Source organism: Metarhizium robertsii (assembly GCF_000187425.2).
Source record: "Metarhizium robertsii ARSEF 23 chromosome Unknown MAA_Scf_3, whole genome shotgun sequence".
NCBI classification, from domain to species: Eukaryota; Fungi; Ascomycota; class Sordariomycetes; order Hypocreales; family Clavicipitaceae; genus Metarhizium; species Metarhizium robertsii.
In genome coordinates this window covers 1,243,448-1,381,312 of record NW_011942171.1, presented here as the reverse complement: position 1 = coordinate 1,381,312, position 137,865 = coordinate 1,243,448, and the positions used below count along the sequence as shown (strand labels likewise).

The window sequence follows — 137,865 nt, the reverse complement described above, 5'->3', positions numbered from 1 at the left end:
ATGCCAATAGGAAAGGCGCGATGGTAGTTTCCCCGTTGCGGTGAAACGGGCAGAAGGGCGGCTACAGCCAGTAGATGGCGGGGCGTCTTTAAGATCCAGGGGTTTGTCGTTTGAGAAGGGGCGAAGCAGTGCGTCAATCGCCCAAAACCGATGCCGACAAGATATGCGTTTCGCAAGCCCTTGGCAACAGCGGGCCGTAAAGGGGGCGCGAGGATGGATGGAAACCGTTTGTTAGGAGTAGGGACCAGAGATACGCAAGGTGCCGCGTGACGCAGCTGATCAGGTTGGATATTGGTACGACCTCGGTCTGCACTGGGCCGAACGTCCCTTCCTGTCGGTCGGAAAGCACCAGTTGACCAGCACAAGACGGAACAAGGCAGAGTTCGTCATGCAGTCGATTGAATCGCCGTCAAGCGGATTCGAAGTGTGCAAGTGAAGCCTGAGGGCCGAATCTGAGGGGCCGTGCAACAATGGTGAGGAATGGGAGCCGCGCGGTTTGAAGACGAGAGCAGGCGAGGCTCAGGGTCTATCTAAATGGGCTTGCTGGGATATCGACGCGTCGTCGTGGCCAAGGCTCTGAGAGCAGAACTCAATGGGGGCGTAGTTCCGCTCTGCGCACAGAAATGGCGGCGTGAAAATTGGGGATCCGGATGGGCTCTGGGCCCGAGTCCTGAAGTTGAGATGCACGGTGGGGGGGCCTAGTGGTGCCAAAGACCAGGGATCGTGGCAAATGGTTGCTTTTTGGGCGATCGAGCAGCTGAGAGATTCGCAGGCACGATTTTGAACTGGCTTGAGGCTGGCTCGGGGCTGGCTGCAAGTGGTCGGCGCCACGGGGAGAGAGGGTGTTGTCGAGCTGTCAAGTCGACTTTTGGGATCCTGCCGTTGCCTCTGTATCGTATTCCTCGATTAAAGTTGGACAAGAAAGTAAAAAGTGGCTCACCGTCGTGGCCAATCTAGACTTCAACCTCGTCGCTTGCTCCGTCACTGTGCCAGCGGTAGCCGGCGGTACCAACGCAGAACGAGATTCGCTTGGCCGCTTTGTTTCTCTTGCCTCTGGCCTTGTTTAGCCAAGATCTGACACGGCTGGGCAAACACTGGTATGCAACAGGCCGGCTCGATCACAGGCAACAGCTCTTCCACCTGGTGATGATGATGGTGTCTCGGGCGCTTTAATGTTGTCAGGTACAGAAGACCCCCGAAATCGAGAGATCAATAGTTTCTGAATTCCTCGACGATTGCCGGGTCAGATCAGACACTGCCTGTCTTGTATTGCCAAATCGTAGTGGCGGGCGATGTATTCCAAGGTGGTGAGCATAACACTTTTTTCTCCTGGATAGATGCTGTGCAAATGCAAGAGGACGTCGAATTGAGACGAGGCTTTATTGAACGTCTACGTGCTGGTGTTTTCTACAATATTTGCAAGCACAACTATACACATATATGCACATTTTGCACAGTCACGGTCCAAATGTCCCAGTCTGTCTCTAGCACTGAGCATTCGGCACGTGAGTACGGAGTACCATGATCGTTTACGTATAGTTGGTGTCTGCCTAACAAAAACAGCAGGAGCTTTGAAGCCCAACTTGCAAAATGTGACTTTCAAATGTCGCTTCAGCCCACTCAACCACTTCACGAAGGCGCATGGAACAGCAAATTAAGTAGGTAGTCTCCATGGTTCGAGAAACGACCCCAGTGCTCGACTCCACAAGCTATCGATTACCAGGTACTGTCCTTCGAAAAGCACGATGGGGTAGATACTTGGCTGCTACTGACCTAGGCTGGCAGGTGCTTGGCTGACACAATACTGTGTATGTACGGAGTCCTTCCTGGTATTGCTATTTATTATTCCCACCTTTGCCCCGGGCAATCATTCTCTTTGGTCCACCAACAGATTTGATGGCAGAAGCTGATAGATGAACAGTATTGCTCCGTACATACATCAGTAGATGAGCTCGAGCGACGACATCAACGCTACCTGGTTAGCGCCGACATGGATACTGGTCACATCACACCCAGGTCCATGTACGGTGGCAGCTGTCCCAGGGCTCTTTACCCCAAATGGCTGGAAGAGGTTATCGCTTTCACCAAAGTGTCGTTGATTTTGGCTATTGGACGCCGAGCAGAATCCAATTTGTGCGCTGGTCAAAACCTCGTCATTATCTCCTCATGGGCAGAATACATATGGCCTCGCTGTTGCCAGCAAGAGTAGAACTACGCTCAAGGAGGGAGACTTATCCGTCTAAACCATTAAAGCATTCGGCGTTGTGCAGACATGCCCTGGATCCGTCCATACTCAGCATTGGAATGTTCAAACCTCCTTTTCGCAGCGATTTATGGGTCGTGCAAATAGGACAACCCCTTTTTTGGCCTTCCACAGCGCCGAAAGGCGCAAATAGCCATGCAATCTACGGGATTTATGCCCTGGTTGTTACACTGTGTGAGATCTGCGTTGGGCATGGCCATGCACCCCGCCGTACAATACCACCTTGCCCACCTTCTCGTGGGCCTCGTCAACTCATCAACTCGTTAAATCGTGGGCATAGTAGTAGTATTATTAAAAGTACAAATATTGGACGGGGGTAATTAATTCCCTTGCCCAGCGCTACCCAACATGACCCGCAGCCCCTGAGCCGAACGACAATGACGTTGGCCGCATTCCAACAAGCTCACGGCCGAATCACCACTCTTCCTTCTTTTTGCGGACTGCTGGCCGAGAGAGGAGCCCGAAACCACAAATGGCCGCGTCACGAAATGTGTTCTTGTTATACGGAATAGCCTCGAAAGCGTTATGCCTCTATGATAAATCATTTTTCTGCTCTCTCTGGTCGAAATGGCATCGCCAATTTAGTTGAAATTGGGAGCACAATCGCTCTGGCCCCCCCCGCCTGCATGCCTCCGGTCACTTCTCGTATCGAAGCCTGGGTGCAAGGCTCTGCCGCAAATGAAAGAGGGCCATAAATGACGACCGCAATATGAAACTGTGGACGTGCAGACATCCAACAGCGTCTCCCGTAAGGAGTCGTTTGCTCGTCTTGGGCCGACTTCAGATCTTAGACGCGCTTTGCACGAATGCTTGTTCCAAGAGACAATTCTTCTCAAAGCTCAAGTGTGCTCGCTCCAACCACGTTCCGGAGTCACAATAACGTACTACAAGGCAAGGTCCCTCGACACTAAGCTCTACAGATCCTCTTATATTAAGTGGAAGACGGACAAAACGAATCTGGCTGGCTGGGGTACACCGCTGTAATATCTTACACGCAATCGAAACTCAGATGCGATACCCCAATATATCTCGCCAGAGACTCTTCGCCCGACTTGCGCTGTACTACTCATGCACACCCACGGAGAGATGATTTGTCTTCAGGTACTCCATACAATTTGGCAACCCGATAGCGCCTTTGCATTTCACCTTGTGACAAGACACGACAAGTGCGTGGTTACCGTGGTAGATCTTAATTAAGTGGTAGTACTTGCTCCCTGGCTTGGATTATCACCTCGGTATTTTACTGAGTTGGTTTAGTAATTGCGCCACTGAAGAAAGCTGTCAACCTGACAGTGAAATACGCACTCCGTACAGTCTCCACCCTTGCGTCGATTACTATCCAGGGCATGGTCAGAAGCAGGGGCTCATGCTTGTGACATGTGGCTCTGAGTGAATTAATACCTGCACTACTAGTATCAAGTCGAAGTCTTCCGGTACACAAACAAATCTCAACGAAACAGTACATAATTAGTCGATGGCAACGGGGCTTGCAGCGTGGTGGCCGAGATGCCCAATCACCAATAGAGAGTCGAGCAAGAGAAGCGTCATATTCAGCTCAAGCCTCGTCACCACGGCAGATGTAGGGGAGTTTCCAGATTCTTCCCCATAGTTTCTTCAGCTGTACCAATATCGCCTGACAACGCACGCATATCAGCAGGAGAAAACATCCCCCGGAGGAGGGTTCAAAAAGCAGTTCACTGACCTGGCCCTCTGGGCGCCCAGTACTCCCCAGTTTTGGAAATATCTACATGATCAGTCCACTGGATAAGGGTCGAGGCGGCTTCGTCGGATGTGACAGCTGCAATGAAGTCGTCAGATCTGATTCATGGGCTGTGAGGATGGGAGCAGATGTCAACATGTATGAACTCACCGCCTCCAGCGTCCCAGTATTTGTCATAGCCGACTCCTTTCGTCATGTCGGTGCGCATAAATCCAGGATGGACAATACTGATTATCACGCCTTTCTCCTTCAAGTCCAAACTAAGTAGCTTGCCAACCATGTTGAGCGCCGACTTGCTAGCATGATGAGCATAGTTGCCACCGCCCTCCTTCTCGTGGCGGAGCCCTATGCTCCCAGCCTCGGAAGACACCAAGATAACTTTGGACCCTTGGTGCAGCAGCCCAGCGTGAACAAGCCGGTGGACAATAAAGACTGGTGCAACGGAACTAGTCGTGTACATTTGGAGCTCTTCATGCCAATTTGGGCCCTTTTCAGCGCTGATGTCCTCTGTGGAGAAGTGGCCAGCGGTGATTATCTGTGGTGGTTGGACGTTAATAGCTCAAGCGACATGTTTGTCTCGTATCGTCTCCAAGGATACTCACAAGTGTTGACAAGGGCTTGGCGTCGCCGAGAAGCTTGACAATGTCGTCTCCAACAGAACTCTTGGTCAAGTCGACGCCGTTGAGCCACTTGACGTGTTCCGGAAACCCAGAGGGGATCGCGTTAGACCGAGCAGTTCCATACACGACGTTGGCGGCAGTCGCCGCATACTGCTTAACCAGACTGGCACCCAGACCTCTGGTGGCCCCGACAACCAGAATCGTTGACATTTCGATCGGGCTGGGGAATGCGTGGTGTGAATAATAGTGATTCGTTTGGAGGTTTATTGGAATCAAATGCGTCACGGAAATCTGGAAAGAGTACCAGACGTTGAGCGTGTGTGGATATACTGGTCGACATCATGGTGACATAATAGCGCCAAGCCCAAGACGTTGACGAGTGCAAGATGGATGCCCCGCCGGACCACACTCGACCTCATCAATTGATTAATGCAAATTATGTCAAGTACAGCATTCTCTCTATACAGGTTAACACATCCCGCATTGATTATTCCTAGACTCGTACACAACTCTTTCAACTCGAACGCATTGGTGTGTGCGCTACGGCAACCGAGCTTCCGTATACCAATACCAATGGCTTAGCTAGCTTGTGTCACGCCATGGCTGACTGAGTTCCAATCCGGCATGTCCACCGGTTGGCCACGGGAACATGGAAAAGTTGCCTATTCGACATGTGCATATCATTCATGCAAAATCATGGGTCATGCTCCTTGTAAATAAAAGGGAATCGATCAATTGCGCTGCTTGAAACTAGGGTGAGGTGACACAGCAGACGGGAGGGGAGAGGGCCGGTTTTTAATCTTCTCCATTTGTCAACACAAACGCCAACGTTGCCAAGCCGGGATTCATCTCCTATTTGTGCCGGGCGGGTGATGGGGAGCTACGCAGCTGCGTCTTTTCAGAGTTGGTGCCGCTGTCACCAATGATGCCAATTGTTTTGACTTTGGCCAACGCAACAAGTGAAGTACGACGTGGGAATCAGGCGTTGAGAGCAGCCACGGTCCAAGCTGTTCTGCGGCATGAAACACTTTGGCCCAAAAGAATGGGTTCCCATTTTCAAATGAGCAAAACTGCACTGGTGTCGTGAGGATATACAAGAGAGTAAGCGAACGTTCCTCTTTCAACACTACGGATCATATATATATATATATATATACGGCCCGTGAAAAATCTCGGGTCGAGAGCCACTCACTCACGTCTATCAGACCCTTCCCTCTCAGTTTCTCTTCACACTCAATGAGACTCTTTGACCCGAGCCGTTATCCAAATAATTACATAGTCCACACATTACATTTCTACGGAAATCTGCCCATCGTGGCTGTTCTCTCCCTCCCAACAATAGTTGTCGTCAACCATGCCGCAGCAAAACAAGATACAAAAAAACTCATCACCACTTTATTTCTCACGCCTCTCAAGCCACAACCTTCAAAAAGCTAACCCAACACAGATTCAAACCATCTGAATTCCCCGCCCCCACACCTCATTCTCCCCCCACGACCGACCCTTTCAACCCCTTCTCCCCGTACATCCTCCTCTACATCCTCGCCGTCATGTCTCGGTGTGACCAAACATGCCTGGCGTCATGTACAGCGGCGGGGCGCAGCCTCATGTAAAGGAAAAAACAACTCATGTTGTGCTTCGTCGTGCCTGTACACGCCGAGGACTCTTTGCTCGCCACGTCTCATGACTATCCAGCCCGACTACATAGAGGCCCTCACGAAACCAAAGCACACCCAGCTTCAACATACAAATACCATCCATTGAACATTGCCCCCCACGCGGCATCAACCTCCTCCCAAACCACCAAAAACGTCCCCAAAACCCACAAGCAAATAAAAGCCATGGCAAAAGTCCCCAACGGCACCGGCGGCAGAAGCCACACGCAGCTCGAGCACGAGCTCGCCTCCCGCGGCGCCGCGCTGTCCAACAACACCATCCCCCCATCCGAGTTCCTGGTGCGGTGCGCGCCGTCGGCCGGCCTCATCGTCTCGTGCGGGTGCGTCATCGTCGACCCGGCCGCGCGCAAGGTCGCCATCGTCCACGACCCGGACACGGGCATCACGCAGCTGCCCAAGGGCCGCAAGAACATCGGCGAGGACATCCACGCCGCCGCCCTCCGCGAGGCCCACGAGGAGACGGGCATCCCCGTCGCGCCGCTGGCCCTCAGGGTCGCCACCAGGGCCACCCCGACAGAGGACATGCTGCCCCTCGTCGCCAGGACCCCGGACGGCTTCCCAGAGGACGTCACCACCGCCGTGCGCAGCTGCGAGCCCGTCGCCGTCTGCCACCACAGGTGCCCGGGCACCTTGGCCTACAAGCTTGTCTTTTGGTACGTCGCGCGCGGGGACTCGAGCCTGCGGCCCGTCGACGGCACCAAGGAGGCCTGGGAGGAGCACTACCAGGTCGAGTGGGTGGGTGCCAGGGCCGCCGCGGGGAGGATGAGCGTCGCCGCCGACGGCGAGGTGATACAAAAGGCCATCGAGGACATGGTGGCTTCCGGCTATGATATCTAAGTAACGGGCTTACCTGGGCGCGGACAGCATTTGTAGAGTGGGTTCAGGATAAAGCGATACATGGACGGCATCAGCGTATGTAGAAACTAGACATGATGCAACATGTTACACCAATGGTGGGGGCAAGGCACGTGGTGCTGGGTTGAAAACATGCTTCGTGCTAGACGGGATCAAGATGCGTGAAATAGGCTGCGATTCGATACATCATGGCCCTTGTCGCTATCCAACTCGATATGCCCAGCTGGTTTAGCAAGACAGTCACAATCGCCACCAGAAGTTCCCATAATCGACCATCAACTTCATGTCTGTTCGTTTCACACCCATAAGATCCCCCCCTGCGCCATGATGCTCCCCATCCTTATGATCCAGAATACAAAAAGTTCAATAATAGTCCCATTACAGCAACAACACATGCCGTCTCCTCTTCTCGTAAACGATGCTCATGAGAAAAGGGGAGAGAAAAAACATTCAAATGATTCCAACTACCCCTCAAATTCAACTACTCCGGTTCCTGGAGCCGCAACCGTCTCCACTCTCGGTCGTCCCTCTCCGGAGTTGACATCTATTAGGTCCTGGTCCTGCTCTTTCGATGATGCTCCTGCCCCTGCGTCTAATCCGTCTAGTAAATCGCGATCAGAGCTCTTGACGGACCGGTTGTCCCCGCTGGGACCGCCTGGTCCTTTCCGAGCCCCGACCGCGATGCCAATATCATCGTCGTCCTCCTCATCATCCTCAGGTCGCTGCCCCGGCAGCGCATTCTTCTCAAGTTCCTTCTGCGCCTCCTCCATGCGCCGGCGTACTTCGGTTGCCACCCGCATCCCGTCCGTTACAATGTTGTCCAGCACGCCTCGCAAGCCACGTCCTGCTCCGTGCGGTCCAGGCTGAACGGGAAGGGGAGGCTTAGAACCAAAGCCAAGGCTGGCAAAGGTTGTCAATGACGAGCTTTGTGGTGTCACTGCTGCGCTCTGGAGGCCCTCAATGATATGGAATGAGAAGGGGAATGAAGACTCAAAAAATTGCTCCAGGAGCTCGTCAGCGAGAACAACCATTCTAAATGTCGGTAGCGTCATATGCAGGGGCTGCGCTGGGTTCAGTGCGGCGTTGGCAGCTTCCGACTTGGCCTTGGAGACCTTGCGCCGCGACTCGTCGTTGGTGTCATCCGCTGGCACTTCCCCGTCGAGTAGCATTTCGTTCGTCTTCTTTGCTTCCTTTGGCGACCCTGATGGAGACTCCAGCTCCAGAAGATCCTCTTCGTCCTCATCATCCCCTATGGCAAACGAATTCTGGTCTGCCTCGGCGTCTTGTGGCGTGTTGCTTGTATTCTGGTTCTGGGGGTGATCCGGATCGGCGTACTCAAAGCAGCGGCGGATGAAGGCGCTCACACTTCCGAGGAACCGTTCGTTGACAGGTATACCCGCTGGTAAGCTTGCCTGAGACTCATTTGCGCTACCAGTTTCACCGTTAAGCGCAAGGCTTGAGGCATTGGGACTGAGTGTTCCCTCGAGCCCACGTCGTGATAGGAACAGCAATGCCTCGGAAATTCGTAATATCCCTTCACGGTCAACCTTGCCATCACCATCATCATCGTATAGCTCGAAGAAATAAGTGATAGTGCCCATAATATCTCTCTTGCCCTTGATACCAGCCAATCCTGTGACAACATTTTGCAGCGTCAGAGCTGCGTTTCCATCTACATCCCACTTCTTGTACAGGCGCCGCAGAAACTCATGCTCTGCAGGCTCCGGGCCAGCACCCCAAGGGGATGTGAGATCTGGAGATTTCCGAGCAGTATTGAACTTGGGAGATTTATCGCCTCCAGTCATGGTGTCCCTTCTTGAGTTTCCAGGGGAATCAGACAATGCCCATTTACACATGCTGGCAAGGAATTCTCTGAATGCGTCATAATCCATCAGATTTGTGCTTGGCCCTAGCCCTACGCGGCCCTTTTCCACCTGGTTAGGCGCAGAGGAAAAGATTTCAGAAGCTCGCATTCTACTTGTCTTGGCCCGGCGCTTTTGCTCCTCCTGAATCATAAGGTCTCGCTGTTGCCGCTCGTATAATACACTGTAAAACCTGTCGTACAAGGCACCGAGCTCCTCTGTGTTGAGCAGCTTGCTATCGGGTCCCAAGTTTCGAATTGCCGTTCTCTTGGCAAAATTTTCAATGTTATTCAGGACCGCATCCTTCTTCTTTAGTCGCAACTCGGTGATGCTGCTGTGAGTGATGCCAGAGAACTCCTTGAAAGCAACTACCATGAGCTCTTGAAAACGGGTGACGGCTCGAAGCTTGGGGTTCTCGGACTTGGGGTGAGCCGACTCATCCAGCCTGGAGAAATACGCCTTGAGGACGGATATGAAGGCGCCGTCGTCAGCGGCATCCAGCAACTCTTCACCATTTATTCGCAGGATTGCTAGGCCGACCTGGAACAGCACCTTTGGCCCTTCCACAAAGAAGACATCCAGTACGCGGAAAGCGAATATTAAGGGCATTGAGTTGATGTACAAGGACAAGAACCAGGGCAGCGAGACAACTGATAACTGAACATCGCTCTTGACTAAATGTTCCCAGAGAATCGGCATCGTCCTTTCCACCAACGACTCGAACACCTTTTGGTCCAGCAGGGTGCCGTACATGGTTGTGGAGTAATAGCCGGGAACAAGACGATCGCAAAGAGATGAGAGTAGGAAGAAAGCCTGAGCCTCTGACATGTAGATGAGCAGCGCCGCCACGACAATATTCATGGCCTGGCAGTACCCAACATCAGGATTTACCCAGCTGTATGCAGTAAGAACCCTGCGAAGCCTGCCAATACCTTCCTCGCTTTGGAAACCGGGATACTCGGGCAGACTTCGATTCAGATCCTTCTCGATCTCGTCAATAGCAAGCGACTCTTGCCCTTCAAATTTGGTCAAGGTATCGGCATACAGAGTTGGTTTCTCAAGTCGCAAGTACAGCGAACCCGAAGTTAGTTCCCATATCTCTCCTCGTAAACGATTTGGCAAGCCGACTCGAATGAGCTTGTGGAATGTGGGTTGGCGTATAAGGGTCGAATTTCTTCCATTGTCTCGCAAGTACTCGGCCCAGAGTCGCATCTTGGCCCTGTCTCGCAGCTTCTTGGGGTCGCCGGGATACCTAAACACCATGCCAAGACCGGCATCGGGCGGGTTTGAATTCTTTTTTTCTTCAGATCGAAGGAGGTGTTCGGAGTAGCATTCAGCAACGACCTTGCGGAGCTTGCCGACGTTGCCGACACCGGCTCTCAGGCCTCTCTTGAGTCCATCGCAAAACCGTTCGCAAGCAGGTCGGGAGCCGGCTAGATGGATCGTAATTCGTTGTTCCTTGGCATCTTTCATGTCCTTACTGCTGTCTTTATCTTTGGGGTTATCTGCTAAAAGCCCATTCCACGTCGTAATGGCAAGTGCAAACTGTCAAGAGGAGGCGGCGTGTTAGCACCTGCTGATAGCTCGGTCGACACCGCTTCACCATGATGCCCGGTGGCGCATGAGGGCAATCCTACCTGAAAATTCTGGCTATTTAGTCTCTCAACTCTTCTAATCGCGCACAGAGGAAACGTGAAACCATTCCCACTTGGCCCCGCGCCATGGGTCGGGCCTGTAAATGCCAGAGACGTCGAGGCGGTGGCAGTTTGTACGAAGCTTGTGGGCGTGGTAGAAAAGCACATGTACGACTCGGATAAATGCAGCTTTCCGGGGTAATGCCATCCTCGATCGTGGTCTCTATCGCCCTGGGTAGCATTGGAAGGTGGGATGGTAAGCTCGGCATTGATCTCGTATAGGGGATTTTGCGAGGAGGGCAAGCGGAACTGGTTCTGGAACAGGGAGGCCTTGGAAGGGTTCCGATCGGAGCTGGAGAGGTTGAGGCCTTGGGTCGGGTCAATGAGCTGCTGGGCCTTTTGCACAATGCTCGTGAAATTGGAGAACATGGTCGCGGATCAGCGGCGCCGCATGGCGGTGCGAGAGGGAGCGGGCAGCTTGACTACCAGGTCGAGAACTAGGGCGGCGGGCTTGTCTGTAGAATCGGGCAGAAGGAGCTGTAGATGCAGTTGTTTGTCGCGAGGGGGGTATGCAACGGCAGGACGGTTACGAATCCGCCGGGTCGTGGTGTTGAGAAGACTATGAGTTGCAAGAATGTTGGACAAGATGATGATGGAATGGGTGGGATGGCATGAAGCAGAGCAACTCCATGTCGGCTTCTACATGCTGATGGATGCAGCCAATGGAACACGGGCAGCACAGTTTAATGCTGCGAGGCAACACGGGCAACAGGGGCACTTGTTGGGCGACGGCAGGCGGTAGGCTGACATGGGCTGTGGGCCCAGCCGTCAACTCGCCCCGTGGTGGCTGGCAGTTCAATGTTGGCCCAGCGCCTGTTGATCTGTTCCAGCCAGCACATTGAGTCGACTGTTGTCGATCTGTTGACATCGATGGCCAGTCGACCAGTAATAATGTTGGCTGCTGTCAACTGAATCTTGATTGGGTCCAGCGGCATCAAGTCAATGCTAACACCAGGACATCTGCACCGTGCCCGTGCCTGGAGTTGATACAATACAGAGTCTTCGCACCATTGACCTGCACCTGCGTGTGCCTTGTACACTGGTGCATTGAACCGATTCATCCTTTTACTCCAAGCTGGCATCATGCATCCGCCTGTGCTGCGCCTCGAGATTGCAGACAGCCCTGAAGACCGCCAAGACCACTTGCAGGACCTGCAGCGCCAGAAACGCCAGATATGTGCAAAAGAAAGAAAATAAAAACAGAGCATGCTTATGAGGCTTAATCCCAAGGTAGAATATTAAGCCTGGGATGGTTTCTTTACTCCAGCATTCAAGTTGGATACCCAGGTAAGTAATGCTGTCGCGCACATTGAGCTCTGTGTATCTTGTCTGGTGGTCCCCATTTATTCTCTCTTCCATGCAAGTCCTCCAGTAAGATACAGGCATACAACACTTACATTGAACTTCAAGGTATCCGGTAGTATATGTTGTAAAGGGACACATTGCGCTATGTTTCAAATTGCCTGTTCGAAGTGCCAAAAGCTTAGATGTTGACAGAAAAGTAAGGCTCATCCGCTCAATATCATCCCAGCTTTATTTACTACGAGCCAACTAACACTGCAGCCCTGCGGCACTAAAATATATCACGTTTAGCCATAAATCCAACCATGTCGATTTTCACGCATGTTTAACCTGCCCGATTTAATAGGGTAGCGATTTGTCAAAAGCCCAGATGTGTATATATATATACTAGGTTACATATCCCCTTCTAGGCCACGCATACAGGTCGAAACGACCACGACGTCTTCTACAAAAAAAAACACGCAAGGCCCTTATCAGCAACCATCGTTGAACATTCCAACAAAGTTAGGACTATATATATATAACGTCCAGACAGAATATTAAAAAGCAAAAAAAAAGAACTCCGATGCGGGGAGTCGAACCCCGGTCCCTGCGGCACTTCCAAATCTGGTAATATGAAAGCGCAGTATGATAGCCGTTACACCACATCGGATGTCGGATGCTTAGGTGCCGAGATAAATTACTAGATAAATGATTCAACCATTCCGTCCACCTCGTCGTCCAGAATATCAAAGGCGGTCAACACTCTCCAAAACGAAAAGTTTACTCTCCCCTCCCCTTTATCCGGTGTATTCCTCGCATCGGAACGGCACACATACAATCCTCCCAGCCGGCTATGTAGAACATTGGACAATGAATACTGGACAAGTCCATGGCAGAGGCGGAAGCCAATGCCGAGCTACCCTTGGCGTACCTTCTCGAGCCTCCCAAGCAATAAGAGGCGAATGGCAGCCACGGCTACGCTATTCGAAGCCTTGGCTTTGGGAGACGCCATCTGGCCCGATAGGAATTCTACCCTTTCTAGCACAGCATTTTGCTGGTGTTTTTTGTTTCTAATTGGTCGGGGGGTCTACCGGTCAATCTTTTATATGGACTTGAGTCGGAGCCCAGACCGAGTCGACCGCTATTGGTCGAATAGCCAGCTTGAGTGTAGTAACTCATTTCGACGAGGAGAAGTGACGTGAAAAATATCCCGCCAGAGAAGGAGACCACGAATATCAATGGGACGAGGCTTTTCTTGAAAAACAAAGCCAAAACTGGATCTCATAACGCAAGATGTCCTCACATCTTGCAGACAGACCTCTACCCTATAGTGGCAGGATAATTGCTGCGCTCTCCCCCTCCACCTCATACAAATAACCCCGATGCGACGTGCTACACTGGTCTTGTTTCGATATTGAAGGGTCTTATTTTCTACACATGACCAATATACTTAATCGACTCGAGTATCAGGTCTTGGGACATGCTCAACAAATTCTCGTCGCTAACCAACTGATGGGAAAGACCTTGGTCACCGCTGAGTGCGTTTACCTTTGTTGCCCATATGACGGACCGCATTGACCCGAGCCGTGCATTGAAAAAGCTCGATCATCATGTCGATTTACATGAAGCTATTTGCAGGCGTTAAGGTTGATTGCTGAGAAGGCGCTCGGCGGGTGCAACTCTGGTCTCATGGTGCGTACTGACCGGGCGGCAACAGTACGAGGATCAGTCGCGCGCTAATCAATGTCTTTAGCTCGTGTAGAATAACACGGCCAACTTGCAACGACTATGAAGCAAAGTCATATTCCGACATTCCATCACCGTAGCCGACTGGGTTTGTGAGGGATCGCGGCAGAGCAAAGCGAGGCGACACGACAATCACACAAAGGCTGGTGAGTATGAAACAAGCACCAATACTGCAGGGCTAACGAAAGAGGTGTGATGAAATATGAGCGATGGGCTGCCCTTGATGCATGAAGAGCACTGCACGTGACATTGATCCCAGCAGGATTCGATTCATTCAAAAAGCTCCCTAGCAGTTTGAGGAACGAGAAGCTGTGGCTGGCAGGATATGTTGTCCCATGGCCAGGTGTGAACGAATATACAACGGTCAACTACTGTTGCATTATCAATGAACACAATAGGCAGGTACGGAGTACTTGGTACCTTGTCTGGGTGAAAGTGCTTGGGCACTTTATGCCGCCCGCTGCACTAGGTACTTGCGTCCCCTTCGAGGCAATGACAGCCGGGAAGGAGCTTTGAAGCGGGTATTCCCAGACGTGACTGTAATAGGCAGCTGCATTCAATGTTCGCAGTTGAAGCATAAAGGCTCTGAATATTTTGCACCGGCTGCTGATTCGAGCACACTCGGTCGAGCAGCTTGGAGTTGGAATGAGCATGCCGATGTACCTAGATGCGCCCACATGGCCTCAGGCCCACCTTTCCCCCACCACATAGTTACGTCATAATTTGGGATAGCAACGGGGGCGCCCCTCTACATGTTGACACCCAAAGCGTAATCCTACGTAATCTTGAGTCCCTAATGTTCCTCAAGGTTACGGTTGCAGGCTCGGCTGCTGTGGTCCCCGATGCTCCCCGCCATGTGCGTGTAAATGCTACGTACCCGAACGGCTGGGATCAGGGCGCCTCCGGGACTGATTTGATTGGGGTTTGCTCCAGCGCCGCCAGCAGCAGGTTGGGCGTTTTGGCTTGTGGCTTGTGACTTGTACTCCGTAGGCAGCTTTGTTTTGTCGGATTTTGTCGGTTTGTGATTGTTGCCAGGTTGCCCATTTTATGCTCTTAGGCTCTCGCAAGGGTTTGCCTGCGCTTGCCTGCGCCTGCATCCGCAAATGCACTAGACATGCGGATGCTGGGAGTACATACTGCTACATCTAAGTACTGTACCTAGGTATACGCGCATTGTACGTGCACATATGTACTCCGTACAGTATACACTAGTACACAAGCACACATATTATCCATAGACTAATACTAGTAATATGACATCCTCGAGCGCAGTCTTGGCGTTGGCCCCCGTCATTCCAGGCGCACAATGTGTCAATACAATGCTAGCTCACCCCGGCACCGTCACCGTCTCAAGTCGCAACATTAACCGACGCAGGCAATCCTGTCATCCTCCTCCCCCAAATTCCGGAGATCAGCATCCACGCCGGAAAGCCCGACGTCACAACTGGCTTGCTCGAGTGCCCGAATCCCCATCCTGTGGTTGACCCGTTTCTTCCACATTCCTACTTACGTGACTTGACCTGTTGCTCCCGTTGCTCTCGCGCCCGCCTCGCTCCGCATCTTGTGCTTGCTGATATTGGCCTCATCCCCAACGTCGCTCCAACGGCCGCTACCGTCGCCGTTGTGCCGTCATCGATTTGCTCTGCTCTTTTTCTGTCCGTTGCTGCCCAGAGTGAATCCCGCCGAGAACCGCCCCGTTGTCCAAGCCTGGTGCAAGCCACCGCTCAACTTGGGCACCTCGTTATGCCTCATCAGGTCTAAATCAGCACCAGAGCCAACCAACCGAGTCAGCTTAGTCGGACAGAACAAGAAAAAGGCACGTCACGGTTGAATTGCCGCCTCGACGAAAAAATACCGTCAAGTCGGAACCGGCCCAGATCCTCGTTATATTTTTTCAATTGTATTCTCGACCGTTTTTGGCCCGCCTTCCTCCCCTCGGCCTCTCCTCCGCCTCTCCTCCGCCTCTCTGACTTGTCGTGGCCATTTCCCGTTCGCCTCCGCGTCAAATTGCCGCGCAGCTCGACTGCCTTGCCTGTCGCTATCTCGCAGAACGCATCATTCGTGAGGACAGAGCAGAGGGCGCATGGTTGGAGAGAACCGCGCTGGCGCTGCGTATTGTCGTTGATCCTGCTCCCTTTCATTAGCCACATCGGGATCCTGGTGGCCATGGACCGCACCTGAAACCACCTGCTCAAACGGGGGCGATTGATCCAAGCCTCAATCTCTCTTTCAACACATTTTCGAAACAACAAAGGAACCATCAATCTGAACTGCGTCTTGTGTATATTACTAGTGTCCTCTCTCCACTTGGTGCTTCTTGGGCCGCAGCTCGCCGACAGCAGTCTCTCGACATCAACGCCGACAGAATGGCGGCTACTGTGGCACAGTCGCAGGCGCCAGCCAACTTGCCCTCGAATAGCCTTACTTCGCCAGCTGCGCCAGGCTCCCATGCAGCGCATGAGGATCATTCTTTTCACAATTGCCAGGCGCATTCGAAAATACAGGGCGGACAAGCCGAACCTTTGCCACAAATCCATAGGTTCGAGCCCAGCAACTTCAATGTTGTTCGCACCCTCGGAACAGGTTCGTCACCCAAACATATGCATCGTCACTTCCGCCTTGATACATCCCCCCTTGACCCCAGGTAGCGCCGCCAATTCAAACCTAACTTAGCCATCTAGGCACATTTGCGCGAGTATGCCTTGTCCGGCCGTCCAATGCCCCCAACATCCCATTAGAAAGGGACACCACGGGCGCCGCCCAAGTATACGCCCTCAAGATCCTGCGCAAAACACAGGTCATCAAGCTCAAGCAAGTCGACCATGTTAGACATGAGCGAGCCATCTTGGCCGATGTAGCCGGCCACCCCTTCATCACCAATCTCCTCGCCTCATTTTCAGACCACGACTCGCTATACATGCTCCTGGATTACGTCCCCGGCGGCGAACTATTCAGCTACCTCCGCAAATTCAGGCGCTTCGACGAAGCCACGGCGCAATTTTATGCCGCCGAGATTGTCCTCGTCCTGGAATACCTGCACGAGCAGCAAGGCGGCGTGGCCTACCGAGACCTCAAGCCGGAAAACCTCTTGCTGGACAAGGACGGCCACATCAAACTCGTAGACTTTGGCTTCGCCAAGCGACTGGGCTACAAGGGCGACCACCCCGTCGAAACATACACCCTCTGCGGCACGCCCGAATATCTAGCCCCCGAAGTCATCCATAACAAGGGCCACACCACAGCTGTCGACTGGTGGGCGCTAGGAATCCTGATTTACGAATTCCTAACAGGATATCCGCCATTCTGGCACCAGAACCCAATTGAAATATACAAACAGTAAGAAGAAAACTCCGGTCCCGAGACAGACCCAAACAAGAGGAGAAAGCTAACAGGCGGAATAAGAATCGTCGAAAAACCAGTCACATTTCCCCATGACCCGCCCATATCCGACGAAGCCAAAGACATCATCTGCTCCTTCTGCACCATCGACCGCTCCCGGCGCCTGGGCAATATCAGCGGCGGCGCCGCCCGCGTCAAGGCTCACCCCTTCTTCCGCAACGTCAACTGGGATGACCTGCTCGGCCGCCGGCAACTAGGGCCGATCATCCCGCCGATACGGTACGCCGGCGACTCGCAGTGCTTCGATGTATACCCCGAGGACGACGGCCGGCGAGACCGGTACACCGAGGAAATGGCGCAGCAGTATGACGGGTATTTTGCGGATTTTTAATAGTACAGCATGCCTTTTTACTTTTTACTTTTTTTTTGGGTTCTCGTTTGGACACGACTACATGGCTGGCCGGCTGTCCGGGGGAAATTGCAGCGGGTAGGCGTAAGAGACGGGCATTTTTCTTTTTTCTTTGGCTCCGTGTAAATGAAATGCTTCGTAAGAGGCAACCATAAAGATTGGGAGAGAGCAGTATTGTATTTTTGTAACATTCGTGAGAAAAGGGAAAGGGAGGGTCTGTCATTGTAGTGATGGTACCCGCAGGCGTTTAACTTACATGTCCACCGAGTGCCGACCAGCAAGAGAGAGGACTGGCGAGACGAGACATTGTTTCACATCAGCGTTGTACGACTTCAAAATTACTCTGTAGTAATGACTGCATCGAACAAATCTTGAGTCAAAATACATGCTCATTTCGTGGTCTGGATTGTTGAGAAAAAAAAAAGACAAAAAAAGGTGCCCCTATTAAGTTTACGTACGGGTTTGCTCGAAACGCCCACCCCCAAAAGTAACTTCGTTTATGCGTCTTTCATGCCCCGTCATGTCGTCTCAAAAAAACACGAGCAATAGTCTACCCATGATGATCTGGAAAGCAAAAAAAACAAAAAGAAAAGAGAGGAGCCTGACTGGCCCCTGGGAATCTATCATTCCTCTGGTAATACATGTCCGTTCCCGCTCTTTACCACGTCTTGTACAGCCACCATGCTGCCACGCCGCCGGCCAGCAGCGTGGCCCATATCCAGGCTCCCTCCTTGGTGCTGCCCAGGAAGGCACCCCATCCCACGGCGAGCTCCCACTGGCGGGCGACCCGGCGGCGCGACCAGGCCTCGGGGTCGACTTCTATGGGTAGGCGTACTCTCGGGTCCTTGAGGGTCTCGCCGTCGGCGGTGTGTTCTGTCGATGCCGGCGGGGACAAGTCGTGTGGCGGGATGAGGGGAACCTCGACTCTCAGGTAGACGGGGCGGTGGTCGCTGCTCCTCAGGAGCGGCAGGGCGTCGTAGGCGATGACATTCATGCTGGGATGGTCGCCGCGCGACTTGACCCACGGCGGGAGGTCGAGATACTGCACGCGGTCCGTCCAGCTTGGGTATCTGTGTTTTGCAAACTTCCACGGGACCTCGGTCTCGTCTTGGTCCGGCACGGCCGACAGCTTGGGCTGCACGTCGTACTTGTACGTTGGCGGGAAGCTGACCTGGTGCTCCGACAGGCCGTGCATGGTCCGACCGGCACGCCGCTCGCGGGTGAGCTGGTCCAGGGGGAGGAAGGCAGGATAGTAGTTTGGCGAGGAGGGATCCAGGCTCGGGAAGACGGCGTCGGGCGGCGGGGAGGAGGTTGATATTCTGTAGTTGAGGTCGCCGGCGACGAATAGGTGCGACGACGGCTTGAATACTGAAATGTCATGCATGGCCCGTTGGACTTGGACGTGTTGCTCGTCGTGCACGTCGTGCAGCAGGCGGTGTCCCTCGGTGTCTTGGTCGTTATTCTCGGCTGGCTGGGCGGGCACACGGGCTCCCTCGGATCCCCTGAGGTCGTTCAAGATGACCTCGGGATCGCCAAACGTCAACCCCCGCACAATAGCTGCCCAGTTCGCATTCCGCCGGGCCAAATTCCACTCCATTGCCGCCAGATGCGCCGCTACAAAGGTCACCTCTGTACACTTGGCCCCGGTGCCGTCGACGTCGTACAGCGCCCGTATACCCACGGCACCTTTGTTGCCCATCTCAGCGGTACCAAAGCCGACCTCGGCATGCTTCAGGTTGCGTATCCTGTCCGGGTCCCTGGCGAAGAGCAATATCGCCGTGTATCCGACATTGTGGGCCGCAACAAGTGTGTACGAGCGACGCTGGGGTGAGGGCGGCTCCGGGCCGGAGACTGTTTGCGCTACCGAGACTAGAGGTTCTTCTCGTGGCGTGCCGTTTGATTCGTATTGCCTGGCAGCGAGATTCACGGCGCCATCGAAGCGCGCAAAGTACTCCTCGAGGTACCGCGAGCTGATGAAGGCTGAGCTCAGCGGTGCGACTTCCTGGAGAGCGCTGCACAACCCGTTAGCTTCTGACAGAGGAGGGGGAAAAAATACTAGAAAGAGAGAGCCGAAAAAAAGGGGGGGGAGGTTGGTAGCTTACAAGACCACAACATCTGGCAACGTGGTGGCATTATTCGTAAATGCGGTGTGCACATGGTTCGCGAGGACGTCGACATTGACCAGCTTCTTTGCGCAATTAAAGGTGAGCATCAGCAGACCAAGAGTCGAAGGTGCCATGGCTGCTTCTTTCGTCGAGCCGTCGACGTTGCGCGGGTTGTCGTCACTCACGAAGCCGGCACGGGTGCTGGAGCTGGAGTTGGTGCTGGCGAGGGACAAAGGTTGCTCGACGTCGAGCAAAGTCCATGTCGACATGGACGACGCCATGTAAAGTGAGGTCAGGTCAACTTGTAGTTCCTAGGTACTTGGTACGTGGTAGTTTGCTGCGGGCTCCCGTCGTCAAGGTCCAGGGGTTCGGCTGGTCTGTCTAGGTCAAGTCTGCTGCTTCGTCGACGGGGGCTGCCGGTCCGATCAGCGTTCAGATCCCTCCGTACAACCGAGTACTCGAGTCTGGTACGACCGGCGACTTTAATTGATGCCTCGATGTCCGTCTTCCAAGCCCGCTCGGTACTTAGCCAGACTTGTTGGGTGTCGTGGGCCACGCCAGCCTTTTAAGCTCAGCGCCAGAGTACCGGGCAACCCACCAGATCGACTCCTTCCTCGTCAGACCATCTCTCAAGCTGCTCAGAGGCAGCCAGCCACCTGGTGACCCGGCGACCCGGTGCCCTGGTGCCCTGGTGAGCCTCAACTTCCATTCGAGTATTGTACAGCCAATGTTTCAAAGCTATTTTCTGCAGAAGGGAGCCTCAGTCGAGCACCCCCCGCAGCAACCTCGGGACCTGATTGGCTGTCCAAGACTTGTTCAGGCGGCCGGAGCTGCCACAGGTCGATAAACTTCAAGCCATGGACACCAAAACGCACCAGACACCACATGCAGCTTCCTTGTGAACTCCAAGTGCAGCGCAACCAGACGAGTTCAAATGAGCCCAAGTACGGAGTAGAAAAACTCCACAGCCGTAACCCCCCTGTCGGCCGCTTGTCGATATCATCCACCCAAGCCAGCGGCTAACGCGGAGCTTTGGGCCTTGGCTTCTACTTAGTTCCCCCTGTACGTTCTTAATCATGGGGTATACGTGTGCCGCATGCTTCAGACCCTGCATCATCCGCCGTCTCTGCCTCCATGTGACCTGATCTCTGCGCTCCTCGTGAGGACTTGCCATTACGACAAAGCTGTCTTGGTCGCTCCAGACCCGCCTTGGGCTCACGCGACTGCAAAACATTGAAGGGCTCAATGTGCCGAGTCGTGACCGTTTTTGCCTACCATTTCATCTCCCAAAGACACAGTCAATTACTATCATGATAAACACACGTCTCGAGCTTCACCCGGTAGATCCAATACGTCCAAGACATTTCATTGTAGCAAAGAAAAACAATAAGCACTCAATTGTTGAAGACTATCTGATGTAATACTGGTTTGTCCGTCTTGATATGGCCATGTCTACCTCATGTCGGCGGTTCTCTTTGCACGCCAGGGAACAGAGCTGAAGAGCAAGCTCTCGTAATAGACATGCATCCGGGGCCTGAAAGCCGAATTGCGGGCAAACCGGGCCAATTTCGCAAATCAAATTAAAACAGCCCATCCTCCAAACACTACCACCACGTATCCTGCGCTTGAGTTCCTGCTGAACATGACATGCCTGATCATGCCTAGAATGCCAGCACCGCCTCATGCAAAGTATAGCAGGTCCAGAGCTATATCATCTGAAGTTACACAGCCCACACGCCCTGGTAGTATGGCGTGCAAGGCCCCGAGACCGATACAACCTTGCTAAGCAGGTTTCGTCGACTCCTCAAAACCTCCCCAGAAGCCGCCTCGCGATGCGGGACAAAAACCAGAATTTCAAAGACAAAGAGTCGGGTGAGGTGCAGAACTGATGACCAAGGAAAGATAGGAAAATGCCTACTAAACGTGAAACGCAGCTGTACCGCAACGACTGGGGCTAGGGCTTGAAGTGGAAGTCTTGCCAGTAGACTTCAAGCTTTAGCGCCAAAGGGTTTTCGCTACTTCGCGTAGATCTGATCGGCTCCATGAAACATGTGCATCTAGAATGCTACTGCAGCCACATACACGTGCCCTGGAATTTTGGCAGTCTGCCATAGACAGATCACCGGGCATGCCGTTCAGATACTGCTGTCGAAGAACAGCGAGTAATTCCATTTCATCGCCCAGGGATGAGTCCTGATCGACGAGGTGAAAGAACCAACTGCCAACGAAGAACGATCCGAGCCATGCGTGAAGTCGTGAACCCTACAATGCGTCGAAGAACGAAATATAGCAATGCGCGATGATAAAAATAAAGCGAAATAAAAACAATGACGGGTTTCCGGATGAAATTTCCCACGACGTCGACTTTCTGCCGGCAAGTTTTTGAGATCTGTGGTAGCATAAACATGCTAGCTGCTTCGACTCATCACATCTCTTGGCGCATATAGTCTTGAAATTTCCGTCGATGATTTGGGAAAAAGAATAAGGCATCCATGGCAGTGACTCTTTCGTCTGCCGTTTCAAACGGGAGTCCCATATGGGGGCAAGTCAGTGATAAGCCCATGTATTACGGATCAAGTCGGCCGGTGGCTGCCAGAGGCATAAGCCGCTCCCCTTGAAGCAGAGCGAAGCCTGTTTATCGTCCACTGAGTCAGCCATAGATTGTCAGCACATTTTCCCTTTAGCCAGCGGTATCAAGTACAGTCAACGCGCGCAGGAAAATGACTCCTTACAAGAAAGAGAAGAATATCGTTGAAGGCTGGGCTTGTTCTTTATCACTCACATCCTGTCGCTTCCGCCAATGGCACGGTTGGTATCCGGAGTGTCGACACCAGCACCAGATCCGCGTTCAAGCATTTTACGCCGAGAGCTCGGGATAGCATTGGGCTTGGCGGCAGACTGTACACCAGTGGCAGCATTGGTGCGGGAAGCACGGGCCTTCTCGTCATCTTCAGGGTTGGCTTGGCCAGCAGCCTGAGCGATGGCCTGGGCGTTCTTTTGGTACTTGTAGACAGTCCAGTCGAATACATAGTCGTATTGGAAGCCCTCACGAACGAAGAGATCGCGGAAGATCTTGCGGAGATAGCTGTAGTCAGGCTTGTCGTCAAATCGAAGGGAACGAGTGTAGTTCAAGTAGATGGCAAACTCGTTGGGGAAGCCACGGCACAGGACTTCAGTAGGGGTCGTCATCTTCTTCTCCATAATGCGGTCATACTTCTGCTTCTTCGTGGCAGCCTTCAGACCCTGCCAAGGGAGAGATCCACGGCAAAAGTAGAGCATGACGTAGCCGAGAGACTCCATGTCGTCACGGCGAGACTGCTCAACGCCCAAGTGGGTGTTGATGGATGCATAACGTGCAGTGCCGGTCAAATTCTTGTTCTCACGGTACGGGATATGGAAATGAGTCTTGGGATCTCGGTATTTCTTAGCCAGACCAAAATCAATGACATTGACTTGATTGCCCCGCTTGCCAATGCCCATGAGGAAATTATCCGGTTTGATATCACGATGGATAAAAGATTTGGCGTGAATATACTCGATTCGGGAGATCAGTTGGTCGGCGAGCAGCAGGACGGTTTTCAGCGAGAATTTGCGGTTGCAGAAGTTGAAGAGGTCTTCCAAGCTAGGACCAAGGAGATCGAGCACCATCGCGTTGTAGTCGCACTCGGTACCAAACCAGCGAACGAACGGAATACCGACACCTCCAGCGAGTGACTTGTAGACCCGGGCTTCATATTCGAGTTGGGGATGCTTGGCCTTGACGGATTCAAGCTTGATGGCAATTTCCTCCCCGGAAATGATGTTGGTGCCGAGATAAATATCACCAAATGAACCCGAGCCAATCTTTCGGCCGATGCGGTACTTGTTACCGACACGCAGATCCTGTCAGGTAAACCACGTTAGCCAATGTATTAGAATACGTAAGCGATGTTGGTTGATCACGATAGTCGAAGGGCCACATTGCTGAGGTTTGCCGTCATCCGGAGACTCGTGCCCGTTCGATGATGGGTACATATCAAAAAACTCCTGGTGCTAATTATTCTGCGAGGGTCAAGTGGTGTTCCATACCATTGTAGTCATTTTGAATGTGAGTTCAAGGAGCTTCTTTCCACGAAGGAAGGAAGCAAATTGTAGGTGGTACTGTTGCCAAGAGTTGACAAAAGGTTGAACAGTGTCGGGCCGTGTGCTTGATTTGGCTATGTCCCCTCTGGGTTAGTAACTGATGAATAATAATTGCAGCCAACGTCAATGATCAATTGAGGCAAGAGGAAAATGAAGAGTAATGCTTCCAAGACAGATGCAGGGCGTTGATGAATGTTAGAGGAACATGAACGAGTGGGGGGAGGTAAAAGGTTGAAGGGTACAAAATTGTCTGGGCGAAGTTGGGTGCACATTGAAACTTCACTCAAGGCTAACGGACACACGGCCGGACCGACAAGTAAACCAACCGGTCAGCTATTAATGCGGCCACTAACCACCACTTGGTTTGCAGTGGACCCCCCCGGAAGCAAAAGTGAAGGCAGCAGCACAAGGAAAAAACCTCAGGTGCTGTTTGAGGCAACAAGGATAAATAAATGGTTGTGAAAAGGATTGGATTTTGTTTTTCGTCAAAACTCTAGATGGGACTTGAATTGTCCATGACTTACCAATGCACTGGGCTCCTATTCAGTTGTAGAGGCGGTCAGAGAGGTCGGGTGCAATCTGGTGTGCCACGACTTTATGCTGTTGGTGGCGGTGACCAAACGAAAGGTGGAAGCGAGTGGTCGATCAGGGCGAGGCGTGCACGAGGGAAAATTCGACGCCCACGAGGGAGTAAAAACTCGAGGGTCGGGATGTCGATGAGAGAAATTGGGGTTGAAGCTCGCAATCGAGCAGGTCGGATGGTTTAGTCGTTTACCAGACAGAGCTGGTAGTTGACGGTGAGGAGTGGTGTGTGGGGTGTTGGTGGCAGTAGTTGTGGTGTTGGAGGAGAGGAAGAGAGGAAGAGAAAAAGGTCGGGACGCACGAAGGGGAGAAGGAAGGAGACGTCTAAGAGAAGGGGAGCCGAAGGGATGGATGGGCGGGCTCCAGAGTCTGGCGAGGCGAGGCGAGGCGAGAAAGCTCGGGCCAGCGATTGACAGAGCGGGCAGCACGCAGCACTGCCAGTCCAGTGACGGCACCTGGGGCTACGGAGTACAAGTCGACCATTGACCAGTAAACTACCTGCCTACCTGGGTACCTAAGATGGGGTTCTGCTAGCACGCCAGCGGAGGGCACCGACATAGAGTACCTATCTAGGAGGTACCCAATGCATGCAGTAGGTCCAGGTCTGGTAGGAGGTCCGGAGCAGGCGCTGAGCGGGAATAATCAAAAGGAAATCCTAAAGGGCGCGCAACTCGTCAACTCCCAGACGGTCGGGAGCTGGCATAGACCATGCCATCAAATGGGCTTGGGCAGATGACCACGGCAAGCAGCTGGCAAAGCACTGGTGCCACAAAGAAGACGGCCAGTTTGCCACAGACTCGGCACAGGGGGTCAGTCAACTCGAGGGCTCGAGTGACAAAAGCTGACGTCTGGACAAGGACGGCTGACACAGCAGCAGATGATCAATGATCAATCATGGAACCAGCACATGCAGCGAGTGCCAGAGGGCCGCTTTGGGGGTGGCAGGAAGGCTTAAGCGCTGAAATTGGGTCCTGGAGCATGCGCGAGGAGGCCTGGGTGCTCCATGTCTTGAAATGTCAATCGGGTTATCAATTGATCAGACCGCCAGGCCCAGGACGGCTGGACTCCAGCACCAGCCTGGCCCGGTACCACCATGGTTCTAAGATTAGCTCTACCGGGCTGCTGGAGCGGCTACAACGTTGGCAACGTCCAATGCTGCCCAGACCGCCTGCTCAGATGCCTGTGGGTTGCGCATGGATGCAGCCCCCAAACAAGACGCCGTCAACCCATCACCTTGCCGCGCCGCTTCCCAAGTCCAAGTGTCAAGCTGCCCGCTCATCAGGGGTGTTGTTCAGATGCGCTGCTGGGTCGAGCGGCTCGTCGTAATCTCAGCGTTCGAGATGCTCCCTCTGCCTTGCCAATGCCAGACTGACTCGGTCGACGACTTTGGAGACGACGGGAGACGGCCAGCCGCTTGGGCTGACACGACCAAGCCAATGCCCAACAATTGTCAGCATCAGCATCAGCATCAGCTCCAAGCGAAATCATCAAATGGCAGGCTCAATTACTCGGGCGGAATGGTATTATTCTGTCTTGGGGTTCGTCAGGAGCTTCAAACACGTCAAGCCAATGACTCGTCTTCAGGTTCACGTCTGTGCCCGAGTCCTCAGTCCTCCTCATGTTGGGCAGTTCCCCAGCTCTAGTTCAACCACGACCGTCTTTGAAATCGCCAAGGAGGCAAGGCGTGTGTAGCAGCCCAAGTGTGGATCGCGGATCATCTGCTCCCTTGCCCGTTTTTCTGCGACATTGTGATAATGCTGTGTGCATACTCGGTGCTCCGCATGTATGCACATATGTACAATAAGGACGCCCTTCAGACTACCGAGTCACAACATGAGATGTCTGTTGAACGTCTAGTCAAGTTGTCGGGTCAGTCGGCGTTGGACTGCAGCCGGTTGTCAAGATACATTGCTCAACCACTTGGGGCATGACGATGTTCAATTCCTCTGCCGCGTCTCCCGCGCCCTGGACCACAACCAAGGATGGCTCGCCTTTTTAACAGGGCGTGTGGCGGCCGCTCCTTTCATAGTCGCTGTCACCCCAAGCCCCTCTCGCTAGTCCACGGTCGAGATGGTTGGTCAAGTGTCACCAGTCCATGATAATGATGACGATTTTTGGCGCCCGCGGACGGCGTGGCTGTCCAAGTTGGTCCATCCGCCGACCTGTCCGCCCGTTCCAGGCGGTTCAGCAAACATTTCCAAAACGGAAATGGGGCTCAAGTTGAACACGACTACGAGCGGCGACGGGGATGGGTTGGGCGGCGGCGCCCTCCCGGCCTGACTGCCTCCCGTAATATCTTCAGTACGATCCAGGCGTGCCCTCGTCTCCACCAGGCTGCGACATATAATATTATCAGCGAGTTGCAAGATTCAAAGATGCCGGGTTACGCGGCTATCCTTGACACAGGGATTTTCTAGATGCGACACACGTGAAATACAAGTCGGTTGATGCCCTAGGGGGACGCATGAAAAGCTGCAGAGATAAAGTTGGCGTCAATTTGAAGCTTGAAGCCAAATGGCCAAGGAGTAGCCATCAATGCAACTTTTGCCTTCTCAAGTCGACGGAACCTTTGAGGGCATGACGTTGGGCATGCGATATCAGGCGACTCCTGGATGGCCCGGCTTGAAGGCAGCCCTTCTCTCGCGCTTCATGCCGCTTGTGCAACGACAAATCTTACTCGCATTACCGAGTAACAACTGTCATCAACGGACTCCGACATTTGCTGTGGCCGCACATATAAATACATACATATATACGTGCTGTAATGTGGCAGTCAGGCAGCTGTGCTTGGCAGAACGGAGTGCTCAGCCGTTTAGTTTGATACCACGAGTTGAGCATTCGTCCCTGCCATCTATCTCCGCGAATGTTGACACCGGATTGCAAATCAACCCATCGTCGTTTATCGCCCCACGCCCTTCGGTGCATTCCGTGAATGCCCTCCCACCTCCCGACCGAGATGTACGTATTATGTATGTAATGCATGGAATAGTATTCGGAACTTGCGCACCAAACCGCCAAGACTTTATGTCTGATTCCGACGCAATAATACAAGTCAGTCCGAGGACACACTCGCCAAGTCCGTGGTAATAATCCTGATCTTCGAGTCCACCATCAACGGGGCCTCCATTTTTGCCACCAAATTAATTAATAATGGAGGCCAGCAGAGGTACGGAGTATTGCGAAGAATGCGTCGCCACTAGCATTGTAAATGGGAGCGTGGCAGCAATGTCGGGTTTGCCGTCGAGTCGTTGCCCACCAATACGGGCATAAAGGGAGAGCCCGACCTACGATTCTCCGAATCGCAAAATCGCGGCGAGAGCTCCGCATGCACGTCACCAGAGTCTGTCTACCAACCGCCAGCTGCTGCACAAGCTACATCTCTACACATGCATGCACTTGTCATAAATATCCCGGGCACGCGGTCGTCGTGCCTCCAATCTGGCCAAGTCCCCGGCTATTGCATTTCCCAACCGTGATGACAGCCCAAATAAACTTCACCCCTACTCTGGCTACCCGCGTCCTATGTCGGCAGATCGATCGGCCCAAGACCCAGTCCGCGCATTGCAAGGGGCGCCTTGGCAATCTCTGGCTCTTTCCAGACGTCAGAATAGAATCACTTGATGGAGCGCCCCGCGCCCGTCTAAATGCAGAACAAAGGAGATTTGCTACGTCCGCACGGGACTTCCCCCGTCCTGAGATGAGCACCTCCTGGTCATTTCTTTTGTTCATGCACCGATTGTGCTTCGGCGTAAGCCAGCCAAGTCGCTGTCAAGGTCGGTCCGTTGCGGCTTGGGTACGGGCGTCGGCCCCCGCGGCCCACCCCCCCCCCGCTAAAAATACGTTGGAAAAAACATTGAATCTAAAAGAACACCGCCAGAGCCTAACGCCTAGTATTTTGTCCACATCGTAACAAATCGTTCCTTCGGTCTATTGACCATATTAACGCTTGAATTGTTTCGCTCATTAGTTAAGTGAAATTACAAGCATGATACGAGTATCATGCAAGCGTAAAATCTGATAACACAGTATCGGGCAATAAACCTTGTTAATTCTCAACTTTTCATCTTTTGTAGATCGCCATGAGGTTTAACATATAGGTGTACGAAGAAAAAAAAAACTTAATATTCGTCGTATTATTGTCAGGCTTCATAGGAGCCTGTTGCCAAATGCTGGATGGTTGTCATCATCGGCGATGGTTCACTGCTACTGCTCTGCTCTGATATACAGTCTGCGGAAGAACAGATTTGCGAGCCAACAAGTATACACGCATACAATGTAGTATAGGGACTTGAAGAGGTCCAGAAACGTCTCAGCGAGACCAGGCGTGACATTGACAAGGAGGATGAGGAGACAATAAGGTTGACCAGTGCCATTGAAGACACCTCTAGGAACGATCTATTAACTTTCTTTTTGTTTCCCTCTCAAGTCAAATAAGATCATAAGCATGATACAAGGATCGTCAAGCGTAATATCTGATAACACAGTATTAGGCTATACCAAGCCAAGAACAGTAAGAGACCAGAGAGATAGACCGTCTATACGCGCATCGTGACGCGTCAGATATACCAGCGTAATTAGTGCTGCGTCGCGGCCCGCTAGCTAAAGCCATCTCGCAATAGCCTCAGCCAATGTTATTATAGAAGTAAATCTTATATATTGTAGCTTAAACCTACTGACTTTGTGCTGGTGAGAGTCACCCCGAAAACCTGAAATGCCCACACACGCAGTATACATCTGCAAGGTCTCGTCCGCATTCCAAATCGACCCTGTTAGGAACGGCCTATACTTGATGACTAGAACCGCTTCCAGCTCACAAAGGCGTAGAGCCAAGCCCGACGTTGAAGACATGAACGATGCGGTGGTGGCTTCAAGACAGGAGCTGTTTGAGAGCGAACGAAGGAAAGCCAGACTGTGGGGGAAAATGGCCGATTTAAAGGGGAAGGCGGAAGAAATCAAAGGGCGACTTAACTAGCAAACGGTGTACGTTGCTTATCAATGCAGTAAATGTTTAGTATTGGCAAGATACTCCTGAATTTGCTGACCCTGGACGTCCTCAACAAGAAGGCCTCTGTCTTCTAGATATTGCGTATAGCGCTTAGATTTCTCAATTTGAAGCTCAACCTGCTTCACGAGACTCACATTATCTGAATGGTCAAAAAACTTTGCAATCTCTGCATCCCTGTCCGCAAGCGGCCCGAAGAGTATGCGGAAGAGAGACGAGCAATATACGCCCATGAGACTGGAAGGGTGACGTAATATCTGGGCAATAGTTGGGAGTCTTTGAATGGAGGTCTCTTCTTGTCCAGCCTGTCCCTGTTGATATCCCCACTCGTGCCATAACTTTTCCGAAATGCTGCGTGTTTCTCGCTTATTTTGCAGGACGTCGCGGAATTCGGCAAAAATCTCATCACGAAAGGGGCCACGCACAAGTCCACGCATAACCCGCAGTGTATCGGGGTCGTGACCGGTAACCCACGGCGGCGGTGTGAATAATTGGAGTGGGATTGTGCTTGTGAATTCCCAGTCTATGATGCCGAGGATGTGGAAGTCATCGTCAACAAATATATTGCCGAATCGTAGGTCTGGATGTGCCAACACGAATGACGGACTGGTCGGCATCGAGCCAATGCATTTAGAAATTTCTTCGGATAAACTGTCAAGTGCGAAGAGTTCCGTCTTAGCATCCCTGTAAGACAAGTTCTCCACGGGAAATTGGTACGTTTCTGTCAAGATACTATGGTGGTAATCCACAAAACGCCCCAACGATGTGAAAACCTCCTGCCGCAAGGACCTCCCGCTACTCCTTTCAAACTCGTTTGCAGTGATGGAAAGGAATGGGCCAAGAATGGGACTGCATTTGTCGTCTTCTGGGTTCGGCATCAGCGAACCGCCAGCAGGAAACTCGAGTTTACGTAGCTGTGATAATATGTCTATAAGGTCGGTATATAGCCGCTGCCGCTGTGCTTTTGTTGCGCATAAGAACGTCTTTGTATGAAGTTTCTGCCCGGGGATAAGGTCCATGATTATGAAAGGCGTTTTAGCACCTTGAATGATTTCATCGTGGATGCCGTATGTGAGGACTTGAGGAATGGGAATCGTTGTATTGTCCTTGATATACCTATGCAGCACAGTCAGTTGTCGAAGAATTGATGGCGGAGAGATGGAAAGGGGTTCTGCTCACCGTAGCGTAGTCACTTCGGAGAGGACTTTTTGCCAGGCATGGCGAACCACTGGTTCAATTGGAATCCTTATGACCTGTGTTTTGCTGTCGGCATCAAAACGAACAAAGAAACAGACATTAAAGCTGCCATTGTCCTTGGTGATAACTTTGCATGTCTTTCCGCCGTTGTGTTTAGATGCCAAATCACAGACGGCATCTAGATTTATAGAATCAATAAACTGCTGGATAGCGCCCTCGATTTGCTGTTATATTGGTGGGCAGTATTCCAACGGAACCTGGTCAACTTGGTCATTGACAGCATGTACATCTGCTAAAGTGGCGTTTCCTTCTTTACTCTGATGTTTATTCGAAGTAGATGACAGGCTGCAAGCAGTCAAACTCGGTTCCATCTTGACCTAGCAATCCGCAATAGAGGCTAGACAAGTAGTCCGTAAGTAAGTGACGACCACTGCGCCTTGATCATGCGAAGTGCAATAAATGGCATCATCCCAGCTGGGTAGTCTTGCGCAACCTGGTGCAAGCATCGTGCGTGGTTGCAGATGAACGGGATCAAATGACAACTGGCAACTGGCAGTAGCCAGCAAACAGGACAAAAGCAAGGGGTCTGGTGATGTCGATCTGGTTGAGGTTCTGGGGCGGTAGCTTTTGCAAGTACCAGACATGTACCTCGAGTGCTTCTCAACAGCACGTGGGTGGCCGCTTCCCCTGCGCCACGGATTCGACTCCTGCAACAAAACGCCACTGTCAGCCCAAACCATGTCAGCCCGATTCAACTTTTGACTCCAGATGTCATCCGTCATCAATCGGTGCCAATCCACCGCGTTACCGGCCGTATAGTTTTGGCCGCAACAATGACGAATTTACGGCTGATAGCTAGCTAAACGGCGGCTCATGTTGAATCAGCTCCCAAAAAAAGGCACACCTTTCCCATTGACGCCAATTACAACATGTCAGCCCCGAAAGTCGATTCGCCGGGCGTGCCCATCCAAACCACCCACTCGCTCACTCACAGTATAAAGAAATGATCATGCATCAGCATCCCCCGCGCCAATTGTCATCCATCCAACGGGCCTAGCTAGATACGCGTATTTTCACAAAACCCTGCCAGCCCATCTCTGCACCAAGAAAAGACACCAGCAGCAGTGGCAGCACGCAAGCCATGTGGCTCCAGGTCGTGCCCAGATTTGATTTGCCCTCAGAAAACGCGACGCCCAGCCAACATTTCACCGTCAAATCAAGCGGCTCTTAATACGGAAAAAGCCAGCCCGCTCTATTTAGCAGCGCAATTTCCTTCCCTTCCACCTACCATTTCGCCATCGTAAGCGACGGGTCGATGTTTTGGCGGCAACAAGCGCCGAAGCACCATGTCGGCATATCAGTAAGCTCGCCGTTTACCGCGCAAGGCACAGGCAAGAAAAGCCCGCCGTCCGGTAGTACGGCGTGGCGTAGAGACGAAAAGAAATCTAAAAAATAATAATAATAAAATCTTCAGTCCAACGCTGAATGTAGTCACGTTGCAACACCATATATCAGAAGACACGACGACGTACGCCGACCCATCACAGTGGAATATATATACTAAGTCTTTAAAAATTCAATACAGGCAGCTCAACCTATTCAAGAACATCCTTGATTTACGCTGCACAAAACCCCCCAAGACTAGGCCAATATCCCCTATCCAAATGACACTAGAATCCCACAACCACCATAGATAAATACACGACCCCTCAAAGAACCAACGAATCCAAAACGCCACGCTAACACAGCAACTTCAGAATCTCTACGGCGGCCCCCTCCACCCCGGAGGGGGAGGACGCGGCGCCGGCCCCCCCGGTCCCCAGGGCCCGGGCCCGTAGCCATATCCCCCCGGCGGCACCCCTCTTGTCTGCGGTCCGTGAGAATAGGCCTGCGGAGGCGGGCCCGGCGCGTATGCCGGTCGGTAAGGGGGCCCCTGGGGACCCTGGAGGACAGACTCGAGCTTGCTCTCGAGAACCTGGCTCGTCTTATCGAACCACTTCCTCGCGGAGCTCGCGCTGAACAGGGACGTGCTCGACGTGCCGCTGCCCAGGGGACGAGGCGGGTACGGCGGCGGCACCGGGTTGTAGTGGGTTTTCGGCGGCGGCGGGAAGTTGGCCGCGTTGGAGGGCCCGCCGCCGAACCCGCCGTACGAGACGTTTGGTCGCCGCGGAGGCAGAGGCGGCGGAGGCTTCCCCCCTGGAAGCGGCGGGTTTTGCTGGCCTGTGTATGCTGCGTATATCGGTTGGGGGGGGTAGGGAGATGGCGGAGGCGGCGAGTACGGGGGATGCTGTTGGCTTTGGGGCGTCGGCTGGGCGTCTGGTCGGCCACCTTGTCCGGGGTACGAGTACGACGGTGGAGGCGGTGAGTATGCGGGATGTTGTTGTTGTTGTTGTTGCTGCTGACCTTGGGGTGTTGTTGGCCAGGAGTCTGGTCCTTCTGGCCCGGGACACGGATACGCGGGCGGAGGAGAGACGGGCGTGTACCCGGTGTGCCATGAATCTGTGCGTGCGTGGGCGACTTGCGGTCTTGGTTGGTGCGGCAGTGGCGATAATGACGGCGATGGCACATATGTAGATTGCTGGATGTCGTAAGATGACGCCGGGGAAGGCGGCATTCCCGGTGAAGCCGTGTGATGCGGCGAAACGGGTGTCACGCTGGGCGATGGCTGAGCCAGCGGTGCTTGAGCGTGTGCCATGGCCACAGGAGGTGGTGATTGCGGCTGAGAGGTCGCCGTTGCTGGTGTGGGCGCTGCATCTTGTGCTAGACTGTGTGTCGACGCGGCAGGAGAATCGTCCTTCGGTGGTGGAGGTGGTGGTGGTGAGCACGGCTTGATAGGGGGACTCTGTCCGGGAGCCTTGTCCTCTGTGTCCGGCACAGCATCTGGCCGCTGCTTCGGGGGACTCATCGGCTCGGCATCAGAGCTGAACGGCGTATAAAAGTGATGTGGCGCCGTGCCCATCACACTCGGGGACTGGGCTGTCGTAGCCCCCGAGGCAGATGATATGCTCGGTGGCCGGTACGGCCTGTACGGCACGCCAGGAGAATGAGGACCTTGGATCGGTGGTTTCGGCGGTGCACCGGATGACGGACCGCCTAGTCCGACCGCAGAAACATCGTCTCTTCCAGGCGGCGGACAGTACGGCTTGATGCCAGGCGGCGGGGAGGCTGTTGCCATGCTGCTCGGGCGGGAGACCCGTAGAGGAGCTGGATACGGAGACGCCGTCTGCCCAGGATGCTTCAGCGACTCCTGCAAAGCCGCTTCATCAGAGCCGTTGCCCGAGCCATGTAGAGACTCCGTCTTCCGGAGCCCCTGCTGCTGCCGAACCCGCGGGTATACCGTCGCGCTGGGTGCGTCGTCGCCCGACGCAGGGCCATGATACGGCCATGGATTCGCCTGTTCCACCTCGCCCTCCTTTGCGTCCTCCTCCCTGGGTGCACCACCGCCAGCCGTCCCGACCTCTTGATCCAGGTAAAACGGCCACGGGTTCGCCTGCGCATTCCCGTCCACCTCAGTCGCCCTCGCCGGCCTCCGCCCCGGCTCGTCCCTCACCACCCGTGCCGGCGCCGACTCTGCCGGCATTTCAAAGGCGAGCCCGCCCCCGGGCGAAGTGACTGAGCCCTGGACAGGCGCCGTGTCGAGCTCGGCGACGCACAACGGCGGCGGGTAGCTTTCTCTGGCGCGGCGGCGAGCCATCTCTGGTAGGTCAACCCCGTCCTTTGTTTTCGGCTGTTACACTCGCAGATTATTTCAATGGTTGACGTTCGTGTTTTCCCCCCCCTTTGACCAAGCCGAACATGGTTTTTCTGCCTGGCGGTGGCGGCGACGTCGGCTTCGACGCTTGGGGCTGCAAAACGAGTCAAATCCAGCTCCTCGGCGTGCCTGTCCGCGCCTTCGGCCCTTGGTGCATCCTCGGGCCTCGCGGGACGGTTGGAAAATGTCGTCGTGTATCCCAGGCGTAACCTGGCGTTGGGCAGACGCATGGGTATCCATCTACCCAGTACGGAGTAGGCGGTTGAGCAGGCGCAGCAGACGAGACTGGCGCCATCAGACGTATTTGTATTTGCCCTAGGTTGCATCTCAGCCGCGCTAGTGCCGCCAGCAAGTGTCAACGATGGACCAGGACCCTCGTTGCCTCGTCTCCTCAGCCCTGGATTCTTGCCGCACTCGTCCATCCCCAGATTTTTTTTAGAATTTTTTTTGGCTGCTGCAGTTGCACCGATCCGATATGATCCTGGCCCCTTGTCTTGGGTCTGGGATCGCAGCCTTGTGCGAACTGCGGGCAGGGTGTCATTCCCTGGTCGTCCAACCCATGCATCGCGATCCTCCCGTATGTACGTATGTATGTACTTGTACCAAGCTCGTCCCATGTATGGAGCATCGAGTATACGCACATGTCATCTGTCCTGGTCTTCATAAACGGAGTGCCCTGTTGATGTCCACCGGCCGGTTCATCCATCACCTGCTTGTTTGTGTACCGTCAGAATCACCCCCGAGTTACTACTACTACCTTTCAGCTGCCGCGGAATACCTCGCCCGACCAGACCTGGCCTTGCTGCATCTGCCGCAGCCCACGAGGTTCATCCATGCTTGCTTGCAGGCAGGGCAAGGGAGTGAGTGGCACCGCTGCCACCACGTTTTCAGCTGCAATTCTATGTGGGCTATTTCAGCTACGTACCGAATATGTTCCTGAATACATACATACAAACGCCTCGTATTCAATAACACAATGCAGCAGCCCAGCTCAGCTATTCAGGCCGCAAAGGCCCCATGTTATCTTCACGTTGCACCTGTGATCCGCATATCCGAACATCTCGCCATATGTATTCACCTTATTATAAAATACTGATATCAATGTTTCAGCACCGGCAAAGCGTCCTGGCTGTCCCAGACTCCCAGTACACAAATTCTGCCGGCATATATACATCTCCCTTTTTGTTTTTTTTTTTTGGTTTCAATGTGTCCACTCTCATATCCAGATAGCCAGAATCAGCCAGTCCATGTACACAATAAAATATCCCACTATGTATAGTATAAACTATAAAAGAATAGACAATTGTTTCGCTCAAGGCAGGCAAGAAGAAATCCAGCAGTAGCCGCCATGAAGAATTTTGCCCTAATGGTGAGGGGGGAAAGGGGGAACAATGCGACTTTTCGTTGCGCTTCTGATTTGAGAATCGCAGAACATTGCATCGTCTATATTGACATGGTTGGATTCCATGCCAAGGCGACGAATGCCAAGCAAAACATCAACAATGGGGGGGAAACCACAATAGCCAAACCAACGCGCACAGGCTGGCTACATGTGCGAAAAAACAATGGGTGTTTGTCTAAACCAAGAAAGAAATGAACTTGTGCGCGTGTCAAGCAGCAACCAAAAAAAAAAAAAAAAAGAAGAAGAAAAGAGTAGAATCCAACAGTAAAGGGCGCAATGACAGACGATTAATCAAGTGCGAAATCATTCATCGTTGCTGGAATCTCCACGTCGTCTTCTATCGTTCCATCGTCGCTTGCCGGCCCGCGTCTCATAATGAGGTGCTATGGTTGTAACGTCCTGCATTGTGCCTTCAATGGCGGTTTTTATTTTACCTCGGTATGTATCCACTATTGAGGCAAAAGTTGTTAGTGACATGCATTGCGTCGCAACCCCAGCATCCAGCCTTGTAGGTCAAGGAATACTCACGAGCTCGCTGCAAAAACACAGTCCGGCCTGCAAACACACGGCTCTGAAGCCATGCCATGCGATAACCTAAGTCGTTCAACTTTACCTCCTTCCCGCGATACGACTTCCTCATCCTTGGCACATCGACCTCGCCATCCTGGCCCTCGGCCATGCTCACCTTGACTGCTTGGCTGCTTGACTTGGTTGTTCCCCGCCGACCAAGCTCCCGGCCTTCGGTCTCCTGGATTCCATCATCGGACAAGTCTTCGGTGAAGAATTGAGAACCGGTCGCGCTTGGGGGAGGACTTTGCATTTCACGTGGAAAGTAACTTCGAGGGAACACGCTGGCGCCTTTTCGGAAGCTGTCAGGAATCTCATTGGTGTCCACGCCGTCAAGAGTAACTCGAACTCGGAGCCTGGAGCCCCGCATGTTATCATCCACAAGAATGAACTTTCGCTTCTTCGCCTCGGGAACGTCAGGGAAGAGGCCCTCCGGTTCATCGACATTACCCCGACTATGCGATCGCGCGGGCATGGCATTGCCACCTGCTCGAGGAGCCATGTGAGACATTGGCCCGCCTTGAGCACTGCCAGGGTAGCCTTGACCAACATAACCAGTGAAGACGTGGGCAGGTCTCACATCATCTCCGCCGTGATGGCCCTGGCCGGTGGCATCTGGGTGATGATGGTGTTGATCTTCGTAAGCAGCGCCGTGGCCTCATTAATCTCAGTTAGCCCAAAGCTCTCTATCGTGGTTGAGTGAGACGAAAAATGTCTTGGAAATGAGGCAGGGACAACATGCGAATCGATATCGACGACAAAACAATGATGGGTTTTTTTTTTCTTTTTGTTTTTTCGCCTCTGTTTGTTTCTCATTCTTCTTCTTTGTCTCATAAAACAATGTTTTTGGTGGCATAATGACTGCCTGCACAGGAATAACTTTTATAGCCAAAAACAGGCACAAATTGAGCTCGTCTAAGAGTCGCATAAAACAAGCAGCAGCCATGATGCAGGAGCTTGGACAGCAGCGCAACTTCATGCGACTATGATAATGTACAGGAAATTTTCGGTGTCTTGGTCTCAAAGAGAAAAAAAGCTCCTATAAATGAGGACAGCTTCTCTTTCCACACTCAGCGCATTCGGGTCGTGAGGCAACTCCGGCCGACATCAAAGACCGTCATGCTACATATATATGACAAATGAAAGAGCAAAAGACAAGAGAAGTAGCAGGAGACGACAGTAGAAAATGTTACAAATCCGTTCCCAGAAGAAAAATTGGCGAAGAAAAATGACAAGAGAGACATGTTTGTCGCGCAACACAGACGGTCGAGACACGATTAAGGAAATCTGCCCACGAGGGCTCACATTTTGTCGAAAGCGCAAAGAACTTTTTTTGCAGCAATAGATGACGGAGTAGAAGGAGTTGGTATCATGGACAAATCAACGCAACGATGAGTCGGGCAAGCCCGTACAGTGCAGTTGTGGTGCTAAGAGGCAAAACAAGCAAGCAGTGCAAAGGCAGCAGATGCGAGGGTTCTGACTGAAATTACATCTGGTGGAACATACCGACTTCATCTCCTCCACCTGGGGCACTCCCGTCATGAGCCCCAGCGTGATGATGCAAAGGCTGCCCCATGCTGCCCATCCCAGGCTTGCCCATGGGTGGCGCCCCATGTCCCATGGGAGCGGGTGCCGCTGGCATCCCTGATGGCCCGCCGGGTCCAGGAAGATGAGATGCACCTGGGTGAGGCGTGGGTGTTCCCTGAACCTGCTTGCGATTGTTCATCTTCGCCATACGGCGAACTCGTCGACTTCGAAGGCGCGGGTCCTGGTTGCTATTTCGCCAGCTATCAACTGCTCTTTGGATTAAGCCTCGCTTGCCACGCAACGGGGGGTTGAGCTGCGCCAAAGCCCACCCAACACGGTTGCAGTCAGTCTCGTACATTAACCGATTTCCACGGTACTGGTCCTTGGGACAACAAGCTCGAGGGTAGACGCAATTCTCCTGTTTAAATTCGGGAGACAGCTCGTCCGTGTTGACTGACTCAACGTCACATCGAATGGTGTATTCCATCTTGACCCGGTCTCGCGAGTATTCAAACGCAATCCACTGAACGCCATTGCCGTCCTGTCTCACAACCAGCGGAGTAGTCGCGGGAATGGGCCCCGGTGCAGCATTAGGATTGACGCCCGGCGCAGCATTTCCGGGGCTTTGTAACTGCGGTGCGTTTGACTGATGCTGGGCCTGTGGCATGGGTGAAGTCTGTGCCTGCTTCTGGAGCTGAACGGGAACCTGCGGTTCAATCTTTGGTCTGGGGCTTCCCGTCATGCCGGCCTGCGCGTGCTGGGCTGCGTGCTGCGTCATCTGGTTCTGGGGAGCTGAGTGCGACATCATCATGTTGGGCTGAGATGTCATGGATTGCTGCGGATGATGAGGATGTTGTGCGTGTTGTGCGTAAGGCGACGCACTGGGATGGTGAGGCATTGGCTGGTAATGCGACTGCGGTTGGTAGTACATGGACTGCTGAAGATGCTGCGACGGCGGCTGGCCGTACAGACTTCTGTGCTGATCATGTTGCGAGGGGGATGCCACAGATGCTGGGGAGTTGGATTGCGGCGTATGATATGACATTGGGGGGTAGGGAGGTCGAGGCATTTGGGCGGCGGCCATCATGTCGGGAGTGTCTATACATTTCAGGCGGGCTCATGTCAGTCTTGTGCGTGAATGCGATATAGTTTGTGGCTTTGTTGTTGGTTGTTTTCTGGCGATAGAGTCCAGTGAAGCAAAAATGTGCAGGAAATATGCAAGCAACGTACCGGCGGAAGTGTATCCGCTGTTAGCACCTGGGGTGCTGTAGGGACTCGGATGGCTGTAGTAACCCAGGTTGTCTTGAGTGCCGGCTGTCTGGCTGCCGGCTTGATAGGCTTGTGGTAGGGAGTGAGTCGACGAGTACGCACTCTGTTGGTGTTGCGGCGGCGGCGGCAGCGAGTGGTGGCCTTGGTGCTGGCCTTGGTGCTGCGCGTGGGCTTGAGGGTGAGGTTGCTGATGAACTATGCTCGACGGTCGTGAATGATGCAGTTGGGAAGAAGGCGGACCCTGTTGCTGGTGGTGGGGATGATGCTGCATAGAGGCAATACCAATCAGTAAGACATCGACAGGAAAGGATTACTTGAACTGAACAGGTGAAGAAAACAAGCTCAGGTCGGGCGCGGTGGTGTTTTATTGCCCCCTGGCTGGTGTCATGGTCTGGGGAGAGCTGTGGTGGAGTGGGCCGATGTCCCCTGGTAGGCAGACTGGGATAGAACGGGTGAGGCGTGCCAGGCCCAGAGGGACAATGCTGATAAAGCAACCCTGCCTGTCCTTGGCCGGCTTGGAACCAAGTCTTGGTGGCAACGGGAGCCGGTGAAGAGATACAGCCGTCTTGACGAACCGCTAACTTTAACGGCGCGCCGACGCAGGCAATTGGGCCGTTGTATCATGGACATGTACAGCATATACACCCAAGAACCCCCAAAAATATGGCGGCAAATATGAAGGAAACGAACGCGACACACAAGACCTCAACCTGGCCTTTGATGCGCAAAACGGTGTTGGGGCAAAACAGGAAATGTAGACAAAAAGAGCGCGCCGCGTAGCAGGACGGGCCGTGGGAATAGGGATATAGCAGGAGTATGGGCTGACCATGTATGTACTGCCGCCTTCTTTTCTTGTTTGGTTCTGTGCAAATCCGCCTGCTTCAGCGAGTACAATTCCAGCGTGCCAACGGAAAATGCGACGGCGGGAGGATGGTTATGCAGCGCGAGGCCGTCAAGCAGCGACAATGTGGTGTTGCAAAAAGCAAGAAAGGCGCCCTGATATGTCACGTCAAGGATCGAGTGATGCAGGCTTCAGAGCTACCCAAGCACTCCGTCCCGACCAGTCCAGGGAAAGAAGAGAAAAAGAAGGATCGCAGGGACCAGAACTGGAGAGAAAAAGCTCCAGTCAAGAACGAAGACAAGTAGGTCCCATATGCCTTTTTTGACTTGGGCAGCCGGGGCCAGAATGACTAGGGGGGGTGGCGTGCGCTGAGATTGCTCGGGGGCGCGACCAAGGGGTCGAAGGAGGGTGGCGGGATAACGAGAGCTTTGCGACTAGGAATGGCCAGCGCATGGAAGAAACGTGACAGGGGTTGCAGCTTTTGATTAAATGACCAATAAACGGGGCAGCCGGGGAGTCAGGGAGCGCTATCCAGAGGCCGTCCAGACGACATGCAAAGGGCCAGCTGCCCAATAGGGCATTGCAGAACTGGGGCTAAAGAGCGGGCCAAGATTCAGCCGGGATTGGCTTTGGCTGCTTTGACTGGCTGCTTGGACCAGCTCCTGACTGGTGCAAGCTTGGCTTCCTTCTTGACGACCTGCCTGTGGTGCTGCTGCGTGCTGCTGCGTGCTGCTGCGGCGTGTTGTTGTGTGTGCAGGGGGGGTGCTCCGTGTGCGTGGTCTTGCCTTGCCTTGCCTCGCCTCGCCTTGCCTTGATTCGCTTTGCTTTGCTTGGATTTGATTTGCGTTGCCTTGTTTTTTTTTTTTTTTGCCTCGCCCTTTGCCCTCTGGCTGTAGTAGTGGTAGTGGTGGTGGTAGTGGTGGTAGTAGAGGTGCTGTGGTGCTGGTGGCGTTGTCATCTATCGTCTCTCGTGCTCCTTCAATGTGAGCAGCGCAGCGCTCAATTTGGCTGCCACATTAACGCCGCCGCGTTGCGCTGCGCTGCTCTCTTCGCAAACGAGTGTGTGTGTTGGCCCACGAGCGGTGTGGGTGGCAGCACCACCCGAGAGCTATGCAGGCAAACAACATGCCGCCATGCTCTGCACACCACACCACCTATCCACACCTGTGCATTGCTTAGCTGGTTGAGAGGTTAAAAAGACGTTGGCGTCGTTGGCGTCGTTGGCGTAGATGGCGCTGTCGCTGGCTCTGGGACTTGGAAGGGGGAGGGGACAAGCCGTTCCCACAGATCCAGCCAAAGCCATGTCCCGTTGCCGCCCCTTGTTCATTACCACCACAAGAAGCGCTGACTACTCCTGGCAGAGCCCTTGATGTCGATAGAATCGACAAGGACTAGGACCATGGGAGGCCCTGCCCGCACGCGTGGGTTCCAGCAGACAGGTTGCAACGGTCAACATTCCCAGAGAGCCTGCGTGCGCTTGCAGAGGCAGTTCTCTTGCCTGGTCTTGCCTGGCCCTGGACGGGACGTTTCTTCTCATCGGCCGAAATCTGGGGGGGCTAGCCCTATTCACAATTCTCGTGTCCTCTGCAAACGCCTTGTCGCCAATAGATTGCAAATCTCCCGCTGCCGGCACCGCTCTCACCCGCCGCCCATCGTCTCTTTCGTGTCTTTGTGCAAAGGCGTCCTGTGCACTCCGATGGTGCTGATTACGCCGGGTGCGCGACGCAGCGCCATGACTGGCAAGACAATTGATCCAGAAACTGACTGATAATGATCCACTCGGCGCACCTCGCCCTTTTCGACAGCCACCGCCATTGTCCCACGACCCACTGGCTGTAAACGTTGATGCGCGACTGGACGTGGGTGGGAACGTAATAGGGCGTTGGACGACAGTGATCCAATCTCCACCAACTGTAGTCATATCCGCGTCGTTGCCCACCGTGGAAAAATAAGCGCGTTGTGCCAATCTAGTCGTGGCCGTTGCCTCATAAGCCAAGCTCGTTGACCGGCCCACACCATTTCGTCTGTGTCTGATGGAACTTTCTTCGCACTTTCCCATTGTCGGCAAATCCTCAAGGCCGTGCTGCTGGCGCCTCCTTCATGTCAAGCCGCCCATGCCTTGGCGCCAAACAGACGAAACTACCGCCACAGGGCCGAGTGGAAAGGTGCTAGGGCATTCGCAAAGAAAAACAAGGGGCATAAAAGAAACACGCGGTTCCAGGTGCAGCGGCTTTGGCAGGCAACTGAAGCAGCGTATCAACGGCGCCGAGGGAGCAGAGCAATTGGCAATGGATGAATATGCAAATGACGGAGCTTGTGGGAAGGCTGGCGTGCTATGCGTCAGCCCTCTCCCAGTTTTCGTCCTGTTCGCTGTTCTGTATGTATGTACAATACCATACATACAGTACCACAACCAGAGAACCCCGTACAGCAGAGTCGTGGCTGGGCACACCCCTCCCCGGTCCAAGGTGGTCACCCTAGTCAGTAGTGAAACAGGAGATGTCCTGCCGAACCCATCATTGAGTCCTGAGCCGGTCAACCTTGCGACTAGACTCATTGGGTGCATGGAACTCTCAATAAATCTCAAAAGCCTAAAGAAAGAAACTTTCGATTGTGGCTGTTCGTTCGTTGTTTCGCTCCAGCTGTTGCGAAATCACGAGTGTGCGTCACTTGAGTTGCTCGTGCAGGAATAGAATGAGAGAGGGTGTTTCGTAGCTGCAGTTATCGTTGGGGGCCGGAAACTTTCCACACCAGCTGTGGGAGTATGGTGTTCACCGAGCGAGACATGTAGCATTGAACAAGGTCGACCACTTGGCCGGCCAATATAACATGTGAGATGCAAATGAGGAAATTTACTTACAGCATCAGAAACCGGTTCGTCCTTAAAATGACCGCGAACTTGCGGATGTGAAGCCATTGTGACCGTCATAGAAGGGGGTGGATATGATGCTATGCACATGTCAGTTCGACGTTGATCTCAGTCATGTCATTTGACACTTCGGTGGTTGCAGGCAAGCCCGCGTAGTTAAGTTGTCCGTCATGTGAGCAACAATTGCGTGGCGGCGATTTGAGGCAAGAAACACGCCAGACACCAGCTTTCCGCTCCAGGATTTTTGAGCACGTCCAATAACCGGGACAATCATGCCGACGTTGGGCAATTTGTTGAAGACAAACTTACGAGTGGGTAAATATTAAGTCTTGACAGCACAGACGTTGGGCCGCGAGCTGCGCGAAAAGCTACAGCTCGTGTGCAAATCTGCCCTGAATCAGGACCCGAATTTGAAGCCGAGACCACCTTCGTAGCATGCTGTTAGCAATATCTCTAAGAGAGAAATAATTTCAATTGTCAATAACAAATGGTGAAGTTCTCTGAATATTGTACTGAAGCTCAAGATGTCGCAAATAAACACACGCAGTCTGATTCCATGCGGCAGCAAACAGCATAGGTAATATCAATGCCGCCTCCGAGGGCTATGGATTTGATCGTGCCGTAAAAGATGGAATATATCTTTGGGTCCGAAGCACAGTGTTGTTGGAAAGCGCTTGTAACATTGGCGCGCATACACGTACCTGTAGGCTGTCCTGAAGCTCTGATGCCAGGAATCAAGAGATGGGATGCGGTCAAAGAGTTGGTCTCGTGAGAGAAGACAGGGTTCTGCCTGTTTGTCAAACCCTTCGCCACGTGTGCGGGTGCAGATGGGATGTAAGAGCTGGATCCGCACGAAGACTAAACGTTGTCTGCCTTTACATCGTTTTAGCCCAGTGACTGGAGACAATTCCAAATGGGCTGGAGAAGCATTAAGGGTAGACGGAGAGTGAAGGGGGAAAAGACAAGAAGCAGCGGACACTTGACGAACGCGTCCTTGTGCCGATCAATCACAACACACCACCACAACGGTTGAATGTGCTGCAGAGCAACTGTGAGTTCATGCACGTCGCCCTCGAGTCCGCGGGTGCTACTCCGTAACTCGGCACAAAATGTGGGAAACAAACATGTACATACCTTTGGCGGGGCTGGCCGATACCGAGAGTCGGGCAATCGTGTCTGGCCAGAAATATATCCAGAGAAACGGAGGAAAACGATTCCTTTCAATGCCAGCAAACGGTCTAATCAGACAAAGAATGTTAGTCTGAAGTGCATGTGTGTGGAGGGATATCCATTGAGTGACGACAGGGGTGGCGCAATGCCAATATGTGAAGGGTAGTATCTCGTGCCTGGACCAGGGTAGAAGCAGCCCAAGGAGCAGAAGAGAGCAGTGGCCGCCATCGGAGTCTGCACCGACATGCCATACATGTTACTGAAAGCCTCTCCAAGCCTTCACGCCTTGGAAGCAACGGGTCGACGATTCCGACAAATCGGCACCAGCCCCAAGCTCGACGCCGAGGCGGATAGGACAAGGGTCTGGTCGGTTGTGGTGCAAGGGTGGGGGGCTAAGAATAATAACGGATAGTTTGTCTCTGAGCTCGACCTCGGACAACGTCCTAAATGAAGAGCTCGCAGCCATGGCCGCACAAAATTGCGGCGCGCAGAGCGAGGACTGCAGACTGCAGACTGCAGATTGCAGATTGCAGACCGCAGACCGCAGACCGCAGAGCAACGTGCAGCATGCACAACAGCGACTCGGGTCCACCGTACGCCTGCACTCGCATCGCCAGCGTCTGCGGCTGTTTGTAGCCAGAGATGCCATGCAACTGCAACGGCGCAACCGTGGGCGGCGTGGCATCGTCCTGCGCCGGACCGTTCTGTGGCATTCGGTACTTGGAGCTCTGCAGAGCCATTGCGCGCCAAAACAGCACCAGACCGGATACCAGCCATGACGTCCAAGCGACTGGAGAACACGAAAGGGGCGGGGGGTTGATAATTGAGCTTACCGCTTCTGGAGACTGTTAGGTTTGACCGTCGAGCCGGTTGAGCTTGGCAACTTCTGTGATGCAGGGGTGGAGACGTTGACTGTTAGTGGTGTCAGCGGCCAAAAACAGCACTAAACATTTGGACCGGTTGACCAGTCGACCCTAACAATGACGGGCGGCTGGGGCAGGCACACCAGACCTCAAGGAGACACCAATGTTTGGCCAAGCTTGGAGCAACTGGAACCCTGCCTTGCCTGCGGCCCAAGGGGAGGGCTCCCGTACCTGACAAGCCCACGACGCTTTTCCAGGCGTTTGGGTAACTGCCTAGGTAGTGGGGAGACCAGGAAGCGACCCGCTGGCGCAATGTATGCAGTATGTAGTATGTATGTGGCCGTGGCAAAAAGTAACTGCACGATCCCTAGGTTTTGGGTCGAAGAGCCTGGAATATCGTCGTCCAAACCGAGCGCGTTGTATAAGTCGAATGCGGTCAAAGTATCATCGAGTGCCAACGTGTTGATGGTCGCGTATGGTCAAAGATCCAACACTGGGGGAAGGACGGAGTGTTGGGTGATGGGCAACCACACAAATTGGTGGCGCTCCAGCTCGTTCTTGGTTCACGAGCTCGCAGGTGTCAATGCCGTTGGTGCGCCGAGTAACCAGACAAAGGACGAAAATGGTTGACAGCAACTAGCAGCCGTGGCCAGACGCTACTTCGTACAGGTCTTTGGGAATGCTGTTGAGGAAGAGTTGAGGCCGACGTGACGAGGGTGACCTTGCCAATGTCCCAAAAAATTAAGAAACAATGCCACAGTCTGCAACGAAAAAGCCGACCTGTGGGGAGGAACGCGAGCTGCTGGCGGGCTACCTGGGTGCTCTGCGGTGGCTTCGCCGTTCCAAGAGCGTTGATTGTTGTCGCGATGAATACACACCGACAGGGCTGCTTAATCGAGGTTCACGGCACGCGTTTGACAGCCTCGGTGTGTCGAGTCTGATCGCAAGTTTTGGAAGAAGACAAAAATGGCAGAGAAAAGATAGCGTGGCAGACAAAGGTGCAGGGATGAGTCGGGCTTAGGAAGGGGGTCAGTCTACAATGGATAATGACTTGCCTTGGCTCTGACTTAGCCGCACTTGACTTGAGCAATTTGGATTTGGCACTCCGTATCCGCATCTCGATTCTCCAACACCCATCTATCCATCACTTGCCAGTATGATGCAGAGGCATCAAGGCGCCCAAATTCGTCATTCGCATCTAGTACTAGGGGGCCTAGGGGCTCAAGGCTCAGGCACAAGGCTCCACGTTCAAGGCTCAACATTACAACTCGTCGTCTGCTATTACCCAGAGTCAGCCCCGGTCAGTCCCCCTCCCGAATCGTCTGTGTGCCTTTTCATCAAGACCCAGACGAGACATCTCTTTCGGGTAATTGGGTCCAAGTTATTTGAGGACGTGGGGATGAAGAGGCGTAGTCGCGTACGACAGAAGGGACGCAGTGCCGAAACGCCACGGTGTCGGAAAGGTCTGGTTTTTGATTCATCTTTGCCAACACTGACGTGTACATTTTACATCCGTACTTCGCGTCTTCGTCCTCATCCACGCACCTACCAGCACGTGCTAGCCCGTTCACGCGTCTCTGGCGACAAACACAATCGGCGAGGTGATAAGATATCGACATTCTTGCGGGCCAACAGTACATCACATGTACATGTACATCCATCCATGTCGGCCGGGGCCATGCAGGTGGAAACGGAATTACCCATCGACGATGGGCAGGGGTTGCCCATCACAATCTGTGCAAACCCACAGGCATCTATTGATCATGGCGCAACATCTGGCCGTGCAAGCCGTGGTCGTAGAGCCATCGACGCATGGCATGGAGAAGACATGACAAGGTACGGAGTATCATGGCAAGCTCACAACCACCAATGTCAGAGCGCAGTCTCGAATTAGCCTGCAACTTCAAGTACTCCGTATATTCTTAGCAATGTGCGGCCGAGATCAGCCAGCAGCAACAAACGTTTGATGGCGTGGGTGGCGCCGGTCGCTTGACTCAGCACAACGGGATCCAGGCACTTCAAGAGACTCTTTTGCACATTTGGGGACTAGGCGCTCGCCGAGATTCACCTAGTTGGGAGTCGGTATAGTTGGCATTTGGGAGTTGGGAGCCCAGCGCCATATTGCGCTGGGGGCATTTGAGAGCAGCAGATATTGGTACCCTACCGTGTAAATGGAGAACGGAGTGCCGTCGGTCGGAACCACATTTCCGCGGGAAGCGTAATTGTGCGTACTTTGCTGTATTGTGCGGAGGAGATACTAAGGATACGTGGTAAACTTTACGAGTCGGCATCTCTTCCTCTTTCGAGTGCAAGCGATTGAGTAACTATCCCGTCCTACGGCGCCTGCCAGGCGCTGATTAACGATTGATGATCAGCCAACGCCCCATTCCGGAGCAGGGACGATAGCGCTCGCATTATTACGGAGAGTTTTACGGAGTAGGATGGAGTTCAACTGGCAGACTTCATAAACCCACAGTCGCTGAGTCACGAGAATTGGGAACTGCTTAGCTCCATGAGGCAAGTGGCGCCATTTCTCCGGGGTTTAAGACTATCACGGAATTACGGGACATGCAGTCTATGCACGGGGTATGGCAGGATGTACTGCGAACTCCTCAAAGTTCCGCATCATACGGAGTACTCGTCTGTAGAAAAAATTTTCTCCTTCTTCAGCCGATAGCACATGAATTAATTCGACCCAAAGGGAGGGGCATGAAAGGAGAATGCTAATGCTGGACCCGCACTCATGAGCATGTCTCCATTCTTTATCGCAGCTGGCCAATGGGCCGGCGGCCGACACGCGGTGCTCATTTACGACTCGTATAGTAGGCGTGCCTGCCGTCCTTGTCTCCGCTCCGCACTAGTTGCCTGAGGCGTTTGAGCCAGCAAGACGTCAAAGGAGGAGCACTTGAGCGTTTCGAGCAAAAGTTAAAAGTTCTTGTTCCTGGTCCTGTCCTGTTCCTGTCCATGGTCCCCGCAAAGAACGCCGTTGCGCAGTCCGACAGACGCATCTTTAGAACCGCTGCCGTTGTCCACACTTGGGCTAGTTTCCATCGTCAATACAGCCAGGGTTGCATGCATCAACCACGTCGACTGTCGCGCATCTTCGTCTGTCAGATGGTCCCCCGTTCCCGCGACCAGGGCCGGGGACAACCGCCACTGTCGAGCACAGGGGGGCAGGGTCGTGCTTCATCCACAGTCTTATTCTAAGGCGGAGGGGCTGGTCGGGTGGCTGGTGGGCAAGCGAGTTGGCCAGGCATGGCCAAAAAGCCTTGACACCTATTCACCCACACCGCCTAACGCTAATCCAGGACAGCACGAGGCATAAGCCGCGTACACGTGGAGTCGCAGGTTGTCGAAATGTCGAAATGCTATGGGCCTTCGGGCGGAGTGGCATGGCATGGGTACAGGCACCGGAGCCACCGACGAACAAAGAACGACAAAGGTACTGCTCCTGAAAGAAACAGAGCAGAGCTACTCCGTACTCGATATAATTTCAGACGCGACCATTTCAGCGTCATGGCAGGGCCGATTCAGGTATATTCCTATTGAACGATATGCCTGTAGCCCCTTTCTTGGGCAGCCTGTCAAGTGGGCATCCTTCATATAGGGTAGGTTTTCCCTCTCTGCTGGTTGCTCGCTTCGAGTATTTTGATTGTCCATAAAACCAGCCCATCTCTAAATATTGGCTTTTCCTCTTTGTTCTTTACTCTAGGGGCCCCGTGGAAGTAATTGCCTTCCCTTATACGTTCTGGCGGGAACATCCATTATAAGGATGGGATTTCTCACTGACAAATTGATCAAACTAGATGGGAAGCCGGCTGCCCGTGTCCGAGTAACCTGTGGCTCGGCATCAATGTCATAATGCGAGCTGCACCGTCTGCCGGTGTTGATGCGGTCGCCATTACTGTTTATTTTCTGCCCCAATCACCCCGCAATTGTGTTCGAGAGGTCGTTGGGGTACCGATGTAGGCCATGGAAATGGTCACACAACGGGATGGTCCCTTGGGTTGCTCAACTGACATGCCTGCGATGCAAGGTCGACTCCCTTGACGCACGTTCGGGGGGCGGCCCGCGTGTAGGGCTGACGAACTAGAAGCACATGCCGAGTGAAGACATTCCAACACCATGTTCGACGCGGGTGCCCTGGTCCCTGGGCGCCTTGCGTTGCGCACCTGTTATCGACATGGCATCCCCACCGTTCCAGAAGAGTTTAAAGTCGCAATGGGATGTGAGCTACTGGCGCACATGCGTGCGGAGAGCAAAGCAGCCCGGCAGGCAAGGATATCGTGTAACATCATCCCCCGTCACCAGTGGACGGAGTTGCACCCTTGTCATGTTCGGAATCAGTCAAGGCCAGCGAGCCGGGGCCCAAGTTTTGCCTAGGGGCCCGGCAGTGTTCCACAGCAGTGGAAGCCCAAGATCCTGCCAGCCTGCCCACACAAAATGCCTGATGAGTGCGGGAGTATGGAGAGCAGAGCATCTACATATTATATCCCCTCATATATACAGACATCACAGATAACTCGGTAACGGAGGTAATCAAAGGATAAGAATCGCAAATACGGATATCGAGTATTCACCATATGACACTCCATACTTCTCTGTCTAGTGCCTTGCCATGGGCAGCTCTGGTCTGCAACGGTAGTCATTCCCTACCTCTTTTGAAAAGACAACATACAGATTGGGAGAAAAGAGCCAACTTGTTGCCTCTGTACAATGATAGCACGAACACCCGAAGCCTAGGTCAAAGCAATTGTGACGGTCAGACATAATGCTACATGCCCCATCGCACACTACATTAAGCTAGGCACTAAAGTCTATTTTGATTTAAGATGTGACGACCGGAGATAATTAGGTGGATCTGGGCTTGAAGCACAAACGTCCAGAAGCCGCCATGTTACCAAGCATGATCCTGAATCTCCTCAAGGTTTCATGAGACCACGAAAAAGCTTGTTAGGGCAATTGAGGATACGACTGAGCTAGTTGGCCAGAAAATCACAAAGAGACGCGACAAATTGCAGATCACAGAGATATTATCCCGAGAATCCGAGAACATCTGTGCGGAATATTCGATATTAAGAATGCGACCACAAAACGTCCCAATCGAATGCCTTGGGGTAGTTGAACGACCCCATGAGGCTAGAACCTGCCGTGTCTTTTTTAGCAGTACCTATTCAATTCGCGATCCCATTGTATGTACACCAACTACGCAAACAAACCCTGAGTTGGCTAGTTGACAAGCGTTGATTCTATAAATATCTTTCAGTAATAACATGGCACAAAGCTGCGTATTGCATACACAGCACATTGGATTCGGGAATCCCTCCTTCCGATCACCTCACTAATGTAAATTGCAGGATTACCAGACAGGTCGAACACGGGCATCCGAATGGCTTATCGATGCCGGAATCATATGAAAGCGGCTTGCAGGACATCCCCTGAGGTGCACAGAGGGCTGGGCATGCCTCAGAATGCCCCTTGTACTCCCTCAATGTACAATACGTTGTTTACGAAACAGACTCGCATCAATGAGTGCTCATCTTGGGGCTGTTTTATCCTGTCACCACTGACTGGACTGGGCTGATGTTATCAGATTCTGAAGGGACGTAAGCGACACTGATTAATACGAACAAGGTATGTATGCAATGTTCAGCCACAATCATCGCATGACCACGGGTCTTGGTAAGTCACTACCTGGTTAGCGTTGATATCCCGACGTTGTACCCGACAAGGCTGTCCATATTTTTGGCTAGGACGCATATTTCCGGCATAAAGGGTTATATTGCACACGTGTGGAAGCTGCAGACGACCATAACGTCAAAATCCGGTTGCCAATCATGAGAAAGCTTGTGGTTGTAAATGTCTAATTTTACTTCATGCAGTGATCCTTTGACTTTTGGATTCATCAAACCGAAGCGCAACCGTGGCCGGATGGGGGCCATGAATGGAGCCGGAGCATCCACACACGCCCGATGCCATCCGTTGTGGGACATCATCCTTCGGACTTGCAAAACTTAGCCGTCGCCTTTGCTTGGTGTAAATTCACCCAGGCATCAGATGTCTCCATCACCAAATCCAGAAACAGGATGACTGCGAGCCAGGATACATGGATCGTGTGTTTTGTTTTGGGAGAGAGGGGGAGAGGGGGGGTTGGTTCAGCAGATCCCTGCTGAAAGCACGCGAGGAAATCTCGCAATGGAGGCCTTACAGCCTTTCCTTTTCCCTGCCCCTACGAATTGGTCAGTGACATACATAGCTGGAGACGACGGTATAGGGGAGCGCTACTAACACCAACTATTTTTGTTCGTTCTTGGTGCCGTAGTTTTAGCTGTCGGAGCACTCTCTGACAATTCTATTCCATTCTTTGTTTTGGCTTTTCAGAATCCGTTACATATTGCAGTTGAAGAGGCCAGGCGGATGGTGCCTTGTCGTACGGATAGCGTGGGAATACTACAGAGAACTTCATGCGGGTATTTTCTCCCTGGACAACTAACTGGGCGATCATGGGCCCGTTTCATTGACAATTATGCGCCATAACCTCACACTTCAACACATTGCATGGCGTAATATATTGACGCATCCGGTTGAGGTCACGCTCTATAATAGCAGTCTGACACACTGGCAGGCAAATCGCGTTCAAACAGAACATTCCTGCTCACCTGCTATTACTACTACTTATTCTCGACCCGGGCGTATGTATGTATATACTACATGGAATTTTCTCTTCAGCCTCTGATCAGGCTCTGCTGGCAGAATAGACAGCAGCGTGGGGAATGAGAGAGGTGTTATGTATGCCATACAGCCAATCAATGGCGATCGGGGAAGCTCAAAATCAACCCGGGTGGTGCAAAAGACAGCAAAACGGAGGGCGTCCAAGTTGTAACTGCGGTATTGTATCCAAATGTCTCGATACATACTTATGTACTCGGTACTTGTGGATACCTTTCTACCTGGTAATTACACCCTGGCAGCAATAGGGCAACTGAGTCTCAACGAGTCGATGGCCCAGTCCTCCACTGGTCTTCGAAGACGCGGCAGATGCCATTGGTAGGCCGAATCGTCGCGCGATCGCGATAAGAAACGCGACCAAACGATGAAGAAGACAAGCAATGATGAAACCGCGCTGATGGCGCCCAAGGGTTGATGAGACCAGGGGCGGCATTGTATTTGTGTCGTGTTGTGGCACAGCCAGTCATCTTCTCTGTCTAGTGACAGCAACCCGACTGCCACGATTCCTTGCACAATACTCCGTACATATTATTGTATTGTACAATTCGGATGAGTTCTTCGGTATGGATGTGTCTGGTTTGGTAATGCCGAGTAACCACAACCACCCCATGCCTACCTCTCCCATGTCTACTGGTACTACTCGGACCCGTAACTGCAATATGTGCCACATTAACGGACAGACGACAGATGGGCGAGCGGCTTAGCCGCTTGATCGCAATACTTGACAGGATATCTCGTCGTTGGGCGAGCTGACGGCGGATAGTTGTGGTGTCAAAATGTCAAACACAAGTTGTTGAGTGCAGACAAAAAGCACAAAGTCATGGAAGGGAGGGAGATTGGCTCCGCGTTGCAGCCTGATACCTCCAACACACGTCGACAGTCGGCATGGCCCTCGAAACGTCAGTAAGTGATAAAATGCCTCACATGTGACATGAATACTATACCGAGAGTGCTATTTTTATATAACAAACAAGTGACGAAACTTGACAGGCAGTAGTACATGATAGTACTACATACTTGACCCAAGCACATACACCTACCTCGGTAGGCATGTAGTCTGCTAGTGTACATAGTATGTATGTACCGCGTTCTCAATTTGCGGCACATGTCCATGCAATGCAAGCAGTCCCGTCTGTGACAATTACTAATAGTGTACAGGGCCATTCTCGGGGGTCTGGTGAAGTTGGCAAATTGGCAAAGTACAGACGGAGTTGGACGACTGCCACATCAGGACGCCGACGACAGCGACGAGTGCTCGGATCCCCGCCCCTTTCCCCCGAGTCCGCAACAGGGATCTTGGATCTGCACCATCGAGGCAAGGCGAGGTGGTGATGAGAACAGAAGGTTGGTGGTAGTGGTAGTAGTACTCCGTACTTGGTCGTTGCAAGGTGCGAAAAAATGGGCTGAGGGCCACAGGGACGAGCAACGGGGCGACCCACATGTTGCCACTCCCATCCATTAAGCCCGACGCTCGTTTTGGGGGCGGGAAGGGCGTCCCGAGGGTTGCTTGCTTCAATGTTGGTCCAAGTTGTCGTTTGGCTCCTTATGCGCTCGCTGTACTCCGTACATATGTATGTACATACTCGGTACGGAGCCACGCATTGCAATTGTCGGTCAGGACGCCCTCGCGCCAAGCCCCGAAGGGCAACGGCTCTGCGGCGACAATGAGGTGACGGTTGGACCTGGTGGCACATGTGGGTGGCCATCAGGCTATCCGTGGATGAGCATGAGCCATGGCTTGGTCAAGATGGTGCCTCCTCAGCCACACTGAGAACTCGCTTCTGGGACCAGTTGGAAATGCCTGGTGCTTATTAAGGCCATTCTTGGGGGGAGGACGACTACGTACTGTCATTGGGCCGGTTGTGTCGAGAGGACTTTGTCCTTACCGCTTTTTATCACGTTTGTACTTGTTGGTGGTGGCGTCTGCATTTTTGCGCTCCTTAATGTCCGACTTCCGTGACCGAAACAAGTCAGTTGAAGCGGCGGGCGGTCGATACTGGTCGCGCCGACGAGTTGACGTTGGCTGATAGAGAGAGACCAGACGCAATCCTCCCAGGCAGGCCATGTGTGTGCTACGGTTGGCTAGCGATGGCTGTCTCCCAATGACCAAAGTGAGGCGGATTCGTTTCAGACAAAGTTAGCTTGCGCGGGATGTTCAACGTCGAGTGCGTCCCAATCTTATCCCAGGGCACCAGACTACTAGTCTGCCAGAGCCCGAGTCTAATGGAGATTACCGACGCCTTAGGAGCAGCTAGCAAGTAGACGAGACAGGCAGGCATCGGTTCTTTTGGCTTGTTCTCCATGGACTGATGATTAGGCAGGGCAGCATCAACGCAGATCAGACACCACCCACCACCTGCTATCGGGGGTGGCCAACCCCGGGTCTCTAGACGACTTTTGCTCTCGTCTTGTCTTTTTTTTTTCTATTTTTTTTATGTAAGCCGACTGTGAAGCAGAAGAACAATGGTACTCGGTAGAACAGAAAGAAAGAAAACCTGAGTAGCAATGCATGTCTCAAACGAGCTTGACCGAGGGGGGTTGTTTGTTCTACCACGCCGAATCCAAGTACAGAGAGTATCTCGTTTGCTATTCCATTTTCTTTTCCCTTGCCTCTTTTCTTCTACTCTCAACACATTCGCGCAATGCATTTGAGGGGCGTGTATATACTTACGTATATACCATGGCCCGAGGGGGTTTCCTCGCTGCGGGCTTTAGCTTGCGCTGGCCTCCCTTGCATCGGGATGATGCGAGATTCGGCCATGGAAGATTCGAGAGATGACGTGTGTATGTGTGTACGTACAATACAATGTTGAAACGGCCAGCCATGTGCATTGCTGTTTCTGTATTGAGCAAGTAGTTGTCGTAGTAGTAAACAAGTCGCACGTCACGCCCCCCCTTGTCCTGGGCACCGTCGACGAGGGCACGTAGTATTTGGTGTATGTATTTGGTGCAGTAGTGGTATTCCATTCTCCTTCTTCTCCTTGGTTCCCCCTTGTTGCGCATTTAGCCGCTCATGTTATTTTTTGCGCCGATGGGATGGAAATTGCGTCCCATCTCCACATGGCCAAGACAGATCATGTCGTAGGTATCCGGCATCCGTTTGATCGCTCGGGAGAACCCTGCTCGAGGGGACAGCACTCTCAAACATGATCTGTGACCTAGTTCAGATGAACTCGGCATTCGTGCATGGAGACGGGTGAAATGAGGGCGTCGTTGCGCCGTTGCATTCGGGGGGAGCGAAGGGGGGGGGGGATTTCGCTGTTTTGCATGGATGCTACCGCTTGGCGCGCGTTTGAGGTCTCTTCGACGGTTTGTTACTAGAAATTTAAGCATGGAATGGGCGTTGCTACAATAGACGTTGAAATTTTCAATGCTTGATGCTTGATGCTTGCATGGGCCCCCCCCTTCCCCCTTCTCCCCAGGCCACGTCGTGACCATGTCGTGACCACGTCGTGACCACGTCGTGATTTAAGGATGGGCGTCTTTTCTTTCTTTCTTTCTTTGTGAAACACGATTCCCGATGGTCCCTACGAGACGGAGCCGGGAAAATGGCTGGCGAGGAATCCATTTTGCTGACCGGGTGATTTTGCCGTGTGCCATTGGCAGGGAACCTGGCTACCGAGTTTCTTTCACGATGACGCGCAATGGGTGGGCGTGATTTGAAAGCACCTCGACATTTTTTTTTGTTTCCCTCTTGGCCGAGTAGTACTACCAGACTCTTTTCCTCCCGGAAACTAGACGGGGGCGAAAAAGGCTATTTCGAAATCCACCGTACCATGGTCTTGTGCGTTTCCAAAGAGGACCTCGTATCCATCCATCCGCCATGTCTCATTCCCACGGCCCTTGGTACGCTTGAGCTCGACACAATGTGCGACTTGACGATGGGCGCAAACCCCGTGGGCGGAGGGTACGCGCTTCGGCTGTCCCCACGCCTGTAGAAATTGTAAATCCCCTTTTTTGGTTCTACGGCCGTGGGATGGGGTGGCACCAAAGGCGAGGCAGCGTCAGGAATACGGGACTTTGTGCAATGTTGTACCGAGGCACACACTCTCTGTTTTTATTTGGGTGGTTTGCCGGGGAACCGATGGCCTGGGAGGGAAGGGAAGGGAAGCTGGAGATGAGACGAGCATGGGCTGTAAGCTTGTGTGTTTGGAGTCGAATCTATCCGGTGAAGATGGCGGGTGTGCGACGCCTCAACGTGAGTGGTATCGTGGATGCGGTTCCTTCTTGATGTTACGAGACTGGTGGTGAAGGTACAGCTAATGAGATGATATGGCTGACGATGTTTGTCCGTCATGTGTTTTGAGCAGGAAACGCCAGCACGCTTGATATCAAGCGTTGGCTCATTGCCGTTGAGGCGCATATATATACCGTCTGCGGTGGGATGTATTTGCCCATGGACGAGTACACGCCGATATACCATCATGTAGTAAGGAGCGCGATGGCCAAGTGTCTGGCCTGGCTGGATACTTACTTTTTATTTGCCTCCGCTGAACAAAGGGTAAATACATGTGCCGAATGTAATTTCCATTGCTTCCATGCTGTTGAACCACAACCTTCATCTGCCCGCTCGCACCTCCTCACTCAGCGTCCCCCATCGCTGAATCTCCCCGATAATCCAACTATTCAAGTACTTCTGGTCCTTCCAAGCATGCAGGCTAACCTCGACGTCTAGATGCTCCTCGCTCGCCGCCCTCGCCACCGGCACGTTCTGGGACGGGACGCCAATGTAATACACCCCGCCGTCCGACTCATCACTCACCACGTCCCGCGCCGTAAAGACTTGTCCAAAAATCTCCCGAGACCTGCCAAACTTGTATGATACTTGGAGGCAGGTCGCGGGGAAGATGGGGTCGCGTCCAGTATTCGCTGACGTGGTGAAGCCGACGCGGAGGTCGTGCCGGCGTGACGGGTCTAGAAAGCCCCGAGGCGTAATGTCAAATGACGGAGCCATGGTCTCAACTGCAGAGCTTTGATTCTCTTTTCCACGGCGAGAGGAGTCTCTCCTGACGCATGTCGACGTGGGAAGCTAAGAAAGCATGGTGCGCGGTGGCTGTCCAAGTCAGAAGCTTATCGTGTAAAATACTACGCGGCTTGAGCTGACTGGGCTTGTTACTCAAGAAAAGTCAACCGTGTGCTGACAGAGGGAATTCAAGGACACAGCTTTGCTTGTGTATGTATGTCTTCCTACGTTTGGCTCGTCTTTGCAAATCCCTCTGCTTGGGCACCGAAGCCCGTGTCGGGCATCATCACACTTGCCCACGACGCGAGAATCGCGTCAAGGTGTTCATTCCCATTGCTGTGAGCATCGCGACGACGGGACAAGGTTCGAATGGCGGCGCGGTGTGCGAAATATCACGGTCTGGACTCGACTCGTGAGTCAGATGGCCTTTTTTCTTTTTGTACGCCGCGGTTGCCTAATCTGGGGTCGAGGCACCTTCCCTTGTTGGGGTGGAAATAGGCAGCGCTAGAGTATTTCCTGCTTAGCCTTGTTGAATTATTGAATTTTTGCTTCTCTGAAACGCGCTAGCAAAATTTGTGAGAAACCGGCATCATTCTGTTATTTGTTCATGATTGTGAGCTTGTCGCGTGTGGGAGGAGAGGCGTGTGTTGAGTCTGTTGCTTGGGCAGACTAGTTTGGCGTTGGGGTCAAGACACGCTCACGAGCACACGAGCACACGAGGCTTTGCGTGTGATGCTTGGTGATGAGTGTATGTACAAACGCTGGCTGATTCGTCTTCTGATATTTGCTGCGTATCTACATGGTTCATGAACCATATAGGTATACATGTTGCTTGGTTTCCAATTACAGCCTTGTTAATACGTGTTGAATGATAGACTCATGGTAGAATCCTGCTAGTTATTCAAGGGGAAATTCACCTACATGAGCCTCTGCATATTCAAGCGGGCGTAACCTGTACCAAATCACTGTTGGGCGAAAGTGACGAATATCCGGCCATTTTGCTCGAGGAAGAGGATGGCGCTGTCCCCGGAAGGCTGTTCACTAATATACATGTAAGCCACAAGTTCATCACTGCTGTTTGGTGTTGATGGATATGAAAAGACCTGCAAAACGTGACGTGTCTTGCTTCATGAGCCTCAGGTTCTCCGATGAGCCAACAGATATCCAACAAGTGGATGGCGGTCTATCCAAAGCATCTCGAAGGAGCAAGCAGCCAGCGCAAGTCGTGACAAGAGCAGTGCCCAATGTACTCACCATGGTTATCCTGAAAAGCGTGCCTTTGTGAACCAAAACTGGGATATTATCCGCCGTATATATCAGGACACAGTATCTAGTCTCACGTAAAACAACCAGCCACACCTTGAAATCACGAAGCTGCTTGTAGAAAATGGCCCTCATCTGTTCATGCCCAGCAGCTGGTTGAACCTGTCAACTTTCCGCGAGTGTAGATCTATATAGAAATTGTACGCCAACATACTCTCTTTAGAATACATTCATCATCTCCATTCACGCCCGGCAGCCAGTCGAGCTTGTTCACCTTCTGTGAATGTATATCAATACAGAAACCGCAAGTCGACATGCTTCAGAATACATTCCTCTCCAATCCGCCAAGACAGCGCTGCCTCTTCCAGCACACGGCTAGCCAAACCTCACTTGTCTAGGGATACCAGCACACAAGCGCCTGCCCGCGCCTAATTCCACGCATCTCCTGTCCTCGAATAAGCTCGTGGACGACGGATTCGAACAGTCCTGGGCGGTCCTGCAGCAAACGTCTGCACACCAGACGCTTCAAACGTCAGCAGGCTGCTTGGGGCATATGGAGGGTTGGCTTCTTGACACGGCACAACTTGTTGATGGTTCATGCGGCATCAAGCGGGCGCGATGTATACGTTTTGCAGCACCATCAGGTGCGCTCGAAACTCAACTTTTCCGGGTGGTTCATGGAGAAACTTCGAAACCTGGAGCGGAGGTGGTCAAACAGCCTTCAATACTGAAATAAAGCCAGATTATTGGTGATATAGTACACGCACCCATTGATAGGTCTGTGCTCGGAAACAGCTGCAAGATACGTGCGTTCCGGGACTGTCTACAGAGAGCCCCGGAGACTCGCGGGACTAGAAAACTCGAATCTGGTCGCAACATGGCACCGTGTTTGACTGCACTTTACGCCGTAGAGCTGCAATGGCGAACATGAAATGTTTGGGAGCAGTTCTGAAAACTGCGTCAAGGGCAGGTAGTGAATTTGGCTCGATCGAGTATTTGCCAAGCTTCGTGAAATGGTATATATATCGACACCTCGACTTTAATGGCTGGGGTTTTTGTATATTGAGTCCTTGGGATTAACCCCGTGTCTGTCCCGCCCAACGCCTGCAGCTGAATAGAAATAATAATAACCCACCTCACTCCGACACCTAGGCTACTGGCAACTATTAATCGTGACAATGGTATGTGGCAAACCCTGTGAGTTGTGACCTGTACTCCGCGTCTTTACGATCATTTGCGGCCGGTGATAACTACTACAGTCGCCACCTAGGCACTTGCCTCCGCCTTGTCACTCGACGCATCGTTTGGCTTCTCAGATTCCTTTCCCTCCCCGGAACCTGGCGGAGAGTCTTCTTCTACAGGACCGTCACCGTCGCCTTTTGACGTGTTGGCTTCCGTGGTTTCGGCCGAGGCTTCATCTAGCATAACGTCCTGTGATTCATCGTCGTCCTCTTTGACCTTCTTGGCCGGCTCCCCCTCCAGTTCCTGCTCTGCCTCGCGTTTTGTACCCGTGCTTTCGGTGCTGGATGTGCTGCTTGCGTCGTCGTCCTTGGCTTTGGCTTCTTGCTGGGCGTGTTCGTAGTCGTTGTCGTGCTTACGACCAACGGCTGCTTCGACGTCGATTCCTTGCATCAAGACACCGTCTTCCCCCATGTAACTGGTCGTCACTCCCTGGGGCCCTGTGTCACCTACGCCAATCTCTTCGGGCCCGCGTGCGTGGGGTACTTCCTCTTCTTCTTCGTCCATGTCTTTGTCGTCTTCGTTTAGTGACTCTTGATTCCTATTCAATTGACTGACGGGGACAACGCCGGCACGCTGTTCCTGGCGGAGGAGTTCGCCTTGAGTGACGCCGCGTGCGTGCCCTGTGGACGGGATGCCGTTGACACTGACTGATACGGTTTCGATCCTGCCCATGCCGTTTGGTCCATCGATTGTCTCTGTGCTCTCGCTGTGGATCTGTGCTCCTGCTGAGACGGGTACATCTCCGTTGCCCTCGGGGCTTCGTCTCGTCAGCCACGGGATGGGAGTCAGCAGGGCTCCCCCCAGGGACTCATCTGTGCCCAGCGTCGGGAGCGTGGGGTTACTCCATGACACGGATGTAGCAGGACCTTTCTCGTCGCCGTTCAGTTCCATGCTCGACATGTCCGGAATGGCGGGCGGCAAAGGGTATATATTGGTACCGGATGTAACTCGAACCACTCGGTCGACAGCGTGTAAATACGATGCGAGAGCCCTGTAATGTGCCCTGGGCTCCAATATCAGCTCTCCCAGTCGCTGGATCGTGTGCGGCGCATAGGACTCGAACGTCTCGAGGTGCTTCTTGATATCCGTCAACATGTCCTCGATCTGCTTTGGCAGTTCGCCCGGGGCAGCAGGGCCGGGCTCGGTTGGTTTATCGTCAATTGAACCTTCTTTATTCGCCTCCCGAGATGTTGTGTGCTCTAATGGTGATGAGGGCAGCGGGGAGAGCAGACGGTTATCTAGCGTCGCAGGGCGAGGCGGTGGCGGCGGAAGGGTTGGTATGGGGAAGTCATTGCGCGCAATCTGCATCAGAATTAGCCCAAGTTTGCATATGTATACAGTTCGATGATAGTTGAGCAAATGATACCTTGTCCAACCGCGCGATGATGGCGGCGCAGAGGATCGGCCATGTGCCTCTGATCCAGGTCGTTAGCATCCAAACGGGTGGGGATAAACCGAAATGAGCAGGCGTGAGCATAGGACGTACTCCTCAACCGGATCGCCTGCTGCGATCTTGCTCAGAACTTCGCTGCCGCTGTCCACCTCCATTGTGAAGCGGTGCGTGAGGGTATCTCTCAATAGAGCTCGGACAATGGCAGTTTGCGAATGTCGTCAAGTGGTTTGGCTGCGGGACTGGTAACTGGCAATGTGGGGCGGTCTCTTTGACCAACGAACTGCAGCTGGTAACTAAATGTTGTACTACACGCTACTCTGTACTACTAGTACTACTAATCCTAGTACCAGATAGAAGCCAGACTCCCTAGGAATCCATAAAACCAACATTGCGGGAGAGCGCAAGCGGCGCCACGCTCACCGCCCTACCAGAAGATTTCGTTGTCTTTTCCCTTGAAAGATGTGGCTCATTCGCAGCCACCAACTTTATACACCAACTTTATACTAGTACCACCTCCCTTTGGAGGAAAAGGAATTATCAAGCAGAAGGCCATCTGCACAAACGATATTAGACGCTTAGCAGAAGTGGTCGATTGGAGTACCGCCATTTTACTTTTGGATACTCTTTGTCGGCAAATATTGGGAGTACTAGATGCGACGTGTTCCTGCCATCTCCTGGGCCGTCTGCAGAGGCGACTTGTAGTGCCAATCAAGGAGGAGGATTCATTGTCTGGATGTCATTAGGCATGGACACTTTCATGGCGGCGTCGCCTTGGCCCCTGATAACACATGTCTTATCCACAGCTTCAGTTTTTGATAGAAGGTACTCGTCAGAACTCCTCAGATCTCACGACTGAATGAGATTTGGACCTGCAGTTGTTGCGCCAAGTGCCCCCAGCCAGAGTCACGGGAAGCAAATATGCCACAAAAAGCAAAACCGAATGCTTCTGCCGCCACACGAGAGCAGCATGACGAGATGGATCCGAGCACAATCTCGGAGTCGGTCTTATTACCATGTCGTGACGTCTTAATTGGATCAATGGCCATGCCGAAACAGACACGCATTTTCTTTGTTTTTCACCTTTCGAGATGCGTTTGTCGATCTCCCAGTCTCAAACAAGCAAGGCGCGTCTTAAAATAAAGCAAGATACGCCATGCTCCGTACGGAGTACCATGCGGGCTTGGCTAGAAATATGTAGTACATACATACATATGTATGTATGTATGTATGTACATATGTATTGTATGCTTGCAGGGATGCCGGAACAACCAGCCTTGTAACTACAATTTGACAACTACCACAACCTAGGTAGAGGCAGGGATGATGAGAGTCGTTGAATCCCTTCGCTGGGTCTAATGAGAGAAAGGGCAGGCATCTTCGCCCCATCGCAAACAGGCACCATCACCATTTTACTTATTCCGATGCGAACTTTTCTTCTGGCTGGGACTGGTAAACTATGCACAACGGCCACTGCATAACAGACTGCAATTTCGCGAACCGCGTTTTTTCCCCCTCCGTCTCCATTATAGTCGCTGTATTATTATGGCAGTGGCACGGAGTAAGCTGAACAAGGGTGAAGACGCCAAAAAACGCTCGTCTTAATGCATACGGGCACGCTAATTGGCCTGGTTGGTTTTGGATCGTGTTTAGCGTGTTCGTCTTCAGCCATAGACCAAAGCACAGGAAAGAACAGGGAACCAAACAATGTGAAATAGTCTGTGCTTGTATGCGAATGACCACACCGTCCCTTCAAAACGAGGGCTGATCGTTGACCATATTCCTGCGGGAAGCAACAGTACTACTACTAGTTGATTCAGCGCAGAGATGCCGTGCTAAATGGGCTTGGTGTCGCCGTGCCCTTGCAACTCGACGGTAACACAAATCCTTCAAACAAGTCATTCGGTTGTGGTGGGTGGTAGATATATACATACTACAAATAACGTCACTCCTTACATACGAACCAGGCGCAGGAGAGGATTCCTCCCTTGGAGTGCCAAGAAATTAGTCTTCCGCATAAAAAGACCCCAACCGTGATTGCGTTTGGCGGTCAGTCTGGAGCTGGCTGGCTATCTCGGCTGACGAGATGTCTGAGCGTCCGTCCCCGGCACCACACGGTCAAGCTGACAATGGCCACAATGGCGAAGTATACACGGCAATAACAAGGCAGTCTTGAATTTGGGGATACAACAAACCAACCACAATTATAGTCGGCGGGGTTGAGGTACGTTATCAGCTTTGGATCATGTCGGCCGAATGGTCCTGGGTCGAGTCGTAGGGCTGGCTGGTAAGATACGGCGCAACAAGGGCAAACAAACTATGACCGACTATTTAGCCGCCATCGCATTGTCTCTTCCCTCTTCCACAAGCACAGATACTAATCACTGCAGTACATGCATGAGCATGTACTGGCCAAGTACTCACCGCCCGGCCACATCGGCGATGGGCATTTCCTTGGTTGATGACAGTAACTTTCCGCATGAAGCATGAAACGCCACGGCCGCGCAACTCGGCCACGCCGTCGGCGGAGGCTAGGTCTATTAATCATTAAAGGCATGAATATCGATGCTGCGAGAGATGAACCAGCTGACGGAAGCCAAGGATGCTAAAATTGCGGAGAAGAAGCTTCCGAAAAACTTGCGTCGACGGACAGGCGGGACAAGCGCGTCCAGTGTCGTGTTATCAGGGTCGAGGATCGAAATGCGCCGCTGCGCTGGTGCCCGGATTTTGTTGCTGTACAAATGTTGCATTCGCTCTCTGCCATGGCATAGCCCGTGGCGCAATCCGAGGATGCAGCGAAGGACCAGAAAGGAGGTCATTAATTTGACAAAAGTTGCCGTGACAGGTAATTTGGGGTCCTGGCCTCGAGGTCGACCCAGGCTCAGACGCCCAGGTTGTCAGGTACACATGTACATCCTCTCCCGCACTGCGATGCGTGTACCTGGCCGCCCTTGTCACGGCGTCGAGGGCATCAAAAAGTGGCTTCCCGTGACACAGGTAGGAGGCGACATGGGCCACATGGAGGTAGTAGTACCTGGACTGGCACACTGGCAGGCGCGACGAGCCCACCTGCCCGCCTCGTCATGTTCCTGGCTTGGGACCCGCTTCAGAACATGGAGGGATGGGGCACGACGCAGCCTCCCGTCCTCTCACCAATCTCACAATGCTCATGTTTGCGCTGGGTAATGTCCCGAAAAGCCATGCTCGTCCTGTAGGCCTCCACAGCTACCTGGAAGGCTGGCGGACAAGGCCATTGTACTCCGGACTCGATAGCCAAGGTCGATGGGGTATGGAGTAGTAGGTGCCATCTAATTTGCCTGGTGATTCAATCTCCCTCCCTTGAGGAAGTTGATGAAGCGGGCTCTCGTTCAAAATCAGACTCCTTCCTCGAGATCTGACGTCGCGAAGTTTTTGTTCCTTCTGCCTCTTCTGCTCCTTCTGCTCGGTGTTGTGCGCCCCCAACGCTCCTGCCCCACGAGAAAAGCCGACCGTAGGTTGCCAGCTCCAGCTCGCTCCCGTAGTTGCGCTCCGAGCTCCAAGACTTGACTTGCTCAAAAGTGAGGAATCATCGGCCTGCCCGCTGCCGACTCACTTGCCGGTATATACTCCGTACAAAAGTTGACCGACCTTCTGTCATCCGTGGTGCTGTGCTGTGCATTTGACAAGTGCTGCGCAGCTGGGAGAAACAAAGCAGCACCGGCGATCCGACCGCGTTGACAAGGCGACCACGACCGATCTGACCAGACAGCTCAACGGCTCTTCGTCGCGTTGGAGTGGATTGCAGGCCCCGTTGAAGCCGCCCGCCCGCGTTCTGGCTGCGCTCCACCAACCAGACACATGCACCTGCAGTGCAGAGGCCACTGAAATCAAAAAGCCCAGCATCGAATGCCGAGCGCGAGCCTAGGCTTTCAAGTCACGTATCCAGGCAGCAAGAGTAGTAGTGTCCGGTGTCTGAGGAGACCGCCAACACGGGCCAAAGAATTTGCGCGGATCAAACGAATCCTTACGAAGTCCAAGCAGCGCACCTTGGTTGAGGACATTGAGCCTTGCGAGCGCGTCTGCCGTCTCCCGTAACGCCGCCCCGTCAGTCGCCCACTTCTTCCATCGACCACTCGACCACCCGGCCATCGCCTTGCCCACCACCGGTCTGGTCACCCGCCAGTCCACCACTCAGGGGCTCGTAACTTCTGGGCCTCGACGTTCGACGAAACAACAAATCGATAGCCCGCGACTTGACCGCTGAAACCATGAGATAACGGGGCCTGCATTTTTGGCACAACCACAGACCCAGATTTGCTGCGAGTCTGCTCTTGTTTTTTTTTTTCGTGCCTGCCTCAGCAAGCTACGCTGCTGCCCTTCGTTCTGCTGGTACATTCATTTGTCCCGTTGAATCCCCCTTGTTGCCTCCCGCGCGTCAACGCAACGCTACGCAACGCACCTCTGCGCCGCGCAGCTGACGAACCGGCTGAACCTACCACGACACCCAAGTTGGCTGCTGCGCCACTTGGTTGCTCTGCATCAAGGCGCTGTCGTCTGCTATTGCATCTTACAAAATAATTGTTGCGCCTTCGTCGATTGATCGCCGCCAAAACGGATTCTAGATACAACCTTCATCGCCCTTGCATCGGCCTACGGCGCCGCTACCGAGGCCAGTTGCTCTTCCAGCCTGATACGCAGTGAAAGTTGGGAACATGTCGTCGGCAGCCCTACAGTCAGCTCCCCATCAGCCAATCGCTCTGCCTTCGCCCCCGGTGCCTTCTTCTAATCGTCAATACGGCTCACCACACTCTTCCCCCAGCCGGGAGCCATACGATGCTCATCAAGCTGTAGCCTCGTCGCCCTCCTCGAGACGGCCCCCTTCTCGCAAGACGAGCGGCGGCGGCGGCGGCGGCAGCGGCTCTCCTTCTGTTGATCAAACCGTACCAAGATCAAGCCGGCACAATACTTCTGCGCCGTTACCACAGGAGCATCGTCCCTCCCGGTCCGAACGCCCGGCCAACATGCCTCCAGTCGCTCCTCCTCGGACGTCTTCTTCCACTCAGCAACTTGCGAGTGGCCGAAGAATTCACCATTACAACGACGCGACCAGCAGCTCCCCACGTCACAACCAGGTGGAAGGGCCACGGAGTGGCTCGCGTGGTGACCCAAATGGCTACTCGGATCCCCCGAGGAGCAAAAGAAGCGCCAATTCCCACCAGCCTCAGGACCAGCCTCGCCCTTCCAGTAATGCAGATGAGAGAGCTGCGGAAATGACAATACCCATCCGCAACAACCCGACGTCGAGCTCGAACTTCGTACACGATCCTAATGACAACTTCATCCGGGTAGTCTCCACTACGGAGGACTCGAATGGCCCGGCAGACTACCACTCCTCGTCGCAAGATCATCAGGATGCTGCACAGCCACCTGTTGTACCTATGAATGCTCCAACCGAAGAACGTCGTGGCGGCCGCAGCCGGCATGACCATAGTCGCGGCCATAAAGGAACCACCAAATTCGGAGACTTCATTCTGGGGAACACAATTGGTGAGGGCGAATTCGGCAAGGTGAAGTTGGGCTGGAAGCAAGATAGCAGCGTACAGGTATGAACCAGACGGAATCACTGCTGCCCACTGTCAAAGCCTGAGATGCCAAACTGACTTCCAACCCACTAGGTTGCCATTAAATTAATAAAGAGAGACACTGTTGGTGGTAACCCTTCACGACTGGGCAAAATCCGACGCGAAGTCACAATTCTGCGAGGCGTGCAGCATCCTAATATCGTTCGATTAATAGACATGATAGAGACCGATAGATACATCGGAATCATCCTCGAGTATGCTTCCGGTGGCGAACTTTTTGATTATATTCTGAATCACCGATATCTCAAAGACCACTCAGCGCGCCGCTTATTTTCACAACTAGTTTCTGGAGTTGGCTACTTGCACAAGAAGGGCATCGTTCACAGAGATCTGAAGTTGGAGAACCTGCTGTTGGACCGTAACCGAAACATCATTATTACCGATTTTGGCTTTGCCAACACTTTTGATCCCAACGACGAGCTCACAGAGGATGAAGAGTCTAAGCTGGGAGACCGGGATAAAGTTAAGAGACTGGGTCTGGATAAAATCAAACCCAATGGTATGAGAAAAGGCGACCTCATGCAGACAAGCTGTGGAAGTCCATGCTACGCTGCGCCCGAGCTCGTAGTCAGCGACTCCCTCTATACCGGCCGAAAAGTTGACGTCTGGAGTTGCGGTGTCATTTTGGTATGTATCCCGCAACTGTTTGCTTGTCGACCCTTTCACGTTCCGTGTCAATAGTATTAATTCTTCCCACAGTACGCCATGTTAGCAGGCTATTTGCCATTCGATGACGACCCTGCGAATCCTGAAGGCGACAACATTAACCTGCTCTACAAATATATAACTAATACCCCTCTCACATTCCCCGAATATGTCACACCGCACGCACGAGATCTACTGCGTCGAATTCTAGTTCCAAACCCCCGAAGGCGAGCCGATTTATTCGAGGTCGCTCGCCATAGCTGGCTGAGCGAATATGCGCATGTTGTCGAGTTCATTACCAGCTCCACCACGCTGCCCTCGGACGTCCAGAATGCGACCACGGCAGCCCAGGAGTTTGCCGATGCTCCTATAGTGACGAGGAGCGCCTCTGTACGTGAGGCGCCGAAACACAAGTCTCCCTCGCAGGCTGGTGTTGGCGGTCTTGCCAAGGCACATGCAAAAATTGACCAGGAGGCTGAGCTGGCCTATCGCACACCCAAAGATGCTAAACGCCGAACCGTTCAGGTCGAATATGTGGCACCGACGACGCAAACACAACGTGGAGGTGACCCCGTTGTCTCCCGGCCGCCAGTGTCGCTTCACCGGGACTACGACGACGTCCGCCCAACTTCTTCACGAGACAAACCCCTGCCTCAGGATGCTCCAGATGTACATGGCAGATCATCTCAATCTAAGCGACCGCCAAGTGCTCATACCATGACTTCAGCACGTCCGCGTGAGGTTCGTGCCGCGACGGACAACGCCTACATGTCTGGAGCTTCGACTGCAGCCAGACCTCAGACTGGAGGCTCTATGCAATCAGCTGCCTCAATGAGCCTGCAAGCACGAGGCAGCTATGGACAGCCTGCCCCACCAGCTGTAGCAGACACTAATGTTCAAGGCCGTATACAGCAACCTTCGAATCCCGACGACGACGATGCCATGGGCCGAACAAGCATGAGTGTGCCGCCCAAGTTTGCTAGAATGTCTGGCTTCCACGAGGTGCGAAGTAGTGAGGGGAGAGGCCATAAGAGATCAAGCACGATAGGAGATATTGGTTCAAAGCTCCTCGGTCGTAGTGGATCCGTATTTGGCGGCCGAAATAAGAAGAAATCAGAACAGCAGCAACCTGAAAAGTCGAAGAAGTATCCTCCTGTGAGCATGACCAATGCCATAGCACAAGGAGAAGAGCAAACGGGCAGGCCGTCGGTAGATTCCAAGACGTCTCGTCGGTCATTCTCCTTGGGCATCGGCAAGAAGAGGAGCGGCAGCATCGCAGGGTCCCAAGGCTCTGGTGATAAGAAGGAAAGGCGGCGGTTCTCTCTGCTGCCGGCCTCTTTTTCATTGAAATCGATTGGCCTAGGCAAGGAGTATTCAGAGCCTGCCTCATCCGAGGTTGGATCTTATACGGACTTGCCTATTCAATCAGGCCGACTAGATCCTCCGAGAAGCGTTACCGCCCCAGGGGATGCAAGAGGAAGCACGCCCTTTTTTGACAATGTGCAAGAAACAGCTAGCTCGAGTCCTGTCTATCACCAGCGTTATGCCTCGGCGCAACTGGACAACCGTCGACCCAACGCAATTCCTCCATATATGCAATCCGGATCCCCCTTTAACAGCGGATCTGAAACGTCAGTAGAGATCCGTCGTCCGCCTACGGAGCCACAGACGAGACCCCACAGCCACGGCTTCTCTGACGTCGAGGGCTACGACAATAAGCGAGCCACCAGCAGCCGGGGACAGCGAGGTGTTTTGCAAAAGAATCACAAGCGATTTACAGATGCCTATGACCAGGATGAATATAGGGGACATGAGGGAAGCAGTGGGGCCGCGAAGCGAGTCATGGATTTCTTTAGAAGACGAGGCAAGGCTCGAGGTGGCGATGAGAGGTGATGAAGAGTTTGGCAGATTTGAAAGGTGTCGTTGCAGGAGAACGTCAGCAATTGACGGAAACGACGAGCAAGGACATTTCTGGCCATGTTCAGCGTCGGTTTATCCTTTCAAGACGGTCTCTTGACCAGCGAGCACTTGGCGGGTGTGCAGCACAAGTGCGCCACAGACAGTCGCCTCTTGGCTGCTTTTTCTGTGCTCAAACAGATTCTGCATGCAAAAATTGATTTGGAGAACATTTCTGGAGAAGTGCTCGCGGCTCCTCGTGGCGCAGGGTGAAGACATAGCGTTGTGAGGGTCTTTTTTTATCTTTCAACTCATAATGCCTCGAGGCTAGTTTGGTTTTGTGTTTTTCTCTGTTGCTTGGCTGTTGGTTTCTTTACACGTACTTTGTTTCCTGTCTTTCCTTGATTCTGTATTCCTCGCAGAATGATACCGCAATATTATGCCCGTTTCATATCTAGAGGGTCCAAGTAATGAAAGACCAGATGTGGATGTACATGAGGGGTGTAGACAGAATGCGACCCGAGCCTGCAGCACTGTAGGCGGCGAAGAAGTCAACGGACATATATGGGAGAAGGACCGATTATATCGATGGGGGGGGGGGGGGGGGGGGACGCCTTTTGCGTGGTATACTTGTTTTGAAGTGTTGTACTATTGTTTCCTTTGGGCATTGCTGGAGCGAGCAGTAACATTGGTGCTTTTATCGAAAGGGGTTCGATGATGCGAGGAGGGCTGGAGCGGACGGTTTTTACCCATAGTACAGAAAATCACGGCGAGATGAAATTGGTCAGATACGTTGAAAAGGCTGAACTGGTTTGTCCCCAAGAGCTGTGTAACCAATGCTACGGCTCTTGACGTATTGATCAAGGATATGCCCTGCCAATGACGCGCCACTACAATAAATGCATGCCGGACTCTTGGTCTCTGACTACTTGGTTTTTCCCGCACTCATTCTCTCTCGAATGATGGTCTATCCGCATCTAGGATCTGATGACTTGCATTTCCCTCGGCCAGCCCGGATAATCGGCAACGTCAAGTGGTTATTTGTCTTAAAGTGGGAGAGTGGCATGCATGGTCAGTGTGCACATTGGAGTGAGTTAGCATGCCCGATACCGAGTCCGGATTCTCAGGGATTGAATAAATACGCTTTACAATTCACACAGGGCGATAAAAGATATTCTGAATCGTATGCTTTGAAGTATCAAGTGATTGCCTGTCTGGTGTTCATGAATGGTTGTGGCGAAGACGGCGGCTCGGCGTACGTCAAAAATGCACCACGGGCGAGAATACTCGTGCCGAAGATATGAGTTAACTTGTACTTGACCAGTTAGATAGGCAACTTGGTATTTAACAGGATTTTGCACAGCCGATGCATTCTTGGTCTATCAATGCTACGTCATGGTAAAGACTGGTGTCGTGCTCACCGACGATCAATTGCTCTTTCTTGGACAAGTAGCATCCCCGGCCCAATGAATGCAAGATGGACTGTGGACGCAATGACGTGCTGCGTTTTCAATCACGCTGTACTCGACGCTCCATACGGAGTGTTAGTAGTGATGATTGATGGTTACTGGGTTTCACCTGTCCGCCGACCCTCACCTCGTTACTTTTCGACGGCCGAGACATGATGCCCCGTCGAGCTTGAAAAGGCCGAGAGGCGGGGGAGACCAGGTCTAGACCCTTGACCGGGAAATAGCAGGTATCGAGGCTCAAGTGTGGTCAATTTGCGGTTTGCTCAGCCACGAGGCCGCCAACGTCCCGCCCACCCGCGAGCAGCCAGACCATCGACGACCATGTTGGCTGGCGGAAGCTTGTTTGCTGCCCGCATACCCGGGAATAAGCTTGATTTTGACCGTGGACCTACGCCACACGCTAACATGGGTGAATGTTGTACGGAGCCCTTGTACTGACGGCGCAATTACGTCGGCGACTGCAAAGGAGTTTTGATTGCTGAGGCTGTGTGCTGCATTGCATGTTGTTTGCTGCAGATAGATGATGTTTGACAAAAAGAAATAAAAAACGAAGGCCCCGTCATTTCCTGTTTTCTCCGCTGCTACAGAGTAGAGTCTTCGGGGATCGAGACCATGGTAATGCCTGTAAACCACGAGGAGGCATGTCTCCTAAAGCTGTAGCTAGGCTAGAGCAGTTCCACGCCTAAGCAGGGAAAAGGAGATGGCGGTTTTCGCTTCAATGCTGTATCGCAACGCGTGTCTGACTTTGCTATCGGCCACGCTGTGACTTGACGATGTGTTAGACTGGGCGGACGAGACGTGGGTTGGAATTCACGGCGCACGGGCGCCAGATCACGGCACAGAGCTGCCGAGATGGTTCAGTACGGAGCAATGTCGTGATGGTTTTTTGTATGCTCGGCACGAGTAGAGATGTGAAGTGTTTTGAGATGGCGTTGTCTCAACTTGAGTCGATGCAGGCACGAGATGCAGCCAAGGGAAAACGAATACATATCCTTCGGCCGAGACCCGAGCAAGGAGCAAGGTGGCAGGAGTCACAGGACATATCAGGCAATGCAGGCAACGCGTACGGAACACTGACTGAGTCCTACCCCATACTGCGTGTGAAGTGGGCAGCGAGGAAAGACATTCTGGAGCGAATGAGACATGATATACAATCTTGTCTCTTGTCTCTGTGGACGGTGATTGAAGACATGTTATTTCGTCGTGTGCGTGGCAGTGTATCTGGAAGCGGAAGGAAGGGATGAAGATGAATCAAGAGTACGGAGTATGGAGTAGAGGTCCCAAAACTGAAAGGAACAACAGGGGACTCGGTAGTGATCAGCTCAAAGACGATGCGCATTAATCAGAGTCTAATTACTGGATGAGGGCGAAGATTTTGTCACGGCAGTTGATGCCTTGGAGGTGGTCGCGAGCATCAAAGCATCAGGGCACCCGGGCCAGCATTAAACAGCGAACCCTCGAGAGGCAACTACGACGCGAGCGCTGGCGTCACAGCGCAGTTGCCAGACGCGAAGTCACTCCGATTGACCAGATCACATGGCGCATTGCGTTGTGTGCTAGCGGGCCCCGCTAGCCCAGCAACATTAAGATCGTTGGCAGAGTGGCACGGGGAAGTCATAGCGGGGCAGACGCAGCCTTACAAGGGACGGGAGCCGCGGCAGTGCTGCCAGTGCCACTCCAACGCGCGGACATGGAGCACCAGACTTAGTATCAATTGTCAAGTCCGACACACGGTGACTCGACTCTCGCACCTCGGTGCCATCGTAATGATGCCCTGCCTCCGCTGTGTGTAACACCCGCTGCCGAACCTGTGCATGAGCAAGGAACGCATGTGTCGTCTCGTCATGGATGGTCAGTCAGGCAAGTTAACGTGCGTGCGTGCAACGCAGAAACACAAACCGAAACGGGCAACGGCAGGGGTCGTTTACTCGTCAGGCTCCGTTCGGACTAACCAGCTCTGACCTCACCTCACCTCGCTCACTCACATCCCGGGGTTCCCAGAGATTAACTAGCAACTACATCATCATCACTGGTCCACAAAACCAATCTTGATTTGTTGCGTCTGCGCGTCCGCGTTCCACTTGCCAGGTTCACTACTGGGTTAAACCCATCCGCCACGCCTTTCTTGCTGACCTTTCTTCGCTAGCCCAAGCTTTCCTGCCGGCAATTGTAGTAATCGCCTCCTGAGGGCGCAACTGGCACCTACAGTACCTACTTTACCTGGTAGGTAGTAGTCAGAGTCGTTCTGGCAAACAAGCTTTGACTCCTTCCCAGATGATGGCCAGATCCCAGGGTCTTATCTGTGGCGCACCTTCCCTGCTTCGGACGACTCCCTCCAGTCCCCCGACTCGGGATATCTCATCGCCCATAAAAGGCACTCCCTCCCCCACCGCCCTTTGCGTTGCTGGATCCGTTCTCTTCACAGCTTCTTGGCTTCTTGTCTCTCTAACTGGATTCTATTACTTCGATTCGCCTCGTCTCTCTTTTCTTGCAACACTGAGCGTATCTCTGCCACTTCTCCACGCCACTGCCTTTTGCCCTCTGAAAGCGCTACTCGTGCTTCCAACACCTGTTCGATGACACAATCCTCTTCTGATCCTCCTGATATAGACAGAAAAAGTCCTGGTGCATCAGCAAAAGCCTATGGAGGGTTTGACGCTTTGTCCAATCAACAGCATACGGCCACCAACGCCACTTCAATCCTCCTAACTGAGTCGTCCTCCAGCGCCAATGTCGGTGACGCGACTTCTGCTGCTTTCGGGCACAACAAGAACAATGGCAACTTCTCACGCAGTCTTGGTGGCTCCGTCGTCTTCCATGAAAAGGCCCAGCCTACTGAGTCTGATGCCAACTACCTCGGAGCTCTCCCTGAGAACACTGCGCCTGCCACATCTACGCAAGGTGATAGGCAAGGGTCCATCGTAGAGATCAAAGAAGGAGGTATTGACAAGGACACTACACACAAATCAGACGCCATCAATGATAATACGAGTGATGATGGTGCCTCACGGAAGAAGAAACGAACCTTCCTCGAAGAGCTCCGTAGATCCTTCTGGCTCGTTGCTACGTACAGCTGGCTCAACGTCCTGTTGATCTTTGTGCCCGTTGGAATCGTGGTTGCCAACATCCATGGCGTGCACGGCGGCATAGTCTTTGCTATGAACTGCATTGCCGTCATACCTCTCGCAGGATTGCTTAGCCATGCAACCGAATCTGTTGCCAGTAAAATGGGTGACTCCCTCGGCGCCTTGCTCAATGTGACTTTTGGCAATGCTGTCGAGCTCATCATTTTCATTATTGCATTGGTTAAGAACCAGATTCGCATTGTGCAGGCATCGCTTCTTGGCTCCATCTTGGCGAATCTGCTGCTCATCCTTGGCATGGGGTTCTTCCTTGGCGGCCTTCGCTTTCGGGAACAGGTTCGTTGTGCTAAATCGAATCCTCTCGTGCCACCGCGCGGTTGTTAGCTAACCGGTCTATTATAGATCTACAATAGCACCGTCACACAGATGAGCGCTTGTCTACTGAGTCTCAGCGTTATTAGCCTGGTGCTCCCTGTAAGTATCTGCTTGCGTACATTCTATATAATCCTCGCGCAACAATTACTTACTGGCCATATAGACGGCGTTCCACGCATCTTTCAGCGACGATAAGCTTGCAGATGCCCAATCTCTCAAAATAAGTCGCGGGACCAGTGTAGTACGTGGGCCCTATGCTCCCAGCAAGAGCCAATTTGATGAAAGCTAACATGAACTCACCACTAAGATCTTGCTTCTTGTTTATATCATCTATCTGTTGTTTCAGCTCAAGTCTCATGCCTACATGTATGAATCCACTCCTCAACATATCGTGGATGCCGAGTCGACACCTGGTCCTGCTGCAGCCTGGTTGGATACCTCAAGCAGCTCAGATGACGATAGTTCCTCTAGTTCGGACTCGGATTCGTCCGGACATTCCCGGGACACCATTGGCCGGAAAATGAAGAAGGTCTTACGGAATGGAATACGTCGCAAGTCGTCGCTTGCCTCGATGGACACGGCTGATGCCAGAGCTATGCGAAACGGCTCCGTTGGGACGGGAAACCCAAGCTCCAACGAAGAGTCCATTTCTGAAGCATCGTCGTCTCGCAAGCCATATTTGCCCCGAATGCTCTCGACTGATGACGGTGATTCTACAGATGATGAAAAGACTGGCCGGCATCGAAAGCACCGAATGCGTCGACACTCACGTCGCAAGCATAAGAAGAGAGACCGCAAGAAGCAGGATCATGATTCCAAGGAACAAGCTTCCAGTGTACAACCTGAGAATGGTGTGCTAGCTGGTGGTGAGTCTGAACCACGCCGGGTAGACTTTGCCATTCCCGCCCAACTGGATGCTTCGTCTGGTGCGGCAGCAGAAAGTGGTAATGAGTCCGCCAACACCAAACGCCCGTTTCAAGGTTTCCGTTCACTCTCTGTCAAGAACCTCGCCCCAAGCGTCTTTGTACAGAACCCAAACACGCTGGTTGCCGCCCCTCCCACACCAGCTGGACCTGTCCCTCGCGTTCGATACGGTATTCGCCGCACTAACTCGTTGCCTGACCGCCTTGGCCAACATCAGCAAATTCGCGCGCCTGGTGCTATGTGGCCGGCCCAGATTCCCCTCATGTCTCTCAATACCGCCGCTGCAGCCACTAAGAAACTCAACAACGAGGATGATGACGAGGAGCACTTGACCCGCTGGGCCTCTGTCATACTTCTTCTTGTCAGCACTGGGTTGGTTGCGGTCTGTGCCGAGTTTCTCGTTGACTCTATCAAGGAGGTCACCGAAACCTCGAGTCTTGGAGAAGTCTTTATTGGTCTAATTATCCTCCCCATAGTAGGTAACGCGGCAGAACATGTTACGGCTGTCACGGTGGCGATGAAGAACAAAATGGACCTCGCCATTGGCGTTGCGGTTGGCAGTTCGATTCAGATTGCTCTGTTTGTAACACCCCTGGTGGTCATTTTGGGATGGATCATGGACAAGGAAATGACGTTGTACTTCACCTTGTTTGAAACTGTTTGTCTGTTTGTCTCGGCCTTTATCGTCAATTTTCTGGTCCTGGACGGCCGCAGCAATTACTTGGAAGGCGCACTTTTGTGTGCTGTCTACATCATCATTGCTGTGGTTGCATTTTTCTATCCAGATCCAAAGGACGCAAGTTCATGGGGCAGCTAAGATATGTGGACTGAGACGAACCACCTAGTTTCTTGACCAAAGAGCTTCATGGTGTCACCAGTCAATTGAGGGAAGGGCGAAGACTGGCATGGATGTTGGAGGGGTAGCTGTACGGGAAACCTATTCAGACAAAGTGGATAGATATTAAATAGATTGAACAAAAACGGTCATTTGAAGAACACATAGTCCCTATTCGAAGCTATTCCGACGAAGAGTGTTGATCTGATCATTTAGACTGGTAATGTGGAGGCTCGCAGTTGCGTTAGCTCAAGACTATTGTATTCACAGTTTGTTAACTCAGTGGCCAGTATGGAGTGAGAGAGATGATGCACGCCTGAGGAAATCAATTTTATTTATTATCATTACCATAATCATTTTTCGTCTCGTTCATGTCCAGCCAAACTCGCACTGCCTTGTATCAATAATGCACCAGTCCCTTAATTTGCCGGTGTCTCATACTGCTTGACTTGCTCCTCAGTCCAATTCCAAAATGCCTCGGAGTTGCCATCCTCGGCGGCCTTCTTCAAGTCCCCCCGTATAGTCAGAAATCGACCCCAGGGCCCAACTAGTTCAACAGTGTTAGCATGCGGTCGCGACCATGGTAAATAGTAGCCAGTAGCGAAGCAAAAAAAAAAAGAGAAAAGAAAAAAACTTACTCCAATGACCGGACCGATCCAAGGTGACTATGGGCGACAACCCGGCAAACAGCTCAGTATAGGCGCCGAATTTGGGTGGATGCAGCACAAACGTCTTGAGCACCCTCGACATAAACGCCGTCTGCGTCCTCCACAGCTCCGAGTCCAAATTGCCCGGGTTCAAGGCGATGCTCACCACGCCCTTGTCCCGAAACCGCTTCGCCATCTCCACGGCGTGCAGATAGTTGCCGGCCTTGCTGAGCGCATAGCTGGTGAACTCGGCCTTGTCGAGGCGTCGGCCAATGTCCTTCATGTCGACGCCGCCGCGGGGCACCACGGGTGCTTCGGCGGCGGACGAAGCGACCCAGACGACGCGCACGGTGCCGGGCTCCTCGGCGGCGGCCGTCTCGACAAGGCGCTGCGAGAGGAGCTTGGTGAAGAGGAACGTGCCGAGGTTGTTGACGCCCAACTGCAGTTCGTAGCCTTGTTTCGTGGCGGACCCCTTGGGCGGGTTCATGACGCCGGCGTTGTTGAAGAGCACGTGGAGCTTGGGCTCGCGGTCGAGGAACTGGCGCGCCGAGGAGGCAATGGTGGTCAAGTCGGCGAGGTCGAGGGGCAGGAAGATGAGGTCGCCGGTGGAGGAGGGGAGGGAGGATTTAATTTCCGATATGGCGGAGAGGGTCTTTTCCTGGGAGCGCGCGGCCATGTATATGCGTGCATTTTTGGAGTAGAGGATTCGGGAGAGTTCTTTGCCCACACCCGTGTTGGCGCCCGTGACGATGTATACCTAGTTGTTTTTGTGAGGTTAGGAGAAGAACAGTTTTTGTTTTTTAGACTGTTGGAAAGGGGGATTGAGGGTTCCGGAAATACCTTTTCTTTGAGATCAGGAAGTTCGAATTCTGTAAAGAGTGGTTTGGGGGGGTAGAGTTGCGACAGTTGGTCGATGAGATGCTTGAACATGGTTGTGTTTGTGGAGCGTCTGATTGAATGGATATGAGGTGATGAAATTGTGTGCTGTAGGGAGGGTATCCGGTACAGAGGGGATGAATATGAAGTGGTTGAATTGTATGCTGTAGGGAGTATATTTGGTATGGTTGGTATGGTTGGTGTAACATGTAGGGAGTCAAGGGTGTCTATATTTAACCTGACGGTAGTTGGTGAAGAATGATGCACAGTCCAGACATGAGCAGTTGGGAAAGCACGATGACGCGCAGGAAGCCACCAGCCACAGGAGGCGGCTGCAACGCATTGGGGCAGTCGGTGGCGCTCCTCGACACCTACCCTTGCCCTGCATGTGTCCACTTGCCGAGGCCGCGGGAACTGGATTACGCCATCACCGACGAGTGGTGCCATGTCTGGACCTCTTGCTTGCGACATACGCAGCAAGAGCGAGTCCGAGTGCGATGGGCTTGACGACGCCTCCCACACGGCCATATGTCTTTTCCTTCTGGATTAAGACGCGTGCCGATGACCCTAGGCCTTCAATTTTCGATGCTTGTTCTCCTCCCCCCCTGGGTTGCGACAAGTGGAGCTAATGTTTCGGACAATGGTTGACAAGTGCCGTAGTCCGTGGTCCGTGGTCCGTGGATGCGGATGCGGATGCGGAGCGGTGATCGGATCGGACGAGTGTATCCCGCAAATGACCAAACAAGGAGATTGCCATGTACTACATAAAGGCACGCCAACCATCTCCTGTTCTGTGCAGCGGAGGACGGGGGTGGGCTGCGGACAACCGCCAGGCTCCAACGGCATCTTGGCCGTAGCCGAAAAAGCCGACTGAAATTACGGGTCGCGGCTTTGGAGCTGAAGTGCCCAAAAAAAAAAAACCCGCTGCCGTCGTTGGAATCCGGGGTCCCCGCGATACAAAATGCCATCATTGCCATGGCCCACCCCCCGTCCGGAGCACAGCATCAAACACCATTCGACAAGAGCATCGCATCACCTGCCATGTCTCGGAAAACCGTGCCCATTGTCCACACGCAGCTATGGAAGGATAGACACGTCGACGAGAAATATACGCCCGCCCGACCATCCGTCGCAGCCGCAGCCGAAGCCACGTCCACACGACTCTCATGCGGGTGTCGCACCAACAACGCGGGCCTGGCGGCCTGGTGTGTGCTGCACAGCGAGCAAGTCCACAGCGAGGAGTCGGCGTCGGAGTCAACGTCGTCGGAGTCAACGTCGTCAGAGTCACCGGCCGGCCATGGTGCCCGCGAGGTGCCCAGGATCGAGGCGATCGCGGCAACGGCTTTCCGGGACGACATGTTGCTGCACTCTGAGCTGGGCATAGTTTGTCCGCTTTCACAGGCGTTTGACTGTGTCAGCGTGACGGACAGTGAGCGCGACTATCTGTACCGGAGATTGTGCGAGGGCCTCAAGGGGCAGCACGGGGCGAGCAGACAGAGTCAACTGAGCGAACTGCGGCATCACGGGCAGCTGGATGCGGCGGACGGCGACGAGCGCGAGAAAGAGGAAAAGGACAGGCAGTTCCAGACCTGGGTGTGGCAGGAGTTCGATAAGTGGGTTGAGTTCATGCATCCTGACGGGAGTCGGAGTGCCTGATGATGGAGAATGATGAATTATACAAAATCCGTCTATGATACTCCGTATGCGGCCGCGGCAAGACAAGCACGCCGGGATAATCCTCTCTTGCCTGCACTCTAAGACCTGAGGGAGGTTGTTCGGTTGATCCTAGATTGGCAATCTGGCGGCCGCCCAAATATCTAATCCATTTATCCATCCATCCCTCATATATCATCCGATCCAACCTTGGGGTTGTTTCAGCATTGGCAAGTTTCTGCGCAGCGCCAGCCACATCCGGCGCACCGCCCTTTGCGGCTCTATTAAACTAATCGACTCATATTTGACGACTACTCTATCGCAGTCGCTCCGCTGCGACGGCCTCTCCAGCTTGGCAAGGAACTTGTCTGGTATCCTCGTCGTGTAGACGTAAAGTCTCTTTTCCTCTCTCGTAGGAATCCCCATCAGCGTTACCCTCTGTCCGCCTTCGCCTTCACACTCCCTCTGGCTACCGCCTCGTCGCTGCTGATGCTGTGCTAGCCCAATCAGTATGCCCATGATGTACGGGTCTTCGCACGCCTCTGCTGGCTGAATCAGTTGCAGCTTCCTGGCTCTGCCCCGGCTGTGCCTCTTCCGAAAGATGGATATTGTTTCGAAATTGGCATACGCAACGAGCTGTGCTCCCCCGGAGTTCATCTCGAAGATGTCATCCGGCCGCAAATGGTTCACAGTCTTGTCGCCAAACTGGAACTCGACTTTGGCGGCTTTAAGAATACTGACGTTTCGAGATCGAAATCCATTTGCGCCGGTACCACTGCGCGCCTTCTCATCAGCGCCCGCCGAATAGCCCTGCAACTTGCACCGTTTTGCAACCATCTACATCTCGACCTTGTGCGAACTTACCGAGACGGTACAAAGCCAAACTCGGCAAGAAGAGCCCTCATGGCCAATTTCTGCCTGTCCGCACCCTCTAACAGCAGCCCTCTTGTGGCGACTATTGCATCCGAGCTCGGCCAATGGTGCTCGTCTTCTCTCGGTTGCTCTGCGTCAGCACTCTCGCCGAGCTTGTCACCAAGGCTTTGTTGTGGCTTTGATATTCGCACGTCTACCCTCTCGAATGCCATGTTAAGCAGCCGAACTTGGTCCCCAGTCCACGCGATGGTGGGCACGTACAGTCGCTTCACTCTGTGTTCCCGAAGAATTGCATTCAGCGATCCTGCTTCGGGCTGCCTGCCAGAGCTGTGAATTGGCTGAGGGCTTGCCTCCAGGCGCATCGTTTCGCCATCTGCGACGGCGACAGGCGCCTTTCGCTGTACCCTCGTGCCGCACGGGTTTCTCGCGATACAGTCACCGAAATTGCAATGCTGCGTGGAATCTGGTTGCGGCATCGTCGCAAACATGGTCGTGTCGCCCTCATGCAGCAACGGGTAGACAAAGAGGCCAAAAAAGAATCACCAACTTGCGTACTAGAGATGGCGAGGCTTGCGGGCGTTTGTTCAATGTTGACGTTTCAAACACAAAGGGGGCAGGCAACAGGGACACACCGTCACTTGGTGACATAAGCAACCTGGGACCAGCATTTCGTGGTCATTTGTTGGTCTTGACCCTTGTTCGTACTCGGAGCAGGGACGCATTTCGCAGCAACACCTAAGACAAATATACCCATGCTTGTTTTGAGAGATACGTATGTTATCAGACCAAGGGGGGCCAGAGATGCGTTCTTCAAGGTGCGATTTGCACGGGGCCACAGGGCAACGATTCATAGCTGCACATTGATTATGCGATGGATTCTGACTGATGTGGGCATAGTCTTCCATAGGCCATCTGCTGCTGCAGTAAGACACGGAGTTGGTAGTGAATATAAAAAAAGCAACTTCCAGTCCTGTCACCAATGTTATCGTGTGATTGGCGTGCCATTCTGGCTGCAAAAATAAAGTGTGGTGGGGCATGCATCTACTAGCCGGGTACGGACTAGTATCCGGAGGTGGGTAGCGGGGGCAGGGTTGTGAACTTGTGCGTGTGAGATGAATGGCTTTGTTCGTGCCATGCCATTCTTCACATCATCATTCTGTCAACCGTTCTTATTCCCCTTCCAAACCAAGTTGCGGCCTCCATCGTCGCTACTAGCATCGTCCGCGAGACAATTACTGCTGCCAAGATACAATTTGAACAAAATAATCAGCGGTAGGTAGCTAACCTTCAATCAACGAGAACCCATTCATTGCACGCAAGCAACACAACCACACGTCATGAGTCATGATGTCTGAGCATCACGCTGACAGAACCACCATCATCAGGCACATTTCAATTTTGGTAACACGGCACCATGTGCTCCGGAGGGCCAAATGAAATGAACAATGACCCGGCCCCGAGGCCCGCGCAGAAGCCCCAGCGTCCAGAGCGTGCAAAGACTCCCTCGTGGAATGCCTACCCGTCATCCGCTGCATCATCATCAAAACAGCACACCTACGCACCACCATCCGGACCACCGCCCAGCCAGCAACAATACGCCGCACCACCGGGTCCGCCACCATCCCATCATCAGAATGAATTCGCGCCTCCAGCAGGACCTCCTCCAGACCACAAGCCCGGATACGCACCGCCTCCTTCTAACCAGGACTGGGCAGTCCCTCCTCCCGAGGCCCCTCCGTCCCAGAAAACAGCCGAGCACGACTGGCAAGCCGCAGTGCCCGATACGTCTCTCTTCCCTCCTCCACCGGCCATCTTCAGCGGACACGACTACTCGCCCGCAAATAATGCTACGGAGGAAGAAGCAGAAGCCGGCGAGGCCTGGTGTGCGCAGCACCCTCTCTCTCAGCCCCTGCATCTCGACGCCGCGGCCAAGACGGCCCTCCACGCAAACAACTTCCGCCTCATGGAGCCCGCCGGTTTCAACGGCAAGCTGAACTGGCTGGCACCCGGCCACTGGGAGGCCTCGACAGCAAACAACGCCCCGGACAAATGCATCATCGGCTACCCGCCGATGTACCTCGTCCACGAGCACGACCCCACGCGCCACGGCCGGCCCAAAACCATCTACTACGAGGTCAAGGTCCGCCGCGGCAGCAAGAACAACACCGTAGCCGTAGGCTTCACCGCCCTCCCCTACCCGTCCTTCCGCCTCCCGGGCTGGCACCGCGGCAGCCTGGCCGTCCACTCAGACGACGGCCGCAAGTACATCAACGACCGATGGGGCGGCAAGGACTTCACGCACGCGTTCCGCAAGGGTGAGACGCTGGGGATCGGAATGACCTTTACGCCGACCGGCACGCCGCGCCCCGACGTGTCCGTCTTCTTCACCAGGGACGGCGTCCGCGCCGGCGGCTGGGACCTGCACGAGGAGACGGACGCCGAGCAGGACTTGCCCGTGACGGGGTTGGAAGGCTTCCACGACTTGACCTGCGCCATTGGCGTCTTTGACAGCGCCGACATCGAGGTCGTCTTTGATCCTGCCAAGTGGAAGTATAAGCCTACGTAGGCACTGGCGCTCGGCGGCTTTACTTGTTTATTCTCTCTCCTTTTTTGCCCGCAAGAGAGTTATGTTGTGTCAAGTCTTTTTGAACCAGGCACTTGGAATGTTCAAAGCATTGTTTTTTTACATCCTTGCTGGTGCTTTGTATTATCCTGCTTGATCAGGATACGCCGTCATTTCTGTGGAAAGAGCGACTCGAGTCGTTGGCCCTTACAGCGCTGGCCAAATAATGCCAATGCATGATTTTGAAACCCTCGTCCCAAATTGAATTGCGCTACGCTTGGTATGCGATACAGGTGCTGCCGCAAATGCAGAATAGAATTGGGACCACCATTACTATGCCTTTAGTTAGATATTCTAGGTCTCAAGTCTTGCAGACAAGACTCGCTTTTAATGTAGTCAGTCCTCTTTGTTTACACCTGCACTGCTTGTGCCCTGTGCATATGCCACCATAGGTTGTATATTTACGACTTCGCGAACCATCTCCCGACCTACAGCAATCCCGTACCACGTCCTCGCCCTAACCAGTCCATCAAAACGCCTAGTACGCCCAGCTTTACTCATGAAATGTACATGTTACATAGGCCCCTCCTCCTTGAAATGTAGGGCCAGTCATTTAAAAGATCTTGGTAATGCTCTCCCTGACAATCACGCTATTCTGAGTCGCGTCCCTCTTGACACGGAAAAAGCTGTCGCAGAAATCACTACATCGCATATGTCTCAAAAAGTCCTCGTCGTGCGTAATCACAATGAGTTGGAAGTTACTCTGCGCCTGCCTCGTCTTGATAATCATGTGAAGAGACTCCGCCAAGCTCTTGATGTTGTCGCGGTCCAAATTTGTAGTCGGCTCATCAAGGGCAATCAGCCCGCAGTTTACGCCAAAGGACTCTGCCAGGGCGAGGCGGATGATGATGCTCGCGAGGACCTTTTGGCCGGCCGAGCAGCGGCCGCGCATGTCCATTTCCGTGTCTTGCTTGACCATGCAGAGACGGTAGTTGTAGTTGCGCTTGCCCGAGTTGGACTCGTTGTCGGAGCGAATGAGGATCGTGTCAATGTCTGTGCCTTGGTAGGTGGACTGCCAGAGTTCGCCTGCAATGCGGTTGACTTCTGCCATCTTCATCGAGTGGAATTGCATGACGGCTTTGTCGACGGCTGCTCCGCACTGGGCTAGATCTTCAATGGCGGCTTTGGTGGTTTCGACACGGATATGGGACTCGCGGTATTTCTGTTTGGCTCCCTTGTAGTCCATTTCCCACTCTTGTAATAGCCTGCCTAGCTCTTCATCCTTGGTCTTCATAGTGCCCATGACGGATCCTCGTTCGGCAAGAAGCCGGTTGGATTGGTTCTCGAGGCTGCGTGCCTCGCTCTGCAGGCGTTCGTAATCTTCATGAGCGTTGCGATCCTCGAGTTCTTCAATCTCTCCTCGGAGAACTTCTAATTGTCGCAGATGTTTCCGGTAGTGGAGATTGTCGCTGATATTCTTCTTCATACGGTCACCGCTGTCAATGTCTTGCTTCAACTTGTTTGCTCGAACAGTGAGGTCCGCAATGTCCTTTTCAGTGTTGCTAATGGATTTCTCCAAAGCCGCTATCGCCCGCAGATTGGATGCCAAGTTTGACGGTCCGCCTCGATCGATGTAGTCCTGTATATCATTATCAAGCATTTTTATTTCGCTGACAGAGTTGGCAATCCCGTCCCGTTCGTCGACAATCACTTGCTCCTTGGCACGGCCTCGTTGAAGGGTGTCATCACGAGCGGATCGAGCATCGACGATGCTAGGTTCTACCTTCTCAAGCTCCTCGTCGGCCCGTTGGATAGTCTCCCGCTGATGAGTCATGTCGTCTCTGAGGGCCTGTATTTGATTTTGGATATCATTCTTCTTGTCTAATTGGCCAACCGCCTTGCCAATCTTGTTCCTCAGTTCGCTTCTTTCCAGCTCCAAGGAGCCTAGTTGGTCCTTCATGCGCTGTCTATCCGTAGTCAGTTTAGCCACCCGGTTTTTCAATCCCCTCATTTGCTCTCCAATACTAGCCTGCAGCTCATGAATCTCATCAGCGCTTCGAGTGGTACCACCAGACAACTGTTGTGACATGATGCGGTCCACCTGACTTTCGGAGTCTTGAATATCTTTCATGAGCTGGGAGATACCTGAAACAGTCTTGGACAAGTCATCCAAGTCGCGCACTCGGCCGTCCTCGCCAGCAACTCTAGACTCGTGTTCTTCTAATTGCCGTTCGAGGACGTCGTATTCGCTCTCAATCGCTTTGCACTCGTCACGTATAGACGGAAGCTCTGCAGTCAGGCGCTGGTATGTGTCGTAGCTAGATCGAACTTTACGCAGTGATTCCAGGCCAGCCATGGCCTCTTTCAGGTCCTTCTCCACGTCGACCTTGCCCTTTGGGTCAAGGTTCTTTTCGATCTTTTTGCTAAGACGATCCAAACTAGCGCTTTGACCGTCGTCGAAATGTCGTTCGCAGAGCAGGCAGCGCTTCTTCGACTCTAGCATTCGCTTGCACTTGTTGTAGTAGTCTACAAGTGCATCAAAAAGACTCAACTCGTTGCGATAGTCTTCGACCTGTTGTTCTACCGAGCCAACCTCTTCCTTGTAGTCATCAATGACTGCGCCATCTCGGACCTCGTGGAGTGCAGTCAAAACTTGTTTCTTACACGTTTCAGCCTCTCGGGACTTGGACTCTTGGGACTCCCTGGCATTTTTGAGCCTGTATTCAATTTTCTGTTGTTTCTGCTTGGTCTGCTCTAGACTTCGGCGAGCGTCTTGCAGTGCCTTATTTTGCTGGGTGAGAGCAGTGTGAAATTTTGTTTCCAGTGTGTCAAGGTCCCAATCACCGCCAATTGCCGCGGCAAGCTTAGACTTCCATGTATTAGTCAGGGTCTCGAGTTTCCGTTTTCTGTCTGTGACCTCCTTCTTCCTATAGTCAAGTTGCGCTCTTTCAGAAGCGAGACGAGTGCATTCGACGAGTTCTCGGCCAAGCTTCTCGTTCTCAGTTTCGAGCTGCCATAGCTTGTCGTTTTCGTCAGAGATTTGTTTGTCCCAGTTGGCCTGTTCCATCTGAGTTTGTGCTCTGCTAAAACGTGCACTAATATCTTCTAGCTGGCCATCCAAGATAGCCTTGGCACCTTCGTCAACATCGATTAGACTGGCCTCGTTCTGCAGGACACTAGTGCGCTTTTCAATGGCTCCGATACGTTGCTTTGCCGACACGCGGTCCTGGGTTCTGGCAGCTTTTCGACCCTCCAACTCTGTAATCACTCCGGTTGCCTTGTCCAATTCTGTGGCATTTTCCTTCTGCAGACGCTCAAGGTCTCGCTTCTTCTCAGCCAGAAGTTTCTGGATCTTTTCGTTGAAAGACTTGACGTGCTGTTCTGTCAAATCCCCATCGTAGCCTCGAAAGCCGTGTGTAACTGCAGCTTCTTGCACCATCTCCATGCGAGCTTTTACTTGTCGCTCATATTTATCCTTGTCTGACTGATTTTTACCCTGTTCGGAAAGCTTTGTGGACAAATTCTTGCGCGAATCGGCCAATTCTTGCTGCAAGTCGTTGTACTGAGACTTGCTTTGCTCTGCTTCTTCTCGATATCGCTCCATGCTATTTTCGTATTGGGCGAGTGCAGTCTCAAGCGATGCGTCGTCCTCATGAAGCTCTTCAAACGTCTGTTTCAGCTCGTTCACGGCATCTTGTCTGTATTCCAGTTGTTCTTTCTTGTTCCCAAGATTTTGAACAATTTGAAGGAAACTATTGGCTTGCTCATGTTTGCGGCGAATCTTGTCCTGGGTTTCCTGCATCTCGGCCGAAAGAGTCTCGCACTTTTCCCTAGCATCCTCAATTTCGGCCTGCAAACCGGTCATTCGCTTTTCTGCTCTTTCACCCCGGTCTTTATTTGCCTTGTTATGGGCTTCATCGTTTTGTAGCTTGCCCAACTGCTCCACATGCTTCTTGCGAAGTACCTTCAAGTTGTCAATGGCCTTGGTATACTTGAGGGCTTCGAATATTTCGTCAAATCGCTTCTTCAGTGCGGCAGGTTCGCTAAGTGGCCACAAAGACTCATCCTGGTGACAAAAGATGACAGCATCAAGGATGGCGGGTGAGACGCCGAGTCTCTCCGGGATCATTTCATCAAGCTGAGCCTGCCTTGTGGAGGTTGTTGTTCGCTCGCCATTGTTCACTACGACAAGAGAACAGTCAAGAGTTTTCTGCGAACGAGTCGTTTTCTTAACCGTCAGCTGTAGGCTGCGGGTAGCGACATGCTGGCGGTCGTTGATGGAACGAAATTGTAACTTGACCTGGGCCATGACCTCTTTCTCTCCACAGAGCTAGGAAACATTAGCGCAAAGTCCAGGATGAAGGTGGCATGATGACAAGATGACACTACTCATCGAGACCAGAGCCTACTTTGGGGTCATGAATGAATGCACCGCCTTTGCTGTTTGGCGGCAGCTCTCCAGTGGTGGCATACTTGAGACACTCGATAATGGTTGTCTTTCCAGATCCATTGTATCCGACAATCAAAGTCAAGGGCGTATTGAATTGGATGGCCTCCCGGACCGACGGACTAAAGGACCGGACCCCAGAGATGGAGAGTTTGTCGATTCTCGACATGTTGAACGGTGCAATGCATTGATTTGAAGGCCAAAATTGAAATCCGGTTTTTGGCTCAGGGTTGGGCGTGACAAGATGGCCTGCTGAGTGAGCGCCGAAGCTCGGAGTTCTCGTTCGCGTAAACTGGTTCGGAGCTGTGCATTGAGTTGCAAATGTGCACGTTGAGGGACGCGCCAGGCAGCGGGTCACGCGTTTGGTTGCGGGCTTTGGTGACGATGAGGGGAGCGTCTTCACGTGCAGGGACATCTGGACCTTTAATCAATGTAGCATGCGCCACGCATGCGCCACATGTGAAGTACAGAATCTACATACAGATACTCCGCACGCAGATATAGTGGGCACGAGCCACCATTCAATGCTCCGTACAACTGAAGACTGATCACTTGAGCTCGACACGTCAATCATTGGGAAGATGATAACTAGTGTGAATGCACGGTGCGAAATTGATTACGGAGTACTCCGTACTACCAGTAACTATCTTCTCAAGTACTCCGGACTCCGCAGTACTCCGTCAACCCATATCGTGCGTAGCACAGAATAGTGGCGCAGCCATGGCTGGGACTAGTAGTACTCCCTATTGGTACGGAGGACAAGAGGTGCATTTGCACGGGTCCAAATCTGCGTCTCACTCGTCTTCAGACAACTGATCGACGCCACGGTCCGAGCAAATCGGAGAATTACAAGGCCGATATTTGCACTGGTTCAGGCTAGTCAGTAGGTTGGGCCGTTCCGTTGGACCCCTGCTGAAGCTCCCAGCAGCAGTCAAGCAGCGAGACAAGCCCTGCCTGTTGAAGCAAAGTTCGAATGTGCTTTGTGAGGCCGTTGCAGTGTTGGACTAGCCTCAAGTGGACGTGTTCTGTATATTTTGAGGTATATTGCAGAAAATTGATGCTTCTGGAGCTCAAACAGGTAGTGCTCCGTGGTCTTGATGGTTGCTAAGCATTGTCAGGATGCAAGTGTGTCGGCGGCATGGAATACCCAAGCCGTCCTTGGAACCGCAGCTTGGCCCCTGCTCAGGAGGGGTAAAGAGACAAGATGAAAAGTCACAATTTGCTTTTGGAGACGACAGAGACAAATCTGACTGATGACATGTCAACCTGTCGAACTGGGACGAGAGGGCGACCAGCGAGGGATTTCGATGAAACCGGACAGGCCGGTAGAATGGTACAAAGTAGGCGTCTGTACCACGATACTCTGGCGACAAAATTTTGCAATGTGGATATGGAGTACGGAGTAGTTGCTGTACACTTCGTAATGCAAAGCGCCTGACATTTGAGTTGACGAAGCTGTGGCAAAAGAAACAGGAGCGAGGGGCAAGCAAAATGAAGATTGCGACTGCTAATACTCCGTAACAATGACTGATCTGCTCCCCCCTTGCCCCAACTTGGAAACATGGACTTTTCGCTTTTCCCCATGTTCCACTCCATCGCAAATGCTACCCAGATTCGGCCTCTTAAGACCAGAGCCTTCAATGGCTAGGAATCTGTCCGCCTCTCAAAGAGAGTCCCGCATTCTTCTTTTCCGTCTCCCGCAGCGTCTACTTTGCACGACAAAGCTCCCAAGCTCCACGCCTCGGCTCAATTCCTCGGGTGGCAACCAATCCTGCGGCCCTCATTTCGCCTCGAATGATCCTTTGACACAAGGAATGCCGTAATATAGCTCCATTCGTTGATAGCAGCCGCCTGATGAGCTTGCAACCAAAACAGGTTTTGGGGATGCACATGTGGTGGTCATTTGCCGTGCCAGTCTCGAACCTCTTATTAGATTTGGCCGTCGCCGGCCCTAACCTGTTGGGCCCTAGTAAGACTTGCTTTTCCCTTTCTTTTCTTTTTTTTTGTAAAATAAAATTCAAATTGCCAACCAGTCCCCTTTGCCCTGCCATGCTGGACCAATGGAGTAATAGTAAGCTTGGCTACCCGGCCACTTTTTTGGCAGTTCTGTACGGCGTAGTTAGTCGTGTCTGGTCTGGTACTAACTAGTATTGTAGTCTTGAATGGACCCGAGCAACCTGAGATCGACAGTGCCACGGCGCGAGCTTTACGGCAAAGCTCTCCGCTTTTTGCGGGCGTTTTGCTCCGAGCCAGTCGTGACTTGCTGGAGCGAGGTGCAGAACTGAGTCCCTGGCACAAGACAGCAGGCACCTGGTAGCTCCCTCCGCCCAGGCGTTGGGCTAGCGAGCCCGGCTGGCGGATGCAGAGACCAGGGTCAGCTGGTTTGCAGGTTCCGGACTACAAATATTGAAATTGTTTATCAGGAAGCTGTTTGAGTCGCAACTCACCACCACCCTGAGCACCACCCTGACTGGCTGCTGACTGCCTGGCGTCGAACTGGTCAAGTGGTTTGCCCGGCAGGTGGCGCTGTGGCTCTGCGTCTCCGTAGCCTGGCCGCTTTGGGTCTAAGTACTTGAAGGAATACATGATAACGGAGTACTTACTCCAGTATGCACTGCTCAACTTAGAATGGAGTAACTTCAAGTACCAACCAGCTTTGGGGACCCCGTGCATGCATTGCCAATGGAGCCCCCCTGTACGAGGTACCCGTCGCCATGTACCAATTCTCTGATTAGCTCCCACTCCCTGCCTGCTCCCCCGTAATTTGTCTAGAAGTTAGTACTTATTACTTGGTACTCCGTAGTGTGTACCAGACATTTGGAGCTCGTAGGCTCTGTCGCCATGGGATTCTTATACAGTAGCACGCGCTGCCGCTAAGAATTCGTGCATCGCTCTCTTGCTCTTCTTATTCTTCCTGCTCCCGTTAGTTCGCTCAACGACTTCGTTTAACTCCATCATCTTCCCACCGTCGACCGGTTTGCTTCCCGCTCGCCGGCGTAACGATTCCCGCCAGCATCGAACCGGTCTGGCGCCGGCTTCGACCTCTGGAGAACTGCCGATATCCGACAACCAGTCGGCTGGTTCTGCTCTTCAACTCAGCATTTGAGCATTCCAAGTGCTACAATCAGCCTCTACAATCCGCTCCCGCGCTGTGCAAGTTCATCTCGGGCGCACCACTCCCCTCAGCCGGCTCACAAAGCTCCGGAACTGCCCAAGTGCTCGCTATGTTCCCGTCACGGAACTGAACTTTGACGCCAACCCTAACCCTGATCCGATGCAGTTACATGTACTGGAGCTATTGCAGCCGCAGAGCACATCGAGACAATCATGTCCCACGACCCCCCTCCACCTCCGCCACCCTCTGGCAATTTCTATGGGTTTTCGCCATTCAACTTGAACGACTTGAACAATCCACAGAACTCTCCGGTTGGTCCCTGCTTCCTGTTTCCATCCATATCTTTGCCGTGGCCTGCGTTGCATGGCGAGTCCGGGAGCTGACAGAAACCCCTCCCTTGTACCATAGTTTCCCGCCGGCGGGCCATCTAATCATGATTTAATGTCCTTCTTCGATGACGCAGATATGATGGATCCCTTTGGCGACGTATCCATGAACATTGACTCGGGAAACGGCGCACAAGTCATGCCCGTACCCAGTTCAATGCCTGCCAATACAAACGAAGACGTCGCTATGATGAACGATGCCGACGCGCAAGCTTCTTCCTCGAACGTTGCTCAACCACAGGATGATCCGCTGGCCATGGCGGTTGAGAAGGTGCCCGGAGCTGGCCCTCTACCGCCCCGTACTTTCGCCCAGATGAGTCTCAACGGTGGCGGTAGCAGTGGAAGTGCAAGCACATTGACCGACTTTACAAAACGGAGAAATTGGCCGGCCAAGGTGGTGGAGGAGCTGAAGGACTTTCTACATATCCTCGACGCCAACGGCCGAATCAAGTATGCGTCCGGTAGCATTTTTGGCATTTCGGGATATACAGCCGCCGAGGTTCAAGATGTGTTTTTGAAGGATTTCATCCACCCAGACGACCAGGGAGTTTTTGTTGCGGAACTGAACGAATCCATCGCCTCTGGTAGTCCTCTGCGAATGTTTTACAGATTCAAGACTAAGTCTGGCAACTATACTGTCCTGGAAACTGTCGGCCACGCCCATATCGCGGCGGCAAGATTTGCGCCGAACCCGAATAATCAATCGCCTTTCTGCCAAGCTGTCTTTATGATGTCCAGGACGTACCCGACCAAGAACGCTGGGCTTCTTGACTCATTTTTAGAGCACAAGATGGAGAACGAGCGGCTGCGACGCCGCATTTCAGAGCTTCGGAGAGAAGAGGAAGCCGAAACTGAGGAATCGAACCGTCAATGGGTGCAGAGTCAAGAAGGCCGGTCTGACATGACACCGTCCGAGACCACAGGAACATCCACCCCGTTTTTCCGCAACGCTAGTTCGACAAGCGATATGCAAGCAGACGGATCCGCACTTACAAGAGAAAATCTTGAAGGTGTTGCGGCAGGCCGAAACTCGGACTCTCTGGGCGATAAGATGGCGCGCTACGAAGGAAGTACGCATGCGGAGACGATAGAACTGTTAACCGGGCTGCGTTATCTTGAAGGGGAACGCAGTAGAGGAATCACGACGGGTGGCAGCAGCCCAACGCTCATCAGGGGTGATGCCGGCATTGCGATCCCCATCGATCGAGATGCCAGAGCAGGCGAGAAGAAGAAGAAGTTGAAGACGGCGGAGGAATATGTCTGCACAGATTGCGGTATGGCTGCCCACAGGAAACCGCATACCCGTTCGACCCGTTTTATGTTGTCAACGCAGTGGCTCTTTTGTGCTTACTAACTGTGGCTGTAGGGACTCTGGACTCCCCGGAATGGCGAAAGGGGCCCAACGGACCGAAAACGCTTTGCAATGCCTGTGGCTTACGATGGGCTAAGAAGGAAAAAAAGAAGACCAATGCGTCACAAAAAGGAGCCGTGGCGGACCAAATGATGGGATAACATTGCTACCAAGGGTTTCTGGAGAACTTGCTTTGGGGCGACATCTGAGCATGGTGCGGCGTCAGTTGGAAGCACTCGAGGCCATTGACGGTTGAAGCGTGACGTCCAAACGAAAATGTTGGGCGTTTGGAAATCACATTTCTTCAGGGACACCAGATGTGTACGAATTTGTTGGCAACGATACGTTAAAAGCGGCCACAGCGTTTTTGAGCACTGCTTTTCTCTTCTCATTTTTGTTCTGGACTAGATGACAGTACAGAACGGCCTCGGGCATCTTGTATGCAGTTTGGCTTGGCCATGCGGGGTTTTTATGCGTCATTTCTGTGTTTATTCTTACATTTTGAAGTTGTATGATGGGCATGATGATACCTGGGCGGAGTAACAAAAATCAAGAGGCACAGGACACAGCGTGGGCTCTCGGGACTTATTTTGGGTTGTTTATTTTGGGATTTATACTTTGAGTAGCGCAGGGAATTTTCACAGCAAATTCAATGAGCAAATCAGTTGGGAGGCAATTCCCCTACACATGAATGACGCAGCATGCAACGTATCGAGGGTCGGCGTTCTGCTTTCATATCGTGACGTATGTGAAGCTCTTGCCGAGCTTTCTTGACACAGAAGCTTCGCAGAGGTAGAATTTAGAGTTTGCCCAAGTGTCTGGTGTCAAGTGTCGTCAACTGGTAGCTTCATCATCCCCGGCCCAGCTGTACCGTGGAGCCCTGCCCCGCAGTTCTGCGCCTGCTTCAGCGTGCCACTGCTCCTGAAGCGCTTCTCGGCATTGCCATGACGAGGCGTGATTTGATGCCAACTACCAGAGCGGGCAGCCTTGACGACGGACCGGCGAATGGGCCAGCCGAAGAGTCATGGTTTAGGCCTGCCCTTTTTACTATTAGTTTCACTCCGGGCTGCTTCTTGCTTTCTCTTCCTTTTCATCTCCCATCTCCATCAAGCAGCCTCTTCGAAACCCCGTATCTGCTAGTCCAAAGATACATCTAATCGTCATCCATCATGGACAAGCTCCTCAGCGTCGGGAAGGACATGCTCCAGCAGCAGCTGTCTGGCCAGGGGCAGAGCCAAGGTGAGTGCGAGATTCTTGTGAATTGCGCCTAGATCAAGGGGAATTATTTACCCCTCGTTGACGGATTAGCTGTTCCCCCTCCCCTCCCGTTTTTCCCCCCCTCTTTCCTTCGTGGACCCCTGCCTGGCGATAAGCTACCCCACCATGGAAGTATCCCTGCTCCATCAAGCTGGCGATGACTCGACGAGGCTTCGAGGAAGAGCGCGGCGTGCCGATACGATTTTTGTCAGGCAAGACTCTTTGGTCTAACACGAACCTCTGCAACAGGACAGTCCAACAGTTAGTACAAGCCGTGGCGGTGCACCTCTCCCAGGCCGAGCGACTAACAGCCATCAAGACCAGGGCGGCAGCGGCGGCGGCAACAACAACAATAACAACAACTACAACAACAACAGCGGCGGCGGCGGAGGCAGCGGCGGAGGTTTCCAAGATGACATCCTCAGGATGGCCCAGCAGCACGCGTCCAGCAACGCCGGCAACTCTGGCAACAGCGACCTCTTCTCCAACATTATGAGCGCCGTCGGGAACAAGCAGCAAAAGATTCAAAACGAGGACATTGACGAGCAAGGTGGGCCCTGCAATCCTGATTCCTCAACCTTTTTTGTTCTCAGTGGCCCGTCACAGCTGACAGCGCACGTGTCAAACAGATGCCATCAAGCAGCACCAGCACGCCTACAACAACGACGGCAAAGGCGACTCCAGCTCGCTCGGGACCGCGGCCGCCATGCAGGCCCTCAAGAAGTTCACCCAGTCCGACAACAACGCCAGCTCGGGGTCGGGCCAGGCTGCCTTTTTGGGCATGGCCATGTCCGAGGCTAGCAAGGTGCGTCGTGGCGCCTCTTTTGTTGCAGAAGAAGCGCAAATCGGCCCAGAATCAGGGGTTGTCTCTTCATATGGAACTAATTCGTCTTGTAGCTCTTCGATTCCAAGGCTTCGCAGGGAAAGGTTGCGGACGGAGCTAGCAAGGAGAATGTCGTCCAGCAGGCGGCTGAGATGGCTATGAAGATGTACTTCAAGAGCCAGGCCCAGTCGAAGGGTGGATTGGCCGGGCTGGCCTCCCAGTTCATCAAGTAAAAGGGGTCATGTAGCATTTGGGATGTCGACGGTGCGGGTTGAATGAGAGCAGAGCCACAGCTTTTAAGAAGTAGTATCTTTTTTTTCCCCGGCCCAGCAACTAGCTAGCTTATACTTCATGCTGGACACGGAGCACGTGTGTGCAGACATGTGACGTTGTACCCAGCGACATGAAATGATCACGAACGTGTAGTCTACGGCAAAGGAGAAGAGCGGTGGCCTTGAACAGCCTACCAAGAGGCCTTCTGAAGCCTTCTCAGCAACACCAAACCATAAATCCGGGCAAGATACACATCTAGATGGCACATGGGCATCCCTCACACATCGCCATCGTCATCATAGGGCCTCTGCACATCATCACATCACGCAGCAGGGCCTTGTCCCCGTAATCTCAAATACTTCCTCCTCCTTGTGCCCCCTCGAAGACACAATGCCGCTACCCTCGGCGTCACTCGCCCCTATCCTGCTCTCTCGCTCCGCCGCCCGCGCCTTCATCCTCCCAAATCGGTGCTCCAGCCAGCCGGTGAAATCCGTGCTCTTGGTCCCCCGGAGATCCGCCCGGTAAAACTCCATCCACGTCCCCAGCCGGGCCTTCACGTCCTCGCCCGGCGTGGTGACTCAGCCCATGCACAGAGACGGCGGGACAAACGCGCACCCCAGCAGCCGTAGGTCCTTGACCCGCTCGGCAACGTTCATGACTTGCGTAGTGAAGAAGGCCACGTCCTACTCGAGCAGCAGGTCATGCGGGTTGAAGATGCGCAGGATCTGGTTGAGCATCATGGCGATGGACATGAGTGTTGCCGCGCTAGACTCGCACAGGATATACATCCTTACGAAGGATGCTGGGGTCGCCTTTGGCGCCGACGACGACCCGGGGGCGGCAGCTTGCGCGCCAGCGATCATGCTGCCGAAGAGGTTGACATTCGAGCCTGGCCTGGTCGTAGCGTCGGCGGATCTTGTCCAGGTGTAGCTCTGGCTTGTTGAGGTATTCGGGGTAGCTGAGCAGATACTCGAGCTTGATGGTCTCCGGGTCCGACATGTTGGTTTGCCGGGGGTGAGCTGGCGCAGGGCCGGCTTTTCGGGACGCTATGAATTGCGGTTTGAATTGGGAGTTGTGGTTTGTGACGACCTCAGAGACCCAGGTTTTGATGAGACACCGTTTGTATAATTTCCCCCCCTTTTTTTTTGTGATTGGGAACGCTTGTTGTCGAGATGATTAGGAGAGAGGAAGCAGATGAGGGGGCCAAGTTGGACATGGCAAAGAAATGAAGCAGCCGCTTAAAGCAAGGAGGGATGTGATTCCCATAATCTGCCTGCTGAAGCCGTCGTCCCAGTCTCGAGCGGCTTCAAGTTGAGAATATGCACCAAGCCGTGGACATGCACCGATAACTCTTCTCTGCTGCCACCCATCCAGTTCTTCACCCTCTCCATTAGCAACCAATTCACAAATATGAGAGTCCCAATGAAGAGTTACAGAACCATGCCGGGCAGTACAGAACATATAAACTAACCCGCATCAAATCGGGGTTATAAAGCAAACACAAACCTGGCAAATCATGATGAGATAGATGGCAAACAACGTTTCCACTGTCAACACCTGCCCCGGTCTATCGGCAAACAACTACCTCAAAGCCTTCAGCGCAACCCCGTACTCGGTCAGCATGGACACTGTGATCCTCCCCGTCCTGACGATGTTTAGCCATCTAATTTTGCTCGGCGGGCTTTTTGACGTTGATTGTAAATATCTTTTGGTAGGAAATATAGCTCTTCGTTAGCGCCATCGCGGATTATTGTACTAACGACTCGGGCTTGGATGCTGGCATGCTCTGAAAGGCGTGCAATTTGCTTCTTCTGCGGTTCAGTAAACCTTCGATAGCTTATGTGTGCCGAGGGGTTACTTGACTTCTCGTGATTATGTGAATTTAATTCCCTGTAATGCCATTTATACTGATTATCGTCATCACGAGAAGCCGTTATTTTAAGCCGATATTTGCAGTCGGTCTTTCTTGTGCGAGACTTTCGAATTCCAGTCGCTGTAGAAGGTCTTTTGTAGCCGCGGTCACAATCAAGGTAGCCCCAGGTTGGCTGCTTCGTGCCGTCTATTTCGATCATTTTGCTCATGGATCTCTTTGTGAAGCCAACGCCGTTATTGCGGCCAAAAGCTAGTACAGCATCGTACAGCTCATTAAAAGAGCTATAACCTTCTGATGGCGGTATATTGGGTGGCGGATTTTGAGGGCTTTGAGGGCTTTGAGGGCTTTCTTCATCCATCGCGATAGCGTTGTTGTGTTGCAAAAGAAGGAAAAATTGACAATGCTGTTGCCTCTTGGAAAGTGTTTAGGCGACGTTTTGTAATTTCCACTGTTGCTGCCATACATACTGATGTAAAGGATGTGGTTGAAAAGGTGGGGCGGTCGCGCACCGAGCAAAGAGTGGTCAATCGCACGCCGAGCAAAAGAACCATGGTCGCCGAGAAGGCACCATTGCATGCCCGAGCCTCCACAGCGGATCTTGAGGCGTGTACAGGGTGAGCAGGACGGCTGGGCTTGGTCTCACTGGGACATTTTTATTTGCTACTGGTGTTCGCGGATTTCTTGTGATGTCTAGTGCGACGCGGGAGTTTCATCTCCAAATACGCGACCTACCACGCCCGAAAAGCGAGATGGGGGTCAAGTTACAACACATGTAGACAGAGGTTCGTATTGAAATACTGCCTTTCTTCTTCCATGTCCGGCACCCATCATAGTTCCTCCCGGGAATGGCTGGCATCTCGTCCGTCAAGCGGGGACCCGCGCGATGTTCGACTCAGCGAGGGGCAGGGGGCGGGCGATTTTACCAGAGCGGGAAATATGTGGTGAGGCGGCGGTTTATAACTTGCGGCTTCGAGACGGCTTTGCATCTGGCTGTACCGATTGACGGTTTGAGACCCGGTTGGTGTCCTCGTAGGCTACCGATGTACCTGGGCGCCAGTTGCGTAGTTGTCGGGTAGATCCATGTCACATGGCTTTTCAACACCCTTCTTCTGCATTCATGAAATCTTCCTTGCTTGACCCTTTTCATCACCTTCTCCTCTAAAATCTAGGCAGGCAAGACCTGCTCATGCTCTGCCTATGCCGTTATTATCACGGCTATCGAATACATATAATAACATACGACAGCCCTATTAATAAATTTTGAAGCCCCCGGCTTGCCGCTTTGCTTACACTTATGATAAGAGCTTACGTTGTCATCAGACTAGCGGTGATATGGGCATTTGATACATTAAGTGGGCAAGCCATTTAGCCTGGCCCAAAATTGCGAGACAGCCCCAAAATACCGGGACAGCCAAATATGCTAGTAAAAAGTAAGATTCTCGGTTTTTTTTTTGTTTATAAAGAGAAAATACAGATCTATCCGGATCTCCACTGGGAACTTCACCATTTACCTCCAGAGCGACGTCGCCGGTGGTCTCTTGTTGCGTATTCTCCAACTTTTAGCCTCCGCGAGCACCTCTAGGCGCCATACTTTATTTGCTAATCTAATAGTTAACTCAGTGTTGGAGACAGTTTCTGCGCACCAGGGATACTGTCTGGGCCGAATTCTGTAGGAAAAGACGCCTCTTGCTGCTTTTGGAGCTGTCTTTGTTGTGGTTCCTCTTCTTCCTGGACACTTTAAGCAGTGCCTTGTTCCTAGGCTTAAAAAGAGAGTAGATTAGTTAAAGTTAATAATCATAACTTGCTGTTGTTCCTTGTTCTAGAACTGATTATTACCCCGTTCGTCGCCATGATCGACGCCCTCCGCCCAAACCGCCTGCAAGGAGCGTCGCAGCTCCGTTTCCATCGCTGCAGTTCGTTGTGCCGGTTCCCGTGCAATCACTTAGTTCGCTAGCTGATCATCTTGGTAATACTCGTCTTCTATGTCGTCGCTCGGCATCTTGTTTCCAAATTGTACTGAATCAGGATAAGGGCATTCGGGTATTGAATAATGATAGTTGACGATTAAGACTCTAACAGAATGTCATCGGCTGTCTGCAATGCTTTTTCAAGCAAAGCTCCTCAAAGGGCATCCGGCTGCAGGCTCAGAAGACAGAAGCTGGCCAACTGGACCGAAAATGAGCAGCTCGTACCACGGATAGTGCTACAGGGCGACATGGACCCACAAATAGGATTTTGCGACGCCCGGACGTATATTCTGGAACGACGTCCGCGCGTCCGCTCCAGCGGGAGCGCTGCGCTGCGCTGGGAGCCTAGGCTGCCTCTCTCCCTTGGAGAGGTGCTGGGGTGACAATACCCGCATCATGTGTATCCAACTTTTCCAGGTTCCGTGTCAATCAGCACCACCAGTTCAAGTCTAATTAAGCTAACACCCAGGAAATATGTTTCTTCCATCTTTAGTTTAGAAATGACCAAAGTTTTAGCAAAATCCCGCTCCGCAGCGGCTGCTGCTGCTCGCGTCCATCTCTCAGGTCAGTCCGTTAGACAGTATAGAGTATAAGAATAATATGCAGCCGTAGTCGGTTCTAGAGCGGGCGCGAGGCTTGGTCTCTCGTACAGGCAGGCAAAGCTGCGCCTTGTATTTATTTTATGCGAGGGCGCGAGGCTTGGCCTCTCGTATAGGCATCTAAAGCTGGGCCTTATATTTATTTTATACATAGGCGCTCCGGCCTTATACTTGGCGCTGCCGTTACAAGGAGTAATTCTTTTCCTTTTTTGGCAACTGCGACCCACTATATAAAGTTGCGGCATATCAAAGTGATATTCGCGATTTAGGGGAATTGCTACAAGGGCATAAACCTTGCCCCGGCATGAACATTATACTGGCATGACTTTTACCACTTGTAATTGGCTTAAATTTTAGGTACTTCTCAACAAAGGCAGTGTAGCCAGCTTCCTTGACATCTCCTGAATCACTTACAGCCTGGTCTGTTACAAGCCTAATATTCATAATCGCGGCCGCAATTTGTCTCCTACTATTTGTGAGATCAGGCGTAGCGGAAGGCGCTACTAGTATTAGGCGAGAATTACCTTCGTAGAAGAGGAAAGCATGAACTCCTCTAATCTGAACGTGGCCATGAATCGTAGAGCTGCTTGTTTATTTTAAGCTTCTCTAGAGAATACTAAATAAATGTATTATAAGCTAGATTTAGGGCTATATATATAATAGTATGCGAATAAATTAGCTACTTTAGGTAGAGGTAGCAGAATCTAAGGCGGGTTAACAGAAAAAGTTTAAGCTTATCAAGGGAGGTAAAAGTTATACCGGTGTACAGTTCATGCCGGCATAGCAATTCCCTGATTTAATGCACTATATACTAGTCGTACGTTATTTAATATGCTTACCTCCACTCTCTCTGCCTTGGCGTTATTATTACGACTGTTAGAAAACGCCTCCACTTTAAAACTTGGCTCGAGCCAAAGCTTTCTTCGGAGCTCTTACTCTACTTGTAAATAATCGTTTTATTCAAGTCGCACTAGATCCTATTCGTGCTCTTAAACCGTTACGACTCAGGTATTAAGCGAGGGTACTTATGCGGCGCCTAAAAACCCGGCCCACGTAGTAATCGAATTGTTTTAATGCCTGCGCAGACCAGGATGTGATCGGGGTAATAGGGGAAGGTAATTACACCATGTATATATATAATCAATTGTACCCTGCTAAACAGCATATAAAAGGCATGGTTCATCCACGCTTTTCACTGAGAAATCCCTTCTATCTCTCTGTTAAACTCACCTCGCTTAATCTATTTTATAACCTGATCTATTATCTAGTATCTTTATTATGAAGCTGTTTCTAGTCTCTGTTGTCGGACTCGCTTCCGCCTCATCCGCGCAAACCCTCACGCCGGTAAGATTTTATCTACCTAGCGCTTTACAGGTAGTTTACTGAGTTGTAAAAACAGCCGTTTAAGGGTTTGCTAGGCCAGGTGTGTAACGGCTAAGGTTCCTAAGGGATAAACTAGTTGTAGTTTATGTTAGCAGAACTACTAGGGCAGTTAATTTAAGTAGTTAGGTATTATATTAGTAATAAGTTATAAATTATAACTAAGTAATTAAAGTTAAAAAGTTATAAGTAAAGCTTATTTAATATAATAATTTATATTAAAAGCTAAAAAGCTAAAGTTTATTTATAAAGTAAATTTAAGGGTTTTTATATACTATAATATTTATCTTTTATTTATTAAAGTCTTAGTAAATTATAATTATATATATACTATAAGTTTATTTAAAGTTTACTAAATAGCTAGTAAACTCTTTCTTATTAGTAGCTTATTTTAACTATTAATCTGTTACCTGCTATGCTTACGCTATCCCGTGGCTTATATAGCCGGCCTAACCTGCAACCTACGCTGCAGCTTATAACTGGGTCGTAACAAGGTGTTGGATTATTACTCCGCGAATCGTGTCACTTGTCAGGCGGTTGAGGGCAAGCCCGAGGTAAGCACTATTTCTAAGGCCTGATATAATAAGTGCTAATCTACAAGTAGCTTACAAATTATCACATCTGGCACGTAAGTATTGCTTTATTATTTTATATCGAATAAATACTAATATTATTATAGCAAGAAAGCACTGACGAGGTAAGCGGTCCAGCAACGCAACGCAGTTCTTAACGACTAACAGCTATTTAGACGCGTCAAAAGTTTGTTGCCAACTGTCCTCAGGACCGTGTAAGTCTATTTATTCCTGGCTAGTATAAGTTGTTACTAATTGGTTTCCCTAATAGAATATCCAATGCCAGAAAGGCAAGCCTCCGTTCCGCACTACAAACTTGCTTGTAAGTTTTCTGTAATCTGTTATATAATATATATATTAATAAGTAGGATATCTACGTATGCCAAGTTACCAAGTCCTAGTATAAATCTTGCCGGTAACGCGTGTCGGGTTTTATGGTTATAGCTAGCTTGGATTAAATACTTCGGTGATAAGATATGTTGGAAATTGAAAAGTTAAAAAAAATTTGAAAATATAAAAGTATATAGTATATTTTTTATATAACTAGCTAATTAAGCGTAATATATATTACGTGGGTTGTCTAGATATATAATAAATTATATTTTTATTGTTCAGCCGAAGGCCGTAGTTATATACTGTTACGTTATAAGACTCATGTTAACTAAGCTTCTTGATTAGCAGCAGTTCTTCTGAAGAACTGCTGCTAATAAAGTTAAGGTAATAAGTTATATATATAAACTGGCCAAAATTGTAATAATAAATGCAAATGTAAGAGACAGGAAATACAGGGAATTATTAGCTTATTAGCCTAGTACTATAGGAAAGTATAATACTAAAGCAGAGTATCCTTCCAACCAACTCAACCAATCCAACCCTCAGATTGGATTGATTGGAGACTTTCACAGCAAGAATTGGTTATATCTAACCACCCAGAACCTAGAATTGGTTGGAGTTAGATGAGTTGCCAATCTCATCCGGAGGGATTGACAATCAGGCGACCTTTATACTTCATGAAGAGCCTCATTTTTGTCCTGTCATGCATTCCTATATTAGGACGGGAGATGTCTAGTGAGCACCGGGAGACCGTATAAGAGCTAAAGAGTCTTATTTGAGCTGCCATATTATATAATACCCTCGTTTTTCTATAAGTAAACGCACTACAACATAGCAGTGCCCTAACAGTCCAACCTTGTCCTTAATACGCCCACTATACGCCTACAAGAGCTGAATTCTCGTTTTGTTTGTGCGGACATGGCAGGGATAGACAAAACATTGCTTGCTATATAACAAAGCCTTAGGTATTCTTTCTTATATGCCTTCCACCATAAATACGGGTTCTCTCAATAAAGCTTAGAATCCGCACGGTTCTATATCTTATAATACCTGTTGTACTCATTAAGGAAGGGATCTATACTACTATCAATAGCTATCGCGTTATCCTTATTATCTTGCATTACTGAGTTAAGAAAGGTCTCGAATTCACTACGTTCTTTACGGGATATCAATATTAACAATAGGGAAGAAGTATCAGTAGACTTTAAGGCGATATACTGATAGTCTTCCTCCTATAATTTCTTTACGGAATATTTATATTCTATAAGCCACTTCTTGGTATTAGGGTTACCCTTAAAATGCTTCGCAAGGGCTGTCCAGCTATAATAAGGACGTAGAACAATAGCGGCGGCATACGCAGGAGGGCACAGCTTCTGGTAATAGCTGTCCAGCTTTTCCCAAGCCAAATTAATATGGCTCTGTACCATAGTGACTAACTTGGCGTCCAGCCCATTAACCAGGTCGGTATCTATCTTCAGCTTCTTGAAGTGGTTAAGGAGGAACTTAAAGGATTAGAAGTATTCCCAGAACGCGCCAGACCGGATATTCCCATCCTTATCAGGCTTACTATTGCCCTGGAGACGGGTTAAGAGAGCGTTAAAGGCACCAAGGACCTTCACAAACACATCGATAATATCCTAATCAGCGTCTTCTAGCTTATTATCCAGAATAGTGGGTTTCTTCGTGCCCTTCCGCAGTTTATCATGCTTCTATTGCTCTTGGATATATATGACCAACCGAGAAAAATAAGAGCGAAGAAGCTTGGCACGCTGCATTATTCTGTACCTCGAGTTCCAGCGGGTTTTATTATCAGATACTGGCATAAGTGGCTTCCTAAGCCTTCCTGTTAGCTTATCAATGTGGCTAAGTTTACCGGAGGCGATATCTTCTTTCTGCTATTTAAGGAGCAGTTGAACGAGTTAAGGAGAGTGGTTAATGGCGCCAACGAAGTCGTGAAGCCGCCTAACCGGCCCTTTTTTCCTCCATTTCTTTAACTTATTGCTGGCAGTATTAAAGTCGAAGTCAGCATCATCTTTGGTCTCCATTGCATTAGTAGTAGCACCAAAGATTAACTGCTTCACCACTCGGCTGAGGATGTGGCCAATGCAGCGAAGTCGGCGATGCTCGGGGTTAAAGTCGAATTTACCAGTAAGGGCTGCTACAGCTGTGTTATTGTTGCGGGCGTTGTTAAGGACAAAGTAGCCTAGTCTTGAGGCATCAATCCTAAACTCTGTAAGCATACTTGCCACCTCGTCAGCAAGATTCTCTCTAGTATATCGTCCCTGAACTAAGGGCAGCCTAAGAAGTAACTTACGATAATTCTAATTTACATTAATAAAGAATACATTAATCCCTAGCAAAAATAGACGATTACGAGATGTCTAGCCATTAAAAGTGACATGAATTCTTCCCTGGGCTATTATAAGAAGCTCTGTAACTGGCCCTTATGCCTGCTTGTATAAGGTATTAAGTCTGTCCTAAAGAACTATTACTAAAGGAATTCAGCCCTTAAAAGCAGGATTCAGATAGAGAGTAATATTCTGGAAGCTAGTGCTCTCAACAATGCGGAAAGGGAGGTTCTTAGTAGTAACCTATTTGATCAGGAGCTTATCTAGTGTATTGGGTTCCCGACTTTTTTGAGCATATTATACAGGACATTCTGTCCGTTATTACTTTAAGGATTGATGTTGTACATTGTGGCAAGGCTCTTCGAAACAGAGGTTGGCTTTGTTTTATTGCCAGATAAATCCTACAAAAGCAGCACGTCAGCAATTACGAATATATGCAGAAGGAAAGAATTAGTACATTGAAGCTTACATATATCCTCGCGTTTGCCTGTTATAACTCACAAATTATACAATATCGGATGTGCCTCTATTGTAACGGTCGAGTCATGGTGTGATTCCGACTTGATTCGCAGGCCCTCCCTGCCTATGAGAAAAAGGTTGAGGATCAAATCACCCTCTTGGAGGTGAAGTTCCCTGTCCCCGCCAATGCTGTACGTACCAGACTCTATCCGAATCCTGTCTGATTCCTGCTTCTGACCAGTTCCTTACAGTGAGGAGAGAGCCTGCTGTTATTTACTTCTAGATTAGAGCCATAAAGTGAACGATTTATAGCCATGCTAAACTTGTCTGCCTTACACATACGACCATAGCCGCCAGCAGAGCTTAGGATCCCGTCTGATCTCCCTTAATAACCTGGCGAGCGCTGGATTAGTAGTTGGGTCGGTGACGACCAGCGAATACCCAGTGTTGTATGTTACTTTTTTTATAACTATTTCTTTGGTTCATTTTTTGCTGAAGCTTATAACTAATCTCCGTCGCTAGACTTCTCTCGGAGTATCGAATATCAATATAGCCCTGCATCAAACAATTCCAGGCTGGTCCCGACTTCGCGACTGGGTCATACACAAAAAGCTCGATAAGGAAGTCAGTAATATTAGCACAATCCAAGCTGCATTGAATGGAACGCTGCTCATCGCACCGAACGCACGCTCCAAGACGGGGTATACCTCATTCCCGTTGACTATTACCATCTCTAATAAACGATGTAAGGTCATGCCGGAACCCCTTACCATGTCGTCTCGCTCCATCTCAAGTTCCTCAGTGCTCACCATCCCTTGTAACTACCACGGGCAAAATAGCTGTAGCACAAGCGAAGACACCTAAGCCTATAACCTGTAGAAGCTAGAAGCACTTGGCTTAAGCGAAGACACGCTCCCCCAGTCGACTGTTATACTCCAAAACAATACCTCGATTGTATCCCAGCCACTACCGCAAATTCGTCTCTTATCAATAAAAGTGAGTGCAAGCCTTACGGCCCGTGGCAGAATATATTTACCTACCAAGCAGTATACACTAATATACTGGAGTATATCATAATATAGAGCACGATGGCCAAGCACCTACCGTAGCTTAGCAAGCCAAGGACGAGGAGACAGGCAAGCGGAAATTCGCCTCGCTCGTCCCAGACCAGTTCAAATCAGAGATTGAAGCAGCTGCCCATGTCTGGGCCTACCTCTACGTGGGAGTGCAACGTTATGCTAGCTCAATGTTTTGTGCCTGCAGTAGGTGTTTGTACAATAAAGCCTTACCTGATTCAGTGCTGGAACGAATAAATATTAGGATAGGTTAAAGAAGAGAGGAATCACATACGATCACCTTGCTGCACTGACCCTGATCCAGCAGGATGCTATTCCCGATATAGCAAAAGCGCTCTCCTGGCGGTTCAAAGACATTGACTTTGGATGGGAGCCGCGTCTCGCTATTTACCAACCCATCAAATCACAACGGGAGGTGGACAAGCGTCACGGCAGATGGGTCAAGAGTCAAGACCACAGCCACACACCCCAAGGGGCCAAGGCCGTATTCTTTTGCAACAGAATCCTGGCTCGCCTCGGCCTCGGTCTCAGCAACACGACCATGTACAACTACGTCAAACACGGCCACGCGAACAACACTTTTTATGACAATATTACCAAGTAGCCAAGCCCGGCTCGCTATATTCCACCCTGCCACTTTAAGCATACATGTATCGGGAATACACTGAAATAGTTGCCCACAGTGCCCTGGCACCATGGCATAATGCAATACCCAAACCTACAGTCCATGACAGGATATGTATGCTCACAAAAAAGTATACTGGACATTATTATATGTGAATTTTGGTTCTTTACTGTCTCTGGCTTAGGACGGCCAAATATTGCGTTTCCAGATGCAATGCTTGCACGATGCTTGTATTAGCATTTGTATTAAAAATAAAACAACAAAATAACTCAACTTGATACGCTACTATATTATTTATATATACCATAAAGCGTGATATTTCCCCCTCTCACTATAGACTCAATCGTGCTCACATATCGTATCACGGTCCAACCCCTTTCGCCCTCTTTGATGTCGCTTGCACATCATTTGTGAGTCAAGAAAACGCCGCATCTCATGCAGACAACTTGCAAATTACATCACATCCTTCCGCAGGCTACACTCATATACAAACCAAAATGTAGAATATACACACAGAGGTCATACACTCCAGCATCTTCACTCAGATCTCCCATTCCCATTCGCATCAACCTTCTCACTGTCAGCATCACCCTCCACCAATGCCATCACGTCCAGCCATGCACTGGGTCTTCGTCTGCCTTCCTCGTAAATCCCGTGCAAATATTCCTCTGCCTCGCCTGCAAATGCCAAAAGCTGCTCCTCACTTCCCCATTCACCCGTAGCCATCAATCCGACGGGAATCTTGCCCTCTCCCTGTTTCGGCGCAGCATACCCCACGGGTACCGAAACCGACGGCGTGCCCGTCATATTCGCCAAGAAGATGTACATCATGTTCCTGAATGTCGTGTTCGCGTCATTCATTCCCAGTGCTTCGTCACTAGGATGCTTGGGCCAGCCGTTGAGGGGAGTCGTAGGCGACATGATGAGCATGCCGGGGTATTTTCGAAACAGAAAGGCGAAATGGCGCATCAGGACCGTACGCATGGTGTTAAACTTGAGGAAGTCGGCTGCCGGCGTCTGCTGGCCAACCGTCATGAGCAGCCGGTTTACAGAGCCCACGAGGGAGAGCCAGTCTGCCGGGTTGACTGTTCTTCGTCGAGCCGCCTCGGCCATTTCAGTGATGCAGATCATGCCGTGGGCGAGCTGGGCGTCGGCAAGGTGAGGGAGGGAAATGTCGACAATCTCGTAGCCTCGCTCTTTGGCGAAGTAGTCTAGTGCCTCGTTGCAGTGCTCGATAACTTCGGGGTCAGCCGCGTTCAGCCACTCGCGGTACACGCCCATGACACGCTTGGTAGATGGTGGAGGCGGCGTAGAGCGCCCAAATACACCTTGGATGCCATCGTCGGGGTTGGGCTGCGACATGAGTCGATAGGCAATGGTCAGATCGGCAACGTTGGCCGCAATGGGGCCTGTGATGCACATGGTGCTGCCCATGTACCCCGTTCGATGGTGGGACGTCTTGAGGCCGTATAAGCCGTTGAAACTGGCTGGAATGCGGATACTACCGCCGGCATCCGTGGCGACGGAGAAGGGTACCACACCGGCGCAGACGGCGGAAGCTGGCCCGGAGGAAGACCCGCCGGGATAGTACTCGGTATTCAGGTGGTTAGTCGGCGAGCCTTGCGCGACCTACATGATATTGGGTGTAAGTTGCTAGTAGTTATGGTGGATGGAAAGTGAAACGTGTGTGGTGGGCCGGTGCTTACATTTAAACCGCACGTATCTGTGAAAGATGAAGTCAGTATGATGATTTCGTCGTCGCTAACAACACTGTAACAGATAGCGAAGGGACTGACCTGAACCAAGTTCATGCATACGATTCTTGCCGAGTACCACAGCTCCAGCATCTTGAAGCGCCTGCACACACCACGCAGACTTTTCCTGTCTCTTGAAGAAGGGCGAATCGGCATTATACCTCATGCCGTTATGGTTGACATAGCCCTTGACATTCACATCGTCCTTGACACCAATTGGTACGCCATCCAGAATACCCAATGGCTTGCCAGCAGCCCATCGTTCTGTCGACGCCCGGGCAGCCTCAAATACGAGTTCGTCGTTCCCGTGGTTATTGGCCCAAGCGTCTTCATACCTGGTCTTGTTGTCATTTCCCGGTTTGGTCAAAGGGAGAAGAGCCTTTGCGACATCGAGAGGGGTTGCTCTGCCGGACTTATAGAGTTCATGATAATCTTTGATGGAATAGTACTTCGCTTTGGGATCGACATGTTTGGCTTCTAGAAGAGCAGGCTCAAATTCGAGCACTGGGCCAGTTTCACCTAACGGGGTCACGCAGGGCTAAATCGCCAAACCATCAACACCGTTGCCATCGCTGCGTCACGTAGAATGCCACATGCAGGGGCTATCGACTCACGTCAAATGTGTGCGGAACGCCATCCAGGACTGAAAGGTTCTTGACCTGCCCGAATCCAGCATTATTCCAGAAGAATCGCTGCAGAATTCCTGACCTAGAGACTCTTTACGCCCATAATTTGGTCCGAGTTAGCATATATCTTACTATGGAGGGGAATCTCATTGTCAACACGTACAGAGCGCTCGCAGCGACAAGCGAATATCCGCGCAAAACTGGATTCTTGGCCGGAGGCGGCGCATATTTGGTCTCTGGGCCTTCCACAGGCTTGGGGTAGTTGACAAAGTCGTTCGGTGATACCATTGCAATTACTCCGTACAGAACCGGATATACAGCTGTTGAGAGTGTCTATGCCGTTGAGGTCAGTCGGGCCCCTCTGGCGAGAAACTAGAAGCTTTCAAAAGTGTCCAAAGGTCCGAGGTCCTGGCTCGGAAAGTTGGGCGAATTGGCTGTCTCGACGATCTTGTCGTTTACTCCTGGCTGAGGTGGCGCTGGGCTGAAGGGGACCAACGCGGGCTCAACGGCATCGAGAGAGTACCTCGGTTTAAGTATAACGACGAATGGCTAGGGAGGTAAGATACAGCACACTAAAGTCTGGCCTGACTGTTCCCTCAACTCCGGAGACGGCGCCGAGGTAGCGCCCGGCCATTTCTGGCTGGTGAGCCCTAGACTTTGGTAAACGAGCGCAAAAGTGGGTGAAGCGGGATACGGGGTAACTTATTACATGGTTGACGAGTCCAGCAGTGCCGTCGCCAGGGAGGTACCTCGCGCGACTGCTTAGGATGTGATGATTCCATTTGTACAGAGCAAGGCACAAGATGCCTGCATTGCTCTGGGTTGGGACCCTGTATAAGAAATAGGTGCCGGGATTGGCGCCGAGCCCCGAGCTTGGAGGCCGTCTGGTGGCCGCAACAGGCTGAGGCAAGATGCGAAGGGGATAGATAACTTGCGCCTTGCCTCAAGCCTGTCAGCACTCTCAAATAAAGCTCTCTCCGAGATGGCTCTCTGCGGTTTCTTGCAATTACCGGACACAATATCGGAGCTGAATTTTGGCGGAAGGACCCCAATGTGACCGATATTGACATGCATGCATGTGATTGTTACTCAATTTAGCATCCGCAGCCAACTGGGTCGTACGAAAATTCGGTACGACGGCAATAACGACATGAGGCATCGCTTGCAGCTTGCAGGCCAGTTAGTAACTACCCATGCAATTGTCAACGTCAGCCAAGTGTCCACTGTCGCCGTGATGTATTCCTTGAAGCCCTGCAACAGCGACAGAGTGATATTGCCGGAGGGCCAGTAGAGTGCGCGGGCATTCATTCCACCAAAGAGAGCCGCCAGAAAATTACCAATGGTTGCCTGATTTCCTCTGGTTTCTAATGGCTCCCGGACTGGATTGACGCTGTGTCGGCCAATAACTTATATACTTGATTCACAGATATTTGATGCAGCTGCGCGAGCCTTGCGCGCTGCAGTGATGCCACCGGATTCCTATGGAGCAGCTCAGTTTCTCTCGGACCAAAAGGATGCTTTGTCCACCGCGTCGCCGTCTCCGACGCCGTGATTGCTTGTCTTTTCCAGTTGTCCAAGTCCTGAGTCGCCCTCCTTTGCTTCCCTTGGTCTTGATTCCGTTGACAACTTCACGTTTTGTCACGGTCGGCGGCAGAACCACACATGATGACTTGTCTGCGTATGGGGCAAAAGGGGAGGAATATTTCTGGTTCAACTGCCGTTTCAGACGTGTGGTACTCCGCACCAAGCCCAGTGATACAGTGGATGGATGGACTCCGGACGCAATGCACGCGGCAGGATAGAGTGATGTAATGCGTCCGAACTCGATGTTGCCCGTACTTTGCATTCCATCGTGGCAGTGACCCCGAGCGCTTTGTCTGTTCAGTGTTTGGGCAGTCTGCATGTGCGCCGTATGGAGTACTCCTCCATAGCCTCTCTCCAGTCACCCAATCTCTCTCCTGCCACTGTCACACCAGCAGTGCCACGCGAAAGCTTGATGATCCACAGGCGGGCCACTAGAGAGGGACAGGCACATCTCAAAATATGGGCCGTGGATGAGCGAGAGCCAGGCCAAGAGTGCAGTTCCAAGTCGGACCATTGATTTCTGGCTGGCCATCCATCCAAGCCACCCATCCATCCAGCCCTGCACAGGAACGCATGGGCAGCAGCAGGTGTGGCAGGTCGCAGGTCGGGGGACGCAGGATCACGAGTTGTTTGACGTGTCAGCCAGACACAGGATCGTAATGTGGGCTGGTTGTGTTGTATGGGCGAATACGTAATATGATGCATCGTTCCTATGGGCATGTTGTACTCGACAGAGGCATCATAGGTTATTGAATTGTTCGCTCTTTTCCCTTTGCTGGAAAACAACATATAAAAATAAAATTGAATTGATGGCGGCAGAGTTGAAAGATGTGGCAGTGCCGCTCGTGTGGATGGCCGAAAATTGAAGTGAGCACTTGAGCCTCACGTCTGGTATGGCAGTCTGGTGTCTGGCAAGGGAGGGAGAGCAGCCCCCACTTGCACTGGCAAGAACGACCGCAGAACGTGGACCTGGCTGCCCCTACCGTTTCAGTATCATACAACAACACCGTACACCATGGAATCCTGACTCTGCTGGTCATGAATTCTAGTAACTGACTTCTTCCGTATCAACCATCTACTATAAACACTTTACTTTTTTTGTAGAAAAAAATAAGGGCTCGCCAATCTTAGACGTTTTAAATAGTTATTCAATTGAGGGGATGCCGCTCCGTGTACGGAGTACTCCGCACTCAAGCACATACGAATATGGTACTGATGCAGTGGGGCCGGCCAAGACGCCAGTTGATACCTTTCGGCTACGTACTTGAGTGCTCCCTACTGTGAACAATCTGACAGGCACAGGCACACAGATGCAAGCACCTCCCGGCCACCGTCCATGCTGCCCATCCGGCAGCGCCACCAAAGCCGAGTTCCAAGGGTCCAGATCAGCATGTCATGAACATTGAGGTCCTCAACCCGCCTCCCCCCTAGACCGCGCAACACAGCCCACTTGGCCAGTGCGCCTTGGGACCTGGGCGTCTTCGGCTCAAGTCACCAGCCTGCTGTTGCCCGTTGCCCTCTGCCCTCTCTGCCCACTCACTGCCTACTCCGTGCCGCCGCCACAGTACTGACATCCATCCAAAAACTTCACACGGCTCATCCTAGGACCCCTACCGCAAGGCCTCCTGTGTTTCCATCCTCTCAATCCTAGTCTTTCGTTAAAACATCAACCTACTTCCGCTACTCACCTCCTTATCCTCTCGTCTAGACCTCAATCTGGTCGCTCTTGTGTCGCTCTCTCTGTCCCGACATCGTCTTACTCGAAGTAGCACAATCTTGTCAATTAGCACCGTGCGGTACTTGGGTCTTCGATTCCCACAGTGACCAGACCGACTCGATCACACACCAAATCTGTCACCTCACGAACACGTCCGTCATTCCACCTCGCAAACCACGGAAGCGACTCGCCGCAATAGCGGCCCTCGTCTTAGTGATTTCCCGCGCAATCAGTCACCATCGACAGATCCGCCCGACTCCCGGTTGGAGTCGACAAGTTGCCCACGGTGGCTAGACTCGAGTCTCGCAAGTCCCTGCTGGGTGCCGACCCGGGCTTTTCTCAACACAAGCCGCATTATAGCCAGTCATCATCGTACGGTGAACAAAGCAGCGAGTACGTTCGAGATTACGGTCAAGCGTATCCCCAACCTGCCTACCCCCAAGCGGAATATACTCAGCCTACCTATACCCAGCCAACATACGCCGAGAATGCGAATCTAAACAACTACGACCAGGGGTACGCTGGTCGACAGGGCTTTGTGTCTTCTGCTCCTGCTACGAGTATACGTCACGATGGCTGGGAATTCGTCAAGTCCAAATGGTCAGCGGCGTTCATGGGTGTCACCACATTGCAAGCCATTATTTGTCTTGCTTTCGAATCCTACGTGTTTGCCAAGTTCCAAACAAGTTTAGGCCCGCCTGTCAACGTCGACAAGGTTCAGTCGCAGTACAAGACTATCCCGACCTTCTTGACTCTCTTCATCTTTGGCTTCTTGTACGAACTCGTCATTGTTTGGGATGCCCTCCGTAAGAAAAACACAATTCAGGTCATTGGTGTCTGCATCGCCAACTTGGCCCTTCTAGTCTACACTGCTCTTCAAGTAGAGCAGATTCAGATGGCCATAACGGTTTTGGATGAGCACGCAGCTCTTGAGATCGGCGTTACCTCAACGCTGCTCTTCTCTGAAGTCAAAGCATTTCTCATTGCAATTCCTTCCGTAATTGGCCTTGCATCTATCTGCATGGGCTTCATTTGTTGGAAGTTGTATCAAGAATTTGCATGGGATATTCTGAAGAACATCGGTGCTGATTATCGTATGAAGAAGCGTTTTCTTCATTATCAGGTATGCCTCGTCTCAAGGACTGCAGTTGCTATAAATTTGATAGCTAACAGCGATTCCCCAGATTTACATTGCGCTTCTCAAGTTCGATTTCTTCTTCTTCCTGGGTTTCATTATTCAGTTCGTCGTCGTTGTCGCTCAAAAATCTGATCCGGAGTTTGCCTTGACGATTGCCACCATTCCAATTACCATTGTCATTCTCCTTGCCGCGGCATACTTTACCCGCCGAGAGAACAAGCCCGGCATGGTTTGTGTCATGATTTTGTTTCTGGGTGGTTCATCGTACTTCGTCTTCAAGCTTGTTCGCATCTACCAACCCAGTCACAAAGATTCCTACTTTGCCGTCCGCAAATCGCTTACAGCATTTGCCGTCATCACCATATTATTGATCATCCTGACGATTACGAACGCCATCATTTGCATGAGCAATTTCAACAAGGGACTCAAGGCTCACCTGCTGGCTCCGCGAAGGGTTGAAGAAAAGCCAGATGCCACCTCAATCAGCCTCCACGATGTCAAGCCACAGGTACCAAGCCGCATGACCATTGACTAGATACCCTCGTCAAAGAAGAAGCAGATGTGGCCAAAAAAAAAACAAAATTGAAAACACTATAAAAAAGTTTGGATACCCCTGGAAAGTAAATTGGCGGGTCTGTACAAAGCTACGAGTTACGAGCACCCGAAAACAAAAGATCATCTGTCGTAAAGCTCGTATATCGTGGGGCTGGCTTCACGATGGCAGCGACCACTGTCGTATGTGCGCATTTCATGAGGCGCCAAGCGACCGATCATGTCTTTTTGATCGAAACAACTCGAGGATATTTGTTTTTCATTTCCTTTTCTTTTGTCTTTCCTTGACCTCTCATTGAATATTGGCGTCGGCTGTGGGAGACAGACACCAGTGCCTTTTCCAGAATTTAGCAACGGGGAGTTACAGGATACCACGTGCCGAGAGTGAGTGAAGCATTATTTACATTATCGATGTTTTCTGGGGGCCAGTTCCAGTCAGAAATACGCCCCAAGTTGGGTTCCGATCTGGGGGACTGATGGTCTAGCATCATCAGCAATTTTCTCACCAAAAGGTTGGATAGGATTGGTTGGAATTCGGGTGGATAGGGATTTGATAGACGATTTCCTTGGAACTCTCCTTGACAGCCTTTGGCTGTACTTTCACGAATATAAGGACTAAACATTAAATTTACATAATAGAGAATCAATCAGACCATTAAAGATGTGGAAAAGAAGGCGCGAATAAGGGCCAAGCCAAAGTAAAGCACCAAAAATACAGCTAAACAAGCACCTAAGGCACCTGTCAGCTGCCTTTTTAAATGCCTTAAGTGCCTGTTAAGATACATTTGTGGTGCTTTTTTTTTGGCTCTGCCCTTATTTCCGCCTTCTTTCTATATCTTTAATGGCCTGGTTAATTCTTCCGGATTCCTTCCCTTAAGCTGGCCTCTTTTTTACTGTAAAGGGCATCGCTGTTAATACCGGCCGCGGTATCTTTTTTGCCCTCTGCATCTCGCCAGCTTTAATTCCTGAAGCTTACAAAAGGCAACTTACTTGTGTTGGCCATCGTCTTTCGCGTCATGGTCAAATTGCTGTTCGATTTGACTGCTGTGGCTAATATCAGCAAGTTGCAGTGCTTCAGGTAGCGTTACAGTGGCGAGGACTCACGAGTGGTTGCGTTATGTCTTTATAGTAGAAGAGATAAAAGTCCAAGAGAGAAATAAATAGGATGCACTCTTGGAATGCGGACGAGACCTCCATAATATATAATATGTCTGCCCATTTCAAGTTTTAGAGTGAATCACTGGCATAAAGTATATACAGGTTCACGTTTACTTCCATACAGTCAGTGGCGGAGGCTATCGCGAGATCACTTGACTTAGCGTGTCTGACGCATGATGCGCAGACGGTGTATTCTTTGGTCTTTTACCGTTTTTCAGCTTAGCACAGCCCAGCACTACCTCCCTAGGTATGTTTCCAGATATCATGCTCACACGATACTTGTGCCATGATTGCATCATCATTTGTCATGAAAATAAAACAATAACACTTGACATAATATCACCTGCTTAAAACGAGGACAAAATGTGGCGCGACTCTGCAAATCATATGCTATATCTACTTGTGATTCCTCGTGTATTCTGAAGACTGGCTGAAACAAGCTCGTAACACTGGGGTAATTGATAAAGAAAGAGCACCACACGGAGCCAACCAAGAGAACATGAAACAATACCGACAGCCGACGTGGTCCAGGTCGTGATTGAAAGGGCAAAAAAGAAACAAAAGAAAAAGAAAAAACTGTGTCGCTACCGCCCATTCCAAAACGCCAAATTGATGATATGCCTCCTGCATGCGACCCATGAACCAAAAAGAAAAATATGGCTACAACGTAATCTTGATAGCATCACGTAGGTGCCCTTCTGTAGGACAATAAGGGCATTTGTAGCGTGACCCTTTCGCCGCGATGTTGTGCAAGCTCTCTTTGCAAATGACGTGGCCGCAGGGGAGCATCATAGGCGGATTCTGCTCGGTGGTCTGCTCCTTGCTGACGGGACAGACGAAGATGGGGTGGTAGATCATGGATGGCGGAAGGGGCGTTTCAAAGGCGAGTTCGTTTTCGGTCGTCCATTCCGTCTTCTTCTCCTTCATATAGGTTGTGTATTTGATGAGGCGGGGCAGAGCAATGGATCCCGCCGTGACGGCCATGTAGAGCGGCGATTCGGCGGAGAGGCCCAGCAGGGAGCAGAATTCGCGCGTGAAGGAGGTGGCGACATCTTCAAAGGCGGAGTCGATTTCGAAAATTTGGCGGTAGGGGGATTCTTCGAGATTCGGCGCATACACCATGGCGCAGGAGAGTTGTTGGATATCCTTTATGTGGCGGGATTGAAAACGGCCAAAGTGCTGGCGGGCGTATGCGAGAGCTCCCATCCGGCCGTTGCTGACGTCGTCGGGGAGACCGTTGACTGAAGGACCCTTGAAGAGCCATACGAATTGGAGTTTGCTGAGTTCGAATTCGAGGTTGCTGCCCCTTGTTTCCAGCTTGGGGTTGTTGATGCGCGCCCATTCTATGGCTGGGACAAGATTACGCTCCTTGAGCTGTGCGAGAATACGGTACATCTCGGAGAATTTATCCTGCAAATCTTCGGAGTGCAGTCCTTGCATGTCCTCGTCCCCGTCGTCATCCCTCTTCATGTCATCATCGCCATCCTCGTCGATTCTTGACCTCTTGCTGTGGGATAAAACAGAGGTGTGATTTTGTTCGCGGAGATTTTGTTCTTCTTGGAGGAAAGTTGACGCTACAGAGAACTGACCCTCTCGTAAAAGGTGCATCGCTATGGCTCGGTTGATGAGTTCGGGATGGTCGGCCATGGCATCTGTCTCCATGGGAAGCTCTCGATGCGGAAGAGCCTGGAACATCAGTTAATCTCAATGTGCATATTATAAGGAAGATGTTATCGGCTTAAGGTGACAAGGCCGGTAGAACTCTAGGAGAACTCACCCTGTCCAGCGCCTTGCCAAAGCTTCTCTGAGCCTTGGTCACATCTTTTAAGTCCTCGGTAATGGCCTCAAACCGAGCCTTGACTGGATTTTGCAACGTCGTCATGGCCATGCCAATCTTGTGAGAATCATCATCTGTCGGCAGGGTTAGTCGTGTCTGTGCACCATGAGATGCTGGGCGACTGAAGCAGCGGGTTCAGGTCTCGTACCACCAGCCACTTGCTCCCGTGCTGCCGTGAGTAAATCAATTATCGAGTCGACATCGTTTATAGCTGCATTTAGATTAGACTTGCGCATGCGAGCCAGTTCTGCCAACAGCGGCCCAAAGGGCGACGAAGGCGTGTCATCCTCCGCTCCAGCCATAGCTGCTAGTCTGAGAGCTTGATGGCGAGTGCAGGCGACGGTGGGAAAGCGAAGGTCGTGGAGTCGATGTTTGTCAAGATATCGCGCCGGCAACGCTTTTTCCCGGGGGGTTGCCTGCCCGTTACGCAAGCGGAGGAAGCGTTGTCGTGGATGGAGCTCGCTGGTTGTCTCTCGGTTGGGGATTGACGTCGATGATGGTCACGCTTGCTCGGACGGCTTTCGGGGGACGGCTTATCGATAGGCTTGGGATGTGGACGCAGACAACTGTTGGACCCGCAGCTCAACGACAGCCGAATGCTTGGATCAATCTTCATATCACCACGAGGCTTCACGACGTAGATATATAAGCAGCGGGCGTCAGTCCGTAGTACCACTATTCTACATGAGAATGGGACCGTGGTCCATCTGGCTCTTCACATTTGTGACTGAAGACTTGATGAGGGGCACTGCCAGTGTGCAAGCTGGGCCCATCAGGTGCTCTTGGGCGCTCAAGTACCACACACCCCGTTTGGCACTTCACCGTACTCCTTGAGGCTCTCAACGTTGAATTTTTATGCTTTCAGAGACTTCTGTGCATATCCCGCGGTGCCTTCCGGTGCTGTCTTTGGCCGGACTCAACATTGAAGCCAACTTGATATTTAAAATCTACGGATCACGGAGGACTGAGGACTCGCTGTTGCGCTGGAATGCATTGCCATGCAACGTCTGGTTGAAGCTGCACAGCCCCGCTGCAGGCCGCAGCGCCAATCATTGTCCCCACCGTCCCTTGTCTTGTCCCTTGTCTCGGAAAGCTTTCAGCTCCCACGCTCGGATTGATTCCCGCTCAACCGCTCAACGACTCGGCCACTCTACCAACTAACTGCATCACATGCCATCCCACACACTGACCGTCATCTGTCCCCAAGCTGTCCAGCCCAACCTGCTGATGCAGCGCGACTACCGAACTCGCCCAATGTCAAGAACCTAGGTGCCGCCTGTCGGCCTCGCCCACCTGGGCGTACCTCGGGAAGTCCTCGTGCTCGAACTGCAGCAGAACCGTTGGTCATAGACGGGTTGACGAGTTGACAGTCACACCAGATGACATCACCCATAGGCTTCCTATCGCCCTTGCCCCTGGAGGGAGGACGCTTTCGACGAGATGATGACTTTTCCTCTCCTCCCTCCAGGGACGCAACGCCTCACAATACCCAAGAAAGCCCCATGGAAAGAACAATTATTTCGCAAGATCTAGCCCCAGTTCAGACGCGAGACGGCCTGTCATCCACTCTCCAAGGCCCTCAGGTACCTCAACGACGCTTGGTGCTGCCTGACCCTTTGGCTTGCCGGTAACATATATATCTGAAACTGCATTGTATGCTGTCTGTCGACAACAATTTGTGCTGATATATCATCTCATTTCTCAGGTTCATTGAAGAAGACCCGTGCGTATCTGTTATCGAACAACGATGCATTCTTGGTGGCTATGAGTTATACGTGGTTGAACAGTGGGCATGCTCCCGCCAATCACCGACCGTAGTCATCACAACCTACACTGGAGACGAGAAACACTGTATAGTAGTTGGCATTGTCTCCATCCCAGAAGATCAAAATCTTTGGTCTCCTAGGCTACGCTTATACTTCAAAGCCGCCAATCAACACAATTCGCGCCCCAAGGAGACGGGCCTGGGAGAGTTGATGATTACGAACTTGAGCAGCTTCCCCTCAGCTCTCACCGTAATTCCGGTCCCGGATGGAGACGTGCGGAAGCATCGTCAAGTCTTCTTTGTAAACGAAAATCTCAAACGATTGGGGTGCTCAGGCCGCTCCGGTTTGGCACTGACAGACCCAACTGAAGCAACACAGGCCAAGTTTCACCAGCTCTACAAGACAAGCGACCGTATTCCTATTCTACAGTCTGTCGTCGAACTCATCAAGCTATGTCAGATTGCGCTGTACATGTTTGAGAAGCTGGACCACCAATACATTGACGGGTTACTATGCGATGCTACGGAGAAAGCAATCAACAACTGGTGGACAGAAGTTGGTGCCGAGCACTACAACTTTGAGCCTACTGACGGAATCCTTGGTCCCTGTACCGTATCAGCATTACTGGGCATGTTGATGGGGGCAAGGAATCGACTGCACTGGTACGGCGCACCAGTTTCCAAGGATGTATTCGAGATTGAGTGCACAAAGAGAGGCGTGGCTTACTTTCAGAAGCAACAAAAATTGGAAAAAACACGCCGCCTTGACCGACAAACAGTGTTCCGTTTGCATACAGCGACTGCCAAAGGTGCCGCTGCTGAGGGATGGGGAGTGCAGAAAGCGGTCAAATCTACCGTAACTGAAATTGGAGGCAAGAGGGGTGAACTTGTCATAGACATGGTCTCGGGCAAAGACAAGGGTGGTCTGGCGGACATCGAAACGGTGGACATTGACAGATTCGTCAGCTTGGTCTATGGAGATCGACCAAGATGGCTTTGGCATGGCAAGACTCGAAGGTCTGTCGCTGATTCCTTTGGTAGCGGCGATCCAGAGCTCGGCAGCATGTTTTCTTCTGGGAAAAGTGAGGCTTCTGATGCTATGCCAAAGCGGACACACGCTTTGCTGCTCGACGAGGAGTTGGGGGGTCGGCGTAAAGAAGACAATAGTGCAGCGTCTTATCCCACCTATTCACCCAGCTCCGTCAGCAACATTGCAGATGCGTCAGGCGAGAGAGATACTCTCCGCAGGGGAGTCTTTAAAAGCGTGGCGGATAAAATGAGCGATGCCCGCTCTGGTCTTGGTCGCATAAAAGACGCCGTGGGTGGCAACCGAAAAGGCCATGCAAGCAAGTTGTCCGTGTCTGCAAAAGAAGATTTCTCAGATGGAGGAAACGGAAGCGCCTTGCTGCCGTCAGCTTCACAAACCTCGGTCACGACACCTAATCCCCCTATTGCCCGCGCATTCACTTGGAAGAACAAACCAGAGGAGTATCTTGCAGCCATCAGGCGAGGTGATGACGTGCTGCCCAGTCAGAATGATGATGCGCAATACCCAGGAACATCAGCAAGGGATGTAAAACCTGACGAGAAGTCTGGTGACGAGCTCTTGGCCGCCGGGGAGTCGGACAACAACCTTAGTCGCATCGGTTCCGAGATTCGCAAAGGCGTCAGTCACAAGGGATTTTCACCCGCACCGTCTGTTAAGGACGACAATAATCTCCGAGGACCTTTGTTAGAGAAGGAACAAAAGCCGTGCCGCAAGCAAATTTCCGTTGCAAGGCGTCGCAGTTGCGGAATTGCTGACCTGACCACGAAGCACATCACAAATGAGAGCCGTTGGCCGCGCCGGATGTCCTTCAGTGACGCGGAAGAGGCCATTTTAACATGGGAGGAAGTCATTGACTTGACTGAGACGATGGACTACCTCACTTGCGTCGAAGCTCATGCAGAAGCCGCCAGTCATCTGAATCATCTTATTGAAGAAATTGTTAGCGATGTCGGGCCCTGGGTCGAGGACAAGATTAGAGCAGTAGAGTTCCTCAACGAGCGATACGGTCAGGACAAAACTGAGCTACAACGCATATATCATCGGCTCAACGAGGCCTGTCAACGAATTCACTACAACTCGGACGAGCTCCTAAGTGAGCAGCGCGAAAATCTCACCGAAAGCGTCAAGGAAATTGAAGTGCTCCTGGCGCGTCTGGAATACGAAATCAACGGCCTGTCCCAAAAAGTTGCCGATGTTGAAGACAGCATTCAGAATTTTGAGCGGCAAGTAGATGACGTGGAGAGTAGAGCAGCAGAGTTGAAGGCGACGCTTGAGACAGAAAGCTGGCCTCACTGGTTTGTTCGCACACTTACGGGGATAGGGACTGGACCCAACATCACACGGGAGCCGTAATGGTTTTTCACCATGCAGCAATATCTTGTCGCATCACTTTCTTCTTTTTTTAAGCAAGGCGCAGATTTTGTCTTTTTTTCTTCTTTTTTTTTCAAGCAAAGCATATCGAAAGATACAAGGCGTTTGTCGAATTTCAAGATGGATACCATTGTTGTTGGTGGGGAGATGAAGTCCCAAATCATGATAGTTTATATAGATAGCATCGAGTAATTTACAAATCGTTTTATCGCGATGCCCATCCGCATCAAGTATCCCAACCGTCTATACTCGTACACTAGCCTCCGCTCCGGACCGAGCTCAAATCCCTCCCTCCCAACGTCACCCCCGTATCCGCCTCCTATCCAGTGAATCCTCCCTCATCTCGACCCCGGAGAGCGCCCCTCTCCTCCAAACAGCTTAGAACAAACCCCCGCTGGCCTGGGGCGCGCCGCCCATGGCCTGGCCCTGCTGCTGCATAATCTCACTGACCTTCATCGACGTATCCAGGAACTTGGCCGTACAGCGGTCCAGGCACACCGACTCGCCCTTGTTCAGCTCGCCCTCGCGGTAGTCGGTGGGGATACACTTTTTCTGGCAAGTCTTTTGAAGACTGGATTTCACCCCCGTCAGCATTAAACCTTCAGTTCAAGTTTTGGGGGGGGGGGGGGGGGGCGGGAGCAACGGTTTTCGTACCGGTTGTATGTGTCTGCCATCATGCGCATCTCGCCTTCTACGGCGGCAATCTTCTGCTCCGAGGTGGGCTGCTGGCGTCCGATGCCGAGGAAGGACATGTTGGCGGTGGCCGGGGTGCGTGTGAGGGTGGGGGCGGGTGTTTTTGTTTGTCTTTTTTGTCGTTGAGGAAGGAGGGATGGTGGTTGGGACGTTGTATCTGTGTTGATGGGGGGATGCTGGGCTTGACGTAGCCTCGGGGGGATAAATTTTAGGGTGGTGATGGAGTGCTTACGTTATGATGGATGCTTATCGATAAGAAAGAAGGGAGTAGGGGGCCTTGGTGAGTTGGTTACCCGGTAGGACTGGTGGTTGGGATTCTGCATGGATGGATGGAGATTTGGTATTAATTAATGTTTGATTGTTTCGCTCTGTAGTCAAATGAAATTACACGCATGATACAAGTATCGTGTAAGCGTAAAAACTAAAACAGTATTGGGCTATACCAGGCCAAGGACAGTAGGAGACTAGAAAAGAAGCCCGTCTCAGCGCAATTGGTGCCGCGCCGCGGAGATTTGGTATTGAAAATATTAATGGACATGAGACCTGGAATAAATTTTATCTATCCTTTTCCAAAAGTTTTTATTTGATTATATGGCATTGTTCTATTACGCGTGACATCATGTGGTTTCAGTCGTCTTGATTGTGTCTGTCAAGTATTCTCTACTAGTACTCCCGATCAGGACTAGTGCCTGCCTACTTCTCAAAAGTAACATTCTTGGTCCTCGTCCACTCAGCCAGTCCTATTGAGCCGTTGAATCGTCCATAACCACTTGCCTTGGTGCCGCCATGAGGTAATGAGGTCTCATCATGAACACTCATGCTGTTGATATGGACTGCACCAGTCTCCAGTTCCGCGGCGAAACGCAGCCCTCTTCTTAGGTCTTCTGTGAAAATGGCGGACGTCAGCCCATACTCTGTGTCGTTGGCGATACGGATGGCTTCTTCCTCGGATTCAATCTCGATTACTGAAACGGTAGGTCCGAAAGATTCCGTCTTGTAAATGTCCATCTCGGAAGTGACGCCGCTCAGGATGACGGGTCGCAGCCTGTTGTGACTAATTTCCTGAGCGTGGATGTCGCCGTACAAGACGCTTGCTCCGCGCTCAGTGGCATTAGAAACGAGCTGCTTGTTCTTTTGGGCCGCGGCGGTGTTGATGAGAATGGGCGCATCTCCATCAACAGGGAACATATTCGCAACTGCAGCGGCGAATTTCTGCTGGAAAGCATCGCTTACGGCCTTGTGCACCAAGATTCTCTCTGTGCTCATGCAAATTTGGCCGCTGTGCAAGAATGAGCCCGTTGCGCATTGTTTGGCAGCTAGATCCAAATCTGCGTCTTCCCAGACTATGGCTGGAGCTTTGCCGCCGAGTTCCAAGACTACTGGCTTAAGATGCTCCCCGGCCAGCTTTGCAATGATTCGACCGACGTTAGTACTGCCCGTGAAGTTGATCTTCTTGACATGCGGATTGGTTATCAAGGAAGATGTAACGGCCGCCGCGTCGGCGGGTGCGTGAGCAATCATATTCAACACACCATTAGGAAGCCCAGCTTGATGAAACACATCTACAATCGCCCGCAAGGTTTTGGGGCATAGCTCGGATGCCTTGAAGACTACAGTGTTTCCCATAGCGATTGGATATGCAATCGATCTGGTGCCAAGGATATACGGGGCGTTCCTGTGCTGAAATGTGAGTGATTCATCTTGGGGAAGTGCGTCTAGGGTACTGGATCTCTTACCATGGTGCAATGGATAACACGACACCATAAGGCTCGTGCATGACAATTGCACTTCTGTTGCGGTCAACTGTTGGCGGAAACGAGCCTTCCATAGTTGGGATGCGGCCGGCGATGTCTTTGAGGAGGTCGATTGTTCTGCTGATGTTGAAGTCGACCCAGCCTCGCGTAGCTCCAGTTTCGTCAGTCATATGCTTGATAAGATCGTCGCGACGGCCCTCCATAACTTCGGCGGCTTTGAGAAAGATGGCTTGTCGCTCATAGGGCGTTGTTTTACGCCATGACTTGAGAGCGTCGGCCGCGGCATCGACAGCTCTTGCGGCATCTGCTACGGAAGCAGCACCGCATTTGTGGATGACCTGGTCCGTAGATGGAGATTTGACGTCGAAGGTCTTGTCTGGGAAGTAGTCTTGGCCATTGATGACGAGCGGCAAAACACCAGCAGTCGCCATGACGTCTGGTTGTTGAAGTTGTATAGAATAAGAAGACAAGTTGCGTGACACTTGGCTATGCAGTTGAATATGCAGTTCCTGGAATGCGTCACCGTTTGCGGGCTTGGAGAAGCGCAACGAACGAACGATTTCTAGAGGTCGGCACGGCAAATGTCATGTTTTAATGCTCCCGGCGCCATTTAAATGATTCAGGCCTCATCAGGGGGATCGGCAGTTGCGGGTTGCAGGGCCCCGCATTATTCCAAGCTGGAGGTTCAATCCATCAATTGTGAACTGAATAAGCAATAAGATATAGTATGGCCGAGCACAGATCCGAGGAGACTTCGGATCGATTCCGACGACCCCCACCGCCAATAACAAGAGCTTCCGAAAACTTGGGTGGGCTTGATGGACGGAGTTAGGGAATATGGTGCTGACTATTAATCCGTTCAGTCTTTTTTGAGAGCCACGAGACTACATCCCGAGCATACCGCGAGCTGGAGGTGATGGATGACTGATGGGATATCGGCGCCCACTTGCATTATTCATAAGCTCACGAGACTCAAGCTCAAAGGGGCCCAGCCGCCAATTTTCACCCGAAACGCTGCAGAGCGTCGGGTTCCAGTAACGGCTGGGAGACAGCACAAGTGTTGATACGAACCGTTTCTGCATCTACGGTGAGCCGACTGGCAGATCTTTGTTTATGAGAGCTGAGCTTACCAACTTGTGGTTGATCTGCTGGAAGGGCAAACTGCACCTCCGATTTGGATCTCGAGGACTCAACATAAGTCGAAGGCAGGGGGGCTGGTTTCAAAGTCCTCTTCTGTGGCGGACGAGAAGACTTGACTTCGACCATTGTGTTGAAGAAATGGCCGCGTATTCTCTGGTATATGGAGTATTAAGATGTGGTTGCGAGACACGGCACCAAGACACACTTTATTATTGACTGAGCAGATGGGGCATATGTATACCCGCTGTTGCCTCGGATGCAGCACAGAGTTGGAAATGATTGGGGTATGTACCAGGCGAGACGAGACGATGGGACGAGGCAGAGCTGCATGAACAAAGACCCTACTCTGAGAGTCTGAGAGTCTGAGATATGGAGCCTGACACCCGAAGCTCGAGGGCCGCTGCCGTGCTGCCGTGGTCGGTGGTCATGGTAGCAACATTGAACTGTAATGACTCTATGAGGACATGGCGCGGGCGGGCAGCCCAAGACGGCGCTGGCACCTGGTGACTGACTCGAGGAATTGTGATTGGGCCGCCGGATAACAATTTATGTAAAAAAATCCAATCCATCTACTCCGTAATGCCCAGCAGGAACAAATGGGGAAGTGGATACGCTGCAGCCAGTCAGAGGCGTGGCATTGTCGATTGCAGCACCAAAGCATGCTTCTTCGGTCGGTCGAGCACCTACCGAGTACGTACTGCGGAGTATGCAGAAGTTGTCCCGAGCAGAGCATTGAAACGTGGAGATGGATGGAGAACCGCTGCACAGGCTGCCTGCATCGAACGCCGTAAAACGGGGAAAGTCCGTCTACGTTGTGGCTTAATCGCCGAAACATGTAACCAACCTCGCCTGTGTATTGCACATATCCTATATATGGTTCTATCCGTCCTACATCATTTATAGCCAATTGCCCGTGACCATCAGCCTCATTCGGCCACTCCATTGCTCGCGTCCCTCCTCCATTTATACGGAGACATGCTCCTGCATTTCCGGGTTGTGGTCGCCTCATTTCGGCGGCGAAAGTCCGTGACGGTTTCCATCGACCCTTCTCAAGAAGGAGTACGGGGTTGAAGGCGCCGCTGTCCACCAACCATGCGTGCCACACGTGACGCGTCTCCCAGCAGGCAGCCAATGAGGGAAGCAGTCTACATTGGTCCCCCCCACCACGGCGTACCACGCCTTCTTTTTTTTTTCGTTTCGTCCCCGCTCCCGGCTCCAGCAGCCGTTGCCAGCCAGCCATTCAACCCATTGTAAAGAAGAGCTGCGAGTTGGTGACTGGACGCTACTCCGTACAGACTTATTGACTGGGCCGGTTTTCCTCCACCTCCAAGTCGAGTCCAACCTTCCACTCCATACATCGCCAACATCGCCTCCGCGGTCGGCCCCCTCCCTCGCCGCCGTCGACCGTACTATCAACAACGTCGTCCAATTCCTCTATTTGGTCTTGTGAACATTCTTCTCGCACAATATATATTACACCCGCTGCCTGCGCAACGCGATACCGCCCCGTGCAACTACCCCGCCAACTAGCGTGCACCCATCCTTGGCCTTGGGCTGCAGCGCCTCCGTATTTCCGCCTCTCTCATCTCCAAGTTGTTGTTCGAAGCTGCGACGGCTGTGACGCTGTCGCGCCCTTCGCAGGTGCATGGACGGCTCTCCAATTGTTGCCCGCAGAGGGACGTCTCTCAGCCCAACGAGCCCGATTAGCGGTCCCAAGAGAAAGCGAAGCGGGCCTGTCAAACACGAGAGCAGTCCCGGCAGCGCTTTGGAAGACGATCACGGTGACCATGGCGACCATGATAAGAAACGCCAGCCCGGCGTAAAGAGAGCCTGCAACGAATGCAGGCAACAAAAGGTGAGTTGCATCGGAATCAAGGACGGCCGGGCCTCCCACCACCACAGCACCAGCTTCCGTCACCCGTTTGCTCGGTTGTACGCTAACAGGCAATCTTTTTCTTCTTTCTTTTTGTAAAGCTGCGGTGCGACGTTGTGCAGCATCCATTTCAGAGTTGCTCTCGGTGCAACCGTCTAAAGCTCGAATGCAAGATCGAGTCCAACTTCAAACGAGTTGGCAAGCGCTCCAAGCACGCCGAGATGGAAAAAGAGATTGAGCGACTGCGGCGCAACATTGATCGAGCAAAAGCCCAAGGCTTTGTGTTGGAAGCCGGCGATGACGACGACATGAATTCCCCTGTGGCCCCGAGTGCTACGCCGTATACACACACCCGCAACACGTCCCTGATGGGTTCGGACGAGGCCGTTTCTTCCCTTCTTCATCTCAAGAGAGGCGGCGCATACGCCGCGCCACATTACTCGTACGAGCTAGAGGGCGTTCGACTGACCGATGACAATGTCACCCATCTTTTCAACGAGTTCTTCGCCTACTACCACCCATTTTTGCCGTTTCTCAGCCCGCAACAGCCTCCGGACCAATATAACCAACAACACCCGCTGCTATTCTGGTCCATTATCGCAGTTGCGGCCCGTCGCTTTAGCCCGAGGGACTGTCCGAATCTTCTCACCAATTTGTCGAGCCCAATGACCCGGTTCTTGTGGACAACAATCGGTGAGGTGCCCAGCAACTACCATGTGGTCAAGGCCATGTGTTTGCTCTGTACGTGGCCGCTGCCCACCAGCACTACCACGTCAGACCCCACGCATATCCTCTGCGGTGTCATGATGAAGACGGCAACTGGCATAGGATTGCACCGTCCGAATCACATTAGGGATTTTTCGAGGGTGTCAGTCGAACTCAATAAGGAGCAATTGGCCGATCGCGTCGCTACTTGGGCGGTATGCAACATCGTGGCGCAGAATGTGGGAACGGGATACGGACAGCCAGCATCGACCTTGTATGACTGGACCCTCGCCCTCCGTCCTGGTGACGACCCAGCTCTTCATCTGTCAACGGATCTCGAAGCCCGGCTTCAAATCGAGCGATTCTGCGACAAGGTCTCCAAGGAGATGTATAGCAATGCCAGTGATCCCAGAGGTGTTGCCGGCGATGAACACCGTGCCATGCTTATGCGAGTCTATCGTCGAGACTTTGGCGAGCTCCAAGCTTCAGTCATGTCTCAGCAGCTTGGGCCGATTGTCAATCTGCATCTTCGAGCCGCGGCACTTCACATGAGACTGGCCGGCTTCTTCGATTCCAGCAAGACTCCGGGTTACATGGATGATCTCATGGGCCTTTGGAGAGCGGCATCTAGCTTCCTCGACGAGCTTCTCGAAGTGGACAAGGTCACTTCGCCGCGAGAAAGGGGGCGCGGCACGATTTTGCTGTATGCGACCAATTATTTACAACAGATGCTTGTTGCGGCTGGCTTTACTTTGCTCAAGCTGATGAGATCGTTCTTCTGCAAGACAATCGATTTTGATCGCGGTCGGAGCCTGTTCCACCACTCTGTCAAAGCTATCCGGGCGACCAGCGTGGTTCACAATGATCTGCAGTGGCGCTTGGCTGAACTGATGGTGCAGATGTGGAACGGGGCTCGTCTGGATAGCCGGAACAATGCTTACAATCCAGACGATGACACGGCCGTGCAAATGGATGATAGCCTGCAGCTTAAGGTCCGCTGTCGTCACAGTATGAGCCTGGTGTTTGATTCAGTCTGGCGGTGGAGAGAAGAGTACCAATCTCAAGGGCGAGGAAGCCTGGAGAGTAAGTACTACCCAGGCAAGTTTTCACAAGGGAGTCCCAAAGCTGCTATTTTGGAGGTTTTGCTAATAATTGCTTCCCAGACACGAAGCATCCTACTCATCCGGACTCCGCGAACGAATCGTCGGCCTCATCCTCGCAGCTTGACAGCACCCTCATGCCGTCCCATCCTCTCCCTCCATCAAGCCTGTTGACTGCAAACGGGGCCTTGACACCCGGTGCTACCGGCCTGTCAGCAGCGGCAGCTGCCCCAAGTACAATCATTGCTGGCATGCCTTACGATTCGAATTACGACTTTTTCGATCCACAGCATTGGATGCTAGACGGCTTGGTTGATTTCAATTACGGCGGCTTTGTGCCTCCTCTTGAAGGAGCGTAGGACTCTGGGTGTGCACTGAGAACAAAAAGTGGCAGACACTATGTCTTCCCCCCCGGCTGGAACCTAATTCGGGGTTTTTTGTTGCCTCGAGCCCCGTGACTTATTTGTTATTCTTTTCTCTCTTCTCCAGTGCTGCTCAGCTTGCTCTATCAGCAGCAGCCTCAGCAGTATTGATCACTTTACATCCACACACGGCATTGGCATTGCAACTGCTACTCGATATTTCCTTCTTTTCGCATCAATTTGACTTTCTGCCAACAGGGACAAACCCATTGCGGCCCAAGAAACAGAAACAAGCAAAAGCATTATACAAATATGCAACAGGGGTTTTGTTAGCTGTGTTTTTGCCTTTGTTTCTTTTTTTTTCCTTGGTGGGTCTTGTTTTCTCCCAATCGAGTGCATGCGTTTGGCATGCAGGTTGAGCAGCAGCGAGGCGTAGGAAATTAACACGCCGCCGCGAACATTGTGCTTTGAGCCTTTTGGTTTTATCCGTTTTCCTTGTTTCCTTGCTTCATGTTGTACGGGCGGCTATGTTTTATATGTTGTTATACTTGGCGGACGGGAAGCCAGTGTAGAATACTTGGTCCGATACCCCTGCTAGGCGGCCCTGAGGGAGAAAAGGGTCGAGTTTGCTCCGCGGAGAATCGTCCTGCAGATTGTTGGTAATTATCTCCCCCTCCCCTCCCTCTCTCCCGTTTTGAGATGAGAAGTCCACTTTTTTTTTTTCCGGATTGTGTATGTATCATGGGTTTCGGGGGGGATTGAGTTTGGTTTAATAAAAGGAGGCTGGGCGATGTTCTGCTGTCTACTACGTAGTTATGAAGGGAAGAATTATGACATTTTAAACAAAGAGATATCTTCGTAATATGATGAGCCTGGTCTGCCGTGATATTCTGCCACCAGTTATGCACAGTGTCGCTGACCACCCTACAGCGCCATGAGACAAACGAGCAACTCGAGCGTGATTATTGAGGGTGCAAATGCTGGTACTCAACTCCCAGCAAGTTGGTTCTTTACCGACCTGACCGGGCTGGTAACCTGCCTGTGTTCATGTACTTGAAGCTCTTCAACTCTGGCACCGGCGAGGAGACGACATCATGCGGACGAGGGTAAAAAGCCCGCCAGGCCCTATTTTGACTAAATGGTCACCAACACCTCTTGTTATTTTCAATCAAAATTGGCCGTTACTTACTCGACTTCCTACATCTCGTTGTTATGAAGCACGGCTAATGGCCGCATGATCAATACTACACGTCGAACTTGACCAAAGTAGACCTTGTAAGAACTCCTCCGGGGGTATTAGAAGAATCGACTCGACGCAGCTCGATGTACTCTATTCCCTGGAGACAATCAAGGTATGGTAGCCATTGCGTACAAAGATACGAGCACAGGCGCGGTAGGAATATGCTGTGGTCCGAGGTCTTGAGGCGTAGGAAAAGTAGTAGGAGCTTGACTGGCTTGACTACTATCCGGCGGACCGTGACGGACTGGATGACGCTGAAGTACGTAAATGCCTAGGTGGAAACGACGACCAACTTGACTCAACGCGCGGACATGCTACCATCTTCCCAGTAGGGCCTGGAATTATGTCGAGGTACATTTATTCTCAACTACATGAATCTGATCTTATTTAACGACTATCTTTCGAACAAAAAGTTCGTCAGAGTCAAGGCTCGTTGGTCGCTTCGCAAAAATAGCTTCAAAGAACTGGCTCCGAAGCACAAAGCACCAACTCTGACCAGATCAAATGGGTCAGCCACTCGTCCTGACCGTGAAGCCATCACCACGCGTAACTAGCAGAGGTGGCGACTTGGTCTGGTGACAAAGTGCCCTTGGAAAGCTTTTCTACGCACCATCGCTTGAAGCCCCTAGCTGAAAGCGCTGTGATGAGTCTACATACAGAATCGATAGCACGGAACCGAATAGACGGATATTTGAGCTCACGTTATCCCCCATGTGCTCCAGATAGCTTACTTAACCGATATGCATGACCTACTGCCCATGCAGAATACGACTGTCGGCATGATATCGCGAGGGGCCTTGTTGACCTCGAGACCTTCAATGTCATCGACGCCTCTGTTGGCCATGGTAACTTGATTGATCTCGAGGCCTCGGTTGACTAGGCTACGTAGTCTCGCTGACGAATACCCAAACTTCGCCATGGCACGACACAGCTCATCTACAGCATGGATGTAAATTTTCCGCAGATCCTAGGAACCGGCGGGCTGTACATACTGTCATGACTAACTGATTAGTAAAGGTTGCTGCCAAATATACCTCGACACGATATGTCAGGTTAAGGAGAGGCCCCCAGAAGCCTCACACGGTAAACGTCATGATCGTCTTGTACACCATCCCTGCTGGCCGCTACGTGAAGGGAGTCCCCAGCCCAAAATTGGCATCTGCGGGCATTGTACCGCCGGCAAGGCAATACCTACCCGGCGTCTGGGGAAGTTCCCGTTTGGTCTGATTCTCTTGATATAACCGCCAGAGCATCTACTTGTGTTTGTCGGGCGGCATGGGGGAAATACTCGCGCAGAAAAAGGTTGTAGATTCCCGCTTGCTCCGTGGAAATACTTTCCGCATTCCATGATTCATTCATAATGTCCATCATTCAAGATGAGGACAAAAGCCGAGCCCGACTACTATGGGGCGGCGGGCACGATTAGGGGACGAATAGGGAGAGTGAGCAAGATGGCCATGGGAAGGATTGGACAGGCTGCACTCGGGATTTTACATAGCGAGGGAAGCGTGCGTATGAAAAGAGTCCGGGGGATGGCTGTCGGCTTCGAGACCCGTCCATCCCGTCAACGGCTGTCTCAAGCTCAAGCTGTGTTCAAGGAGCCTGGTGTTCAATGCGCCGAAATTAGGAAACCCCCCAAAAGATGTATGTATTTGGAAGAGAGCGTTGCTCAGACCATCTCTCGCAAACACGACCGCAAGCTTTTCCGGGCCATCTGCCGAGAAAAAAGGCAAGAGGCAAAAAGCAAAAAAAGCAAAAATACGAAAAAAAAAAGTCTCCGGGGCTTAGCAGGAAAGAGAAGGTCGAGCACGCTACGCCAGGTGGTAGCTCAATAGTTGAACAGCCGTGGCCCAGCTTGACAGGACAGACCGGAGCATACAAACTCTATTTTCGTCTGCAATGGGGCTCCCGGCCACCGCGTCTTTGGTTTCGGCCGAAAAGCACATCCCCATCCTTGCCTGCCTTTGTTTCGGCAACGCACGCCCCTACTGATCACGCGGAGATCACCATGGGGCTCGTCTTGGAGGCTAGGCAACGCCTTGCCGCTCCATTTGGTTGGGTGGAAAAGTGGAAAAGAGGCCAAGGAAACATTGAAACCGGGCTTGGCAGTACTTGAGTCGAGTCCGGGTTGCTGAGTTGACAGGAGACAAGGTGCCTTTCGGAGGGGGGCGGAAGGGCAGCAGCACCCTTGTCGTCTGAACGGGCCAACGGGGTTGATGAACTAGTCATGGATAGAACATCAGGAGGGAGAGGAGGGGGAGTGTTGTTAGATTGCCCAGAGTTATTGGAAATGGCGGCCCTCGGACTCGGCACAGAGAGAGTACGACATGTCCATGGTCGTGGTCATGGCCATGGCACTGTCATCGACGTGGAGGCATCATTTGGACCCAACGGCTGTTTCCCCCTCAAGTGGTAATCATATCCTGGCAGTGGCCAGGCCGTTCTGGCCAAAGAAATGCCCTCGCGTACACACGGACGCCTCCCAAACCGGTGCCTTGAACCTACTCCGTGTGCATGGTTCTGATGGAGTGGAAGGGTCCCTGAACTCGAGATCGAGACCGATATTGAACTCCTGATAGCGACTGCCATGACGGTGGGGAAGCGTAAAAAGAAACTCGGAGAGAGAAATGAAATTACACCTCGCCGGTTGTTGTTTCATGTCTTGACTCGTTCTTCAGGAAACATAGATAGATGCCTTGCCGGAAATGGGACCCTGGCCATTTTATCGTCGTTTGTTCCGAGCGAGTAAAGAACCAGGAAGAGTAGAAGCCTTCTCTTTGGACAGGGACCAATGACAAGTTCTTTTCGTTTTGACTCTGGTGGCGGTCTAGGTTGCGCCGTAAGGCTGGGCAACCCCATGGCAACAGTCCGTTGTGCGAACCCGTACGGATAACCGCTCCGAGAGCTTTGCATTGGTACATACAAGAATCGGATGCCGCATCATTCTGGGCAACTGAAAGTTGTCTTGCTGTTGGCCCTCGACATGTTCCTGCGTCTCAGTAGACGTTGGTATATCCCATCACGTCCCATCACTTGCTTGGTCCTGTCTGTATGCGCACGTACGTCCGTGAGCTCTAACGATGCCCGTTTTCCCCGTCTTCTACCTACACCTTTTTATTGTGTCGGCTCTTGCGGCTTATAGTACTCCAGATAGAGATTTGATACCAGCCGAAGAGGGTGGCCACGAAACCATGATTCGTACCATTGGTACGGAGTACCACCAGACCAACACTGGACACTCTGGCTGCGCAGCAGTAAATTGGTTCAATAAATGATTGTGCAGACGGGGCGAGCCGCTCGGTAATTGCCTTCATTGCTGTTCTTTCTTTTGCATCTTCTGCTGCAGCCAACACGATGGCATCAGTTTAAGGCTGACCGTCAGGTGATGCTGTGCTTTGTTGCTGGATCTGGTCGAGAGCACCCACGTGTCGATCCAGATACCTGGTAGTACTTTAAAATGATAAGGAGACATTGGAGTTGCATGTTTTGCTTCTGTGCAAAGTCCCAAGGCCTCTCCAAGGTATGCGCAAGGTATCACGACCTGCCCAACTGTCAAAGGCATCGCGATTTGGGTTCGTCCACTTGGCTGACTTGTCTGCATGGTTACACGCCCAAAACACTCCGGGCGCGTTCCATGTGTATGTATGACGTAGGGCTATAAATTCGACTTGAAAGGCTGTACTCGCGGCCTGTCTTGTCGATGAGGCGTCTCTGTAATCTTGCCAGAGAAGGGAAGCACGTCCACTTCCGGGCCACGGCCTGCCAGGACGCTATTTTGGGTATCACTGCTCGACCGGCAATCCTGTAACCCCCTTTCGTCCAAACTGTCCAGATAATTCACCGAAGGACCCTTTCATCCGACCCTCGGCTCTTGACTGCCTATAAGCACACACCCCTCTCGTCCTCCCCGCAGGCGCGTGGTTTAGGGCCAAGAGCCACTGACGATAGGCTGATAACGCATTGTAGTCACCCTTTCTGTCCATTGGACTGCTCAAGATCACGTCGGGGTATTTGCCGTTGAAATTTGGGAGGGTACATGACCGCGCCAGGGTTGGGAGAGCCAGCAAGCACCCACAGCTTTTAGTCTCAAGGACTAGACGTTCATGGCCAATAAATATCTGCCATCTCCAGCACGGTGTGGTCACAACTCACTCACCCTGCCGTTTTTTCACACAAGCACGCTCCCGGACAGCTTGTTTTGAAGAATGTCGACTGCGTAATGTACCCGGCCTCACATGGGAGTGACATGACTTGTTCCTCTTGTGGCCAAGAGCCATCTAGACCAAGTCCGGATAATATAGATTCGGCTTCGGAAACCAACTTTCCGGCTCCAAGCATGGAAATGGATTAGGAGGCCATAAATCTTGTCACAACGCCGAATAGTGCCGCGGGAGAGAGAGCCTGAGCTCTCTCTTGACAAAGGCCGTGAAAGTCGTTACAAAGGCGCTCAGACAGCTTTCTGTCCAAGTTGAACTGAGGTATTTCAAGACTAAATTTAGCTTTCTTTTTTTGACTTTATTTTATTTGACCGCCTGAACAAACCTCTACAACACGAATCGATTGTCCGGAGGGTGGGCTGGTCAAGTTCATCGCCAATGAGAAGACTGTTGAACCGAGGTGAGGGTGGTTCATGAGACATGGAGGTTCCCTGGCCGTTGCAATGACATCTCCTTGCCGCTGTTCGCACGGCACTCGCATTTACTCCACTCTGGAATTCGAGTCCGTACCGTTCGGAGATGTCATTGGAGAAGGGTACTCTGGACGATGAGTCGGGATGGTGTAGGCCAGCCACCGGAATCCCTGATCCCTCTCCTGAGAATGGCAGGAGCATCGCCGTCACAGAGCTATGACATCTGAAATCCGGACTGAGGGGGTGTCAAGCAGAAGCAAGCAAAGCGCAAGAACAGTAACAGTACTAATAATGGAATACAGGATTCGCCTTGGCACACACCCCTTTCAGAGATGTCATGGCAACGAGTCCAATTTCAATGGACAGCGGAATGCCATCAGCAACAAAGGATCCGCATTTCGCTTGGCATAAATTGAGGTTGACTGGAGGGAAGGTTCAGGTCAGCGAGCGGCAAGTTGGCATGTGTTGTTGGTTCGTGCCTCGTTACGGCCTTCTGCCGACACACACGAATGCCTGGTCCCTGTGGTGCCAGCGTCGGGAACGTGTTTGGACACTTTCAGGCTGAATGAAGAAAGCCAGGTGCTCACTGAGGCGCTCAGGAAGCTGATGCCGTGCGGTGTCAAGTTTCCTTCGGCTTCAACATGAGGTAGAGACGTGCTTGCCGGTGCATCAACTGATGAATAATGGTAGCATATGAACGCTGAACAGCAGCCTGTCGGCCATGGACCCAATTAGTGAGATCCAAAGGCTCGAATTCAGTCCGCGGTAGCAATGCGTAATCCAGAGACTGAATATCCCCTTTCATGTTCGCATCTTGTTGGCTGCAATATGCCGAGGCTCGACAACCCCCGCGCCTCTGTTGATGAAGTTATATGTGCTATGTCTACATGGCCTGGCCGTACAGTACCTGTACTTCGACAGCTTTGGGCCACCCAAACAAAGTGGTGATGCAGGTTTCTGTCCTCAAATGGCAGAATTTTTGGATGCAAAAATGCTGCTCAAGCTCTCATCGTTCGCCCCAAGTCCTCGGTGGCGCCGATGCTCCCCGGCTGTTGATATTGCACGCACGACGATCCAACGACGTCACCAAATCTCCAATAAAGAGAATACCAGCAGCTTTGCCTTGACGCGGAATCTACTACGATCCGCCAATGCCGCGATGTGCAATTACAACGGTGTTTTGCGATGAGCGAGGGGCTTCGAAATACGCTGCGGGCTGGGCGCTAAGATGTGAAAGCTCTTTGGTGTCTACATCCCTGACAACCATGCAAGCCCGTCCAAACCCACAAACCGGACAAAGCGGTGTATGCAATAGAAATGGGAAGGAAGACGGGCGGAAGAATTGCCAGCCCTGCCATCAGTTTGGTGCGAATCATGCACGATAGCCGCGCTGCATCACGCCGTATTTTTTTTTCTCGTCTCAAATCCGTCAACCCTTCAAGCCCGTTGGGCCACCTCGACAGCGGCCGCGGCTGAGAAACAAGGCACGGCATTTTGACTGCAGATCGCGTAGCTGACCAAACACCAAGCCGGGCGTATTTCAGTCCCATCTTCGCCGTTTGCTGCCGTTAGACGAGGACAAAAGAGCTTCTCGAGGTGTGGTCGCCGAGCTGCAGCTGCAGCTGCGTCAAGCCTGGAACGAGGCAGTGCGGCCCATTACAACAAAGCCATGCAGGACGCTCTTGATATGTTTTTCTGGTCGTCTGTTAATAGATGCTCTCCATAAGACGACGTGCAGAACACATACACCATAAAGACGCGTTTGTACACTTTCGTCAGTTTCTTGACCTTCTCTCCAAGGGGCCAAACTCATCAGGACTGGGCTTTGCAGGGCGGGCTTTCGTCACAGACTCGGGTCCGAAGTCAAGAGAGGCTTGCCGCGGGAGGCGGCGCACTGGGCACTCGGCTTTCCGTGCTATGCCTGGAGATTTGCCATGGCAGATGAGGTGGCAAGACCCCCAACTCCAACACCGCTCGTTCTTTCTGGAGTTGTCGCAGTACTTCGTATGTTGGTCGATGGTTCGGCTCAGTAAGCGGGCGGAGTGGTGTGGTTACTGGTGAATGTGGTGTGGTGTGGATCTGTTCTCGTGAGTTGGCAGTGCAGCTCGCTTAGAGCTCGTCGGTATCCAATAGCTCTCCCCTTCACAGACAACCAGACGCGCGCGTACGGGTTCTCGTGGTCGATGTAGCGTCTCCCGGAGTAGACGCCTATTGGGCACGAGTGACCCCACATAGGGGTGACCTGAGTAAATCTAGAGCGGACTTGGAGATGCAATCGTCCAATCCGGGCAATGACGGGCCTTGCTAGTGCGTCCCGACAGCTCGGGTCGTCCCGGTCGGGTCTGACATCGCCATGCTCTACGACTGGCTAGATGCGGGGCCGCTAGGCCGCTGATGGCTCGCCTGACCCCTCCCACCCCATTCCTAGCCTTGCCATCCGCAGCAATCCCTGTGAGACTGGGGATTTGGGGTCCTCGCCGTTTCAATCCAAAATTGCAGGCACTGTAACGTACTCCGTATGCCATAAACCACCATCAACATGAGAGCCGTAGGGCCGTGCGTCCTGTCTTCCACTTGGCTTTGTAAGGCCTGACTGTACACTTACACTTTCCCCATCTCCACATGGACAGTAGGTGGCGGTTTTTTTCTTCTTTCTTTGGTGGGCAAAGACAATGGATGTTGAACAGCTGTGAAGATCTCCGTGATCGCTCGCATCTTGCCCTATCAAATTTGCCGTTGGGCGGAGTAGATGGACTGTCAGGCTACCAAGCTGTCCAGTGCCCATTACGGTTTCGCCAAGGCACATGTGGTAGATAAATGCATGGGGCCCAGTGCGGCCAGATTAGGAAGTGGCCGGGGAGCTTTTGCTTTCCGATTGCGCCAAACTCTGGTGAGAGTCCAAGAAGCTGGTAAAATGCGACGACTCTCTTGTTGAATCCTGGCCGTGTTAATGCAACAAGGTACTTCTTACATGTAAATGTAGCAATGGGTCTTTTGGCAGTCCCGCGCCTTACCGCATCGTTGCCGTTCGGCGTTGACGCCACACCAAAACACACTCAAAGACCACGACCTCGATGGCATTAGCGACTGTCGCAGACTGTGCCCCTAAGCAGACTCAAATTTGGCCGATGCTCACTGGAAATTGGGGCTGTGATGAAGTGATGACGGACAGGGCCCAGACGCCTCACAGTTGGGTGAGCAATGACCTATGGCCTATTTCCGTCTTTAAACACTAGTATATATGTATGTATGTTTGTGTGGCCAAGACAACCATTCAACGACCTGTCCATGGCGCAAGGTAGCCGTTTGTGAGTGCTCAGGCACTGCATGAACCGTAATTTGGCATATCGGACGGCCCCTTCTTGCTCTCATGAGTCAAAATTGCACCTGTACTTGGCGGGTGGTGTTGACGCAACGGGCGCGAGACGGCCAGGGCTCCTGGCCGTAGAGGCATTTCATAACCGGTGTCTATCCACCCCAGTCCTTGAGTTTATCATCTAGCGCCCGACATCGTCTGGGTCTACAGCAGTGGCGTAATGCTCGTGGCCCATCTGCTAATCTTGCTAGTTCGAACACTCATGGCATCGCTCTAACCTCGAAGCGTTTGGTAATGCCCTGCTAGGCTGTCGGCGTTCCGCGCTCCTCGGTCCAGGGTTTCTCAGGGTTTAACATCCATGTATCACATCAAGCCGGGAATACTAGCATTCTCAAAGCTGGACCACTAGGCCTTTGACTTCGGCGAGGGCGTTTTGAATCTCTGGGTTTTCGCAATCTTGATTGTCACTATCCACTGGGTTGTCATATATGATCCAAAGTCACTAAATCAGCATTTGTCTGAAGCCACATTGTAATGGATAACAAAGAGCTCCCTATACTGACCATTGTGGTGCTAAGCAAAGAGAGAGGTAGACTGCATTATTTGCTTTGGTCTCGGATCTCCGTGGACATGGCGCGCAACCACTGCTAGTTGGACACTATTCGGCGATTGAAATGGCAGAAGAAATGGAGCAGACAATTCGGCCACTAAGTGAAGTACAGGATCCAAGTCGAGCGCCTCAATGTGAGCGCTCAGGTGCCTTTGTTGAATCACAATCGATGAGTCAAAGGGAGACTAGAAGTTCTGCTGGCGGGGAGAGTACAAGCCTTGAAATGCTCGGTTCTAAGTCTTTTCAACGCCGAGAGGCCTATCATACCTACCGTGCTTTCCCTATCCTCTTAAGCTTCCCGTGACAAGAAGGGGCTGCCGGTGGTTTGCGGGGAAAGTCGACAACAGGGGCTGAATTTCACGGGGTTTGCTTATCCGCGTTGCTCTTTCGCCGCCAAGGTACATATTAAACACCAGTTTGATAGCATAGCAATGTACTCCGTACTTGATTGTCGGGTGTACACACGGATGCTTGACCTAGTCTGCTCAGGGCGACAAATCCCCTGCGGTGTCGTAAGGGCTTTCTGCTTTCCAAAGCGTCACATTTCGGCTTGTGGCCAACGAGGGTGGCGCCTAAAGAAGCACAGAGCAAGTCTGAGGTTTGGGCCATCGGCCGTAGAGGTCGGCCGTGGAAGTTGGTTCTTGTCATTGTTCCCCAGAGCCCTGAACATCCTGATGGTATGTCGAAGGGAGGCTCTGGTGCCAGTGCATGTACGGGCAAAGATTGGATTGGATGCAAGTACACCGACCTGGCAGCCATAAAAAAACATTCGACAGGATCGGATGGAAGGCATGCATGATCACTTGCCAGTCCTGTCATCCATGTCGATGCTGCGTGTTGGTGTCAGCTGCAATGTGACACCAGCAACAGCGCCTGACAGCAATTATAGCCATCGTTTCATCGTCGCGTTTGTCAAGGTGGATTTGGTCGACGATGGCCAGGCGATGCTCGAGCTACGCCTGGATGACGATGCTACACTCTACCGGGACCGAATGACCCGTCCTCGTACGCACACCCACGGGAGAATCTCCTGACTGGTCGCCCTACAATGCTTTCTCGGCTGGCTAGCTTGCGCGGCGCAACTTGGCAGATTCGCACGAGCGGCATCCGCTCCAACCCGGCCGGTCGATGGAGCGGGAGAGGTGTATCGCATGTATCGCAGGTATCGCATGGCATTGACGGATCAGAGGCGGATTGGGGGCTTGAGCATGGCGTCTCCCGCATCA

The 137,865-nt window shown here is 52.0% G+C and overlaps 29 protein-coding genes across 29 annotated transcripts; 11 read left to right on the top strand and 18 right to left on the bottom strand.

Annotated features, from left to right (window-relative positions):
- Window positions 1-3,957: 3,957 nt before the first annotated feature.
- MAA_07424 (oxidoreductase) lies at window positions 3,958-4,813 on the bottom strand (the record flags this gene model as incomplete). The annotated part of the gene is made up of 3 exons (XM_007825422.1): window positions 3,958-4,061; window positions 4,134-4,518; window positions 4,586-4,813. The coding sequence occupies 3 exons, from the start codon at window positions 4,811-4,813 to the stop codon at window positions 3,958-3,960; spliced, it is 717 nt and encodes a 238-aa protein (XP_007823613.1).
- A 1,631-nt stretch (window positions 4,814-6,444) lies between these two features.
- Window positions 6,445-7,116, top strand: MAA_07425 (NUDIX hydrolase domain protein; the record flags this gene model as incomplete). Its single annotated transcript, XM_007825423.1, has 1 exon — window positions 6,445-7,116. The coding sequence occupies one exon, from the start codon at window positions 6,445-6,447 to the stop codon at window positions 7,114-7,116; it is 672 nt and encodes a 223-aa protein (XP_007823614.1).
- Window positions 7,117-7,598: 482 nt separating this feature from the next.
- On the bottom strand, window positions 7,599-11,059 carry MAA_07426 (GTPase activating protein (Gyp5); the record flags this gene model as incomplete). Its single annotated transcript, XM_007825424.2, has 2 exons — window positions 7,599-10,541; window positions 10,634-11,059. The coding sequence occupies 2 exons, from the start codon at window positions 11,057-11,059 to the stop codon at window positions 7,599-7,601; spliced, it is 3,369 nt and encodes a 1,122-aa protein (XP_007823615.2).
- Window positions 11,060-16,086: 5,027 nt separating this feature from the next.
- On the top strand, window positions 16,087-17,450 carry MAA_07427 (cAMP dependent protein kinase 2 catalytic subunit; the record flags this gene model as incomplete). Its single annotated transcript, XM_007825425.1, has 3 exons — window positions 16,087-16,303; window positions 16,402-17,056; window positions 17,123-17,450. 3 exons carry the CDS (start codon window positions 16,087-16,089, stop codon window positions 17,448-17,450), a joined length of 1,200 nt encoding a protein of 399 aa, XP_007823616.1.
- A 676-nt stretch (window positions 17,451-18,126) lies between these two features.
- On the bottom strand, window positions 18,127-19,854 carry MAA_07428 (phosphatidylinositol polyphosphate phosphatase; the record flags this gene model as incomplete). Its single annotated transcript, XM_007825426.1, has 2 exons — window positions 18,127-19,480; window positions 19,571-19,854. 2 exons carry the CDS (start codon window positions 19,852-19,854, stop codon window positions 18,127-18,129), a joined length of 1,638 nt encoding a protein of 545 aa, XP_007823617.1.
- A 2,497-nt stretch (window positions 19,855-22,351) lies between these two features.
- MAA_07429 (casein kinase I) lies at window positions 22,352-23,653 on the bottom strand (the record flags this gene model as incomplete). Its single annotated transcript, XM_007825427.1, has 2 exons — window positions 22,352-23,455; window positions 23,642-23,653. 2 exons carry the CDS (start codon window positions 23,651-23,653, stop codon window positions 22,352-22,354), a joined length of 1,116 nt encoding a protein of 371 aa, XP_007823618.1.
- A 5,616-nt stretch (window positions 23,654-29,269) lies between these two features.
- Window positions 29,270-30,498, bottom strand: MAA_10940 (uncharacterized protein; the record flags this gene model as incomplete). The annotated part of the gene is made up of 2 exons (XM_011412886.1): window positions 29,270-30,395; window positions 30,473-30,498. 2 exons carry the CDS (start codon window positions 30,496-30,498, stop codon window positions 29,270-29,272), a joined length of 1,152 nt encoding a protein of 383 aa, XP_011411188.1.
- Window positions 30,499-32,238: 1,740 nt separating this feature from the next.
- On the bottom strand, window positions 32,239-34,649 carry MAA_07430 (uncharacterized protein; the record flags this gene model as incomplete). The annotated part of the gene is made up of 2 exons (XM_007825428.2): window positions 32,239-34,203; window positions 34,272-34,649. 2 exons carry the CDS (start codon window positions 34,647-34,649, stop codon window positions 32,239-32,241), a joined length of 2,343 nt encoding a protein of 780 aa, XP_007823619.2.
- A 1,283-nt stretch (window positions 34,650-35,932) lies between these two features.
- Window positions 35,933-39,263, bottom strand: MAA_07431 (duf814 domain containing protein; the record flags this gene model as incomplete). Its single annotated transcript, XM_007825429.2, has 4 exons — window positions 35,933-36,078; window positions 36,158-36,811; window positions 37,703-38,821; window positions 38,954-39,263. The coding sequence occupies 4 exons, from the start codon at window positions 39,261-39,263 to the stop codon at window positions 35,933-35,935; spliced, it is 2,229 nt and encodes a 742-aa protein (XP_007823620.2).
- A 5,052-nt stretch (window positions 39,264-44,315) lies between these two features.
- MAA_10939 (uncharacterized protein) lies at window positions 44,316-44,612 on the bottom strand (the record flags this gene model as incomplete). The annotated part of the gene is made up of 1 exon (XM_011412885.1): window positions 44,316-44,612. The coding sequence occupies one exon, from the start codon at window positions 44,610-44,612 to the stop codon at window positions 44,316-44,318; it is 297 nt and encodes a 98-aa protein (XP_011411187.1).
- An 11,410-nt stretch (window positions 44,613-56,022) lies between these two features.
- Window positions 56,023-56,418, bottom strand: MAA_10938 (uncharacterized protein; the record flags this gene model as incomplete). Its single annotated transcript, XM_011412884.1, has 1 exon — window positions 56,023-56,418. One exon carries the CDS (start codon window positions 56,416-56,418, stop codon window positions 56,023-56,025), a length of 396 nt encoding a protein of 131 aa, XP_011411186.1.
- A 2,538-nt stretch (window positions 56,419-58,956) lies between these two features.
- Window positions 58,957-60,480, bottom strand: MAA_07432 (Protein phosphatase 4 core regulatory subunit R2; the record flags this gene model as incomplete). Its single annotated transcript, XM_007825430.1, has 3 exons — window positions 58,957-60,234; window positions 60,299-60,347; window positions 60,419-60,480. 3 exons carry the CDS (start codon window positions 60,478-60,480, stop codon window positions 58,957-58,959), a joined length of 1,389 nt encoding a protein of 462 aa, XP_007823621.1.
- A 4,533-nt stretch (window positions 60,481-65,013) lies between these two features.
- On the top strand, window positions 65,014-68,481 carry MAA_07433 (Ca2+ transporter; the record flags this gene model as incomplete). The annotated part of the gene is made up of 3 exons (XM_007825431.1): window positions 65,014-65,904; window positions 65,977-66,570; window positions 66,643-68,481. The coding sequence occupies 3 exons, from the start codon at window positions 65,014-65,016 to the stop codon at window positions 68,479-68,481; spliced, it is 3,324 nt and encodes a 1,107-aa protein (XP_007823622.1).
- Window positions 68,482-72,529: 4,048 nt separating this feature from the next.
- On the top strand, window positions 72,530-75,152 carry MAA_07434 (Sodium/calcium exchanger membrane region; the record flags this gene model as incomplete). The annotated part of the gene is made up of 4 exons (XM_007825432.1): window positions 72,530-73,372; window positions 73,439-73,510; window positions 73,575-73,652; window positions 73,719-75,152. The coding sequence occupies 4 exons, from the start codon at window positions 72,530-72,532 to the stop codon at window positions 75,150-75,152; spliced, it is 2,427 nt and encodes an 808-aa protein (XP_007823623.1).
- A 437-nt stretch (window positions 75,153-75,589) lies between these two features.
- On the bottom strand, window positions 75,590-76,747 carry MAA_07435 (short-chain dehydrogenase; the record flags this gene model as incomplete). The annotated part of the gene is made up of 3 exons (XM_007825433.1): window positions 75,590-75,717; window positions 75,809-76,574; window positions 76,658-76,747. 3 exons carry the CDS (start codon window positions 76,745-76,747, stop codon window positions 75,590-75,592), a joined length of 984 nt encoding a protein of 327 aa, XP_007823624.1.
- A 921-nt stretch (window positions 76,748-77,668) lies between these two features.
- On the top strand, window positions 77,669-78,349 carry MAA_07436 (uncharacterized protein; the record flags this gene model as incomplete). Its single annotated transcript, XM_007825434.1, has 1 exon — window positions 77,669-78,349. One exon carries the CDS (start codon window positions 77,669-77,671, stop codon window positions 78,347-78,349), a length of 681 nt encoding a protein of 226 aa, XP_007823625.1.
- Window positions 78,350-78,541: 192 nt separating this feature from the next.
- Window positions 78,542-79,707, bottom strand: MAA_07437 (uncharacterized protein; the record flags this gene model as incomplete). The annotated part of the gene is made up of 2 exons (XM_007825435.1): window positions 78,542-79,162; window positions 79,222-79,707. 2 exons carry the CDS (start codon window positions 79,705-79,707, stop codon window positions 78,542-78,544), a joined length of 1,107 nt encoding a protein of 368 aa, XP_007823626.1.
- A 926-nt stretch (window positions 79,708-80,633) lies between these two features.
- Window positions 80,634-81,785, top strand: MAA_07438 (SPRY domain-containing protein; the record flags this gene model as incomplete). The annotated part of the gene is made up of 1 exon (XM_007825436.1): window positions 80,634-81,785. The coding sequence occupies one exon, from the start codon at window positions 80,634-80,636 to the stop codon at window positions 81,783-81,785; it is 1,152 nt and encodes a 383-aa protein (XP_007823627.1).
- A 610-nt stretch (window positions 81,786-82,395) lies between these two features.
- On the bottom strand, window positions 82,396-86,398 carry MAA_07439 (Recombination/repair protein Rad50; the record flags this gene model as incomplete). Its single annotated transcript, XM_007825437.1, has 2 exons — window positions 82,396-86,112; window positions 86,192-86,398. The coding sequence occupies 2 exons, from the start codon at window positions 86,396-86,398 to the stop codon at window positions 82,396-82,398; spliced, it is 3,924 nt and encodes a 1,307-aa protein (XP_007823628.1).
- Window positions 86,399-89,812: 3,414 nt separating this feature from the next.
- Window positions 89,813-91,242, top strand: MAA_07440 (cutinase protein palindrome-binding protein; the record flags this gene model as incomplete). The annotated part of the gene is made up of 2 exons (XM_007825438.2): window positions 89,813-91,004; window positions 91,097-91,242. The coding sequence occupies 2 exons, from the start codon at window positions 89,813-89,815 to the stop codon at window positions 91,240-91,242; spliced, it is 1,338 nt and encodes a 445-aa protein (XP_007823629.2).
- Window positions 91,243-92,250: 1,008 nt separating this feature from the next.
- On the top strand, window positions 92,251-93,394 carry MAA_07441 (uncharacterized protein; the record flags this gene model as incomplete). Its single annotated transcript, XM_007825439.1, has 4 exons — window positions 92,251-92,320; window positions 92,601-92,888; window positions 92,968-93,143; window positions 93,236-93,394. The coding sequence occupies 4 exons, from the start codon at window positions 92,251-92,253 to the stop codon at window positions 93,392-93,394; spliced, it is 693 nt and encodes a 230-aa protein (XP_007823630.1).
- An 805-nt stretch (window positions 93,395-94,199) lies between these two features.
- On the bottom strand, window positions 94,200-94,433 carry MAA_10937 (uncharacterized protein; the record flags this gene model as incomplete). Its single annotated transcript, XM_011412883.1, has 1 exon — window positions 94,200-94,433. One exon carries the CDS (start codon window positions 94,431-94,433, stop codon window positions 94,200-94,202), a length of 234 nt encoding a protein of 77 aa, XP_011411185.1.
- A 10,770-nt stretch (window positions 94,434-105,203) lies between these two features.
- Window positions 105,204-107,334, bottom strand: MAA_07442 (amidase; the record flags this gene model as incomplete). The annotated part of the gene is made up of 5 exons (XM_007825440.2): window positions 105,204-106,295; window positions 106,373-106,389; window positions 106,463-106,958; window positions 107,035-107,128; window positions 107,210-107,334. 5 exons carry the CDS (start codon window positions 107,332-107,334, stop codon window positions 105,204-105,206), a joined length of 1,824 nt encoding a protein of 607 aa, XP_007823631.2.
- A 3,626-nt stretch (window positions 107,335-110,960) lies between these two features.
- MAA_07443 (uncharacterized protein) lies at window positions 110,961-112,020 on the top strand (the record flags this gene model as incomplete). The annotated part of the gene is made up of 2 exons (XM_007825441.2): window positions 110,961-111,470; window positions 111,514-112,020. The coding sequence occupies 2 exons, from the start codon at window positions 110,961-110,963 to the stop codon at window positions 112,018-112,020; spliced, it is 1,017 nt and encodes a 338-aa protein (XP_007823632.2).
- A 1,835-nt stretch (window positions 112,021-113,855) lies between these two features.
- Window positions 113,856-115,334, bottom strand: MAA_07444 (CTLH, LisH motif protein; the record flags this gene model as incomplete). The annotated part of the gene is made up of 3 exons (XM_007825442.1): window positions 113,856-114,881; window positions 114,973-115,106; window positions 115,181-115,334. The coding sequence occupies 3 exons, from the start codon at window positions 115,332-115,334 to the stop codon at window positions 113,856-113,858; spliced, it is 1,314 nt and encodes a 437-aa protein (XP_007823633.1).
- Window positions 115,335-116,411: 1,077 nt separating this feature from the next.
- On the top strand, window positions 116,412-119,198 carry MAA_07445 (STB2 protein; the record flags this gene model as incomplete). The annotated part of the gene is made up of 2 exons (XM_007825443.2): window positions 116,412-116,659; window positions 116,738-119,198. The coding sequence occupies 2 exons, from the start codon at window positions 116,412-116,414 to the stop codon at window positions 119,196-119,198; spliced, it is 2,709 nt and encodes a 902-aa protein (XP_007823634.2).
- Window positions 119,199-119,594: 396 nt separating this feature from the next.
- On the bottom strand, window positions 119,595-119,968 carry MAA_07446 (mitochondrial import inner membrane translocase subunit TIM10; the record flags this gene model as incomplete). The annotated part of the gene is made up of 2 exons (XM_007825444.1): window positions 119,595-119,787; window positions 119,871-119,968. The coding sequence occupies 2 exons, from the start codon at window positions 119,966-119,968 to the stop codon at window positions 119,595-119,597; spliced, it is 291 nt and encodes a 96-aa protein (XP_007823635.1).
- Window positions 119,969-120,602: 634 nt separating this feature from the next.
- MAA_07447 (Aldehyde dehydrogenase domain protein) lies at window positions 120,603-122,094 on the bottom strand (the record flags this gene model as incomplete). Its single annotated transcript, XM_007825445.1, has 2 exons — window positions 120,603-121,584; window positions 121,646-122,094. The coding sequence occupies 2 exons, from the start codon at window positions 122,092-122,094 to the stop codon at window positions 120,603-120,605; spliced, it is 1,431 nt and encodes a 476-aa protein (XP_007823636.1).
- A 2,354-nt stretch (window positions 122,095-124,448) lies between these two features.
- On the top strand, window positions 124,449-126,840 carry MAA_07448 (N-terminal fungal transcription regulatory domain-containing protein; the record flags this gene model as incomplete). The annotated part of the gene is made up of 3 exons (XM_007825446.2): window positions 124,449-124,658; window positions 124,778-126,464; window positions 126,545-126,840. 3 exons carry the CDS (start codon window positions 124,449-124,451, stop codon window positions 126,838-126,840), a joined length of 2,193 nt encoding a protein of 730 aa, XP_007823637.2.
- Between the last annotated feature and the right edge of the window lie 11,025 nt (window positions 126,841-137,865).